This window comes from Nuphar pumila, chromosome 5 (genome assembly GCF_984573655.1).
Source record: "Nuphar pumila chromosome 5, dmNupPumi1.hap1.1, whole genome shotgun sequence".
Lineage (NCBI taxonomy): Eukaryota > Viridiplantae > Streptophyta > Magnoliopsida > Nymphaeales > Nymphaeaceae > Nuphar > Nuphar pumila.
In genome coordinates, this window is record NC_143253.1 from 135,166,508 (window position 1) to 135,310,686 (window position 144,179).

A 144,179-nucleotide genomic window follows, 5' to 3' on the forward strand; every position below is an offset into this window, starting at 1 on the left:
CAACGCACATGAATTTTAGTCGTGTAAATGTATATTGGCTCTTAATTTCAGGACATCGTGGGATAATGACATGTAGCACGATGATTGATTACATATTAGGCATGTCGATGAAATGGAAATACCCATGTTATGGAGACTCGTGGTTGATAGAACTCGTTGGCGAATTATTGTGGGCGATAAACCCACCTCGTGAGTTAAGCTCACTAATGACAGAAATATTGTGCCTTATGTACTTTCACACCTCGTGGTATAGAGTTCTAGAGATGCCTTACTCTGAATATATATATATATATATATATATATATATATATATATATATATATATATATATATATATATATATATATATATATATATTCATTGAAATATTGGTTGTTGCCATGAAATGTTAATGATGATTCCCAAATCGTGCTAATCTTGATCACAAACTTATTGCTTGTTTTATGATAATAGAATTGTATCTTCTTGCTCATTTGCTTAAATAATTGATGTACTTGCGTAAATACGTTAGTGCTTGGCATTGTCGTTTACTTCTTAGTGTTATCTTTTACTGCTTCTCACTTGTTGTAGTTGTCTTTGTTTTATCATTTCAGATAATATAATTGTTTCACCACGATGCACAAATATGTTTACTTGTACATTCACAGTGTTTTCGATATTTCGTCGTGATATATTCTCTTGTGTTGTTGCTCTGATTAATTATGTTATTAGATGCATATATTGTTATAAATACTATGATTTGCACAAATGGATAGTCGTGATTGATTTTCTCACAAGCTCGCAACAGTACTGACCCTGTTTTATAGGGTTACAAGTGTTTTGCTTCTCGTGGTGCGATGAAGCTCGATGTGCGACGGAGGACTGAACCCACATTTCTAGAATGTTGAAGATCTTGCCAATTATTTTTGTAAAAAGAAAAATGTTGTATCATCTTGTAAAATGTGATAAATAAAACGTTTCTTCTTGTTGCTCACTCTGTAACCTTCCCAGAGTTTTCACTTATTTTTTCCTTGTGGTTTCTCCGCTTGCGCAAAGTATTTCAAAAAAAAAAATTACTAAAAAAAAAATCTAAAGAATTTTGCAAGCTGGGATTCTGGGGCGTTACAGTATTGGGTCCGAACCTAAGTTTAATCGGGTTCACTACAAAAGAAACCATACCCGAACCCCGATAAAAACTACATGGGTCTTAATCAGAAGTTAGGTCGGTCTGGTATAAAATTTTACAAACTATACTCGGATCCATGTATTAATCGAACCTTTGGATCCGAACCCAAGTCTTAATCGTGTCTTCTAATTTATCGCCATACCCAGCCCCTAATGGTTTGGTCCGAGTCAGATCCGGGTAAATTAGACCCGTTGACACCCCAAGCCATACCTATCGTATTCAATAAGGCAGCAGAACATCCTACGGCAAGTCGGAGAGGACAAAGACGGGAACAACGCGATTAGAGGATGGACGGCTCTGGACCATCACATGACGTCAATGAGGCGGTTCGCGTAGATATCCCTTGAGACGACCGCAGGGCTCGTGTTATGTGAAGACTGCGAATGGTCTCTCTGTAGCAATGGCGGAGGAGTTCCTGGACGTGCTCACTCCCACTGGCCAGCGAACCGGAATCTCCAAACCCAGGTCTCTCTCCTTCCTTCCACGGGAAGGAATTCCAGGCGATGGAATTTCGTTTCCCATGCTTTGCTGTTAATTCTTACTGGCTTGCGATTCTGGATTCGTTTGTTTTGGCGATAGAAGCATTTCCCGGGGTCTCCGGTTCTGTAGATAACGAAGAAAGATCAGCGTCATCTCGATAGGAAGAGTCGTCGTTTTTTTCTTTTGTTTATGAACGCTTGATCTTGGAATCGGTTCGCCTTTCTTCTTCTCATTATCACACGTTCGTGCTTTCTTTTGTTTATGAACGCGTGGTCTTCGAATTGCTCGTGTATTATACTTCCGTTGCGCGTGATCGATGAATGCAGAATTGTTGTAGTTGATAATATGTGGTTGTTGATAGTTACACAATATGTTGAAATCGTTATGTATGCCGATAACTATAGCGTTCGATCGATCGCTGAACTAGCGCTCGCAGAACAATTTTGTTGAGATGTGAAATTGCTTTGACGATTATAATGGTCTAATCCTATTATCTTTTATTCACTCAGTATATCGGTTCCGTTTCTTAGGATCTTCTATGATTGCTGCAGATAGTTACTGTTATTTTTTTGAAGAACTTTTGCTTTCAACCGTCAAACCAAAATCCGAATAACACGGCATAAGGTGTAATGAATTGCTGTTGAGAGGAACTCATTGACAAATTTGGATCCGTTCATCCAATTGTTGTGGCAGGTCCTTCACCAACATAGTTATTTTTCTATTAACCACATTATTGTTTTACGGCTCTTTTAGGCAGATAGTGCTTTTGTTGTTCATTCTCTGATGCTCTTATGGAGAAACAGGACTTGTAAAACCGACCCCATGTAGTTGGGACAAGGCTTGATGATGATGATGGAATCTCGATGCTCGATATCGAAAATCAGATGCTTGATGTTTCAAAATGTGTAATATGTTGTGCCAAATGAGGCACTTGTTTGGACATGCTTGTTAGCTATTACAAACTAACAGATACTCTTTTCAAGATCTTCTTTTGTTAATGATATCAAGGCCAACTCAATGGTTGTCTATTGTTGGGTGAAGAAATTTGTGATGTGGCATGGTGTTGCTCTACAGGGGGCTTGTTCATAAGGATGGAGATTATCATCGCGCCGTTCACGTCTGGATATATGCTGAAAGCACAAAAGAGTTGCTTCTCCAACTGCGAGCTGATTGCAAGGATTCGTGGCCAGGCCTCTGGGATATATCAAGCGCTGGGCATATATCTGCTGGTGATACGTCACTCATTACTGCCAGGTACCTAGCACTGAGCAAATTTGTTTCCTTATAGCTTAATGATTCTAGCTTTAGTGTAGCATTCTGGATGTTTATTGTTCTTAGCATCTAATAAAAGTGTGTCAATAATTCTAGGCGGGAGCTTGAAGAAGAGCTAGGTGTGAGACTTCCAGAGGATGCATTTGAGCTGATCTTTGTGTTCCTTCAGGAATGGTTAGTGTTATTCTCATGCCTTGTGTAATATATTTTAAGGCTTTCTGCTTCAAGCTTTTTGGCTTAACTATTATGCGAGAATGTATTAACTGGTCATCATTTTGTGTTTGCTGGGCTTAAGCCCTTGTGGATTTTGATGTAATGTTTCCCGAGATCCCTTGCTTATAATTTGATCAAGATTTAAAAGCAAATAAGCAGATAAAAAGGAAAACAAGAAAATTAGAATAACGAAAGCACACATGTGACCCCTGAAGAGAATAAGAGTATGGGACTCTCAAACAGGGACACTTCAATTATATGAATTGGTGGTTGGTCCTGTATGTAGATGATCAGAGGATGGGGACACTAAAATTTTTTTGAACTGCAGAAAGATAGTGGGCACATCTTTCCTACAGATGCTTGTGAGCCCTAAGCTGGGTTGTAGTTTTGCCTGCTACAGCATGTGTGCATGAAATACTTTAGATTTTTGCAGTTTGTGTTTGATAACTGTAGTAATTACGAATTCACATGCCCTTTTAAATGCTTATCTTTTAGTGTGCTTACTTGGTTTCTTTTGGAATAAATGCAGTGTTATAAATGATGGGACTTATACAAATAATGAGTTCAATGATGTGTATTTGGTTACAACATTGGAACCTATTCCCCTTTCTGCTTTTAGTCTCCAGGTAAACAAATTTGTGGACAAAAATAAGTTGTGCTTTCATGTTGCCTGTTTCTATCACATGATATTTTGTTTAATTTGCTATTACATGATGTTTTATCTAATTTGTCTTCATACAAACTCATAGCCTTTTTCTGTTGATGAAAGCTTTGGTCATTATAGGGTTTGCTTTAATGATGATATTGAGAACATGATAGCTGTGGACATGATGGAATATGTTATAACATTGTGCCTTTTGATGTTATAATTGCGAATCCTTATTGCGAAAGTTGGATTTGAAAAACATTAACATATATAGCATTATGATCAACAAAAGAAACATAATAACGAGAGTCCAGCCACTGCAATGATTACATCTGTCATAAGGATCTTCTTCTACTTATATTTGCATATGAGTGGGAAGCAGAATCTTTTTCTCCATGTTCATAATGCTATTTTTGTCATGAATGTCCTCATTAGACAGGTGTGCTTGCACTCTTAAAACTCAGAATGCTGTAATAGTTTATCCATGTAACAATACTGTTCCAATATTGGACTTCATAAGCTGAAGGATGCCTAAGCAGGACTGCTAGTTGGCATAGTCACACAAACCAAGCATTGCAACTGATTTTTTCAGAACTACCTGTAAATTCACATAGCAATGAGAGTTTGCTCAGAGGAAATCAAGTTTTTGTTTTCAGGTTTATAGGTCATAGCTGGAATGCCCAAAGCAAGCATCCTAAAGTTTGCACCTTGCAACATTTTCCTTTTAGTTATTTATGCACCTTGTTTAAAATTGGTGCCTTTGTAATTGGATTGGACATATGTTCTTTGTTAACAGAAATGCATATTTTGATTGTATTCTATTTTTGCATCAATATCAGCAAACCCATGTTGGAGACTGCATATTTGATATAAACATCTTCATGAAGTCCGCTTCTTGATGAAATAACTACTCCATGAGCATTAGGAAGCTGGACCTTCATTGGACATGGGACCAATTTTCTTTAGGCAAATCAGGTCCATATGTGTTATGTGAGCTTACAAGACAAAGTTGGCCTTGTCACTAGCACAGCAGCATGGTGATCACAAATTCAATTTCGACAATGTAGAAAATGCTTGCAAAGCATGGACTGCAGTTCATGAAAGGAGCACAAACAATTTTGAGTCCTAATGAATTTGTATAAGGGTGAGCCTTACACATACCAACTAGAAGGAGAAAATAAAAGGTTTTAGCCAAGGTGAGTGATTTGACCAACAACAAACAATTCCCACTTAGAAATTGTACTTCTAAGTACTCATTTCGCCAAACAAGCCAGAAGGTAAGTGGTAGAGAAAAGAAAAGTGGAGAGCAACACAGACAAATGATATTGCACAATTTAACTAAGATTGAGGTGATTGTCAGTCAGAATGAGGTGGAAGACCAGCAGGATCAGTGGAAAGAGAAAACAGGGTCACTGGTAGTGGAAGCTTCAGCTTGTGAGAGCAATGGATGTAAAACCCGAAAAAAAAACTTGGATTCGGGTCGGATCCGGACCCGACCCGGACCCAACCCGGACCCAACCTGAGGCCACCGCCTCCCTCGCGCCTTCTAAAGACAATGAGGCAGGGGAGGGGTTTCAAATAGAAAGCCCCTTTCCCCTCTGCTCTCTCGTTCTCTCTCCCTCTCTCACCTTCCTTCCGCTCGGCAGACCTCCGGCGAGCTCCCCTCCGGTGAGCTCCTGTTCGACGAACCTCCTCACCCGTAGCTGCCTCTTGTCTGCCGACGACCTCGATCCCTCTCGTCGCCCCCCCTGCAGGTAACCCCTGACTCCCCTCTCTTTCTTCTTCTTCGTTTCCCCTTTTCTCTTCTTCGGTAGGACGGTAGGGGCGACACCCCCTGCCGTCTGCATTTAGTCGGTCGGTAGGGGCTAAAGCCCCTGCCTGACATCTTTCGACAGGTCGGCAGGGGTGACGTCCCCTGCCACCTGCGTTTAGTTGGTCGGCAGGGGTTTTAGCCCCTGCCTTTAATGTTCCGGCAGGTCGGCAGGGGTGACACCCCCTCCCGCCTGTGATAAGGCTTTTGGCAGGAGCTTGTTGGCCCCTGTCGCACTTTTTGGCAGGTCGGCAGGAGCCTTGCCCCTGCCACCTGAGTATTCTCGGTAAGCAGGGACAAAGCCCCTGCCCTCGATCCTCCCTCTTTCCCTTTTTTGCCGGGGAGGGGCAGAGCCCCCTCCCTGTCTCCCTATGGTGCAAGATGAAGGGGAGGGGCTTGGCCCCCTCCCTGTTTCCTTTTTTCGCCAGGGAGGGGCCGAGCCCCCTCCCTCTCTTCCTGTTGTACAGGTTAAGAGGGAGGAGCTCGGCGCCCTCCCTGCTTCCTTTTTTCGTCGAGGGGCTGAGCCCCCTCCCTGTCTCCTTGTGGTATGGGTTACAAGGGAGGGGCTCGACCCCCTCTCTGTTTCTCCTTATCGCAAGGAAGGGGGCTGAGCCCTCCCCTCAGTCTACCTGCTCGTGTTAGGGCTCAGGGTCGGGTTTGGCTCATCAGCCGAGCCCACCTTCACCTTTGTCCGCTGCAGGCTGGGCTGGGCCTGGTTTGATTGTCGTGCCCACCTGCCTCCCTTGTGCTGGTTGGCAGGGTCGGGTTCGGCCTGGGTTGCTGTCCCTTTGCCCTGCCCCTTACACACTTTCTCTTCAGGCTTTTGTGCAGTTACTTACGTCTTGCTTTTGCAGCTCGTACAACGGATTCTGCTCGCGCCCCGTGACCCAACCCGTTAATCGCTTATACCTACAGATGCCAACAAGCTCACAACTCTCCAAGGTAGGGGAAGATTGCACGGAGGACTTGGACAATTGAATTGAGTTCAATTAACTAAAAATGATAATTAAATAAATATATATGTATATATATATATATTTATACGAGTACGCAGTTAACTCAAGGATGCGGTTTCACGATCTTTGTCTTTTACTTTGTGTCATATCTTTACTTTGTCGTCGCGCTTTGCACCCAGACTCTTGCTTTTGCAAATGTTTCGTTACTGCCTTGCCATTGCAGATGATGCTCATGTTTTCGCTCATTGCATGTGCTATAAAGCCATCCTCGTGGAGGATGCAAGAGGCATTTACCACTCTCCCTCTTGCGACAAGAGTTGAGTCGAGAGCTTAACGATACATCTTGGTCTAAGGAGAGGGATCCCTAGCAGGGATCCTGGCTTTTCGAGTGAGCAATCCTGCAATGTAGACTTGAGAATTTAGGGAGCTGCGCAAAAGCATCAAAGACTGGCCAAATCGAAGTAATTGGAAGGATGTGATTGGTTGGTGTAATGAAAAGAGGCGGAAGCACCAATAGAGCAAATGTCACTCTCAAAGAGTGACCACTAAAGCCAAGAACACAAACACCAAATGTGCACACACAAAAACTCTCAAATATGGAAATGACTTAAAGTCATAAGTTGGATATTATTGAAGAAGAGAAGAGAGAGAGGGGTATAAACCCATACATTTAAGAGGGGAAGACCTCCTCTATTTATAGAGGAGGGAAGCACTAAAGGAACCACAAGGGGGGGGCTCCCTTGTAGTCGTTGGGAGCCCCAACGGTCAGAAATCTGACCGTTGGAGCCCCAACGACTACAAGTGTGGGGCCCCCTTGTGGTCTTTACAAAAAAGGAAAAATAAAGAAAAAAAGAAAAGGAAAAAAGGGAAAAAAGGGAAAAAGAGGAAAAATAAAAAAGAGAAAAATACATAAGTGGTTTTACAAGAATACCCCTATCGGGTATTTATCTAAATGAGAAATAATATATATATATATATATACATATATGTATATACATATACTTATATATATAAGTATATATATATATATATATATATATATATATATATATATATATATATATATATATATATAAATTTTAACACGGCCCCTCAAACTTTACGGGGAGAAGACCGAAAGTTTGCTAAGGAGGAACATAAATCGTGGAGTTGGAAGCGCTTTGGTGAAGAAGTCAGCCAGCTGATATTCTGAAGTAACATATGGTAACGAAATAGTCCCTCTGAGATATTCGTCTCGAACATAATGACAATCCATCTCGATATGCTTTGTCCGTTCATGAAAGGTGTGATTGCTGACAATGTATATCGCACTTTTGTTGTCACAGCAGAGCTTGGTAGGAGTGGAAATGAGAACGCTCATGTCGGCAAGGAGACTTCTGAGCCATACGATTTCCATAGTTGTCATTGCCATAGCCCGATACTCAGCTTCAGTAGATGATAAGGAGACTTTCTGCTGCTTCTTACATCTCCACGAGATGAGAGACTCTCCTAAAAAGATACAAAGACCCGTAATTGAGATACGATCATTGGGATTGCCTCCCCAGTCAGCATCAGTAAAAGCAGTCAATTCAAGAGATGAGGAAGAGGATAAGAAGAGTCCCTTTGAGATGGTATTTTTGATATATCGCACAATCCTCATTACGGCCGCCATATGAACTGTGGTAGGTGCGTGCTGGAACTGGCTTGCTGCATGAACCGCATGAGCTATGTCAGGACGGGTGATGGATAGATAAGTGAGGGATCCAATTAATTGACGGTAGGGAGTTGGATCTTCAAGAAGAACACCATCTTCAAGTCTAAGTTTTGCATTGATAACTTCGGGAGTCTCAACTTTCTTTTCGTCAGATATTCCTGATTTGGTACAAATTTCAGCAGCTAACTTCATCTGAGATAAGATGTATCCACGTTTGGAATAAGCCACTTCAATACCTAAGAAATATCGTAAATAACCAAGGTCAGACATATCAAAGGTATCTTTTAGCATAGACTTAACATCATTTACTCCCTTTTTGTCATTCCCAGTGATGATCATATCATCAACATACAACAGAAGCATAATAATGGAGTCACCTGTTCTCTTCACAAAAAGAGCAGTGTCAGTATAACAAGAAGAAAACCCTAAATTTATTAATACGTTACTAAACCTATCATACCAAGCTTTAGGTGCTTGCTTAAGACCATATAAAGCCTTTTTTAATTTCAAAATTTTTCGATTTAAATCCATACCTGGAGGTGGTTCCATATACACTTCTTCATTTAAATTACCATTCAAAAAGGCATTTTTAACATCAAGTTGAAAAATTGACCATTTTTTAACTGCGGCTATAGCAATAAGAGCTCGAACACTAGTCATTCAAGCAACGGGGGCAAAGGTTTCATCATAATCTACCCCATACTCTTGGGCATATCCTTTGGCTACCAACCTAGCCTTATATCTTTCAAATGAACCATCACTCTTAGTTTTCACTTTAAAAACCCATCTACATCCAATGGGTTTCTTGCCATTGGGAGGATCAATGATTTCCCAAGTTTGTGCCTTTTTAAGGGCATTAAGTTCAAGTTGCATAGCATCATTCCAATGAGCATATTGCTTAGCATCATTGTAATGAGATGGTTCATGAAAAGAGTGAAGAGCAAGAAGACATGCTCGAAAATTAGGCGAAAAAGAATCATAAGAAACAAACCTATTTGGTATTTTAGAAATTCGACTTGACCTTCTTTGAGAAGTCCCTTCGATGGACTCATTTTGGGAAAATCTTTCAAGGGCACAAGGAGGATTCCTTTCATTCCTTCTAGAGTAGACTTGTATTTGTCTTGAACCATTTTCTTCTAAGTTTTGATCATCGCTTGGATGTTCAACAAGATCTTCACTAAGGAATTCATTAGGATCAATATGATCATCTTTAGGCAATAAGTCAAATAAGAATGAATAATCAATATTTTCATTTGGTTGGGGCGAAAAACCACTTTCCTCTTCAAGGAATGTGACATCTTTAGAAATATAAAGCTTGTTTTTAAGTATGTCAAAACATCGATAGCCTTTTTGTTTTTCGCCATATCCCAAAAAAATGCATTCAATAGCCCTAGGGGAGAGTTTATCATTCTTGTGGGTTAAAACAAAGCATTTGCATCCAAAAATTCTTAGTCTTTTATAATCGGGAGACATATTGTAAAGTTTTTCAAAAGGAGAAAGATTTTTCAAGGAGGACGAAGGAGTTCTATTGATAAGATACGAAGAGGTTAGAACTGCCTCGGCCCAGAAAGATTTTGGAATGTTTCTTGAGATTAATAACGTTCTTGTAGTCTCTATTATGTGCCTATGCTTTCTTTCCGCAAGGCCATTTTGTTGTGGAGTGTTGGGGCAAGAACGTTGGTGAAAAATTCCATTTTCTTTCAAATAGGTTTGAAAATCATTGGACATATATTCGCCTCCCGAATCGGATCTAAGAATAGATAGATTTCCCAAAAATTGGTTTTTGACCATTGCATGAAATTCTTTAAAGAAGGAAAAAACTTCGGATTTACGACTTAGGAAGTAAATCCATGTGAATCGAGTAAAATCATCAATAAATACCACGTAATACGAAAAACCACCTTTAGACAAAATAGGGGAAGGTCCCCACACATCGGAATGAATAAGTTCAAATGTCCGAGTGGTAAAGTAACTTCTTTGTGGAAATGGAATAGCTTTAGATTTCCCAAAAATGCAATCTTTACAAGTCATGTGATTGTCTTTGCAAGTATTGTTCAAAAACAGAAAAAGAGACATTTTTACAAAATTTGGATGGCCAAGTCTCTCATGCCATATTCCAATACTTTTGTCCTTTACAAGATTACATGATGGCTTAGATGGAAGAGTCAAAAAATCCATAAAATAGAGGTCACCCCTTCTATGGCCTTGCCCAATCAGCTTCCCTGACTGGAGATCCTGCACGGTGCAATCCTTGGGTGAGAAAAGACTTGGCATCCATGATCGGTAATTTGAGATACGGAAAAAAGGTTTAAATTTATTTTAGGAACGATTCTTACTTTAGGAACAAAAAAGTTTTTAAAATTAAGAGATCCAATACTTTCAATTTTTAATGATGTACCATCGGCCGTTGAAACACAAGAAGATATAGGTTCGGAAAAAATGTTTGAAAGAGAATTTTTATGAGATATCATATGAAAAGAAGCACCGGAATCTAGTATCCACATACCTGGAGGAGATGAAGAGTAGGCAATGGCGGCCCTGGATGTTGAAGGAGAAGCCTTGAGTAGATGTTGGAGAGCTTCAGAGATGTGATTTAGAGTTTCTTTGATATCTCCTTCTTTTGTGCAATCTTCCTTCTTTGGAGAATCTTCTCCAACGGCGGCAACTTTTCCTTTAAGCTTTGGGCAAACCGGTCTTATGTGCCCCGGTTCATTACAATAATGGCATATAATCCCCTTTCTAGGTCCATAGTTATTTTTGTTAAAGTGGGGAGATCTATATGCTTTAACATTAGATCCGGGCCTAGTAACGGCCAAAACATCATCACTCTTAATGTTCAAACCAAGCCGAGTTTCTTCTTGACATATCTCGGCAAGGGCGTCTTCAATAGGTAGGGCTTTGCTTCTATGGAGAAGAGATGCCCTTGTTCAAATTCCGGGCGAAGACCATGAAGGAATTGAAAAAAGTGCTCCTTTTCAATTTGTTCCCTTCTTAGCTCAATATCTTGAGGAGCAACCCACTTAGGCTCAAGAAGAGCAAGCTCATCCCAAAGGGGAGTTAGAAAGCTAAAATAGTCCCGGACACTCATGTCCATTTGTTTGGTAGAACGGATTTTCTCTTGACAAAAAAATTGTCGAGCAAGATCCTTTTGGGTATACATACCCTTAAGGAAAAACCAAGCCTCATTGGCCCTTCTAAATTTGGCAATATTAGCACAATTTTTAAGATCTACATTGTTCATGAACCATGCCAAAATTTTGGCATGGTTACTTTCCCAATCCTCAATTTTGGATTGATGTTCATTAATGGCTTTGATGCGTTCATCGCCATCTAAAGCCTTCTCAATCTCGTTTTCAATTTTGGTGAGAACAAGAGAGGGTTCGGGAGTAGTTCCCATAACAAAACCCCAAAGTTTCTTACCTCTTAGGTGATTTTCCATCGCGGAGGCCCACATGAGGTAGTTGGACCCATTTAGCTTAAAAGAGAGCTCCACTTTAGAGTCACGTTCCATCGGCACCAACTATTCTTCTCTTCTTCAAAAAACTTTGAGAGGCACGCGTTCCAAGATGACAAAAGAGAAGCCCAATCACCAACCGAGCTTTGATACCATGTAATGAAAAGAGGCGGAAGCACCAATAGAGCAAATGTCACTCTCAAAGAGTGACCACTAAAGCCAAGAACACAAACACCAAATGTGCACACACAAAAACTCTCAAATATGGAAATGACTTAAAGTCATAAGTTGGATATTATTGAAGAAGAGAAGAGAGAGAGGGGTATAAACCCATACATTTAAGAGGGGAAGACCTCCTCTATTTATAGAGGAGGGAAGCACTAAAGGAACCGCAAGGGGGGGCTCCCTTGTAGTCGTTGGGAGCCCCAACGGTCAGAAATCTGACCGTTGGAGCCCCAACGACTACAAGTGTGGGGCCCCCTTGTGGTCTTTACAAAAAAAGGAAAAATAAAGAAAAAAAGAAAAGGAAAAAAGGGAAAAAGAGGAAAAATAAAAAAGAGAAAAATACATAAGTGGTTTTACAAGAATACCCCTATCGGGTATTTATCTAAATGAGAAATAATATATATATGTATACATATATGTATATACATATACTTATATATATACGTATGTATATATATATATATATATAAGTATATATATATATTTTAACAGTTGGTTCTATTCGTCTATTCGACATATCTCGGGTAACCCCGAATTGGGGCTTGAGCGAACTTCTTAGCGGGGGTTCTGTTGAGAAACCCGTATCCCGTTTATTGAGGCCAGTATCGAGTCATGCGAGACATGTAGATACCACGATAGCGGATGAGATTCTTGAAAATCGCATGCCAAATGTTGGGACAAGTTGTTGGTTGTTTCAAAGGATAAAGAATGCTAAAAGTAAATTTTGAGAAACATTACATCTTTGCGAAACACTTTTGTTGAGGCTCCTATTGAGGAACTATACCCCTTTCATCCTAGAGTACTTGTAGTCGTGCACTGCACGCTAGTATTGCGATGATCGGATGAGACGGTCGTGCGACTTCGAACAATGCTAAATGCACAATGCTGTAAACACATAAAAATGGGATCGCCTTCACGGGTAAGATGCTTATTTGGTCAAAAGACCAGAGCATATAGAATGAGTCGTCAGTTAATTTATCCCTGACGCACTCATTCGCTTCTTATAGTCTGTCAAGGGAGAGGACGAAGCGGTACACACTCCAATGGACAAGTTGTTAACAACCACCCCACAAGCAAAAATATGGCCTCCCCAGTCATTGGAGTTAGGGGAAGGGACTACCAGACATTATCCTAGGTGGTAGATCCCATGGACTTCTGCAGAAGTTGAATGCACCCGTTGTCAAGTACCTGCCTTTGGAGAATCCTCTCGGCTAAAGCCGTCCCCTTAGGAGCAGACTCAACTAGCTATTCAGGTTATTGAAAAATACATAGAATAATAGACGGCCGAACTAGTCTCAGTTGTTTCTACGATTTGTCTGTGCGTACCCGCATGCCAGTAATATCAAAACATAAAGTCTGTTCACACTGGTTGATGGGTCATAAGACTTTCGTGTGTTTTAGATACGTATTTTTTGTCAAGTAAAAGCTTATCGATGAAATTACGTATGACTTTCGTGTCTTCGAGATTTTTGTGATTATGATGCTTATGTAGGTAAATGACATGTCACGCCTACATAATTGAATTGCAGAAAATTGCATTATGATTGTTTGTGTAAGTATATCATACCTGTATAACATGATTGATAAGTATCATGAATATTTGATTAAAATGTCTTGAAGATATGTGCGTGGGTTACACGCTAGAAAGGTCAAATGCGATGTGCTTTGAGATTAGAATTGTGAATGCATATGATGATGCAATGATCTGAATATTTGCACATATAACTTGAATCCTATGTGATTTGTTTTACCGTGTGAAGTGATACGATGCATATTGCTGCTATATGCTTGTGTCCATATTGGTGGCTATTGACCCCAAGAACGGTCAATTATTCAGAGCAGTCGATTGTATTGATGCATGTATCACTGAGTATTGTATCTGTTGAGGACCTGATCTCCAAAGGATTATCTGCGAGGGTGTGTATGATCAAGATCAGGTGACCCGGCTAGAGTGGTAGAATCTCTGTGAGGATATACAATGTCCAAGAGCGGGTAGCTGCTAAGACGGTGAAATCCTGTGAGGAAGTGTATTGTCCAAGACCAGGTATACCATCTATGGCAGCAATTCCTTGTGAGGTCGTACATTTCTCAGACCAGTCGATCCGACGTGGAACTTGTGAATTTTTGATTACCATAAAAAGTTATGGTGAGCTGTGATGATCTTCTGAGATTGATTGAAATAGCCAGTTCTGAATCTATAGATTTGACTTTCTGTTTTAGCATGATTACATGCTGGACTCAGATGTGAGAATCAGATCTTTGTTGATTTTTGATTATGATATAAAATCATGTTTTGGACCTTCTATAGAAGGGTGGGCTTTTCTGAGAAAGTATGACGCCTTAAGTGAGTCATGACAGGTGACAGTTGGCCGTGTAAGGTCTTGTAAGTTGGGAATAAATTAAGGTTGTTCAGGACAAAGAGTTTGTTAGAAATAGTGAGAGCGACAAACGATGACCTGATAATGATTAAATACAAAGACCCCGTTCGAGCAACGAAAACAAGCTAAAGCAATGTCTCTTTGTGTCTCTTCATCCGTGTCGAATCAAGTAGAATATAACATTTCTTACAGTCTTTTGTTAAATCCTTTTTATGACTCTGTATAAACTCTTGCGAAGACAAAGTTTAATCACACATACGTTTTGTTCAATCGAGCTTTGAACTGCTTACTTGCTTTGAACTGCTTACTTGTTTAACTGCTGATCTTCTTTAAACTGCTTAGCATGCTGAATTAAATGCTCTTAATTCAGTTTCTTGTAGTCTCTCTTGTGCACCTATTAGTTTTTTCGCAAAACTAACCCATTCTATGGGTACAAGTGGTGATTAGATACACCATGGGCGATGACAAGATGACTTCAAGATTTCCTTTTTCTTGCTCTTAGCTCGCATCCTAGACGCTTTTGGGTTTTGTCACGGGTTTTCCTTTGAATATCCGAATTTTATACTTTTTGGTTTTTTTAGCTAACGTGCCCAAAGTTGTCAGCTTGCCTTTCTAAATTTAACAAAAGAATTATCTTCCGCTGATTACATAAACAAACTCTAAAAGGAAAAAGATTTTCTTCTAGTCTCTTGCCTGTTTTTTGAAAGGTTCGTAAGTTTGAAATTTTGGGGCGTTACAATGGAACCACGGGCATGACTTCCCCTTCACCATCATCCAGAAGTCAGGTGGCATGACAAGTGTCATTACCATAGGGGTTTCTTCTGTGAGCAGAGATGTTCATATGCCCAAACTTCTCCATTGTGTACATTTGGAAACACATAGGCGTTTCACATGGCAGAAGATGTCGAGATTAATTTGGACCTCATGATGAGAAAGGTCTCATGGTAGCAAAGGTTCTCATCAGTGGCCATCTATTCGATATCACATAGTTTCTCTAGCAAAGCGAAAGCTTGAGCAGCAGTTGCAATGGTAGTCCTAGTAACTTTCTTCACGCTTTTGATTGTGAAGCTCAGGTGGTAGTAATTTGTACATGCATGGGGAAGAAGATGAGACAATGAAAATCAGACGACAGAGTATATAACAGTAGTTCTTTGAATGTCAACTTCTTGAAATAAAACAAAAAATCTTTAACAAAGACACAACATACCAATAGTGTTAATGCAAAGAAGAAAGGTGACATTTCAAGATTGGTTTATACAATGCAAGTAAAATAGAAAATTGCTTAAACTGAGTGAAACGGGCTGTCTATTCAAAATAGGATTCAAGCAACTTGTTTCCATAAATAAAAGTATAAACCTGTTGAAGTTGGGCTACATAAAAATGGCCTAGATTCTTGCTGTTGCATTTCAAAACTCCGTGAAAATGAGTTGACATATAGTTTACCATTTAATGTTGAAATCTTCAACCCTATAAGGTGATTCTTTTTGCTGGTGGCATCAATGATGACAATCATAAGATCAAGGGATACTTGGCAGAGTAGATTGTTCAGTGGTAAAATGTTTAACAATGTGTTGGCATGTTGAGATACAAGAATAGGAAACCAAGATGCTTCCATCTTATATTCATGATATGCATCTAATTACCCTCTATACATCATCTAGATACAGCTCTCTGGTGTCAATGCACAAAAGCCTGTGTCCTGTTTCTGCATTGAGTATAAGAATGCATCTAATTGCCCATGGATATAATTTGCGGGTAACTCTATAATGTCAATGCACAGAAGTTCTGTATCAGGGTTTCTGCATTGAATATGAGAACATGTGTACACAAACATGATATCACCATTTTATTCATTAGTAGGACCACTCATAGGGGTGGACATTTGGCTGGATACTGGCTAGGATGCTGGGTTGGGGTTACCAAGATCCCAATGGGCTGGCAAGGTATCTGTTTCAAGGAAAATATCAAGTTGGTTTTTCTGGTTACCTGTTCCAAACTTTATTGCCCAGGTCAGACCAGCCTACCTGGCTAAAAGGGACACTGAGCAGTGGATGTAGGATTTTCCCATGACCAGGAAATATAATCCCAACGTGATGGCTGAAGTTCACTGGGTGCAGAATGGTTGGCTTGGCCTGATCCTGCACCTAATTATTATGCTTAACACAATTAGCAGTTGATGAATGGAGATGAGTTACATAAGCTTAAAATGAAAGAAATAACATGTTTCATCAGAAAAAAGTCCATACAAGACCCCCGATTTTCAATGGTGCATGCTTAGCATAAGGAAGTCTTCCATTTTCAAGGTTGGGATCATTAGCTATATCTGCTTAACCCAGGAATATTTTTTTCATAGAACACAAATATTGGCTGATTCTGCATTTCACCCATATCTGTTATGCACTTGTGTTGTTTATTGCTTATGGTTGGCCATGCAACATTTGCACATAGTCTGCCTATTCGGTTCTTGACTGAAAAGGTTCTCCCAGTATCTTTTGATGCTTGAAGTTTGGCATGGTGTGATTCCCACATCTCTTTTAAGCATATATAGTTTTACCTTGGTTGACTACCATACAGAATAGCATTTGTGGTCTGTACTTTTATGTCCTGTATAGATTTTAATCACTTTGTTGTCATATTTTATAATATTTTACTTTGCAATTTGAGATTCTTTGTGTTATCCAAAGCGTAAGGTTTCATTCTTCGTATTTGTTGGATGCATTCCGTTTACTTTTGCCTCATCACAAGCCTTTTCTTATATGAGTTTTCCCTGTGCAGGAAAGTGAGGTTTCTGCTGTTAAATATATACCGTGGGAGACTTATAAGACATATCTTGAAAAGGAAAATCCTGAGTATGTACCATATGATGTTAATGGTGCATATGGTCAATTATTCAGTATAATTGAGAAGAGGTACCTTGTTGGCAAATGCCTTAACATGAACCATGTACATTGTCATGTTATTTCCTTTTTCTTTTCTTAAAAAATCTATCTCTAATCATTACTACTGATGCATAGTGGGTTTTGTAATGAAACACACAGAAATACAATAGAGAACCCAATATGGATTAACAAGAATACAAAAGAAGTGCACAAGCATTAATCCACCAAGGGATATCACAATCACAAAAATAGAACAAATAAGTACAACAGGAGCCACTAAGGGCCAACACAAAGTAAAAAATAAATGTTCTGGTGATAAAATGCTTAGAAAAGCATTGAAGGGTACAAGGGGTAAAACCCCTATTTATAATACAAGAGAAAGGGAAAGGGGGCAGTCCAGTGACTAGTTCAAGTATCTTCAACAAGATACTATAATCAAGACCCAATGTTCTTGATGAAAGACAAGTGCACACATGCACAATAAGAACACAAAGAACACTTGTGCACAAAAGCACAAACCAATCAATCTCACAAAAGCACTACGAAAAATGAATAAAAGCTTTATTGAATGCTTGGGCTTTGACCCAAACCCATAAAGAAATACAGAGGGGCCAATTTATAGAGCCATTAATGGGCCTTGGAGGGTCTCCACAGTCGTTGGAGCCCCTCCAACGATCACAAATGTGACCGTTGGAGGGGCCCAACGACTATATGTGCCCTCACCCCCCCAAGGTACACAAAGTACATATTAAAAAAGAAAAAAAAAGAAATACAAAATACAAAATACAAAATACAAAATACAAAATACAAACATATTCAAGAAGATGAATATGCGTAAAAGGAGGAAAAGATTGAAATACCCCTACGGCTAATATATATTATATATATATATAATCGGTAGATACATATACATATATTATATATATGTATATGTATTACCTTATATATATAAAATATATATTGGATTACACTATTTGATTATATAATTTAACACCCCCCCTCAAACTTAGGGCAACATGACTGAAAGTTTGCCAAGAAAGAAATTGAACCGCGGAGCACACAAAGCTTTGGTGAAGAAATCTGCCAACTGATATTCTGAAGTTACGTATGAAAGATCTATAACTCCTTTCAGATACGCTCCCCGAACATAGTGATAGTCCATATCAATGATTTTAGTCCGCTCATGAAAAGTATGATTTTTGACAAAATATATTGCACTTTTGTTATCACAGCATAGCTTGGTGGACCCTTCTATTGTGAACCCCATGTCTTCTAATAGCTGATGAATCCATACAATTTCCATGGTAGTAGTCGCCATGGCACGATATTCAGCTTTTGTTGAGGATATAGACACTTTTTGTTGCTTCTTACATCTCCATGAGATCAACGAGTCTCCTAAAAACACACAAAAACCAGTGGTGGAGTGACGGTTATTTTGGTCACCTCCCCAGTCAAAGTCAGTATAAACAATTAATTTTAATTTAGAAGATGAGGATAAGAACACTCCCTTGTTTAGAGTACCCTTTATGTATCTTACAATTCGCAAGATGACATTCATATGAACTGATGTTGGTGCATGTTGGAATTGACTTGCAGTATGAACTGCATGAGAAATATCTGGTCTAGTAATACTCAGATATATCAATAATCCCACAAGCTGTCTGTAGGGGGTGGGATCAGAGAGAGGAATACCATCATCAATCTTCATTTTGGCTCCCACTATAGCAGGAGTTTCACAAACCTTATCATCCGTAATGCCTGACCTGTCAATAATCTCAGAGGCAAGCTTAGTTTGAGATAAAAAATACCCTCTCTGAGAGTATGCTACTTCAATATCCAAAAAATAAGTTAGGAATCCTAAATCAGACATTTCAAATTTATCCTTTAAAATTGATTTTATGCTTTTAACCCCTTTAGAATCACTTTCGGTTATAAGCATATCATTCACATATAGAAGCAGAATAACAATCCCTGAATTAGTTTTTCTAACAAATAAGTCAGTGTCAGTGAAACAAGATGAAAAATCGTTTTCTAACATTACAGAGTTAAACCTATCATACCAAGCTTTAGGGGCTTGTTTTAAACAATAAAGTGCTTTGCGAAGGCGAAGTACTTTCCCTTTGAGAGACTCTATTTCTGGTGGAGCTTCCATATACACCTCTTCATTCAGATCACCATTTAGGAAGACATTTTTAACATCCATTTGATAGATATTTCATTTGTTCATAGAGACAACGATGATGAGACATCGGACAGTGACCATATGGGCCACAGGGGCAAAAGTTTCTTCATAGTCAATCTCATATTCTTGACTATATCCCTTAGCAACTAATCTTGCCTTATATCTCTCAAGAGATCCATCACTTTTAGTTTTTACTTTAAATATCCATCTACATCCTATTGTTTTCCTACCCTTAGGAAGATCTTGAAATTCCCAAGTCTGGGCTCTTCTTAGAGCACTAAGTTCATTCTCCATAGCTTCTATCCTTTCAGAATATCTTCGTGCTTTCTCAAAATTTTTAGGTTCTATGTATGAATGAATGACACTAAGGCAAGCCCTATATTTAGGTGAAAAAGAGTCATATGAGATAAACCTAGATGGAGCTTTTCTAGGTCTTTTGGTTCTTCACAGATTCTCTTCTCTAGGAGGAACAAACCTACTGGTGTCATTATATCTTTCAAGAGCACTTTTGAAGGTGTTTTTATTTCCTCGATTTCATTATCACTTGAGTCATCATCACTTGTATCATTATCTATAGCCAACAATTCAAACAGAAAGGAATAATCCACATTCTCATTATGAGCTTTAAGACTTTCAAAACCACTAAGATTTTCCAAAAAACTCACATTTCTGGATACATATAATTTGTCATTTCTAATATCATAACACCTAAAACCCTTTTGGGTTTCCGAATAACCAAGAAATGCACAAAGAATGGCTTTTGGAGAAAGCTTATCATTTTTATCTGTAAGGACAAAACATTTACAACAAAAAACCCTTAACCTGCTATAGTCAGGTTTCTTCTCGTATAATTTTTCAAAAGGAGAATTTTTGTTTAAATTCTTTGATGGAAGTCTATTTATAAGATAGACTGAAGTAAGAACTGCCTCAGCCCAAAGGTTTTTTGGAATGTTTTGTGAAATAAGCAGAGTTCGAGTTGTTTCAATAATGTACCTATGCTTTCGTTCGGCTAATCCGTTTGTTGAGGAGTTTTTGGGCAAGATTTTTGATGGAGAATACCACAACTTTCAAGATAACTCTTGAATTCATTTGAGAGGTATTCTCCTCGTGAATCAGATCTAAGAATTTTTAAGTTTACGTTGAATTGATTTAAAATCATCATATGAAAAGTTTTAAAAGTCGAAAAAACTTCATGTTTATGTTTGAGAAAGTATATCCAACAATACCTAGTGTAATCATCAACAAAAATCATATAATATAAGAATCTTCCTTTAGATATCACAGGAGCCGGACCTCATACATCGGAATGAACGATTTCAAAAGGTTTTGTTGTAAACATGGATCTTCGATAAAAGGGTAAACTTTTTATTTTTTCAACATTCATTACATACAAAATCTCCTTTACAAAGGTGTTCAACAAAAGGTAAATATGAAATTTTAACAATGTTAGGATGTCCAAGTCTCTTATGCCATACATGAATATCCTTATTTTGGATAACATTACAAAATTGATTCTTGGGAACTTGGAGAGAGTCAACATAGTAGAAGTCTCCTCTCCTAGAGCCTTCCCCAATCAACCTCCCAGACCGACGATCCTGTATCCACCATTTATCAAAAGAGAATTTTATATCGCAACCATGTTTCGAGAGTTGAGAAACCAAAAGCAAGTTCAAATTTAGTTTTGGTATGAATCTAATTTTTGGAATAAAAAAATCTTGTTTTTCGAAATTGCCTATTCATTTAATTTCAAGAGATGTTCCATCCGCCGTTGAGACAAAAGATAAAAAAGAGTTTTTAGAGTATTCAGAAAGAGAACAAGTACTTGGGGTCATATGAAATGATGCCCCGGAATCTAAAAGCCAAGATATCTTACCGGGGGGTGAAGAAGTTGTCATAGCGGCTCCGGAAGTTCCTCCCTTGAGAAGTGGTTGAAGAGCTTTCATAATATGTTGTAAAGAGAGAGACCCATTGGAAGAGGATGGCCGTTCTTCCGGTTGAGATGTGGTAGCCATTGCAAGCAATTTCTTTCATTTTGGGCAAATATGTTTGATATGCCCCGATTCTTTACAAAAATGACAAGTTAGTTTGCTATAGTCTCTTTTTCCATTTTCCCTATTGCCTCCTTGATTTTGATTCTTGAAGTGAGGAAGTTTGTAAGTCCTCACATTGTTACCCGGTCTTGAAACGACATTCACTCCTTCACTCCTTCACTTTCTTCTTGAATAGAAGTAGCAAGGATGCTAGGTTTGTTCTTACTAATACCCATACGGGTTTCTGCCCCACTCAATTTAGTGATAACATCTTCAATGAAGGGAGACGTGAACAAGGAAATAAGAGATGACCAAATTTGTTCAAATTCGGGTCTAAGGTCATTTAGGAAGTTAAAAAATCGATCTTCCTCAAGTTGCTTGTGTCTAAGCTCGATAGCTTCACCACTTCATTTGGGTTCAAGCATAGCAAGCTCGTCCCAAATGGAAGACAATTCGGCAAAGTATTCCCGAATAGTCATCTCATTTTGTTGTAGGGTTGTGCGATAAATCTCTTGATGTATACATTTTTTCAAGATATAGCCAAGCTTCAAAAGCTTTTTTGAATTTGATGATGTTGGCATTGATCTTAGTTTCAACGGAAGAGAAGAACCACGATAAGATCTTGAAGTTTTTCATTTTCCATTCGTCATGTTTCTTTGAATAATCTTCAAGCGCTCTTCGCCTTTCTTCTCCTTCAAGGTATAGGGTCTGGTTGGTATAGTATTGGGTTGATTCACCCGATTGGATGTGGATCAGGTCTATTCCTAAACTACTCGTCAGACCCAGATTTGGATAGGTTGGATCGATGATCGAGTTGTGGGGATAAAAGGCTTGGTTTGAACTTGATCCACGATCCAGATGAGTATGGGTCTGGTTTTGACCCGGATCAAATCCAAACTGGAGCTCCGTCCGGGTTCAATATGGGTTTGGGTCGGTATAGGATCCATTTTGTGGGTCAAAACTAGCGGGTTGGGTCTGGTTCAGGGTGAACCCCGAACCAAACCCAACTGGGTAGGTTGGGTAATTAGGTTCAGAACACAGACCCGCCCTCGGGGACCCAAAGGACGGTCCACGAGACCCGGGCCCCAAGTTCACGAACTCAGACCTGTGCACACGCCCCCCTACTCCTGCTCGTGGGTTCGCCGCCTTACGGCTCCCGCACATGGGCTCAAGGGGGAAGGTCGCAACCTTCCCGGGTCGGGCAGATGAACCCGGGTCCCTTGTAGTGCCCAGGAGGATGCCGGGACCTTGTAGGTCTGACCCCCCTTGTGGGGCGGGCTCCCCAGCGTGAGGCCATGATCCCTGGCCTGGGGCAGGACCCAGCGTAATGCTGTGGTCCTGCAACTCGAGCTCAACCTGCGATGCCGTGGCAGGAACTCGCTGCCACGACTGGGGTGCTGTCGCACCTTGCTGATTTGGTGGGAGATAGCCCAGAATTGGGCGACCCACAGTTGTAACAGGGTCCAGTTGGAGAGGGTTTACCGGATGAAAACTATTGCGCCCTGCATCCCTGTGCAGAGTCTCTCCAACGTCTTCCCGACGCGCCGCGAACTGGAGTGTTGACGAGGCTAGATCGACGACGACAACACCATCAGAGTTGTTCGCGCGCGTGCCTAACTGGTTCAATAGCACCACATTTGCGTCTACTTTGGATTCAAGGCCACCCATCCGCGCTTCGACCCCGTCCATACGCTTCGACAGACCGGCGATGTCCTTACTTACGCGCGTCATACCCTCTTGAACTTTAGTCATCATGGCCATCAGCTGCGCCATTGGATCTTCGATGCCAGTCGCCTCCCGTTCCTTTCCAGTCTTCGGATCGCTCCTCGCCTCTTGACCCATGTCGCTGTCGAAGGAGGAAAACCCTGGGCTCTGATACCACTTTGATGCAATGGGGGTGTCGGCTGCGTAGCACCAGATGGCTGAAGGTGATGGCACGATCCTCACGATCGGGTGATGTGCAACAATAGGGGAAAATGTCACACAAAATGATGGGCTGTTTAGTGTTTCTTTATTTCAATGGAACTTCAAATGAACAATGATAGGAACAATAAAATGAATAAATGTACGAGCAATAAAAAGAAAAGGAAAACTGCTGAAGAAGGACGGTTGCTGCCAAAATGAATGTTCTCCCTCACGCAACCCTAGGAGAGGGTTTTTAAAGTCTGCTGCTGGAGCCGGATCGCGGGTCCAGTCTTGGACCCGAGTCGTGGTCCAGGTCATCTTCATGTTGCTGTTGGAACCGTGACGTTCGAACTGTTCCACGCCTTAAGTAGGTACGCAGGGGCACCGTACCTGTGATCGGATCGGACCCGTGAGTCCGATCGTCCATCCTCTGTGGTGGGTCGGGCTTCCGGGCCATGCCTGGGTCACGTGGTATCCATCCAATCAGATCCTGCTCTGCATCAGTATGGAACCCTCTAGTTAGAACCAAGGTTACCTGACTAGGAAGTGGAAGCAGGAAATGATACGGGAAGCAAAAGCAAGAAGTGATGCATTTTAAAATGTATAGAAAGTGGGAAGCGAGGAATACAAAAACAATATAAGAATTGAATGATAATAAAAATGAAACACAAATAAAAACTAAAATAAAAGTGACTATTCTTAAATTTTATGATTTTTATTGTAAAAATTAATTTTTTAACAAAATCTAAAAATGATGATTGTCAATTTAGAGAAAGCACATAGAAGTGAGTGAGAAGCATGAGAAGAAACACATAAAAAGTAGAGGGAGAAAACATATAAGAAGAGTAGATGAAGCGTGTGAAAAGCATAACAAAAGCGCGGGAGAATCGAGATTCCCATCAAGTTTCGGAAGCGAGGAGTATCGCGCTTCCGAAGTGAGTTTCCGGAAAGCGGGTTTCCCACTCATCTAAGAAGCTTCCGGTAACTCTAGTTACAACTCATAGGAAGATGTTGTTTTGACCAAATCTGGCCTCATGGATGTGTTCAGCGTGGCCAAAATAGTAGGAATCAACTTTTGAATCATAGTTTTTGGACATAAAAACATGTTTTTTTTAGTTTAAAAGTTTGGTACATTGTAGGCCGTTGATTTTTCAACCCTCCTAAAATCTGACATATACATCAGAAAAACATGATCCAAAGGTCAGTTTCTACTAAACTTAATAAGTAGATCACATCTGGAGGGTCAGATGTGCAAAAAAAAAGCTGAAAATATTACACTTTTCACTAAGGGGTTCCTTACCCACGAGAGTAGCAAACAAGAACCCCTATATCATATATAGCATTACGTTGTCCTCTATACAAATATGTAGAACAATATTGATTCTTACTGGTTATCAAGATTTTCTTGAAAGTTTCTTACCAAAATTGATATGTTTCCAATTTTTTCATGTATATTACGTGTATCTTAGTTTTTTGGTTACTTTTGCAGTACAAAAAATGACACATAAGTGATGCATTTTTTTAATTTTTTAATTTGGTAATTTTTAGTATTTTTTGTGAAGCTTGCGCTTTGCGCCTTGCTTCATGAGTGGGTCTTGCACCTCGCTACGCCTCAACGCTATTCACAACATTGCTTATGACAGACTTGCATATGGACTATCTGCGACTTCTATTCATCTTATTTTTAGGTCATCACTGAATGATTTTGTCATTGAAAATGTTTTCTTTGTTGTAAAAATCTGAGGCATTGATTTGGGTTTCTCTGGAGATTTTCCATCTTATATTTGGGTCTTCATGGTGAAATCATTTTTTTCTTTCTATTTCTTCACTAAGTTGATATTTCTGGTTTTCTTTATGTAACTTCTAATAGTTAATGTAAATCACTAAGGTACAAAGAAGATAAGGTGGCAAGATGTTCGATGCTTCAGAAACAACTTGATCGTTATGCTCCCATTACTCTAGATGCAGAGGTTAGTCATATCAGCTATTTCTGGATTTACTATCAGGAGAAAGGAAAAAGCATGCATACTGCAGTCTTAAAGATGGTTGTGTCCTTTTTATCCATGTATCTTTCTTTTCCTTTTTGTGGCAAATAGGAAATTTCAGCAATAAACACCTTAAAATTTTGAATCAAAAGCTTCTTGCTTAACCCTTTTTTGGAATCTCTTTCCCCATATTTTTTGTGTTATTTCATGGGTAGAAGATCAGTTTTAAGTCTCAACAAGTGCACACAATAAGTACCATCTGTGGAGTAGAGGATGACTTAGACACCTCTTAACAACCATGATTTTGTTTTATTAGGTACTCAGGAGGTAACTGTTAAATTGTATATATATACAACAACAAACAACAACAACTACGCCTTCATCCCAAAACAATTGGGGTCAGCGATATGAACCAAAAAAGAAATTCATTTTGGGTCTTCCACATGAATCCTTTTCCTCCAATCATTTCTATCCAACGCCATGTCCTCGGTGAGGTTAAATTGTATATATATATATATATATATATATATATATATATATATATAGAGAGAGAGAGAGAGAGAGAGAGAGAGAGAGAGAGAGAGAGAGAGAGGTTGGGCCAAGTCAACCTTGTTGACTTGGAGCCCAAACGGCTGGAAATCCAGCCGTTGGGGCCTTGGCCCCTTTCTCTAGGCTCTCTCTTTTAGCTCTCCTCTCTCCCCCTTTTGTATATAAATAAGGGTCTATCCCCCTTGTAAAAGTATGCTTCTTGCATATAAAAGATTTTATTTTTATCTTTTGTGTATGCCCTTAGTGGCACTTGTGGTTGTGTTCCTCGTAGCACTTGTGATTGTGTCCTTGTTGACACTTGTGCTTGTGTATTGCACTTGGTGAATGATTTGTTGGTTCTTGAAGGTGTTCAATCCATTTTTACATGGTATTGTAGCTTGGTCCTATTGAAGCCTATTTGAAGATCTTCTTAAAGTGTTGGTGATCTTGCAAGAGTTCGAAGTGATCTTGTGAACAATTGTTAGAGTGTTTGTGTTCCACATCTTGCTCTCTTTTTCCTCCTCACTTCTTATCTTCTCTTTCTCTTCTTCTCTCTCAGGCCTTGTAAAATGGATGACAATGATAATATCACCATCAAACCTATAAAACTCAATGATTTCAATTATGTAACATGAGTTTCTATTACGAAGCACCTTATTTAGGAAAAAGGGTTATGGGGACTAGTAGATGGGTCTGATCCAGAACCTAAACTAGTTCTCACCAAGGTAGAAGGTGAGAAAGAGGTGCCTTTATGCGAAAATGAAAAAAACAAAGCTATAACCTCCTATGAGAAAAAGTGGAAGGAATGGAGGATGAGACATACCAAGATCATGTCTTGGCTTATTAGTAGTATGGACGAAAAAAATGCTCAAGCCTTGCCAAATTTGAGCATGCTAACAAGGCTTAAAATTATCTTAAGAGGGTGTATTCTCTTAAAGATATTGCACATGTATGAAATGTGCATGAAAGGGTTTGGACTATGGTCTAAGGGGATAAAACCATTAGAGAATACTATAATTGACCTATCCGAACTTTCGGAAGAATTGTCTCTTCTAGAGCCAAAGTGTCATTGTCCCAAAGATATAGAACTCCGCAAAAAACAAATAGGTGCGGAGTATTTTTACCAATTCATTAGTGGTCTAAGACCGAAATTTAAATCTACAAAATCTATTCTTCTCCATAGAAGAAAAGTGCCCTCTATTGAAGATACTATATAGGAGTTGAGTATGAAAGAAAATAGATTGAAAAAGCATGTAAGCAAAAGTGAAGATCACTCGGTCTTAGCCATTTCTAGACCGGGTAACTATGTTTGTGCATATAAGCCACCTCACTATAGAAGACAAAAAAATGACTATGATAGAAGAAAAACTATTTGTCATCATTGTCATGAGCCGAGACACATTAGGCCCCAATATCCTAAACTGAAAGGGGCATACGAGAAGAAGGTTGCATCGGTGAAATCTTCACAAGAGACGAACGATATTTCTATATCATAAGATTCATCCACTGGGAGTTTATCTTGGGCTCAATTAGTGGAAGCACTTCAACCTTTTCTCAAAGGAGTTCCTCAACTGGGGCTGCCGTTTCATCTTACTCTGATCTCAGTAAAATTCTTTGGCTTCTTGATTCTGGTGCATCTTTTCATATGACCTCAAATAAAGATATTTAATCCGAATATCATAGCAACTTAAGTGTGTCAAATGTTTTAACAGCTGATGGCACATCTCTTCAAATTGAAAGAATATAAAATTTTGAAAAAAATCTAAAAAAAACTTTTTTATTCCAAAAGTTTGTTACATTCTTAAACTAAACTTAAATCTTTTATTTGTTTCTCAAATTTTTTATTGTGGTTGTAATATTTTCTTCTTTTCAAATGAATGTTTGATGTAGGATCATCTCTCAGGGAAGCTGATTGGGCAAGGCCATAGAGAAGGGGGACTCTACTATATCGACTTTTTGGAAATACCCAAAAATGCTTTTTGTTGTAATATCCAAAAATTTGATTTAAATATATGACATAAGATTAGGATATCAAAATGTATTCAAAATTCAGTATTTTTCAAATTTGGAAAAATTTTGTAATCTTAATGATTTCTCTTGCGAAGACTGTGTTCTTGAAAAAATAAAGAGATTACCATTCAATGATAGAACTTTTGTTTCATTTAGACTTGAGCTTGTACATTCAAATGTTTGAGGTCCAACACTTGTTCTATCTAAAGGTGGACATGCTTATTATGTTATCTTTGTAGATGATTTTACTAGACATACTTGGATATACTTTCTTAAGCATAAATTAGAAGTCTTTTTATTTTGAAAACTTTTATAAATTAGTTACAAATACATTTGAAAATAAATTTTTTATATTTCAGACTGATTCACGGGGAGAGTTTTTATCAAAACAGTTTAAAGATTATCTAAATCTTCATGGTTTTACACACCAAAGATCATGTCCTCACACACCACAACAAAATGGTTTGGCTGGAAAAAAAAATATGGGCACATCATTGAAATTTCAAGAATCTTACTTATTGGAAGCCATGTGTCAATTTTTTTTAGCAGAAATTGTTCTAATTTCTATCTACCTTATAACTAAAATGCCATCTTCTTCTTCACAAAATATTTGTCCTATTGAAAAGCTTGTTAAAATCGCTCCTGATTATGCTAGATTATGAGTCTTTGGTTGCAAATGTTTTGTATTAACCAACAAAAATGAAAATTTTTCACCCAGAGTCATTCTGTGTGCCTTCTTTGGCTATGCTGATAACTAAAAAGGATATCAGTGTTATGATCCTAAAAATAAAAAAATATATCTCTAGGAAGGTTACTTTTTTGAAAAAAGAAAATTTCTTTGGAAAATATCAAGCTAAGTAACTGAGTACTCTTTCTTATTTGACCTTAGATTCAACCAAGATGTTACTGAAAGTGACTGTGAATATGATTTTGAAAATGTTATTGAATCAAGTGAATCAAGAGACAATGAGTCTCATGATGATCAATCTTGCTTACAATACCATGATCTATTAATCCTTAGTTTAGTGAGAGACTAGGGGAATCAAACTGTAAATGTATATTTTCATTTTTATGATGCATTGTTTTTCTGATTTGCTAATGCTTTCTCATCAACATATGTAAGATCTGAGGGCTTTTGTTGATGTGAATATTGCTAGATTGGCCTTCACATTTATTAAAGTCAATACTTTTGAGTTTTAAGAATCAACTTGATGCTAGTACTTGTTATGTCATATGAAATGCCTCTCCTATAAAGACTCCTAGAGTTATCCATATGTGATCCAAGTTGTATCCTTAATTTTTATTATCTTTTCGCAAAACTCATAAGAAGCATAATTTTTTTGGTCCATAAAATGCTTCTAAAATCCAGAGTTGTAAGAACTTGCTCATTACATTAGGCCTTTTCCCTATGTCACATGGGTGCGGGTGCGACACAATTTTAAAAATTTTGGACACGGGGACTCGGCTATATATATAGATATTTTTAAATATATATATATATAATAATAATAATATATCCAGTGTGTGCATATACCAACATGAGTGTTTTTACAAACTTTGTAAATTGTACTTTTGCCCTTGTAGAAAGGGGGGTTCGGGGGCTCCCCCCGGCACGGGTCCTGCTGCGCGGTCAGCGGGCGGGGGTAGGGGGGGGCGTAGGGGGGCAGCGCCCCCCGATTTTTTTTTCTGGGGCTTATGTGTGAGACTCATGCTATATATATATATATATTTTAAAAAAATATATAAAAAGATCATTTTTTTTGTTTTTTGCCCTAAAAATGAATATTTTTGGACTCAGTCAACGTTGACCGAGCCCAAAACAAGGACGGACTCGACCTTGACTTGTTGACCGAGTCTGACTCGGCATTGACCGAGTTTGGGCCGTGTCCGAAACCGCACCCGTGTCCGCACTCGTGTCGGGGCGTGTCGACTCGGGTGCGGCGCCTCCCTAGCCGAGTCCGTGTGACATAGCCTTTTCCTAACCAACCTTTGTTAATGTGGCAGTATCAACTAGCACATTCTAGATCACACTTCTTTGGGTTTTGTTAACCTCTTCCTGAAGTTTGTTCTATTTTATTGCTGTGCTTCTTTCTTAGCAAACTCTTGATGATGAAGCCATGAGTTTCAGTGGAAGTGGTATTCACTTATGCTATGTATTTCTGCATTTTTTTTCATGTTGTTTCGTTAATTGTTTACTGTTTATGTATATTATTATTATTATGCATCTTCTACCATGCCTATTTCTTAGCCTCAATATTCAGTTTAATGAGATTGGTTATGGATTCTCATTTCGACATATCATTTGTATCTTTATTAGTGATTGGGTTGGCATTTCTTGCCTTCCAAATCTTTTGAAATAATAAAAGGAAAAGATGTTCATGGTGAAAAATGTGAATGTTATGTGACATGCTACTAAAATTTCTGCTTCAATTCTTAAATACAAATCGGAAAAAGATGTTGATGTTGAAAATGCAGTTGCATGACATAAATTCTTGTGAGTCATGGTATTTTTTATTTAAATTCTTGTAATGAGTATCTAGTTAAATTTAATTGCACTCACTTGCGGACACTCATTTGTGGTGGTTGTGTCCTTTGAAGCAGCTAAATGGGTTATCCAAAGGAGACATGGATGCTTTGTTTTTCATCCTCAAAGCTGCCAAGGTTGTTGATGAAATTTTCTATGGACAGGTTATACTTCAAATGCTCGTCTTATTGCAGAAATCCTGTTTTTTTCCTTTCAGATAACTTATGCATGCTATCCATGTAATAACTTGTGAGATTATATTAAACACTTAATGAAGCCTTATCATCTTCATAGCTTGCCTTATGGATTTCAATGCATTTAGGTGTGGGGTAGCAATCCAACATTAAGAGATTGGTTAAAGGAGCATGCAGTCTTCTCTTCCTTGGATCACCTTAAATGGGCAAATTTCTCCATTAACAAGAGCCCTTGGTAATGTCATTTTGAGAAATGCTACTCAAATCAAAATGTCTTTGGTAATGTCACATAAATAATTGTTATCTTTGTTGATTACTTGAACCATTTGTATCATACATCTTTTTCGAATTATTGGACAAGACATGGTTACTTATCATGGTTAATTTTTCTATTTTCAGAAATTGACATGTTGCTTGTTTTTACTTTGGAAAGGGATTTTTTGGTAATTCATTTGATACACATTTTATTTAACATAGTGCAATGATCACTAATGTAATCTTAAAGGCTAGTTTTGTTGCTTCACTATGTGATACATGGGGAATGATAAATCAATACAGAGAAATGACTCTTTATAGGCTGGAAGCAAATAGATATGTCACAGGTAGCGTTCACAATTTAGAAATGAGCCAAGTCTGAGCCCAGTTTTAGGCTTAATTTTTAAATAGAAGATCTTTTAAAGCCTGTGTATATATTTCTTTAATAAAGAAACAGTCCATCCTTACTAATGGGTCACGGAAACGTGCTTACCCACACGCAAATCAAACATGATGAGTAAACACACACACATACACTGATAAAAAATGATGAGTAAAGCTTAATCTAGTAATAGGGATGTAAATGGTTCGTATTTGGGTCAGATGTAGCTAATACCATATCCAATAAATCAGATGTAGGCTAAATGGATTTGAATTTCGATCTGGACAGTGAAAAGCTTGCACTAAATCCGGTTTTTTACATGTATTCATCTGATTCTGTAGCTAAAAATCAAAACCATATCTGCATCCTATTATAATCAGGTGTGGTTTTGGCTTACCAAATCTGACTAAACGGAGTCATATTCGGTTAGATATCAGATAAAATCTGATCCATTAACATCTCTATCTAGTAATCTGTGTGTGTGTGTGTTCCCCATAAGATCTCCATGTAAATAACTTTCTTAAACTCTCTTTCTCTATCATGTCCTCATAGGATCCCTATTTAAGTAGATTTTCTAATTTTTCTCTCCCATAGGATTCTATGTAAATAGCTTTCCTAGTTTCTCTCTCTCGCATGTCTCCATATAATCCCATGTAAGTAGTTTTTTTAATTTCTCTCTATTAAAATACATTTATACCACAACCAATTTAGTAAATGACAACAAAAAGATCACAACACTCATTTTGTCATTTAACAAAATGTGGTGCCGATGAGAGAATGGGTGAGAGAGGAAGAGATCATACGTGTGAGGGAAGTTAGAGAGAGAAGGGGGGGGGGCTGCACGTGGTTGTTCAGCTGTTTGGTCAAAAGGATATTGCTTTTCTCATAATCAATTACTATAAAAGCATGATTTTCTATTTAATAAATGTAACACCCCAAAATCCCGAACTTGTAACTTTTTAGGAAAAGTTTGGAAACTTTGTAATCAATCCTTTTTCAGAGTTAAAAATGACAGTTCAATGGAAAATGGTGTTTGAAATAAAAAGTCAACGGACCTTGGGCGCATTACAGACGAACCTTCCTTTACACAATAAATTTGTATCTCCGTATAAGCATTGAAACTATATAAATTGAAAACATAGTTTTTGATAATTTAAAGTTTATACAAAAGAGGAATTTTCAAAGGGAACCCTTATACAAAATTACAAAACGTGCTTAGGAGAAAGAGTGAGATCTTGATATCATCACGTCATCGCGCCATCTCCTGTTGTACCGACCTAATCATGACCTGTACCTCATAAAACATGTCAGACTTATAAAAATCTGACAGGTGCATAGATATCAAAATTCAGAACAAGACTAACATATACGTTGTTCCTTTCGTGATGTGCAGTTCAGAATAAGCAAAATGAGCATGATAATCTTGTTTCGATAATTACCTGTCCTGAGGGTACGTACATAAAAAACATAAAAAAAACTCTGACTGCCCGGGGGTTTGTTATTCCATGTATTTTAATACCTCGGACAACTAACTGAGTCCGCTCCTAAGGGGACGACTAATGAGCTAGTGAGAATTCTCCAGAAGCATTCATGGTAAGGGATGCATCTAACTTCTGCAAAAGTCCATGGGATCTACCACCTAGGATAATTTTTGGTAGCCCTGTCCTCTAACTCCGATGACAGGGGACACCGAGTCAATTGCTATTCTAGGAGCGTAGTTGTTAACAACTGTCCATCAGAGTTTTTGCACTATCCCATCCTCTCTCTTGGTGGAACCAAAGAGACAAATTGGTATGTCATGTTCTATTTTAACTGATGACCTATTCTACATGCTCTAGTCTTTCAAACCAAATCGAACATTTTCCTTGTGAAGGCAATCATCACCATTTATGTGATTTTCTTTTAACCATCGTGCATTTCCACTTTACGAGGTTACCATAAACCTCTCATCCAATCATCGTAGTACTAATATGCCATGCATGTCTGATGGTACCACTACGATGAGAGGGATATCGGTTTCTCAGAAAGAAACCCTAACATCATTTAGAAATTTCAATGTTCCGTATTTTAGACTGGAGAATATCCGAGTCATTTCAGATACGAAAACAAAGGACCGAACGTACATACCACTTAGGGCTCCGTAGTCAAAGCCTTTTCGTTAGGCAGGTTTGAGGGAAAGACTCGGTTGCGAATACATAAACGCCAAATACTTGTTTTGCTTTTTGAGACAACGAATAATACGAGCTTTGAAATCTTGCATGTGAAAACCTTTTAAAAATAAAGACTAGGCGAGGATGCGCAAATCTGCATCTTTAACTGCACGCATAATCAAAAGTAGGCAGGAGTACGCCTACCTTATAAAGTCATATATATATATATATGTATATAGAATACATATATAGTAAAGTGTAAGCTTGTGCACATTGCAGTGTGGCAACAAAGTAAATGACATAAAGCAAGGCCCGATATGCAAAACCACACATAGAGCTAAATAAATTGCGTAGGCAATGCACGATGTACGAAACCGTACATCGGCTAAATAAATTGCGTAAGCATGCACGATGTACGAAACCATACATCGGCTAAATAAATTATGTAAACAATGCACGATGTACGAAACTGTACATTGGCTAAATAAATTGCGTAAGTAATGCACGATATACGAAACCATACATCGACTAAATAAATTGCTTAAGCAGTAGCCTGTGCACATAACAGTGCAACGATAAAGTAAATAATATAATTTAAATGGACAAGAATACGCAAAACTGCGTCCTTGAGTTAAAAGCATATATATTATGTATAAGTTAGAAGTATTCCGTCATTTATTCTCGTATGCAACTTTTTCCTACCTCGAAGATGGTCGAACTTGTTGACGATTCCGAGCGTAGGTTTTTAAGAGCTTGTGCCTTGTTTAGCGTGTCTCGTTCGTTGCGCCAAAAGATGTTTTATCGTGGTGCCAAAAAGAACGATGCAACAAACTTAATTCAATAATATAAGCAACATTTGTATCGCACGGGTTGAACCTGAACCTAGTTCGAGCCAGACTCGAAGAAAACTGAACCGAGGACCCGAGCTTTGCTCGGGGTTGGCGGACAGAGTTAGGCTCGGTATAAGAGGCAAAACCCTAAGATCGGTTTCAAATAGGGTCTGAGCCAGGCTAAGAGAAAACTGTATCGAGTCAGGCTCGATTCCAACTGAGCTTGACTCGGTCCAAGGGAGGACTAGGAGGTCGAGCCTGGCTTGGTCCCCCCCCCCTCTTTCAAAAACAAGTGGTCGAGTTGAGCTCGGCCTCAGCTCAGTTTTGGTCGAACCCGAGACAACAACAACAATAGTTGCTGCTACTACTCGAGTGCAGCAGTGGGTCGGGGCGGGTGCCACGACGGCTGAGGCACCGCCTTGGCTTCTCCGCTACAGCCAGGGGAAGAAAGGGGTGACGACAGGGGGGAGGGGGTGGCGTCAGCCACCCATCCCGATCGGCTAGACGGTGGCAGCAACAACCTCACACCACTGCTGGGAAGGGGAAGAAGGAAATGGGGGTGGTGGTGGCAGTGTCGCTGGACACTTCTACATCGGACCAGGGAGATTAGAGGGGTGCAAAGGGGGTGCAGCAGGGGCTGGCCCTGTCGGGATTGAAGCAGAGGGCAGCGGAAGCACCCAGCGATTGGGTGGCTCCCGATCGACACCTCTGGCCAGCCCTGACCAAGTCGGGCTTGGTTGGACTCAATCGAGCCCGACTCAGTCGAGAATGAACCGAGAGGCAGTAGCAACTCGGTTGCTGCTGCCACCGCCTGGGGGGTGAGAAAGAGAGGCGGATGGTGCGCCCTCTTGCCCAAAAGAGAGAGAGAGAGAGAGAGAGAGAGAGAGAGAGAGAGAGAGAGAGAGAGAGAGAGAGAGAGAGAGAGAGAGAGAGAGAGACCTACCTGAGGGGGGGAGTAGCACCGGTCCGGTGTGCCGGCGCCATTGGAGAGAGAGAACGGGAGGGTGGGGCTCGGGGTTGGGCTTCAGGGTGTTCAGGGAAGAGCTGGGAGAAGGGGCATTGTCGGGGGTTTCGGATGCACCAGTGTGCGAAAGAGGGAGACGAGGGGAGAGTCGAGAGGGGTGTGTGAGAAGGGAGCCCTTGATCTCTACACAGATCTATCACCGAGAGAGAGAGAGAGAGAGAGAGAGAGAGAGAGAGAGAGAGAGAGAGAGAGAGAGAGAGAGAGAGAGAGAGAGATTCCAGAGAAAGTGCGTCAGACCCCTGTGGCTGCGCCTTTCATTCTATTAATATGTTGAGTATAAAAATACTAGGGTACAGAAATACCCCTTAATAACATGCTAATTTACATTATACATTGATTGGGTCTGGACCCGATCCAATATATAAAGCGGGTCGGGTCCTGCATATACATAATGACGACTTCTTTTCAGCCTCCCTCAAGTTGTGCATGGTCCTGAACCATGAACAACTTGCCTTTCAGAAACCAAAATCTGTCCTTTGTCAACCCTTTAGTAAGAATGTCAGCAACTTGTTCTTCAGTCGGCACATACATGGGTTTAATCTCTTTATCTTCAACCTTTTTCCTAATAAAATATTGATCTATTTCAATATGCTTTGCTCGACTATGGTGGATGGGATTGAAGGACATGTTGATGGCACTTTCATTGTCACACAGTAGTAGTGACCGAGCAATCGGTTCTCCCATTTCTGTCAGGAGATGTCTTATCCATGTAGCCTCAGCCGTGGCAGCAACCATCGATCTGTATTAAGCCTTAGTGCTTGACCTAGCAACCGCCTTTTGTTTTCTACTGCTCCAGGATACCAAGTTTGGTCCAATGAAGCTGCAATAACCGGATACTGATCGCCGTTCATCTGGATTACCCGCCCAATCAGCATCAGCATAAATGATGATCTCATGCCCCCCGCCTGGATCTAATTCTCTTTTCTTGTATACCAGCCCATCACCAACTGTACCCTTCAGGTAACGAAGTATACGTTTGACTGCCTCCATATGTGACATATGAGGTTCATGCATAAACTGGGATACCTGATTAACCGAGTATACTATATCAGGTCTAGTAAAAGTCAGGTATTGCAACATGCCAACTAAGCCGCGATACTTAGTGGGATCTCCATATATATCCCCTTCCTTTGAACTTAGTTTCTGATGGATGACACTTGGAGTTGTTAACGGCTTACAATCTGTCATGCACGCTCTGCTGAGAATGTCCAACGTGTATTTGTGTTGAGTATGGGTGAGTGTATCACTTCTTTTATCAACTTCTACCCCAAGAAAATATCGCAGCTCTCCCAAATTTTTCATCTTAAATCTCTGATTTAATAACTTCTTCACCCGCTCAATGTGACTTTTACAGTTTCCTGTGATGATGATGTCATCTACATATATCAATAGAAGAGTAGTGACACCTTGTTCATTGTGAATAAATAATGAGTGATCTAGAAGGGACCGAGAGAAGCCATGCCTTTGTATCTCTAGAGAAAAGCTGTCGAACCAGGAATGAGAAGCTTGTTTCAAACCATAGAGTGCTCTCTTTAACTTACATACATATTTTTTGGCGTCTCGTTCTGCATATCCAGTGGGTTGTTCCATGTAGACCTCTTCTTTTAAATCCCCGTGCAGAAATACATTTTTTACATCCAACTGGCTCAATGTCCATCCATGTTTAATGGCTAGACTCAACACAATGCGAATGGTCCCCATTTTAACTATAGGACTAAAGGTTTCATCGAAGTCTTGTCCTTCCTCTTGTGTGAATCCCTTGACTACAAGTCTAGCCTTGTACCTTTCGATGCTCCCATCTGGCTTATACTTTATCTTGTATACCCATTTTGACCAAACAACATTTCTGTTTAGTGGTCTAGGTACAATCTCCCATGTCCCACATTCATGTAAGGCTTTCATTTCTTTATTCATTGCTTCTACCCATCTTCTAGAACTCGCAGCTTGATAGAACATGAGGGGCTCATCCTCTTTACTTATAGATGTCAAGAACAACTGAAAATCCAATGAATTTTTTTTATAACTTACCCATCTGTCAAGCGGATGTCGAATCCGTGAGGATCGTCTGATATCCATCATCTGTGAAGCGGGATCAGATGGTTCCGTACTTGTACAAGAAATGAATGAGGGCTCTTTCTCTCGTCGGGTGTACACAACACCCTTATACCTTGTTGGCTCCAAGTCATGTGTAATAGTCTCTTCCGTTTGAGTTTCATTGGTTGATGCCTCATGTGTCTCCTTCTGACTGCAATTTGCTGAACAATCTACTTTACCATTGAAAAAGAGTTCTGAATTTAACCATGGGTAGTATACCTCAACGCTGGGGCTTGAGTTATCAGCATGAAGGGTTGAACTAGCACTCTGATCATCAAAATTCATTTCATCAAAAACTACATTCCTTGATATTTTGACACACTTACTCAGGAGATCATAGCACCTGTACCCTTTGTATTCTTTTGCATATCCTATAAACCTGCATTTTAAGGCTTTATCTTGGAACTTGTGCCTTAGTGAGCTGTCAATGTGAACATAGCAAACAGACCCAAACACATGTAATTCATGATAATCAGGTTGTGTGCCGAATAGAGAAAAATATGGTGACTTATTCTCTAAGATACTCATGGGCAGTCGATTTATCACATGAACTGTGGAGTGAAAAGCCTCAGTCCATAATGATACAGGGAGATTGCTCCCGTGCATCATGCTCATTGCAGTCTCAACAATATGTCGATGCTTCCTCTCAGCAATCCCATTTTGTTGAGGTGTATGCAGGCAAGACACTCTTCTCTTTATCCCATTATGTCGAAGGAAACTAACAAAGTCACTCGAGGATAATTCACCTCCTCCATCACACTGGAAATTGAGAATGTTGGTAGAGAAATGATTTTGAACAAAAGAATGAAATCTCTGGAACAATCCAAAGACTTCTGATTTGTGCTTCATAAAAAATATCCAAGTATAGCGCGAGTAACTATCAATGAAAATAAGATAGTATTTGCTGCCAAAAAGTGAAGTAATTGGGGCAGGACCCCAGTCATCCGAACAAATGACCTCAAATGGCCTTGAAACTCTTTTCTTAATGGAAGTGAATGGTAAAATATGTCTCTTACATAAATGACAACTAGAACACTTTGTATCAACGACCTCTGAACTCAGACTGGACTTATGAATGATATTATTCAAGACAAGTTTTTCAATAAAATGGCGACCACAATGGCCAAGACGACTATGCCAAAGTCTTGGCTTATTACATTCAGAAATAGTAAATATAAAATCAGGATAAAAAAATTAGCGTTGGTGAGGCTTCAAGGATGAATAATCAGAATGAATGGAGGAAGGATCTTCTTGAAAGATGTACATGTTGCCCCATCGTTGTCCTTCATCGAATGTCTTTCTCGTGCGAAGATCCTTGACATAAACAGAAGAGGGAGTAAATTCAACTGAAGCATTAGCATCATCACGAGTTTTGAGACAAAAACAATGTTCTTTTGAATATTAGGTGCATGAATGACACTTGGAAGTTTAAGAGAGGACTTTGACATGGGTATAATGGCATTTCCAATATGTGAGATTGAGTGATGAGATCCATCTCCTGTGACTATGCTATTTTTACCAACATAAGGAGTAAGAGTCAAGAGTTTACCTGCATCACCTGTGACATGAGTAGCTGCTCCGGAGTCGACATACCAAATGCCTTTGTCATTTTGCTTCATATTCAATCCTGCCAAGGCTGCCAACAACAAGTCCTTTACCTCTCCATCCTTCCTAGCCTCTGCTTGTGGAGCTTTCCCTTTGTTTTGAGGATTAAACCAACAATTTGCTTTAATGTGCCCTTTCTTGTTGCATAGAAAACAGGTGGGGATGGGTCTCTGTCCTTGTATATTGGGTGTTGGAAGTATACCACGACCTCCATAGGTATTTCTCCCTTGACCTCCCTTTCCTCGAAAAGAACTTCCTCGTCCTCGACTATAACTCATTCCCGTAGCTAGTACATCTTGAGTTCCTGAATGTCCATGAGAATCTTCAGAAGATCCTTTCAGAGTCATTTCATATTGCAATAATTTCGCACGAAGATCTTAAAACTTTGGAAGTTCTGGTAAACATAGTAAGGTTGTCATCATAACATGATATTCTGGCCCCAATCCGCTCAAGGTTTGTTGCACCTTATCTTTTTCACTGACAAGACTCCCAACAATAGCCAGCTGGTCTGTGATGCCTTTCATTTTGTTCAGGTATTCCATAATAGACATGAAATCTTTCTTCAGCATTTGAAACTCTCGCTTAAGAAACATAATTCTTGCCTCAAAAATTTGTGAATATGTTTGAACTAACTTATCCCACAGTTCCTTGGCCGAACAATCATCAGGAAGGGCAACAAGGACCTCCTGTGAGAGAGTTGAAGTGATGTATGCCACTAGCGATTGATCCCTCTTTATCCAAGCAACATATTCTGGATTCTTGTGAAGAACAATAATCTGTTCTCCTTTATCGTCCACTTTTTCCTGCGAAATGAATTCTGGAGGCAGAGGAATCGATCCATCCAGATGACCAGAGAGGTCCTGACTCTTTATAAATGGGATGATCTGTCTTTTCCAGGTTAGGAAATTTGAGTTATTCATTTTTTCAGAGACTAGTTGACCGAGAAAGCTTGAAGACAGGCATGACTGCGCATGAGTAAAATCCATTTGAGAGAAAACCTGAACTGACACTTAGGTATGAGAGACAAAATAGAGGGCTCGACTAATCAACTTCACGTGTTTGGTCAAAAAACACGTGACTGGACTCGACTAACAGGGCAGAAGGTAGAAGCAAGTCTCGGCTAACAACAGTAGAAAACAAGTTCACGTGTTGGATCAATTTCACGTGATAGTACACAGCAGACAGAAAGAGAAAACATCAGAGAATAATGTATTAAATCAACAGAAAATAGTTTCAGAACCCACGAAACAACAGAGAATAATGTATTGAATCAACAAAGAATAATGTATTGAATCAGCAGAAAATAGTTTCAGAACCCACAAAACACAAAGAATAATGTATTGAATCAGTAGAGAATAATGTATTGAATCAACAGAAAATAGTTTCAGAACCCACGAAACAACAAAGAATCTGTCACCGTGAAACAAAAAATAGTTTGAATCTGTCACCGTGAAACAAAAAATAGTTTTAAAACCCACGAAACAGCAGAGAATCTGTCACCGCGAAACCGAGATCAAGCTTTTCACACCCAGACTTGGTTAGATCGACGCGCCTGTCAACTTTCACGTTGATGGGATGAAAACGAGGCAGCTCTTCACTGCCAGACGTCACGCTGCTCTGATACCATGTGAGAAGGGAGCCCTTGATCTCTACACAGATCTATCACCGAGAGAGAGAGAGAGAGAGAGAGAGAGAGAGAGAGAGAGAGAGAGAGAGAGAGAGAGAGTGCGTCAGACCCCTGTGGCTGCGCCTTTCATTCTATTAATATGTTGAGTATAAAAATACTAGGGTACAGAAATACCCCTTAATAACATGCTAATTTACATTATACATTGATTGGGTCTGGACCCGATCCAATATATAAAGCGGGTCGGGTCCTGCATATACATAATGACGACTTCTTTTCACGGGGGGGGGGGGGTTGTAAAGACCCGGATCCGGTCGGATCCAACTTGGATCCAAAACATCATTTTTTTTTAAATGCACGAGTCTTACAATAAATAATATATTCAATACAATTGTCTTGTTGATCTTCTAACCCAAAAATCATAAGAAAAATTGAATATTAGTGTGTAGGTTATCAATTAAGGACCTTGTCCTTGTTCCCACACTACCTTAGAAAGCACTTCATGCTTAACAATTCATATGTTAAAACCAAGCTGCACGTGAAAGTTTTAGTGTATGTTCATGATACCAGAGATACATGTAGATACAATCACGTCAATAGTTACCTGATTATTGAATCATTAGGATGAGAACACAGAACTGATAAGATGTCTGTCTATGAAGGCAATAAAGGACTGAGTGTGAGATTTACATAGTGTACAATAAGGGGGCATAGATTGAAATATTCTATTATTAAAAACCTTGCAGACAACAGAATTATCTAGAGATAAATTTTATATACTTGAAAAAGCTAGAGTTTATAGGTATATTGTGTAGTTATTAGCTGTTGTATTCATGATATATCGTGTTGGAAGTTGATAATTACTAAAATACCTTGCTTCTCCTTTTGTCTGCCTTATCCTGTTTCAGAAAAAAAAGAAAAACATCTGTCTTTGTGTGCATTTCCTTTCTAATATTTCTAGTATTTTGTATTGGTTTCTTACTATTGGCAATTTCAATAGGTCCATTCTTGACGAAAACCAGGCCTTCTTGTCTACTTCAGATTCTGCTGTGAAGTTATCTGCGGATTCTACAAGGGCTATTCCTGGGTGGAAGGGTGTAGAATATAGAGTAGCATTTCCTTTAGTAAAGCCTGCAGGGGGAAATTTTTATCCTCCAGATATGGATAAAATGGTATGTTCATGTAGTTTTCAATGTTCAAAGCTGATTTGGTGTTTTGCACTCCACTTAGGATTTAGACAGCTGAGGGCCATTGTAGTCAATGATTTTGTTAAATATAACGGAAAACAAGAAGCCCATTGGAGATAACAGGAAATATTAATGCCGTCTACTCTGAGATCTGGTTCTGGACTCTCTTATCCTTTGTGATGGTTGTGCTTAAAATCTTAAAACAGCCTTCCATAGTTTCTGTATGCTGTCAATTACAAGGTAGGCCCTATGCTTAAGGGAATAAAATGTATATACATTTATTCCATTAAATGCTAGATTGAAAAGGGAACATGGTGGTTACCTGGATATAATATTTTTATTTTTCAGCTTGCAAACTAGGCTTAGAGTTCACTTCTGTGCCAGAAAAAGCCAATTGCATGTTTTTTCCATGCATAATATGCTAGGGGAATGCTTGTACTGTTCTGATAATGTCTTAGATTTTCACTTGAACCTTATTCTCCATTTAATGGAGAGTGTCGCCCAAACTATTGGATCCCTTCTTTGACTTCATAAAATCTGTAAGTTGATAAGTAGAAATGAGAAGACGAAAGAATCTGAAATTCACTTGTACATCTGGTCAGTGTGTGATACTGTTGTACAAGTACTGAGAAAGAAAGGACCCTGCGGCAATGATAAATGAGAACAAAAATGATGAACTTGCCTTATATTCTGAATATTTACACGGCTCATCCATGTGGAAGTGTATTCTATATTTTGCACTTCAAATGCCAATCTCTCATGACTCCGTGTTGCCAAATGGATCATTAGTGTGATGCTCAGGAATGACAAATAGTTATGGAATCCCTTCAATCTTCAATATTGTTATCCTTAGGTTTGCAATGACATACCAGATCCATATATGTAGCAACTGTAACGCCCCAAAATTTCAATCTTACGAACCTTTCAGAAAACAGGCAGGAGACTAGAAAGATCTCTTACTTTTCAGAATTTGTTTATGAAATCAGCGGAATACTATTCTTTCGTTAAATTCAAAAAGGCAAGCTGACAACTTTGGCCACGTTAGCTAAAAGAACTAAAACTCACAATCCATGCTACTTGCAAAACACTTAGAAAAGCTACTTTCATTAAAAGAAGTTTTGAAATAGTACAAAATTCGGATATCCCAAGGAAAATCCGTTATAAAACCCCAAAACGTCCAGGACACGAGCTAAAAGCAAGAAAAAAGAAGTCTTGAAGCCATCTTGCATCGCGTCATCGCCCGTGGTGTACCTAATCATCACCTGTACCCATAGAATGAGTTAGTTTCGCGGAAAACTAGTAGGTGCACAAAAGAGACTACAGGAAACTGAATTAAGTGTATTTAATTCAGTAGGTTACGCAGTTTAAAGCAGATATGCAGTTAAACAGGTTCAGGTAGGCAGTTCAAAGCAGGTTAGCAGTGCAACTGTCAAACACAACATGACGATTCATTTGATCGTAAGCTGTGAACTCCCACGCAACAAGCAAGTCTCATGACTCATCAACCAGTGTGAACAAACTTTATGTTTCGATATTACTGGCCTGCGGGTACGCACAGGCAAAACGTAGAAACAATTGAGACTAGTTCGGACGTCTGTTATTCTATGTATTTTCAATAACCTGAATAGCTAGTTGAGTTCGCTCCTAAGGGGACGGCTTTAGCCGAGAGAAGATTCTCCAAAGGCAGGTACTTGGCAACGGATGCTTCCAACTTCTGCAGAAGTCCATGGGATTTACCACCTAGGATAATGTCTGATAGTCCCTTCCCCTAACTCCAATGACTGGAGAAGCCGAATCTTTGCCCGTGGGGTGGTTGTTAACAACCTGTCCATTGGAGTTTTGTACCACTCCGTCCTCTCCCTTGACAGACAACAAGAAGCGAATGAGTGCGTTAGGTGTTGCTTAACTAATGACCCATTATATGCTGTGATCTTTCAACCACTCGAGCAACTAGCCTGTGAAGGCGATCAATCACCATTTTATGTGATTACAACATTTTGCATTTAGCATTATTCGAGGTCGGACAACCGTCTCATCCGATCATTGCATTACTAGCGTGTAGTGCACGACTACAAGTACTGTAGGATGAAAGGGATATAGCTTCCCAATAGGAGCCTCAACAGAAGTGTTTCACAAAGATGTAATGTTTCTCAAACTTTACTTTTGACATTATTTATCTTTTGAAACACCCAACAGCTTGTGCCACATTGGGCATGCGATTTTTTAGAATCTCATCCACTATTGTGGTATCTACATGCCTCACATGACTCGATACCAGCCTCGATAGACGAGATACGAGTTTCTCAACAGAACCCTCGCTAAGAAGTTCGCTCAAGTCAACTTTGCAGGACTGCTCACTCGAAAAGCCAGGATCCATGCTAAGGATCCCTCTCCTTAGACGAGGATGTATCGCCAAGCTCCCGACTCAACTCTTGTCGCAAGAGGGAGAGCGGTAGATGCCTCTTGCATCCTCCACGAGGATGCCTTTATAGCATATGCAATGAGCGAAAACCTGAGCGTCATCTGCAATGGCAAGACATTAACGAAACATTTGCAAAAGTAGGAGCCTGGGCGCAAAGCGCGACGACAAAGTAAAGACTGTAAGCAGGAGTGCAAACACAAAGCCTAGGCGAGAAGCGCGACGACAAAGTAAAGACCGAAAGCAGGATTGCGTGAGCGAAGCATAGGTGCAAAGCGTGACGACAAAGAAAAGACATGACAAAAAGTAAAGGACAAGGATCGCGAAACCGCGTTCTTGAGTCAAATGCGTACCCGTATAAATATATATGCATATATATTTATTTAATTATCCTTTTTAGTTAATTGAACTCAATTCAATTGTCTAAGTTCTCCATGCAATCTTCCCCTACCTTGGGGAGTTGCAAGCTTGCTGGCGCCTGCGGGTGTAAACGTTTGACGGCTCAGGTCATGGAGCGCGAGCGGGATCCGTTGTACGAGCTGCAAAAGCGACAGTCTTAGCAAGTTAACACCAACAATAGAAGATCAGGGGCACTGCCGCTGATGTGAAGGAAGAAGAGGTAGGGGCATCGTGCCCTTGCGCAGTTGCTATCAGCGCAAGAAGCAGGGGCTGCGAGCCCCTGCTGATATACTGTCAGCAGATTATGAAGAGACAGGGGGTTGCACCCCTGCCCTCAGAAAGCGAGGGCAGGCAGGGCTGCGCCCCTGCCTGACAAAGTAGAGGAGAGGCAGGGAGCAGGGGCTGCGAGCCCATGCTGTCAGCTACCAACGGGGAGGCAGGGGGTTGCACCATTGCCTTCAGAGAGCGAGGGCAGGCAGGGCTGTGCTCCCGCCTGACAAAGTAGAAGAGAGGCAGGGATCAGGGAGGGGAACTCAACCCCCTCCCATGCCGGAAAAGAAGCAGGGAGGGGGTTCTACCCCTCCCCTGACCGCAGGGAGCACAGGGAGGGCTCGACCCCTCCCCTGCCGGAAGGAGACGCAGGGAGGGGGCTCAACCCCTCCCCCGCTAATACGGCATGCAGGGAGGGGCTCGACCCCTCCTCTGCAACAGAGGCATCAGGAGGGGGGGTTGGGCCCCTCCCTTGCAAAACACGTCGCAGGGAGGGGGCGCTGCCCCTCCCTTGCGATCTAGGGCAGCAAGGAGGGGATTTTGCCCCTCCCTTGCGATTGAGGGAGGCAGGTAGGTGACTTAGCCCCTCCTTGCGCAAACGGAGAGATGAGGGAGAGAAACACGGAAGGAAAAGAAAAGAAGAGGGGAGGTGGATGCGTACTTGGGGCTGCCGGAAGGAGCTCGCCGGAAGGAGGGGGGTCGTCGGTGGCGGTGCTCGGCAATGCAGAGGAGAGGGAGTCGGTCGGGAGAGAAACGAGAGAGCAGAGAGGGGAAGGGGTTTCGTAACCCTTCTCCTGCCTCGCTGTCTCTTAAAGACAACGAGAGGCGGTGGCCTCGGGTCGGGTCCGGATCCGGATCCGGCCTGAATCATTTTTTTTTAAGTTTTACAGCAACTGCACTCCAATTATCAAATAAAGTCAATGTTCAAGGTATGTTTTGTCATTCATGAGAAGATGTTGAATGCAAATTGGTTTTTAGCCATAATGGTTACTATATTATGTTCTTCCTAAATGCTTAATTTGGATTGCATAACTATGGCTGGCTTCCTATTGTAGCAACAATTGTACTATCCATGATCACAAGCTGACCAATGGCTAATCATTGTGTTGGTATCTTAAGTCCAATCCGTGTCAAGATAGGTGATCTTTGGGGACATGGATGAATGTGTCTGTGATGGCCATCGGAAAATCAAATAATCAGCAGTGGTGGCATAGACATTTCCTGATATCTTCTTCACATCCTTCATGTGGTTGTTTCTTAGATAATGCATGAAGTGAGATACCTGGTTGACCATAACCATTGAGTCAGGTTGTGCAAAGGCCAACATTTCAAGAATATTGACAATTTCATGTAGGTGCATATTATTAAGTTATGATTTATTATAAATGCATAATATTTCAGGTGTTCTACTTGGCCTTCTTCCTATTCTCTTTCATTTTATGGGTCAAGGGAGACTTGTGGCCTTCTTCCTATTAAGTTATGATTTATTATAAATGCATACACCTTTCTGGATAGGTGACCTCATCTGTGATTTACTTGTGAGCTGTCGAACTTGAAGTGCACATTTTTGATATGTTCCATAGAGATTGGTAGCATACCTTGTTCTGTGTCACTCCTCCAGGTTAACTACTCAAATCAAAATGCGCCCTTTAACACTGCTCATCGAGGATAACATGCCATGATAATGCTGCTTTCCTGGTATTCAGTTCAAAGTAATTAGAGATGTAGATGAGCATCTATGCCAAAGTGATTCAAAGTTTTGTCAAACTTCTCCAATGGAAAGTCTGAAAAATCTGTTAGTTGTATTCAACTGAGTGCATTCAGTTAGCTAAGAAATATGAATCTCTATTGACTTGCAGGGAGTCTGATTGCTGAAATCAACTGCAGTTTAGAAAGCTTTAAACAATGGATCAACCCTCATGTCTGACAAATGCACCATTACAAGGTTTTTTTTGTAACATACTGATTTAAACATTACATACCACTTTCGTGAGGGTATGATGGCAAGAATCAGAAGGTGATAATTGAGTCATTTCATAGAGATATTGTTGCTGCTGTTAATGGACTGCTGTCATTTTGAGGGAATTCAGTGGATTCATGTGGATAAGGATATCAACTATATGGCTTGATGCTTGATCATGCATAAATTAGATGTATTTTTATACAATGTATGCATTAATTTCATTGATTTTAATGTTAAAATACCCATGGTTGAGGAATTTTGGTGTTTTTGTGTGCAAGGAGTTTTTGGTGCGAATTTCGTCCAAATCAGGTGCAATTCGAGCATTCTAGAGTTATTGCAAAGCAGTTGGAACGAAGATCCGGAGTCAAGATCCAAATCTTACATGCTCCAATCTCAAATCTAGCAGGGCAAAGGTTAAAAAGTCTAAAATAGCCTTCCATAGGGGGCGCTACCTTGGAATTGTTATGAAATAATGGTATTTGTAGTGTAGTTTTAAAAATAAGTACTACTTTTGAGTGTTTTTAAAAATAAGAATGCTAGAAGTGTTTTTAGAAATTTAGAAATTATTTTTTTAAATTATCATTATAAATAGGTTAGGAAACCTAAGGAGAGGGGTTCTTCTCCTTAGGAGTTGCCCCCCCCCCCCCCTCTTTTTCCTCCTCTTATTTCTTAACGTGGGGAACTCTCTCTCCCACTTTCTTCTTTCATCTTCCTTCTTCCTCTCCACGTGAGTTTCATGTTGATGCAGAGCAGGCCCAGGCATCACTGAACCAACAACACCCAGGCATTGTTTCGGGTCTGGGTCTGGACCCGAGACCCGGATCTAAACTGAAGCCCTTTAAATAAGTTGCCTAGGGTTTCGTGAGGAGGGCAGAGAACGTTGAAACTTCCAGCAGCTTTTCCCTTATTGCAGTTCTTTGATTCTTTATTTTGTTTGCAGTTTTTTCCTTCTGACAGTTTTTCCTTTTCAGCATATCTTTTATTCCCCTCTTTGTCTTCTTCTGTCAGTATTAAGTTTTCTCCTTTTTGAATGTTTCTCATTTCCCTTTCTTTATGGTATCCAATTTATTATTCATCTCATTGTTCATTTGGATTCCATTGAAATAAAAAAAAAACAATACAACAACATCATTTTTGGGGTGGCTGTTCTCTTATCACTGCACATCGTACGTTCGTGAGCATCGTACCAACCATCTCAGCAAAGTGCATCGTACCAGTGTCAGTCCCTTAACGTGGTTGTGTGGGGATTTTCACGTGACAACAAAGCGCAACCACATCAGATTCAAATACCGTGAAGTCTTCATCGTCTCCTCCGCTGTATCAAAATGGTATCAGAGCACCGAGTATCCTCCGTCGCTGGCAGCATGCTGCCAAATGTGAGGAACGATCCGGTAACCGGAAAGGAGCAGGAGGACGCCGGTATGAAAGATCAAATGTCACGTATGATGGAGATGATGACCCAAATGAACGAAGATCTGCTGCGTGTCAGCCGGGACGTGGCCAACATGTCGAAACGACTCGATGGGATCGAAACTCGGATCGCGGTCATTGAGTCGCGGATGGAGCCGTACACGGTGACTACACGTCAAAGGGGTTCGGGAGTGGCCGATGATGCTGTCGTCCTCATTGAAGGTGCGACAGTCGACCCAGATCAGCCGATGCACCCTCAGCCGATGCACGTTCAGCCTGTACAAGACAAAGGTCCGAATTCGGCTCTCCCTCCCCACTCCGATTTGCCTCCTCCGCTCCAGACGAATCAGAGGATCCACGCAGCAATGATTGGATTCTCATCAATAGAACCTGAAATACCGACTGCCTTGTTTCTCAAGGAAGCTGCCTATGGTTCTGCTGGACATACATATCACGAACTGTCAAAATATCACTGATTCAAGACTTGGTATGAAGGGGCTTTGTCTCTTGAACTCTCAAATAACCATCCTAATCAGCGAATTATACATCGAAAAGTTGCATGGATTTTTGGAAAATGGGTTTCAGAGATCAAAGGCGGCTTAAGGAAACCAGTGTGGTATGCTTTGATTATCTTGCTCCAGGATAACGATCTAGCAGTTGAACTTGCAACAATTTGGTCGCTGTATTCTCTTATTGATGATGATAATTATTACGAACTAGGTCCTTCTGGTTGTTTCCAAATGTGTTGGAGTCTGTGTTTCAAGTTGTTTGGAGCGGTGCAAATGTTTGAATTGAAGGTGGTAGTTTCAAACTTGGTATCTTTGATGGTTGAACATCTTGGTGATAGAATCAATCCATTTGCAAATGAGCTGGCTAAGTTTTTTCATAAGTTATGGGGTGAATCATCTGATGATTTTTTTTTCTGGAGGACAGTATGCAACTATGGGGAGCCACAGTGATTCAAGCGACTTCAATGGCACTGCAGCTACTAGATCTCTTTACATACCTTGTGGCGATTATGGGAAGGAGTTTCGATCACTTACAAGTTGCAAAGAATATTGTTGAGCGCTACATTATCTTAGGCGGAATGTACTTTTTTAAATGTTCATGCCCAAAACTTGGCCAAACTTTTAGATGGAATTGTAAACAGTGTGGTGACAACAAGTCGTCGGAGCCGACTTCTTCCCAACCCGGGGAGAATGACCCAACAACACCCAGGCATTGTTTCGGGTCTGGGTCTGGACCCGAGACCCGAATCTAAACTGAAGCCCTTTAAATAAGTTGCCTAGGGTTTCGTGAGGAGGGCAGAGAACGTTGAAACTTCCAGCAGCTTTTCCCTTATTGCAGTTCTTTGATTCTTTATTTTGTTTGCAGTTTTTTCCTTCTGACAGTTTTTCCTTTTCAGCATATCTTTTATTCCCCTCTTTGTCTTCTTCTGTCAGTATTAAGTTTTCTCCTTTTTGAATGTTTCTCATTTCCCTTTCTTTATGGTATCCGGTTTATTATTCATCTCATTGTTCATTTGGATTCCATTGAAATAAAAAAAAGAAACAATACAACACCATCATTTTTGGGGTGGCTGTTCTCTTATCACTGCACATCGTACGTTCGTGAGAAGCGTACCAACCATCTCAGCAAAGCGCATCGTACCAGTGACAGTCCCTTAACGTGGTTGTGTGGGGATTTTCACGTGACAGCAAAGCACAACCACATCAGATTCAAATACCGTGAAGTCTTCATCGTCTCCTCCGCTGCATCACATGTGCAGTAGCCATCTGGCATCACCCATCACGTTGTGGGCAACCTCTAGGACGCAACACTATCATAGGGGAGATCCACTCTTTTCTCAACCCAATTCAAAATCGGGAACCGCTGCCTTTAAGTTCCTTCTACATCGTCTTTAGATTTTTAGGGTGTCTTGCATGTAGGTCAGATTTCATTTTTATTTTTCTTGCATATTTAGATCTATTATCTGGGATTTTTGTGTATTAGGATTGTTTATGATCATTGTTTTATGTTTTAGAATTTTTATTTTTGCTGGAAAACTCTTTTTTTCACTGGTCGGATTTTCTGTGTCAGACCTAAATTTTCCGATCTGATAAACAGATTGTTCCGGCTGATTCAGAAGGAGTTTAGGGCTGAAATTTTAGTATGTATTAGCTATATGTGTCTAGAGTATTCCTTCTAAATTTCAGCTCAATCCGACCAGGGGTTGGGATTTTATGACCATTTTACCGAAGTCGATTTTCTGGCTTTGCAGAAATTCGACCTCCGGTTCTGGTTTTTTTGGTCTAATAAATAGATTATTCCGGCCGATCTAGGATTTTAAGGCTGAAATTTTAGTATGTGTTAGCTGTACGTGTCTAGATTTTTTCCTCTAAATTTCAGCTCAGTCCGACCAGGGGTTGGGATTTGATGGCCATTATACTGAAGCCAGTTTTCTGGCCCTACAGAAATCCGACTTCCGGTTTTAGTTGCAGTGATTTTTGGAAATTAATTTTATTTTTATTTTTTTTAATTAAGTGTCTTGGAGTGTATTTGGTGAGTTTTTGGTGTCTTAATTGAATTGCTTTGTATGTGTCAGGTGCTGGTTTTCGTTAGAAAATCAGTACCTAAAATTAAGTTTTGAGTGCAGTTGAGTCTTTGTCGGGTCACTAACATAATATAGAAACAGTTTTTCCTTTTGGGTTTCCGTTTTGTGTGATTGAAGGTAGTGGCCTCGATGAGCACCAAGGTGGACAAGGTGGTTGAAGTGGACGCACTAAAGTTCCTTGCACACAGGTTGAAGAAAGCTAGCTCGCAGTTATATTTGGATTTTTTATAGTTAGGGCATTAGGCCATTTCTATCATTTTCGGGTTGTAACCTATTTAAATTTGATTTTCGCTCGTGCTTTTGTAATAGGCTTTGTGTGCGTTTGCTTTCGTATTTTTTTCTATTTTTGAGGCAATAAAGAGTGTGATTTGTTAGTATAATTGTTTTTATCCCGTTCCCTATGGTTCGGCCCGGACTTCACTTTTGTGTGGGCCGGTTATTTAGATTTGGTGTGCGGTTTACACTTGATTTTTATTGAAAATATCTTTTAAAATATTTTGAAAAAAAGTAGACACCAATGCTTGTCAAGAGTGGGTATTGGTTTTGGTGGTAGGGTGTGGAAAGACAAACCTCCTGATTGGTTTCCCACCCTCAATGGTATGTAATGAATGATTGAGCTTATTTTCTAATTGGCAGGGGACGCCTAACCCAGCTTGCCAAAAAAAAAGACTTTTGATGCATGATTTGGTTTGAAGGAATTGGTGAAATCCTCAGATGTGCAAGCAATCACGACTACATCGTATGGTCATAATTTCACATGAGGATTGCTTTTCAGTGCAAGCTTCAATGTAATTGTAGAAAACACTTGTCATTTGGTTTTCAGGCATTCAATTTCATGTATAATGATTGTATCCATCAATTGATGTGGTAAAAAGTGAAATGACATCAAATTCCTTAAGATATTCTTATTTGGTGTCTATGAATTTCTGTATTTTCTACATCCTTCTAAGAGTAGTTTATTGTGGGGCGGCCTAATCCAGATCAGTAGCCAAGTAATCCTAATTTGATATTTGTTCATTTTGATGTTGGAAAATGACTGAGATGACTCCTATCTCATCAAGGGGGTGTCCCATTATTATATGTCCTTCATTGATGGTTATTCATTGTCTAATTGGGACATCATTGAAGTATAAATTAGAATTCCTTCTGTCTGTATTGCTTTCTTTGCTTATTTAAAGAATATATTCCCAAAACTTAAAGCCCTATGTTAAGGTTTTGATGGTCCAAATACTTTTCATGATCACAATCTTTTCTGGTTTATGTTGTTGTTCATACTGCTGTTTTTCTAGGACCCATTGTGTATCAGGTTTGCCAAAATGCAAGGACAGAAATACCATGCACTGGTTAGAGTCCTAGCGACCATGCATTTTTGTCATGTTTTTCAGTCTAAAACTAGTCATATTGTTGGTGCAATAGTTGTTTTTGATGGTACTGTAAGTTGGTAAAGCTAAGTAGCCTTTAATTACCCATACCAAGCAATCATGCATTGCTGTAACATGGTGACTATTCTCAACCTACTCTCGCATGTACATATACCCAGTGACCAGTCAACCACAAAACATCATTTTCTTGGACATATCATGCAACAGTTGGCTGTGTTCAATGTATGCATCAGATACCACCAACATGAGTACATGAACATTGTCTATCTATATATGATCAAATTGGTACGGTTTAAATTGTAGTTTGTTCTAAGTCCAGCATCACACTCATCTTTAATATCTTGAGAGATTCTTTCATGGACAACTCAGCCATTGAACTTAAAGAATTCATGGATATTATTATTTATGATGTGTTCTAATTTAGAAAAAATTGATTGGATTCTGCCATTTAAACCAGGTCATGTTTCATAAAAAATTCAAATACACCAAGATATTAGTGAAATAATGTACTTTTGTCTTTCATGTTGTCCAGACATCATCAAATGCTCACCTGAAATGGTAAACTGCTGGCATCCACAAGCTAGTTTATACCAAATATGCGCACCATCTCAAATGCTATTCTCACATCTACTAATGTTTCTGTTCACACATATTAAGACCTTGTTTCATATTGTTTGGTGCTTAGCTAGTCATAAGCTTTCTATAAGATTTCCAAGTAATTGCATTCTGCAGAAATCTCTATTTTCTTATTGCTTCTTTGACAACCTGACATTGGTCCAAGTGTACTGTCTTGTCATTATGGCAGAGTAATGCTTCTCCTGCTGGCTACGTGAATGCTCCCAAGTATATATGGAAACCTCGTTGTTTCCTGCATTCTAATATCTTAAGGTTTTGTGGTTTTTCCCTTTTCTTGTTACCATAGGAGTTTGAATTGTGGAAAAACAATTTGAGTGGTGGCCAACAAGAAGCTGCAATGAGCTTTTTCACAGTCATCAGGAGGCCTGAAAGCTATAGATTACATGTTACATCTGCTACCCATGACCAAACTACTGATTTTGACTCTAAAGAACAAAGTCTTTATGCTGTTCCATATTCCCGTGAATACCAACCTCTTCTTCAAGAAGCAGCTAGCTTGCTGAGAAAAGCTGAACAACTAGCTGATTCTCCCAGGTATTAATGCAGGTTTCTTGAAATTACTTTGGTACTTGCTATTGTTCTTTGCTATTGATGGGGAGATGATGGATTCTAATGTGTTTGATATCTTTATTGATCTTTAGTTTGAAGCAGTTGCTGAGAACCAAGGCTGATGCTTTCCTTTCAAATGACTATTTTGAATCTGACATTGCTTGGATGCAATTGGTTAGTGAACTGACATTTATCCAATTTGCTGAATTTTATGCTTGCCTTGCAAACAGCAGTATGAATAACATGCTTTTTGAGTTAAAGCACTTTGAGATATGTGCTACAGGATCCAGAGTAAAAGCTAAATATTTCATAATTGACTTGGAAAATTGGGCTTTAGATTAATTGCTGCAAGCCTGGAACAAGCGACTAGATGCATTTCAGAATGCATCTGACTTTTAAGAAGGCATCAATTGTAGTTATTTAACTTGGTGATTTAAGTCAAGCTGGGCTTTATGCTTCTATGAGTTAATCATGTGCAAGTAGGGTCCACATATTTATCAAGTTTGATAAAATTATAATGGAATGCCTTGGTGGGGGAAGAACCTCTATGGAGAGGTTTATAGGAAAGAACCTCAAACTGTTCTTGCCTCATTAAGTATGTGCATACGTTCATTTCTCAGTGCATGAAATGGCCCTATGGCATATGCATATGCATGGATTCACTTCCTAGGATCATCCTAAGTTCCTAACCAATGTGGGAACCAGTCAGATGCCATGTATACTTCCTGGTTGATCCATACATGTGGTGTGACGATGGTCAATAGTAGACCAAATAAGGCATTGCAGTTTGAGCCATGTTGTGACCAATCCTTGCATATTGTGTGATGGATTGGCCTACATAAGTTGATGCCCAAACACATTAATGGGTCAAAGTGGAGTCATGGACAGGATTCCAAAATTGTGGGTGGTCTTTTAGAAGTTTGCCCTTTATATCTCAAAACTATCAGTATCTTTAGTTTGTTTGCTTAGCATTGTACTATGCTATTCTGTCTGATGACTCCGATACGTGATCACCTTTGTAATGTCAGGTGTTGGTTCAGTTATAGGTTGAGAAATCTCTATGAAAAGCATACCGTGCCTAAACCAGACTTAGATCTAATAAGCTAAAAATCACTTAGGCTTGTCTTGGCTGAATATTAGCCTAATTTAAAACCATTTTATATAAAAGAAAAACTTTAAGCATATACCCTGCAGTTTCATATGAACTGATTGAACATGAACAAGCTACAACTTGCTGTGATGTGCGAATACCAACTGTTACAGTTTTTCCTTGTTGATCTATTCATGCTTACTTAAATATACGTGCATGATGTCCTGTCATTGGCCACATACAATATCAAATGTCAACTTTGAATTTGGGACATAAGACCACATAGATCCTTTTTTCCACTTAAGTTTGGCATGCTTGGCTGTCCCTTTTGATACTGACTTTTTTCTGAGATTGAAATATTTAAGTTGGACCTTTTTTGTGAGATTGATACTTGGCTGGCCCTTTTGTTATGATCCATAGATAATCTCTAAAGGTTCTCCTTGAAAATAAGCAAATATTCTCCCCTCTTTAGAAATTCTTCAAAATTGAGAACTCTTCCTGCTAAAATCTCCTGGAAACTAGAAAACTCTCTCTCTCTCTCTCTCTCGGAAGTACCATTTACATTACAAAATACATTATTGAATTGGATATCATTTGACATAAAACACTCAAGCAGACTGCAAACGTACATGAAATAAACCATGGGTAAGGTTCTCACATCATATGGACCCTCTTTCTGCATGAAATGGTAGTACATATTCTCATTGTATTTTCCTTTTTGTCTCTTAAGCATGTCCACTCTACTTAATGATGATCATGTGGTATCTGAAGTTAATCTTTTGGCGAAAAATGAAAGTAATAGCTAAATTTGAGCACAAAAAGAATTCAGGCTATCTTTTTGTTGCTGACATGTGTATATGTGTAGGACTCTAAGTTGGATGTTACCATTGGTCCGTATGAGACATATGAAGATACACTCTTTGGATACAAGGTATATATTATGTATTTTGATGTCCTTTCTGTCTAACTTGAGCTCATAACATTGTATTGGCTTTTTCTTTTAATTATTTGCCTTCATAGGATAAATTGACATAAATTGGAAAAATATACTTTATGAAATCCAATGATTTGTTACTTCTCTGCTAAATCATTTAATCTATATTTTTATACCAGAACTGAAAGCTGATTTGCAGCAGTAGATGTCTGGGCGCATGTATGTGTAACAAAGAAAGGAAAAAGCTACTTGAATTTGGTGTGCAACCAGGCATGTGTATGTATTTTATTGTTGTTCTTAATGTTGAGACATTTGAGGTGGAACAAGAGTTGCCAGTCGGGGAAGCGGAAGCGGGAAGCGAGGCACTTCCAAAATTGTAGGAAGCGGAAAGTGCGGGACGACTTAGAAGCGAATCAGGAATCGTCTCGGAAGCGAGAAGAGAAGCGAACAGGAAGCGAGGGGAAGCGAAAAAAGAGAAGAAAGAAAAACAAAAATGAAAACACAAAAAAAAATGAAAAAAGAAGGGGAAGCGAGGGTGGGAAGCTTGCTTCCCCTAAATAGGAAGCACACAACAACAACAACAACTACGCCTTCATCCCAAAACAATTGGGGTCGGTGATATGAACCAAAAAAGAAAATCATTCTGGGTCTTCCACATGAATCCTTTTCCTCCAATCATTTCTATCCAATGCCATGTCCTCAGTGAGGTTCAAAGCATTCATATCCTTTCCTATCACCTCCATCCATGTCTTCCTAGGCCTACCCCGACCTCTTTTAACTAACATATTTTCCCATTTCTCCATCCTTCTAATTGCAGCATCATTAGGCCTTCGCCGAATATGTCCAAACCACCGTAAACGAGTCTCTCTCATCTTATTTTCAATGGGTGCAACGCCTACCTTCTTACGTATCTCCTCGTTCCGAATTTTATCTTTTATTGTATTTCCACACATCCATCTCAGCATACGCATCTCAGCTACACTCATTTTTTGAATATGATGTCTCTTGGTAGCCCAACATTCCGTACCATATAGTAAAGCGGGCCTAATCGTCGTCCTATAAAACTTTCCCTTCAACTGCAATGGCATTCTACGATCGCACAACACTCCAGTTGCACTATTCCATTTCATCCACCCAACCTTTATCCTATGATTTACATCTCCATCAATTTCTCCATACTTTTGAATGATAGATCCCAAATATTTGAAACAATCATCCACCGGTATTTCTTGCTCACCAAGCTTCACTACACTCCCATCACTATTTCGTTGCTTACTAAACCGACATTCCATGTATTCTGTCTTACTCTTACTCAACTTAAAACCTCTTGCTTCCAATGTTTGTCTCCATAATTCTAACTTAGCATTAACCCCAACTCTAGACTCATCAATCAAAACAATATCATCAGCAAACAACATACACCATGTGTAATAACCTCAATTTTTATGATTTTTATTTGAAAATAACAGGTGTTTTTCTAATTTTGGGCCTCGGATCCGTTATCGGATCCATAAAAGAATCCATAAATAACCCACAAAGGGGCGTCAAGTTATACTTATAATAGTAATTTTTAATTAAATAAATAATTAATAGTATTTATAAGAAGAAAAATAAATAAAGTTTAGTATAGAGGGTCAGACCCACAATTGGATCCACGAATCCAACTGAGGATCTGACACTCATAGGCGATATCGGGTCTATTATTAAAATGGACCCAGCATCGCGAGTCACGGGCTCGGACCCGGACCCGAATTCTTTTTAAAAGGGGCAACCCGATAAAGCCTAACAGGAAAAAGGAAAGGGGGGTTACGCAGGGCGTAACTGACCTCCCCCATCTCGGCGTGAAGGGGGGAGGGGTCTTGCCCGATAAGAGGGAGTGGAGAGGGGACTCTCTTCACTCGTCTCTCTCTCTCTCCACTCAGTCCCTCATCTCTCTCCCTCGTCTCTCTCGCTCTCTCTGTCTGTGTGCGTGCGCCGGAGGAGAGGAGGTCGCCGGCGAGATCTTGGCCACCAACAACCACGACAACAGCCGTGAGTGGAGTTTTGGCCACCAGCCACCACCGAAGGCCACTACAGCAGTGAGGAGCGTCAGCCGCGGCCCTGCTTTCGCGATTGCCGCCGTTGATCGCCGGAGAAATCTTCAATAAGGTACGGGTCTTCTTGGAAATAGGGTGAGGGATCGAATAGGGATTCGATTCCGTGCGTGTGTTTTCGAGAGGAGAAAAAAATCGGGGGTTTTGAGTAGTAACGACACCCGATTTGGGGGTTTAGCTGACAACCCCATTTCGGAACCCTAGCTATGGTTGGGGTTTCTGTGCCTAACCCTAAACCGAAAACATTTTTTTTCAACCCAACTGGATTTGGGTATTTTTCTTGCCTAATCCCACCCTGCAGAATCCCTAAATCACAACGATTTGGGATTCGACTGGGGTATCGGATAGCCCCAGTCATGGGATTCCCGATTTTCCCGAAATGGACAACCCCAGGTTGGGGGTTTCCTCTTTGGGGACTCGATGAACCTGATTGTGGAAGCCTGGGTCGATTTGTGATAAAAAGAAGATTATGGTGCATGTAAATGAATTTACAAAAGAGGGAATCTGATTGTTTTCTGGTTGTGGTTCTGGTTTCTATTTAAATAAAATTTTATTTCTGTAATTGATTCTTGATTTAGTGTAATTTCTGAAATTGTAATACTTAGCATGTATTAATGTGGTGATTTGTTGGATTATCCTGGATTTTTGGCTGTATTAGATAATGGCTGGGAGCCAACTATATGAAAATTTAATGCATCGGCTGTCCTATTAATTAAAGTGTGTCCATATGGCACTGTGCACTTTACTTGTTCTTTCAGGCATGAACTGCTTTAGCAATCATCATGAGGAAAACTGTACATAACTGTAATCTTGAGTTGGATATTCTTTTTAGTCAATTAATGATTTCAGACTTTAGATGGTTGCTTGTGTACAAAGTACTTTTTGTGATTTCTTATCCACATCAGCTACATTTAGGGTTTACCTTTACATGAAGTTAAATTATCATCTGTTATATTAAGCTTGAATCTCGGGTTGAGAGCATACAGAACTGATAATTATAGTCTGTCTCTGCTGGAATGAAGTTCTAGATGAGTGCAACTTGATTAGGGTGGAACGACAACCCTGATTTTAATAAGAGTGCTTTATACTTCACCCATGTGGAACAACGTCCTTGCATACATTTCAGAGATTTTGATCCATTATCTTTTAGGTGGGTTTGTTTTCCTGTTAAGGGTTTATCTATATGTAAGGAATCCTGAAGGAGTGGTCTTATAGTTACTGTTTTTGAACTAAAATTTCTGAGCCTAATATTAGCATCCAATACTTTTGTCAACTTAGACAGAATAATCGATATGAATGAGTAGTCTCAAAGCTTTTAAATATCATCCAACTTGACTGATTTTAAAGTTAATAGTAATTGACATTAAGGCTGGGATTGAACTTGTGTATCTTAAAAAAAACAAAACTATTTTTCCTTACTGAATAGCTTTAATAAAAATTTTGCTGGGAATGGACTAGTTAGGAACCCACTTATCTTTGGGCTGTGTTACTGCCATATAGGAATAAAAAAATTCTGTTGTAAAACAGGGAGTTGTACGAATACTGAAATGGGGATATGAACAACTTGAATGGTGGCTGGTATACCTGCATTAGATTAATTATGTTTGAAAGGGTCAGCCCTACTTACCATGCAAATTTTATGTTTGATATGCCTGTTTTACCTGCTCATGCCAGAGGGGTTTTAATTCTGTCTCTGCAGCATATATATATATATACATGTCCTGATTTCTATTGTCAGGGCTGATTTCCATATGTTTTCATAGTTAGCCGAATGTTGTTACTATTTTCATAAATGAATATACAAAGTCCTGAACCATGAAAACATGAATGGTGTAATATACTGCTGATAGGTTCATGAACTGTTAAAGTCCGATAGAATCTTGCATGCATTACCTAATGTGATGCTGTAGGCTGTCTATTGACATAAGATGGTGCCTGAGTGTGGTTAAGCTCAAAGTTTGTAAGATGTAGCGTGGGATTATTGCAACATAACCTGAAAATTTTCAGTTGTGTATAATAGTGCTCATGTTACACTGTTTAGGGAGGATGGATACATGAAACTGAAATTATACATATGGAATGTATCTTGCTTGTATGTCTCTAGCTGAACATTACATTTTTGTCTACAGTCCATGTGTTATTTCAAAGCTTGTGTATTGGATTGTATGGAAACACTTGTCGTGGAGGTTTATGTTTTCATTTGACTGTTATGATTATGGTACTCATGGGTGTCAGTATGATTCAGTTATTAATAATTCTTCTTGAACCTGTACGCTTGATTATTGTGTAAATTGGTACATGTACACTCACACACTTAAGGAAACCATGGATTGGTTAAGATCCATATGTGATGTAGGTAACACACATATTGTAATTGCATATGAATGAATTATGACATGCATATGTTTGGGTTTATATTTGCATGAATATATATGCTTTTGGCATTTTGGCCAAGTGTTGTAAATGAAACACTAGTTGGTTTTATTATGTGATGCACCGATGGCCTATGGGACCATCACCGGCCTGGAGAGCCGTGGGTTTGGTTTCTTTCACATATGTTTCTAAATGCATCATTTGGCATATTACTACACTGTTCTAGTGGTGGATACGGGCTGGAGTCCCGAATGGGTCCCCGCAAGGGAGGATGCGGATTTTTCACTTTACTTTTGCATATTGTGTTGCAAACTTAAAGAATAGAATTAAATAAAAATATAATGAATAAGAACAGTGCAATTTACATTCTGGGATATCTCATCTGGAGTATGAGAATCTTGGATATCCGGTCTTGGGGAGACTGTGAGGATACAAAAACTCCGTGTGTGTTGTTGCCCCTGAACCCGATATTAAGGTTCTTCTCCTGGCCACGGTTTTAGGGAGAGCCCGCCACTTTACCCGGGAGTGGTGTGTTAATCACAGCTGTGAGTTTATGGTACCAAGGAAGTGACACTTGTGGGCATGGGGTGTCCCTTGTGTCCCCGACATTAGATGTGGATGTCTAATGTTCCGATGGATGGTGCTGTTTCCTGATATCGGTCGAGGGCTAAGTTGGAACCCAGTAATAAAATACAAATTGTGTGTTAAGCTACCCTGGGAACCTACTTGACCTCGGGGTTTGTATCCGTTTGGTGTATCCGCGGGCCACGGTAATTAAAAAGAGGAACTTAAAGATGTGTGCATTTAATAGGGCATGCATATGGAAAGATGAAACATAAATGAAAGATAACAGAAGAAATCATGCATTGCACATCATCATGCATTTTTCTGTTATGCATTAGATCATGCATGTTTGAATCATTCTTGATATCATGACATCATTTGGTGGTAGCATACGCTTTACTTTCTGAGATCATGCTGAAAGGTTTGGTTATTTAGTTATTGATATGTGACATTGCTACACTGTTCTTGACTGGTGAGTATATGCAATTATTGGTAGTTATGGATATTCAAATGTTGCAAATTTTATATCTGCACTCACTCAAATCACTACATGAAATCTTATCCATGTTCTTTCTCTTACCTGGTTTCTTTAGAAGTAGCTGTGCTCAGAATTTCAGTTCTGACACCCTACTTTGTTGGTTTTTCACAGAAAATGGTGAACAGGGAAGTTGGACATGCATCTGGGGATGGATGAGTTATACTTGGGCTTGTCGGCTTCAGTAGAGGACTTAGTGTCTCTATCTTTTGTCTTTTAGTTCTTTTAATTTCTGAAATTGTTACTTTACTTTCAGTTGAAGAAAACCTTGTCTTTGAAATTTGCTTACTCATTAATAAAAGAGTTTTAGTTGGTTGATATGGATGATAATTGCAACTTCGTTTGTGGTGGATGGGCTATCCAATGGAAAGTGGAACTGTGAGGACCCCAGATCTCTGGGAAGGTTTCCGCAACTCTTAGAAAAAAAAAATATTCCGCATTTTTAAAAGGGTCTCGATTGGGGTCGTTACACCACGACACATTTTCTTGAATTGATCTCGTAAGCTCATCCATCACTATAGGAAATGACTTAAAGCAGATCCTTGATGTAACCCAACCGTTATAGGAAAATTGGTTGTCACCCCTCCACAAGTGCGGACATTGGTTACTACTCCTTCATACATATCTTTAATTATACTAATGTACTTGAGAGAAACACCTTTCTTCATCATTGTACACCAGAGAACGTCCCTAGGTACTCTATCGTATGCCTTCTACAAATCAATAAAAACCATATGCAAATCTTTGTTCCTCTCTCTATTTCTCTCAATAAGTTGTCTAAGAAGATGTATAGCTTCCATAGTTGATCTTCCAGGCATAAAACCAAATTGATTCTCCGATATCATGACAACCTTCCTCAACCTAGACTCAATCACCCTCTCCCAAAGTTTCATAGTATGACTCAAGAGTTTTATACCACGATAGTTTGTGCAATCTTGTATATCACCCTTATTCTTATATAGAGGCACCAAAGTACTCTTCCTCCACTCATTAGGCATCTTATTTGTCCACCAAATCTTGTTAGAAAGATTTGTCAACCATTCTAAACCTTTCTCTCCCAAGCATTTCCAAGCCTCGATAGGTATACCATCTGGGCCAACTGCCCTTCTTGATTTCATTTTCTTCAAAGCCTCTGCAATTTCTTTCTTTTGAATCTTGCGCATGAAGTCACGATTCATCTCATGAAAAGGAATGGACAAGTCTCCAAGATCCTGAGCATGACTTTCATTAAATAGCTTATCAAAATAATATTTTCATCTCTCCTTAATCTCCTCATCTTTGACTAAAACCCTATGCGTTTCATCTTTGATACATCTAACCATACCCAGATCCCTCGATTTCCTATCTCTCATCTTTGCAAGCCTATAAATATAATTCTCGCCCTCTTTGGTATCCAACTTGTTATAAACCTCCTTATATACCTTATCCCTCGCGTTCCGAACTACTTTTTTAGATTCCTTCTTTGCTATCATATACTTCTCCAAATTCTCATTATCATGACTCTTACTTAGATTTCTATAACACTCTCTTTTAACCTTAATAGCTAATTTGACATCCTCGTTCCACCACAATGTATCCTTACCTAGCGGTGCACCGCCTTTAGACTCACCCAATACCTCCTTAGCCACCTTTCTCATGCCACCCGCTATCTTATTACACATTGATTCTGAATCCTCCTCGAGACACCAATCAACTTCCTTAACTACCCGCTCTACAAACATTCCTTGTTTAGTTCCTTTCAGTGCCCACCACTTAATTCTAGGATCTATCCTATGTCTATCCCTTTTGCGGCATTGTCTAATTCTAAGATCTAAAATTAAGACTCTATGTTATGTAGTTACACTTTCTCCCGGTATAACCTTACAATCGATGCAACAACCCCTATCTCTCTTTCTAAGTAGGAAAAAATCTATCTGACTCATATTAACCCCACTTTTAAATGTTACTAGGTAAGACTCCTTCTTCCTAAACCAAGTATTTGCTAAGATCATATCATAGGACAAACCAAAATCTAAAATTCTTTCTCCACTTTCGTTTCTTTCTCCTATACCATAGCCTCCATGGATACTCTCAAATCCATCCCTACTAATGCCTACATGCCCATTAAGGTCACCGCCGATGAAAAGCCTTTCTCCATAAGATATCCCTTGTAATACTCCATCTAAATCTTCCCAAAATTGACGCTTAATGGAATCATCTAAACCTACTTGAGGTGCATAAACACTAATAATATTAATAATATCCGTACCTAATACTAATTTAATAAGTAAAATCCTATCACCCTTCCTACGGACCTCAACTACATTATCTATAAACTCACGACTCATAACAATCCCTACTCCGTTCCTATTCCTATTTATTCCTGTATACCAAATCTTATATCCCCAAGGTTCTATCACTTTTGCTTTCTCACCTACCCATTTGGTCTCTTGTAGACATAAAATATCAATCTTTCTCCTACACATAACATCTACTAACTCTACCAACTTACCAGTTAAAGACCCTATGTTCCAAGTGACTAACCTAATTTTATGGTCTTGGACTAACTTCTTTACCCCCACCCGTCCAACAAAGTGAGGGAACCCTCGCCTATTTGACACCACACCCGGGCGCCGGTGTGACACGTCGCTTCCGGGCGACGACCTAGCAACCCTTGCCCATTTATCACTGCCTCCGGGCCTATAGAGTACAGCGCGTCGCTCAGTAGGGAACACCTCAACAAAATTCTCATATTGGTTCATATTCATAGGGTATGACTAAGTTTTTATGCTGGCTGTCACAGGCCTACCACAACCCTCCTCCTTTATCCGGGCTTGGGACCGGCAATGTATAACTAAACAGTTATACACAGGCGGAGTTTGTGAAGCACACTTTCCCTAAATTGTGAAGCACACTTCCTATTTTTTTTGGCGCTTCCCAGCACATTTTGGAAGCGTCATGTTTCGTGCTTCTAAGATGCGCTTTGGGGAAGCACGCTTCCCCATGTCCTATGGCGCTTCCGGTAACCCTGGGTGGAAGTTGAGCAGTTCACTAAGTTATTTCGTCCCAAAAACTTTTTGAAGTACCATATTGCTTAATGCATGCATTGTCATCATCAAGTTTTTATAGAAAATAATTTATGTTGTAATTTAGTAAGATTAAAATATTTTAATAAGTGTGAGGTGTTGTAATTTGGTAGGATTTAACCTTACCAAATTATAAGGTGTACTCTTTCCTTCAAAAATAGAAAAAGAAAAAGGTGAGGTGTCTGTAGAATTACAACACTTCTGATGATGACCATGTAAAGAACCATCAATTTTTTTTATAATCAGGGGAAAACCACCTAAATCGCCATGTTTATTGGTGTAAAACCCCTGGTCCCCATTGCCTATTAGGGAGTACACCAGCTTCAGCCTTGCGGCAAAGTACATGACGTGTGGGTTTCAAACTCATGACATTTTGTAAACTTGGTGACATTCACGAGTGGCCCATGAGCGAAACCGGAGCCCTAATGGGCACCACCAATTGTATTTTAGAAACTGACAGAAGTAAAATAATTTAGTAAATTTCTGAACTTAAGTAAAGGATGTTGAGTCATTATCTCTCTCTCTCTCTCTCCACATATATATATATATATATGCATGTGTGTGTCATTATATTGTGGTTTCTATTTGCATGTCTGAGCAACACTTGGAAATCTTTAAGACTCACACAGAACCATGGAAGGCAAGCACACATACTTCTTAAAACCATTTCATCTATTTCTTAAATCTCAATACACAAAAATATATAGCTTAAGTCAATGTTAGAATTGATTCAATTGGCCTGAATTGGCTGATTTGAATCTAATCAAGCCCAAACTGCTTTGATTCAGGGGTCCAAAAATCAGCTGATTTTTGCATGAATTGACTATTTTGGTTGATTATTTTAATTTTTGATAATTATTTCATTTCAAATGTATGTAAGAAATATTGATGATATTTTAAAAATGTAACTTTATTTCTTGGACTGGTGAAAAAGAGGTGAATCTCACGTATATTTGCCTCACTTGTTGTAGACTTGTTATGAGGCAATCTAGCATGGATTCTTGTGTCTCTGAATGTCCCACTGAAAATAAGCAAACATAGTGCATGAATTCCTATTCTGGGATCTCATATGAAGCAAGTTATCAAAAGACAGAAAACTCAAGCGAGGAATTTCACAATGTAGTGCCATGGGATGCAAGCATGTATGTCGTAGCAAGTAATTGATTTCCAACTGAACTTGGAGATTTCAGTCAAAGCAGTAGCAATTGGCCACTTTGACGACAACTGGTCCAATACTTGCACTATCAGTAACAACATCACACTTATGCAATTCACATATATTGAAATTCTTAGAATAATCCTTCATGACAATGCTGCTGTTCAATGGACATGTTTAAGAGGGTTCACTTGGGTTTCTATGGAACAGATCCAGCTATACCTTCTGATCATTAGCAATTATATGACTGTCGAAGCATTTAGAATGATATAAATCTGGCCAATCGCATGTTATAGTGTCTTGAGAATTTTTAACTTTTAATCTCAGTTACATAATATTCCTTATGGTGGTAAAAAAGAATGCTTTAATGAACATGATTTCAGAAAGAGGTCTCTTTGGATCCGTTTTTTTCTGAAATTATCTTTTTATAAAGAAAAAAAGAAAAAAGAGAAGCTTAAATGTTTGCCTGGCTAAATTGGTTTCTATTATTAAATGTAAGTGTCCGGGAAGTTTGTTGAGCTTCATGATTACTGCTGTTGTTACTGCTTGAGGGGTGATATTGTGAAGTACTCACAGATTTTGGAGCTAACACAATGACTTTTTGAAGGCAACATTTGAGGCATTCATAGGGTTACGTGATGATGTTGCAACTTCCCAAATTAAGCTCTTTGGCGATCATTTGCAGGTGTCATCACTGTTAGTAATTCTTTTTTTTTTTATAAATATTTAAGATGCATATATTAATATTTTAATGATTCTAAAACAGGATTTGGAAAACAGTCTTCCTTTAGATGATGTGTTCAAGTCGAAAGATGTTGTTTCTGCACCTATACGTGTAATTCAGCTCCTGTATAATGCTGGGGTAAGTCAAATGATTTGTTCCTTTCTGTCTTAGGAGGTAAAATGATTATAAGAATTGCATGTATATAAAAGAATATAACTGATTATTTTGTTTGTTCCTGTTATAGCCAACTTTTCTTGTCTTGGTTGATATGTTCTTTCTATGCTTAGTTGAACTTGACAAAAAAAATCTTGCTTTTTTTTCCTTTTTCGACTTATGCATTCAAGTCTTTTGTCAGGACTCGGGACAAATCTGTATGTTGTTACACAGTGAAGTCTTGTGTAACTTGTGTCACACTCTGTAGATAACATATATGCATGCTTGTGACTCGCATGATGTTATACGGTCAACCTTCAACTTTACACCATTTGTACTTGAGATTAGTCTTGTGTAACTTGTGTCATACTGTGTAGATAACATATATGCGTGTGACTCGCATGATGTTATATGGACAACCTTCAACATTACACCATTTGTGCTTGAGATTCATTTATGATTGTGAAACCAACATGTTTGCTTATATAGCATGACCGTTGTGTCTTTCACCTCCTTCCCTTAATATGCAATGGAAATAAATGGTTATTGGTTTCTTCAAAGCTTCAGTTATTAATATTGTTCTCTTTGTGTCTTTCCTGTCATTTGAAAAGCATTAAAAGCAATGTCAGGCATTGTGTCTATCAAAACTGTTTAGCAATGTTTTTGTGCTTATGTCAGAAATTAGTAACAGAGGGTCTGTGTATAATGGATGCCTGTTTAATCTGTAGTTTATGTATACATTTGTGTACATAATCTCATAGTTTTCAGAAATGCTGAACACTTGAAACTACTCTAAAATGAGCATGTTCCATTAGTATGACAATACCTTTTTGGAAGAAATTTAGTTATTTTGAAAATTTATTTTTATTCATTAGTATTTTTTATAAAAAAAATTTGTTGACAAAAACCATTTATTTTTAGATTTTTCTAGAGAACCCTTGCTGATATTATTGTAAGAACGATATTGATTACTATAGCACACACACACACATGCATGCACCCACGCATGCACACACGTGTGTGAATTTGTTGGGGTACCATTATACAGAGATGCATGTATTTTCCTTGAGTTTTGTTTGATTTAATCAAAAACTGCTAAATCTAATCTAACCTTTGGCACGTGTTTAGCACTTTTAACATAAATTAAATAGATGCTTTGTGAGTTATTTTATGGACATGCTCATATTAGTGCAATTTGGACTCTTGATTGTTGCATATTTTCATGCACTAATATGTAATTGTGTATATATATATATGTATGTATGTAGCAGTCTGTTAAAATATATGGTCATCATGTATATATGTGTGTATATATATATATATTACATTTTGTGTAATATACATCCATACATATATATTTCACATATGTATTCTTCTCTTTATGCCTTTTGTAATGCCGTCTAGGGGCAATTTAATCTTTTCCTTCTCATGTAAATAGACATGTCCAACCTAGGGACATTTTTGTATTTTCTTTATTTTATTTTTTGTTTTCGTTTTTCATTTATGTAAGGGGTGATAGGGTCAGCTCCCAACGACTCTTTTGGGAGCCCCCCCCTTGATCCCCATGAGATGTATAAATAAGGGCCTTCGCCCCCTTCATTCTTAATGCTTTCTTAAGCATTTTCAATATAATATTTGTTATATTTTAAACTCTCTCTCTCACATTGTGTGTGGTGCCTAGCCTTTTGTGGCTTAATGTATTTTGCCAATTAGTGGTTTCTTGTTCAAGTGCTTGTGCATTCCTTGTAGTCACTTTGTGACATTGTTATTTACCCTAGTGTTTCATTACAGCCATGCCTCTGTATCCCAGTTTTACAGAGCTTGCATGTCAGCATCGTGTGCCATGCGTGTATCCATATCTGTGACATAGCCACAAGATATTAATAGGTGAATTATTAAAAGATAAATGAGAGCTTAAGTTCAAATGCACGAAACATGTAACGAAAAAAAAAATTGTTTTGGTTCAGGCCGGATTCGGACCCGACCCAGACCACCGCCTCTCGCCTGCCTTTTAAGACAGCAAGGCAGGGGGAGGGGGGTTACGAAACCCCCTCACCGCCTCGTCTCTTCCCGACTCTCTCCCTCTCGCTCGTCCATTGTCGTTGACACAGGTGACCCGCGACCATCGGCGACACGCGTACTCTGACGGGCTTCTCTTCGGCAGCCTCCCCAGGTACGTTCTTCCTCTTCTCCTCTTTCCGTCTCTTTCTCTCTCTCTCATTCCTTCCCCCTCGTTTCTCCGTTACGCAGGGAGGGGAGGGCTGAGCCTCCTCCCTGCTTTTGTACGGAAGGGGAGGGGCAAAGCCTCCTCCCTACTTCTGTACGGCAGGGGAGGGGCTGAGCCCCTCTTCCCTGCTTCCGTACGGCAGGGAAGGGGTCGAGCCCCTCCTCCCTGCCCCTTTTAGTTGCGCCAGCAGGTAGGCCTCTGCCTTTCTTCTTGTCAGCAGGGGCCTATGGCCCCTGCCTTTCTTTTGCCAGCAGGGGCCATCGGCCCCTGCCTTCCTTTTTTGCCAGCAGGGGCCATAGGCCCCTGCCTTTCTTCTTGTCAGCAGGGTGCCTTTCTTTTTGCCAGCAGGGGCCATCGGCCCCTGCCTTTCTGTTTGCCAGCAGGGGCCATCAGCCCCTGCCTTTCTGTTTGCCAGCAGGGGCCATCGGTCCCTGCCTTTTTGTTCGCCAGCAGGGGCCGATGCCCCCCTGCCCTTTGTGCGCGAGCCTATACCCTTGGTCGACAGGCCCGTGAAATCTTTGGAAGCTACATCGTAATGGGGACAGATCATTACAATTGTTGGTCTCCAGCGAGGAATTCCTAGTAAACGTGAGTCATCTGCTCGCATTGACTACATCCCTCTTTAGGCGGCAAGGCTCATTTGGCCCTGCCCCATCCTTTTTTTTCGAGTCATTTGGGACGGTTGGCCCCAGCCCTATGTATTGGAGAAGTCGAGTCTTTGCCTTGCTTTTGCTTTTGTCTGGGTGTGCATGTTAATATCTCATATTTGCAACTACGACGGATCCCACTCGCGCTCCGCGACCCGAGCCGCCAATCGTGTACGTCCGCAGACGTCAACAAGCTCGTAACCCTCCAAAGTAAGAAAAGATTGCATGGAAGACTTGGATAATTGAATTAAGTTTAATTAAACTAAAAAGCAACCATTAAATGAATATATATATATATATATTTATATACAAATATATATATATTTATATACGAGTATGCACTTCACTCAAGGATGCGGTTTCGCAATCCTTGCTCTTTACCTTCTATCAGTTTTTACTTGCTGTCACGCATCGCGTCGAGATTTAGCGTTGCACTTCTGCTTACTGCCTTTACCTTGCCGTCGCGCTCTGCGCCTAGGCTCTTGCTTTTGCATATGTGTTGGTATTGCCTTGCTATTGCAGATGACGCGCAGGTTCTTGCTCTTCGCGTATGCTTTAAAGGCATCATCGTGGAGGATGCAAGGAGCATTTACCACTCTCCCTCTAGCGACAAGAGTTTAGTCGGGAGCGAGCAAACTTTTTAGTGGGTGTTCTGTTGAGAAACCCGTATCCCGTCTATCGAGGCCAGTATCGAGTCATGCGAGACATGTAGATACCCCGATAGCGGATGTGATTCGAGATAATCACATGCATAATGTTGGCACAAGGTACTGCTGTTTCAAAAGATAAAGTAAAGTAGATAAACTTTACATCTTTGTGAAACACTCCTGTTGAGGCTTCTATTGAGGAGCTATACCCCCTTCATCCTAGAGTACTTGTAGTCGTGCACGACACGTCTAGTACTGCGATGATCGGATGAGACGGTCGTGCGACCTCGAACAGTGCTAAAGGCACAATGCTGTAATTCACATAAATGGCCTCACATTCGCCTTCACAGGCAAGATGCTCGAGTGGTTTGAAGACCACAGCATAGGATGAATCGTTAGTTAAGCAACCCCTAACGCACCCATTCGCTTCTGATTGCTCTGTCAAGAGAGAGGGCAGAGCGGTACAAAAACTCCAATGAGCAGGTTGTTAACAACCACCCTACGGGCAATGATCCGGCTTTCCCAGTCATTGGAGTTAGGGGAAAAGGGCTACAATAGTTAGCTCAACACTTCTGCAGAAGTTGGATGCATCTGTGGCACTGCTTTTCAACCTCTGGGGAATCCTCTCTCGGCTAAAGCCGTCCCCTTTGGAGCGGACTCAACTAGCTATTCGGGTTATTGAAAATACATAGAATAACAGACGCCCGAACTAGTCTCAGTTGTTTGTACGTTTTGCCTGCGCGTATCTGCATGCTAGTAATATGAGAACATAAAGTCTGTTCACATTGGTTGTTGGGTCGCAAGACTCGCTTGCACTACTGATTCGCTTGCTCTACTGATTCGCTTGCACTATCGATTCGCTTGCACTACTGACTCGCTTGCACTACTGACTCGCTTGCACTACTTACGCGGTTGCACTAGTTATCTGCGTGCATTGCTTACCTGTTTAACTGCATATCTGCTTTAAACTGCGTAACCTACTGAATTAAATTTACATAATTCAGTTCCTTGTAGTCTCTCTTGTGCACCTACTAGTTTTTTCGCGAAACTAACCCATTCTATGGGTACAGATGATGATTAGGTACACCACAAGCGATGGCGCGATGACAAGATGGCTTCAAGACGTCCTTCTTCCTGCTCTTAGCTCGCGTCTTGTTGTTTGAGTTTTTTGTAACGGTTTTTCCTTGGGATATCCGAATTTTGTACTATTTGGAGAACTTAAATGAAAGCGGTTCTTTTCCAAGTGTTTGCAAGTAACATGGGATGTGCGTTTTGGTCCTTTTAGCTAACGCGCCTAAAGTTGTCAACTTGCCTTTCTGAAATTAACAAAAGTATAGTCTTCCGCTGATTTCGTAAACCATCTCTGAGATGAAGGGATTCCTTTTTAGTCTCTTGTCTGTTTTTCTGAAAGGTTTGCAAGTTTGAAATTTTGGGGTGTTACAAAACAACACGAGGAAAAAAATTCATAGATTGAAAATTCATCAAGTGTTGTGAAAAGAAAGAGAGAGGACAAGTTGCAATGAGATGAGAAAGGGCCCACACACCTCACACAAGAGGCAAGAACACAACCCACAATAGGTGTAAACACAAGAGCCACTAAGGCCAAATAGAGAGAGCACACTTAAAATAAATAATTTATTAAAGAATAAAATGTACATAAAAATGCAACTTGTAGGGACAAGGGGTCCCTTATTTATACACAATACAAGAGGGCAAAGAGGCCAAAAAGAGCCGTTGGGAGGTCCCAATGACTCTAATGGTCCAATGATCCTAAATACATTCTAAAATAAAAAAATTAAAATAAATAAATATATTTATATATACAAACATATTCAAATATATGTATATGTGTGTGTATAACTATATATATATATATATATATATATATATATATCCAATACACGTCTTAACACATGTATCACAAAAGTATTGCTAAAGTATTCCTAATTATGAACCCTAGCCTTGTGTCTAGATGGCAGGGTAGCATTGTGAAGTTTACCAGTATGGTATGCCATAACAAAGGACTGAAGTATACAAATCTATCCGCTTGATAGTTCTAATGGTTCCTTCTCTAAAAAAAAGATAGTTTTAATGGTTCCTCTCAAGTTGTATATCTTGTTTAAGCCTAAACTGATGAAATAAGCAAAACCTCAATAGATGGCCACTAAGGGCTTCAATAAATCACAAACACAAAGTGGTTACTAATGGACCAAATACACTCCCAGAAAGGAGATACACAAGAACAAACACTTAGACAAACATTCATTTCAATAGAGAGAATGACCTTATTTATAGAGCCAAGCGACAACAAAAGGAAGCAGTCCAAATAGATGTTGGACTGCTTCCAACAATCATAAATATGTCCAACAGCGAGTTGGACTGCCCCAACAATCATAAATATGACTGTTGAGAACAGTCCACTATCCAACGGCTAGTTAGACTGCCCCAACAGTCATATTCACTGAAAAAAAAGAAAAAAGAAAAGCAACAAAATAAAACAAAACAGCCTCTACTAGGCTGTCCCTATCACAATAGTGGAAATGACCAAAATAACCCTGATATATATATATATATATATATATATATATATATATATATATATATATATATATATATATATATATATATATATATATATATATATATATATATATAAACACTCCCCCCTCAAACTTGCGGTGAGATCCCCGAAAGTTTGTTAAGAAGAAAAAAAAACACGGTAAAGAAAATGCTTTGGTAAAGAAATCTGCGATCTGAAATTAAGATAGTATATATGGCAAGTCAATAGTCCCCTTCAAGTATTCTTTCCGAACATAGTATCAATCCATCTCGATGTGCTTCGTTTGTTTATGAAATATATGATTGCTGGCTATATATATATATATATATAGGACTTTTGTTATGACAACATAGTTTTGAAGGTTTTGAGTCATTTACTCGTATATCTATAAGCAAAGACTTCAGCCACACGACCTTGGTTATTGTTGTTGCCATTGCCCTGTATTCAGCTTTCGTGGAGGACAACGATACCTTTTGTTATTTTTTACATCTTTAGGATATAAGGGAATCACTTAAGAATACGCAAAAATCCATAGTTGACTGTCGGTTATTGGGATATCCTCCCCAATCAAAATCAGTATACACAATAAGATTTAATGATGAAGAAAAAGATAAGAATATCCCTTTAGATATAATTTTTTTAATGTATCGAACTATTCTTAACACAACACTGATGTTGACCGAAGTTCGCGCATGTTGAAATTGAGTTGCTTAATGCACTACATGCGCAATATCCGGTATAGTGATATACAAATACATTAGTGATCTAATAGGTTGTCTATAAGGAGTTGGATCATCCAACAAGACTCCATATTCGGCTCTCATTTTGACATTGATCACTTATGGAGTATCAATGTATTTTTTATCTGTGATTTTTGAACGTGCAACTATATCAGTTGCAAACTTCATTTGGGACATGATGTACCCTCTTGGGGAATAGGCTACTTCAATACCTAAGAAATATTTCAAGAAACCAAGGTCGGTCATATCAAAATTTTTCTTAAGCATAAATTTAATTTCTTTAATTCCTTTCTTATCACTCCCAGTGATGATCATATCATCAATACATGAGCAAAATGACGAGCGTAGAACCTATAGATCTTACAAAAAGAGCAGTGTTAGTGTAACATAATTTAGACCCAAGATCTAACATAGCTCTACTAAACCGATCATACCAAGCTTTAGGGCCCTGATTAAGCCCATATACAACTTTACGAAGGTGGAGAACTATACTTTTCTCAATACTTAGACCAGGGTAAGGATCCATGTAGACTTTTTCATTTAAATTACCATTTATAAAGGCATTCTTAACATCTAATTGATATATAGGCCAATTTCTGATGGATGCTACAACAACTAGAGTCCTAACAGTGGTCATACATGCTACTAGGGCAAAGGTCTCCTCATAATTTATACCATATTCTTGAAAATACCCTTTCACAACTAACTTAGCTTTGTATATTTCTAGTGATCCATCACTATTTGTTTTAATTTTAAAAACCCACCTACATCCTATAGTCTTCTTTCCCTTAGGAAGATGTTGGATTTCTCAAGTATTGACTTTTTGTAATGGTTCTAATTCTAAATTCATAGCATCGACCCACTCTTTTGTGTCTTTGACTTCCCTATAGCTTGATGGTTCATGTGTGAATGAATATCTAAAAGACACGCTCTATAATTGAGAGAAAAGGATTCATAGAATACAAACCTATTTGGGGGTTCTAGAGGGACGAGTTCTCCTGGGACTATGTTCCTCTATTTTAAGTGTTTGACTATATTTATCAAGTGCACATGGATGCTCCCTATCATTTCGACTAATATAATGTAAAATTTCATGAGTAGGTTCTCTATCAACACTTTGATCATTGTGCAACTCCACATTATCATAAACATCATCAACATGCTCACTAGAAACATCAATTTCAACATTGCTATTTTGATTATGCAATAAATCAAACAAGAAAACATATTCAGTTTCATCCTTAGATTCTTGAAGATCAAATCCTTTTTCATTTTCAAGAAAATTGGCATTTCTAGAAACATAAAGTTTATCATTCTTTAAGTCATAACACTGATAGCCTTTTTTATTATCGACATATCCAAGAAACATACATTCAATAGCTTTTGGGTAGAGTTTGTCATGTTTTTCAATAAGAAGAAAATACTTGCATCCAAAAACCCTTAATCTTTCTAAATCTGGGTTAACTTTAAAAGGTTTTTAAATTGGAGATTTATTTTCTAAAATTTGAGAAGGCATTCTATTTATTAAATACACTGCGGTGAGAGTGGCTTCGGCCCAAATTTTTTTTGGAACTTCTTTTGAAATAATCAAGGTTCTAGTTGTTTCAATAATATGGCGATGCTTTCTTTCGGCAATGATGAAACTTTTTCAATAAAGTATTTTAAAATAATATTTTTAGTAAAAACGTTTGTGCAAACCTTGCATCAAATCATAAAAATCGGCTCGCACGAGTGGTGGAGTCCGGGTCGATCTCAGGGAACGGGAAAAATACTTTGTATTCCATAAATAACTAAGCTACTCTTTATTGCCTTGAAAAATAAAAGAATTAATTAACTAAATGATAGTGCGCCCCCCTGCGGAGGGCTTAAACAAATAAATAAATGGTTTTATTACAGACCCAATGAATTAAATAAATAAATTCTAATCTAAAATAAAAGAAAAGGTCTTCAGTGCTCGAGCTTCTACTCTCTTTTTTGTTGCTTGAATATTAACTTATGTTCCTTTTTTCTTCTTTGAGGGCTCTCTGAGGGGCTTGAAGGGCCTTTTGAGGGGACCTCAGAGGGCTCTTCGAGAGCTCGTTTTAGGGCTCATCATACGTCTGAATGCTCTCCTGTAAAAATAAAAATACGAAACACAAAAACACAGAAGAAAACTACACAGAAATCACATGTTAGTATGAAGAAAAATCACAAAAACATGAAATAAACTAACATGACAAACTACACTACAAGACAAAATAACATAACTAACTCTATAACTAACATGAATCAAATTATGAAACAAACTAACTACAAGACAAATAAGCATAACAAACTAACTAAAGCACCCTATGAATTAATCTAATCAATTTGAAACATATACTTGACTAAACGATCTAATTAATTAATAATGAACTAACTACCAAACTAAATAAGTAAGAACGTTAATGAATGACAAAAAAACTTAATCTAATGACTAAAAGACATTAATTGAAACTAACTAGCAAGTTATATTAAACTAAGAAACGAAGACCGCACACATATAAGATGCCTCAACATGCAAAGGCTCGATGTGCGTTCTGATCATTTGCTGATTTTGATTCGGAGATTACGCTGGGCTGGCTGCTAAGGAAGCTGTCCAAGGGCTGGTTGTAAACTGATCAGGCATACACTCTATGCCGATCTGCTACAGACCTGAAAAGAAAGGAAGTCACAGTTTATGTGCTGCTCGGGTTGCACCTTCGGGCTCGAAAAAAATATGGCAGCAAGCCTCGATTGGTTCATATGATAATCACGTCTGATCTGCGTGATCAAGAGATCATGCATGTAAGATTAAATGCGTTGGATCTGAGCCAACTCGATCTCCGAGATCGAATGCCGTGCTCTGGATAGGCTAAACAAACAATTTATTTCTTTAAAAAAAAATTATAAACCGATCCACAACCTAGTCCGTTTGATCGGTACACACCGAGTATCTCTGATTGCGGCAAATAATAAAAACAAATATATAATAAAAACGACTAACGCTATGCTACGCTACATTACTTCTTCAGAAAACGATAATCAATAAACTACCTAAGATGCAATATGCTGAAAATAAAATAAGACAAAAAGTCAAATCATGCTATATGCGATGTGAGTATGATAAAAAAATTAAAAAACAATGCATGCCATGATCCTAAAAACTACAGAAAAGGGGGAGAAGAAGTTTACCTTGCGGCTTACCTCCGACGGAAGGGTTGAGAGAAAGAAGATGGCCTTTCCACTTGTTGCACACGCCTCCTCGACGAATAAAGAACGAAGATACCGATGATGAAAGGGTTTAGAAGAAGAGAAGAAGAGAAGAAGAGGAAGAAGAAAGGAAGAACAGGGAAGGAACCGGTAGGAAGAGAGAAGGGAAAGAGAGAGAGAGAGAGGAGAAAGAGAGGCAGAGGAGGGGGCGTGAACTCCAGACGGGAAAAAACGTCCCCTCTTTCTCAAAAACAACTATTTATAGTCTTCTAATTAGGTTTTCAGAAAATCTTTCAAAAAGAGTCCGTAAAATTTTCAATATTTCAAAAGACCTCTTTCTAAAAATATTTTCTAAAAACTTAATTAGTTTTATTAAATTACTCCAAAAAGGCTCAATTTGCTCAAATTACAGTTTTGATAAAAATCATGAAAACCTTCGCGAACAAGCATTTTTAAATGATTATCACACATGATCATGCATGAAAATGTATGAAATTATGCATAAAAATTATGCATGATCAAGCAACACCATTTTGTTAAGGGGTTCTAGGACAAAAGGTTTGGTGTACGATGTCATGGGTTTTTAAATAATTTTGAAATTCATTTAAGAGGAATTCTCCTCCTAAATTGGAGCGGAGGGTTTTGATATTGGTCTTAATTTGGTTTTTAACTAGGTTATGAAACTTTTTAAAACGTGAGAATTCATCGGATTTGAATCTAAGGAAGCAAATCCAAGTGTGCCTACTATAGTCATCTATAAAAGTAACATAATATGAGAATCCACCTTTTGATATAACGGGAGCCGGATCCCATACATCCGAATGCACTAATTCAAATGATTCATTAGACAAAGACGTTCTAGATCCAAAAGAGAGCATTTTCATTTTACCAAGTATACAGTCATTACAAGTGAAATCCTTTTCCTTACAATATTTTTCCAAAACAAAAAAAGAAATAATTTTGATGTACTTGGTTGTCCTAATCTTTTATGCCAAAGATCTAAATCAATTGAAACTAACAAGGAGATGAGTCTTCTAGGAGGAAGCGGATGATCACAAAAAAAAAGAAGCTTAATAAAAAAAATTCAAATTACAAGAGCCCAATGCTCTGATACAATGAAATGAAATAAGCAAAACTACAACAGATGGTCACTAAAGGCTACAAGAAATCACAAACACAAAATGGTCACTAATGAACCAAATGCACTCCCACAAAGGAGATACACAAGAAGACTTCACAAGAGAGCCAAAAGTAAAAAATATGATTGTATTAATTCACAAAATGCTTATACAAGCATTCATTATAATAGAGAGAATGCCCCTTTTTATAGAGCCAAGCAACAACAAAGGGAGGCAGTCCAACTAGCAGTTGGACCCAAGGTTGTTAAATGCGATGAGGCGAAGCGAGGCGTTGAGCCTGCGCTTCGCCTCTGAGGCGTACGCCTCTCACAACTGGAATGGAAGTGAAGCGGTGGGAGGGGAGGCAGTAAGAGAAGGACCACCCGCCCAGCTGGTACGAAAGCGAGGGATATGCCGGTCGTCCGGTGGTCGGAGAAGACTGAGCAGCAGCTGCAGCACAACAACTCCGGTGGTCGGTGGTCACAACTGGTCGGAGGTTGATGAGGGGCGCATCACAGCAACGCCTCAGTACCTTCAGCGTGCGCCTCGCCTCTGAGGCGTACGCTTCAGGTACTGAGGCGTACGCCTCTCACAACACTGGTTGGACCGCCTCCAACAATCATAAATATGACTGTTGGGAACAGTCCAACCACTAGTTGAACTGTCCGAACAGTCATATTGACTGAAAAGCAAAAAATAAAAAATAGAAAAACAACAAAACAGAAAAACAGCAAAACAAGACAAAACAACCTCTACTAGGTGTTATGAAATCTGCATAAAAACAAAACAAGAACCTCAAAGGGCTTACAATAAGATAAACACAAAGTGCACATGCACAAGTTCACTAAGGGACAATACAAAGTACAACATAGGCAATACAAACAACCACTATGGGCAATACCATGTATTGAGGCACAAGAGCAAGAACAATAATATAAAAATAATAATATTTCATTCATAATAACACTCACAAGGAGTTAGAAACTTAGAATGCTTAGGAAAGCATTAGATACATGGTAGGGAAGAACCCTATTTATAAGCAACAAAGGAGAGCAAAGGGAGTAGCCCAACGTCTAGTTGGGCTAGCCCCCAACGGTCATATTTATGACCGTTGGGACTAGCCCAACGTCTACTTGGGCTGTCCCAACAGCCATATTTTAAATAAAATATAAAAAAAAGAAATAACAAAAAAAATACACAAAAAAATATTCAGCCCCTAATGGGCTGACCCCTGTTACAATGTAAAATGACTGAAATACCCTTGATGGGTATTTCAGTTTACATACAAAATGAATATATATATATATATATATATATATATATATATATATATATATATATATATATTATACAATACACTTTAACACTCCCCCTCAAACTTACGCTATGATATACCGAATGTTTGAAAAAACAAAAAGAAACAAAAAGAATCTTCTCCAAATGCTGGCATCGGTTACCTCCATCTTCATGATGCGTCAACAATAAAATTTCTTTCTCAACCCATAGCATCTTTACGATCCTGCAAAGAGAAACAAAACAAAGGTTCCAACTACATAAAAGAAGATATTAAAAAATTTCAAAACAAATATATGTATTTTGAATAAGAATAAAATTCAAGTGGAATTTTCAAACAAAATAATAATAATTTTAAGATTTTAGAAACATTTGACAATCATTAAGAAAGATAAGAGGAGCGTACCTTAAAGATAAATTTTTATGAAATCAAATTTAGACAATCATAAACCCAAAATCAACATAATTTTCAAAAAAACATAAATATTCATCATAAGAGAATTTGATCACTAAGTGTCATTTAAATTATCAAGAAGAGATAAATAATCATGCATAAATAATATTTCAAAGTTTTAGAAAAGCACTTCAAGTGAAATAATATCATCATTTATACTAAGTGAACATATGATAACATGCATATAAAATATAACAATTCAAAAGAGCCCTCATGAAAAGAGTAGTTAATTAAATTCATGCATACAACAATGTGAACAAGATAATCGATATGAAACATATATATATATATATATATATATATATATATATATATATATATATATATATCCAATCATGCAATTAAAGCATATTTAATGCACATAATAAATGAATGAGAGCAATCTCATAAATCACATAAAGCACACCCGAATAGGGTTCACTCATAAAAAAAACAAGAGGTTCACTCACACAATCCAAAATGGGTTCAAGCACAAAGGGCCAACCAACAATATTTAAAATAAATATTTTTATCAATAAAATGCATGAAATTTTATCAATAAACATTTTTCCATAAAAGGGCAAAAGAGTAGTAAACGTTTAAAAATTTTATAGAGATTTTAAAAATCCCACATAACAAAAGGAATGATATTTGCAAATCTCAACACCAATTTGCTCACCACACGCAACCACCGCTTTGACCTCCAACTCAAAAAACCTTAAATTTCAAGTGTATCAGTGCATAGGCTAAGAGATCAATCACAATGCCAGTTATGGGCTTAACACACAAAAAGTGTGAATAAACAAGGATCACTTATGGTCAAATACCAGTTACAACCGCAAGATGTGCATATCCCTCACCTTACAAATGAATGTAAAACTGAAAACATCATAACAAGTGCACATAACTCACCACAACCATGGTTGTAAAATTGATAAAAAAATCTCTTATCCAATAAAAAGGTCACTCAAATAGGAGGAAAGAGTGGAGAAAGCAAGATAGGCAAATATACTGTAACGAAGATAAATTGATGCCAATAAGCAAGAAGATTTGAAAAACAATATTCAAATCAAAGCAATAAATTTTGCAATAATATGAGATATAATCCATAAGGACAAAAAATGGTCACAATAATAACAATAGAGCCATCAATTAACAAAAATCGATACGAGCATCCAATAAACAATAAAGGCCAAATAAACAATTGTGTGATACAACTCACTCATAGAACTAGAGGTTAATCAATTGTTAGTCAAAGCCAAGACAAGTATCAACACAACATCTATAAATTTGGCAATCTATACTGACCAGAAGATAGAGGTGCACACATAACTCACCTCAGTAACTAACTCTAGCTCCACAACATTGAGGTGCACAAAAAAAAGAGTGATACAATACACTCATAGAACCAGAGGTCAATCAACTGTCGGTTAGAGCCAAAACATATGGCAATCTATACTTATAAGATGACAGAGGTGCACACATAACTCACTTCAACAACTAACTCTGGTTCCACAACAAAGAAGTTCATACAACTCACCTCGATAAGGCCAAACAAATAATAATGGATGTATCAAAAGAAAAGTGATGAACTAACAAAGTCATATAAAGAGGCAAATAGAAAATCCTTGAAATATACATTCCATGGAACAAGAACCGCTTGGACAAAAATTTTAAATCAAGTAAAAGCATGAAAAAAATGCAATCATATGACAAGATAAAATGTCCACCAATGAGTCTTTAAGAAGAATGTCTATCAATAAATACAAAATTGACAAGGACAAAAGTGAACCACAAAAGGTACACTTACAAACGATCTAAGGAGCCTTCAATCATGAACTAAAATGTCCACCAATATTTAAGTGGACAAGCACAAAGAAATGTTCTCTAAGGAACACACACTAACAAGACCGACCAACGGATACACACACGAAGGCTCATAATTTTTAAAAATAATATTTTATTGAATATCACAAGTATGCAAAAAATCCTAACACTTAAATCCCATGAAAAAACATCTAAGATAATGTTCATTAAAGAGTTATATCACAATCACAAGGGCCACTAAAGGACCAACAAACGAGCACATAATAACATAAATATTTTTTTAAATTTGTTTACAATGCATATGAATTCATAAACCTCATAGAGGAGTTTAACATAAATTCCTCAAGGCTGAGAGCATAATACCCATAAAAAACAAGTTATACATAAAGAAATCCTACTCAAAACCTTATGCACAAATAAACAAACTCATTCATCAATGGGTATGAAAAGACTATCATAAATGCACAAAGATCAAGAGTACACAAGTTAAACAAAATCTCATAAGATCACACAAAACCATTATTAAAATAAATACTTCAAATCATTTTAAGTTATTTGGCAATAAAGAAACAACACTAATATGAGTTCATCAATGTCCAATATATGGATAAAAAACCCAATAAATTTGAAATCATACATAATGACATGTTTTGATACTTATAACCACGAAATGTTCAAATAAAGTATCTACGTGTCAAGAACACATAAAATAAAAAATAAAAACATTAGATCACACATTTACACATTAAAAGGATTTATAAAAGCATTCACATTCATAAATATTGTTTCACAAAATCCTTATAAAAGCATTTTAATAAATTAGCACAAATATGAATACAATTTCAATCTAACAACAAGTTTGGAAATTTTTTAACAAATAACCCCATATACCCAAGGGATTTCAAGAAAAACCAATCGTTTACTAATAAACAAAAACAACGGAAATTTCAAAAAGTGGGTTTTAAGAAATAAGAAATAATTTTTACATATAAGAAAAATTAGTGTTTTTCTCATGTATAAAGCATGAGATAGACAACTTCAAAAGATAATTATATATATAAAGTTTTAAGATACATACCGGGTCAAGATTTTTCTTGAATCCAAGCTATACATCGATCACAATTTCTTCATGAATCATGAACTCGAACCAAAGAATCTCAACACCTGAAAAAGCAAAATACCAAGAACTTTTTCTTGTCTTTGATACCATGTAATAAAATATGCGAAAAAACAAAACAAGAACCTCAAAGGGCTTATAATAACATAAACACAAAGGGCACATCCACAAGTCCACTAAAGGACAATACAAAGTGCCAACATAGGCAATACAAACAGCCACTATGGGCAATACCATGCATTAAGGCACAAGATCAAGAACAACAATATAAAAACAATAACACTCACAATTAGTTAGAATGCTCAGGAAAGCATTAGATACAAGGTTGGGAAGAACCCTATTTGTAAGCAACAAAGGAGAGGAAAGGGGGCCATCCAACTAGAGAATGGGCTAGCCCCCAACGGTCATAAATATGGCTGTTGGGACAAGCCCAACGTCTAGTTGAGCTGTCCCGACAATCATATTTTAAATAAAAAATACAGGGAAAGAATATTCAGCCCCTAATGGGCCGACCCCTATTACAATTTGAAATGACTGAAATACCCCTGATAGGTATTTCAGTTTACATACAAAATGAATATTTATATATATGTATGTATTCACATATATATCGACCTATATATATAAATATATATTATACAACACACTTTAACACTAGGCTAACCCTATTACAGTAGAAGAATTGACCAAAATATCCTTGATATATATATATATATATATATATATATATATATATATATATATATATATATATATATATATATATATATATATATATAAAATCGTATTTTAACATGAACAACTTGCTCTTGAGAAACTGAGATGAGGCTTAGGTAGTCATTAGGTCAGAACATCATCATCAACATGATTTCAGCTATGATATACTAACTTTTAACTTCTTTTGCTTCAATTCTTTAGAGAATGGTAACCAATTCGGTGGTTTTTCCATCATGCAACAACAGATTTGCTATCAAAATTACACATTTGTTTTACAAAAGTCAGTGGATATCAATATTCATTCTTAGACAATTCGTTGGGCTTTGGTGTGTCTTGGCCAACATGTCAAAAGGCAAGATAGAATTTGTTAGTCACAAGCAGAACTCAGATCCCAGAGAACATATTTTTTTTAATGCTTCGGTTATGATTACTTTTCCATGCAAAACATGGTGCATCAACAATATATGTTTAGGTTGGGTTAGTGCTTTCCGTCCAGCATCTTGATCGTTTGTTTGTCAGCTGAGTATGCACTCATTAAATGTCCACATTAGCGCAGTCAATGGGTCGGATCAGGCTGGGTCAGGGTTGACCCTAACCCCCTCACCCCCCCCCCCCCGTATAAGTAACTATCAGATTTGAGTTTGTCTTCGGGTAGCTACTGGGTCAGACATGAAGGAAACCATACCGGCCCATATGTTTTCCTCAAATTCTCAAACCTGAACCCTTGATTTGCTCACTAACGTGTGTGATCATTGTTTGGTTGGATACTTGGATTATTTTGTTGGACTTTGGTTTGCAACATACTTATATACATAGTGGGAAGCCTCAATGTTTCATGCAAAGGAGTTGAGGGTTGGAGTCCCACTGTTGACAGATTATTTTTTCAAATGATATTTGGATCTGGCTTGCTTTTCCACTGGGTTGGGTATCCGATCCAGGTTCTTGTTAAGCTGATCATGCCCAGACCCAAACCTGAACGGATTTGAACAAACCAACCCAAATCGAACTAATTTTCTTTTTTTTTTCCGGGTCTTCATCTTTCTTACCAAATACTGAATTATGGATCTGGGATGGGTGCGTGGCGGACCTCAGATCTAGCCAATTAGCAGCCCTAGTCCATGCTAATAGGCTGATTTTTTTTCAGTTATTTAATCCTTTATCATTGTGTATTTACTAATATTTTTTCATGTTTTATGAGCTCCATAACTAACAGCATTATTTTGTTAGTTTAGGAAGATTATTAACACTGTAATAGTTTTAGCAGTATTTTTATTGAAACAATCTTTTGCATGCTATGTCAATAACATTTTTTCAACAGAATATTCCCCAAATTATTCATCTGCATTTTCTTGCTTATTAGGATGTTAAAGGTCCACAAACTGTCGCATTCAATTTGCCAAATGATGAACGGATAGTGAAAGAGAGAGGAACATCGATGGTCATTCTCAAAAATGTCTCAGAAGCAAAGTAACTTTATTTTTATTTTATCCAAAATATGAAGCAATGCTGCTTGTATATCATAATTATATCATTGCTGATTATGTTGTCTTTTGCAATCAGGTTCACCCACATTCTTAAACCTATTGCTGAAATATGTATCTCGGAGGAGCAGAAACACTATGTTGATTTTGAGCCCTTCTTTACTCACACGATATGCCATGAATGCTGCCATGGAATTGGGCCTCATTCAATTAAGGGCCCAACTGGTAAAGAGTCAACTGTGAGATTGGTATGAAACTGATCTGATTTTGCCCATTTTTACAGCAGTGGTAACATTTGATATAGCAGTCAATCACATTTGTTTGAAATGTCCATTAATATTCATTTTTTGCCGATCGTGGATTCATTAATTGAATTATCTATATAAGTTTGGATGAGACTTGGATCATTTATCAGTTAAAGTTTTCCTTTTTCACAATATAAATGATCTATCAAATTACATCATTTATAAAACTTCCCTGAGATCTTCCTTAAAAGAATAAATCAACTATTTCACCTTTCTTGAGAACTTAAGGTGCTCTAGTTTTTCTCCAGATCTTGTTATCAATCACAGCCATTTTACATTTTCTATAAAGCTGATTAATTTATTCCTCTTTTATTTATTATGTGCTATGTATTCAAAAGCGCTAGGTGGTGCCTACTCGGTAGATCCCTAAAAGGACTAGTCGGTACCCCAATTAAAAAATAAAAAACATACAAAATATGCATAAAATATGTTTAATTCTTTTGGTAATAAGATGTTTTCATCAGGCAAGTACATACATAATTTCACACGCTTTCACAAAATATATAAAACTAGAATATATATATATATATACATATATATATATATGTATATATATTCAATTATTCATAACATATTTAGTATAATCAACAAAATATGCTTTCAGCCTTTCACAGAAAAACTGATTGTAACACACACACATATATTACTCATAGCATAATCCAAATATGTATATATATTTATTTATTTACTTATACACAAAAAAAAGTCATACTTTCTGCCTTTCACATAAAACATCACAGAAGCACAGTAACACATACATACATAACTATCATATTACATAATCAGTAATACTAATCATGCTTTCAGGCTTTTATAGAAAAAATTACAATATCTCACACATATATACGAACAAAAAGCACGCGCACACACGTGCGCACACACACACACACATATATCACTCTCAGCCTTTAACAGAAAAATTCTCCAGACAAATTAGCACACACATATATAAAAAACATAATCATTTAAAATTAACCCCTTCCCTCCATATGCTTTTTTTTAATTATAGTAATAAAAATGACTAAACTTCCCTTGCACCTAGGCAAGGGTTGCTTAGTTGCTGACTAGGTGCCCCAATCGAAGCCTAGTTGGGAAAATTCGTACCTTTTAAGATACCCACCTAGGAATTGCAAAGCCTAGGTGTTTCACTTATGCCTAGGTGGACTAGCCGGCACTTTTGACTACATAGGTTATGTGTTTTCAAAATTTATTGATTCTCTTGATCAGTCCGGTGGATTTTGTTTAGCTCCCGCTATGTTAGGTTTGGTTCCATGCATATCTGCTCACATTGGTAGGAGTTATTCAAAATTGTTTAACCCCAAGGATTCTATGAGCTTCTAAGCTCACAAGCAGCATTAAACATGCTTGGCCATGTGCTCCAGGCTGATGGCTTAGGTTTCTTGGTGATGCTATAAGCACCAAGTGTGATGGACTCATGGACAAGATTCCCTTGAGTTGCCATACGCCCTAGGCTGGTAAGAACACTTGACATGCTTTGGGGCTCATATCAGACTGTGTTTTGTTGTGTCATGGGCCTAGTACCGTCTCCCTGAGTTACAACATTCTAAGCAGTGCAAGTTGTTTCTGCCATCCATGGCCCAATCTGAATGCTCTTTTTTCTTGGTGTTGACTCCTGATAGCAGCAAGCTTTTGCCTCTCCCTTGAGCTCCAGTACTGATGGCAGCTCTTTTATACCTGCCATGGCAAGAGCCTGGTGATGTTTGCATCTTGTCTAAAACAACCACTGCTTATATCTGCAGTTGAGCGCTGCATGTATCAGATTTGATCTGTTAAATGGTCCAATATAAGGCTGGATTAGGATCCATTACTGTATACATATCTGACCCTGTTTTGTGTCCTGAATTGAAGATAATTTATTTTAACTTTTATATGGAAAGCATGGGCACATGTTCAGAATACTTGTTTCCCTTGAAAAGTTTATGCCTGGTACTGTACTCTGATCACTATAAACATGCATCATGAATCAATGTCAATGGAATCTATCTAATATGTCACTATTACCTACATTAAATAGGTCTACGACATAATTTCAGTAGCAGACATACTGGTAGTCTATTAGAGGACTCCACATTAGAACTTTGAAAGATAACATAGTTAATTTTAGTATTGAACCCACATGTTTATCCAATAGTTATGCTTTACGTAATAAATTTGAACAAAAAGAAAAGTCTGTAACTGTTGAAGGGAAATATCTCTCTCTGATGCCTATTTATTTACCAGTTCAAAAAGATTTGATCTCTTTGAATAATATGTTTTTGATACTTCTAAACTTTCCTCTAATGGAACTGCCTCAGTATACACTTTATTCATTTCTACTTGACAAATGTTTATTGTTGTTTAGCATCTCCAAAACCATTCTCTGTTCATAGATTTGCCTCTAGTATAGTTTCTTTGATTTCAACTTTCTATTATTTTTCTTCACTCCATTGCCTAAATGATATGGTTGTCTTAAAGGAGCTTCAAGAACTTCACTCAGCTTTAGAAGAGGCAAAAGCAGATATTGTTGGACTTTGGGCTCTTAAGTTTCTGATTGATCAGGTGCGAGTTGAATTTCATTGTGCATGATGTTCTTTGGTTATATGCTAGTTTTCATGTTATGCTGGCCAAGTTCTTAAATAAGACATTTGATCTTCTGATGGCATGCTTTTAATTTATCTTTGTTTTTTTTTTTGGTTCTTTTCTTTGAAATGAACTTTTCATTGTTTTCTTTCTAAACTAATGTTGAATGCCTTGCATAAAAATGTGGAATGTTGTAGCATATCTCCTTCGTGGTATTGCTATTCCTGAGTACTCCATCAAGTAGAATTTGATACTACACCTATGGAGTCAACATAAAAAAATCTGGCAGTTTAATCCAAAGTTGCCAATCGAGGAAGCGGAAGCGGGAAGCAGAAGCAAGAAGCGAGACACTTCTAAAATTTTAGGAAGCGGAAACCGCTAAACGACTCAGAAGCAAATCGGGAATCGTCTCAGAAGCGAGAAGAGAAGCTAACCAGAAGTGACCTAGCAATTGAACCAAGATTTGAAAGGAAACAAAGAGGGAAGTGACCCAGGATTCGAGTAGAAAGCGAATAGGAATTGAACAAGAAGCGAAAATGTAATTATATGTATTTTAATTTACCAAAATATAAAATTTATGTTTTCATGGACAAAATAAAACATGAGTTGATAACATTAAAGTTGATCTATTAATATCAAAACTAAATCATATATGCAAGTGCAACCATTTAACAAATGCATCTTGTTTCAAGCATTTAATAATTAATACATCCAAAAAAATTCATGTTTTAGAATCGTGTAAAACATATAGCAACGAGTCAAGAACACATTTTGCAGCCTATGTAATTTGCACAAATAAATCCTGCTGACTTTTACAATTTGCACAAATAAATGCTTCTAAGAATGGATAACAACAAAATTCATGTTTCAGAAAAATTTCAGTGCAACAAAATTCATGTTTCAGAAAAATTTCTCCATGGTATGCTATAACATATCCTGTGAACCAGCACAAGTAGGAAAAAAAAAAGAATTTTAAGCATCAAAATCATTCAACTCATTCAAATGCATAATTGGTACCCACCATCATCGGAAATCCAACTATTCGACTTGTGAAATGCAAAAGGGCATGCAGTTCATGTATCACAGGACCAATAAATAGTAACAAAATGAAATTTAACATAGCAAAATCCAAGAACATATTAACCACAAATCCAAGCAAAATGCAAAATCACATAGCAAAATTGGAACCACATTGAGAAAGAGTGATTCAAATTTCAACCGCACCCACTACAAGTAGACAGAAAAAAAAAACAGCAGTCAAGAAAATTTCAAACACACCCAAGAAAACACACCCAAGAAAACACACACACACACACACACACACACACAGAGAGAGAGAGAGAGAGAGAGAGAGAGAGAGAGAGAGAGAGAGAGAGAGAGAGAGAGAGAGAGAGAGAGAGAGAGAGAGAGAGCATACCTGATCCCCATAGTTGTCGGAGCCGGAGATCGTCGGGGTTGCCAAAGCAATGTCGAAGTTGCCGGAGAATGATAGAAAGATCACTCACAAACCCTAAAAACTCAAAAAACCCTCCCCCTTTCTCTCCCTTTTCCTTTTAACAAAAATTTCCATGAAGGACAATTTTGCCCTTTCAAAAACATTAACTTCTTTTTTCTTTTTTTGATAAAAAGCAATTACGTAAGGAGCAAAATTGTTTGAGCCCCAAAATACAAGGAAACATGATTCCTAGAGTTGGGAATCAGTTTCCATCAAAAGAGAAGATTGATTCCCATTTAAAAAAGGCGCTTCCCCTAATGTTTCGGAAGCGCCGTGTTCGTTTCGTGCTTCCAAAACACGTTTCGGTGAAGCACACTTCCCCATGTCTATGGACGCTTCCGGTAACCCTAGTGTAATCTTTGAATGCATCAAAAGAATTTAGCTCTTCTTTGCTTTTCAATTAATACTCTAAACCTCTCTCAACCACCATAACAGTAATTTAAACTTTCAACAATTAACATTTCCAGTCTTCAATCTGATGTCTTTTTTAACAAATCCTTCAACTGAAAAATGCTTCCCATGATATGTGGGAAGAAACCAATCTGTAATAATACATTTTTTACTAAATAAGAAAAGCTTTGGATTGTTTCTTTTTCTTTTTCAAATAACAAGGTTTGTATTGTTTTAATTAGGTCAAGAATGGTTTTATCTGGACTCATGCTTGAAATTGGTTGGTGGGCTCGATGCACATCTACTATTCTGGTTAACTGGGTGGTTGAAATAAAATGAAGTTTCCTCCATGGAGCAAACCTAATGTTGTGATTGGTAAGATTTGACTTAATTCACAAAAAAGATGCGGTCAAGGATCCCATCTTCTATTGTTTGCTTATGGCCCAGGGAGATCTTGTCATTATTAAGGTGTAAATAAAACAATTTCAATCGTCTGTGCAATTTAAGTAACACATTCAACATGTTCTAAAAAAACTAACATTCAACAAATGCTCTATTATTAAGAGCTAGCAAAACAGAACAAAAATATATGTAGTAAAAATCTACCAAGAAGGTTGATGGGATGATATTATGGTTAAGATTAAAGAGCTTATGGTGGAACCATGTAATAAATTTAGTACGGAGGCTCTATTGTGAAACAAGATGGTTAGGGATGGCAGTGGACCGGGGCAGGGGACAAGGTCTCCACCCCCGCCCCGTTTCAAAATCCGAACCTCCATTCCACGGGGATGGATTTTAACCTCCATCCCCGTTTCATGTCCTCCATCCCCAGTCCAAATGGGGGCGAGGCGGGGCCCCGTTTCCCCTTAGTCTATAGTCATCCCTTAAAGGATTGGGGACGGGGCAGGGCAGGGCTAGGCGGGGATGGGGCGGGGCGGGGCGGGGCGGGGCGGGAAGCGTAAGTCCATCCCCGCACATGGATAGATTTTAACCTTCATCCCCGCCTCCATCCCTGTTTCATGCCCTTCATCCCCGGTCCAAACAGGGCGAGGCGGGGCCCGTTGTCCCCCGATCCACTGCCATCCCTAAAGATGATGGGTTTGATGAATAGTATCACTAATAAGTTGGTTCTCATGGATGATAGAGACAAACTAGTGAAATGTGGTGTGGTAAGTGTGAAGAGACTTACAAATAATCAAGTTTTCAAATAACTTGATAATACATACATTCACCGAATATGCTAGAACAAAAATAGCATATAAATGCTTCACGACACAAATGTAAAAGAGTGCATAAAAAGCACTTCAATCTCAATATACTTGAGAGTTAAAACCCTATGCAAAAACACACTTTACAATGGGTACAAATGGCCCTTATTTATAGAGTACATGCTCACTTGAGATAGCTGTTGGCTATGTCACATGGGTGCGGGTGCAGGGATTCGGCACTTCCAAAAAACCCGGGTGCGGCAGGGGCAAAAATAATATATATATATATATATATATATATATATATATATATATATATATATATATATATATATATATATATATATATATATATATATATGCGACGCGGGTTTTTTCAAATTTCATCTTATATACAGCTGCACACACCCATTTCGTCAGGAGAACAGTGGAAATCCTTTACTAAAAAAACCATCATTATCATTTATTATGGAGAGAGAAAATCCTTTACGAAAAAGGATTGAAAAGCAGCTGCTGTCAGCTGTCATTTATTGTGGAGAGAGAAAATCCTTTACGAAATTGAAAAAGCAGGAGCAGCAGCTGCTGTCATTTATTGTGGAGAGAGAAAATCCTTTACGAAATTGAAAAGGCAGGAGCAACAGCTGTTGTCATTTATTGTGGAGAGAGAAAATCTTTTACGAAATTGAAAAGGCAGCTGCTGTCAGTAGAATTTTTTTTTTAAAAAATTTCGCAGCCCATTTCGTAGGGCAAAATTTTTTTTTTTTAAAAAATCCAAACAAAAATGGACCGAAATGATCCTGGGTGCGGTCAATGCACCCAGGATTGGGTTGACCGCACCCGGTGCCGCACCCGCATCCGCATCCGCGTCGAGTCGCGTCGACGCGAGTGTGGTACCCTGCTAGCCGAATCCCTGTGATATAGGCTGTTGGGCTACTCCCAACGGCTCGACTCTAATTAGAGCCATTGGGAACAACCCAACAACTTAGTCAATAGTCAAATATTGACTGTACATAGACAGTCAGCCAGACTGTACGGTGACAGTCGACTAGTGACTGTTAGGGAAAAGACAAAAAAGAAGAGAAATAAATAAAGAAAAATAAATAAAACAAAAATACAGGAAAAATAAAGATTACAAAGATATACATATATACTTTAAATATATATTTATATACATACTCTTGTATTACGAAGAGTATGTATATATATATTCAGGTATATACATATATATGTTATTTTCTAATAGTTTCTCTCAAACTTATGGTGAAATCACTGAAAGTTTGTTAAGTAAAAAGTTGAATCTTGGTGAGCACAGTGCCTTGGTGAAGAAATCAACAAGTTGATATTCTGATGTCACATAGAGAAGATCAATAGTCTTCTTTAAATATTATTCACGAACGAAATGACAGTCCATCACTATATGCTTAGTTCTTTCATAAAAAGTATGATTTCGAGCAATGTATATAGAGCTCTTTTTGTCACAGCACAATCTTGTAGGATTCTGAAGATGAATTCCCATATATGAAATTAGTTGCTTGAGCCACACGATTTCTATGGTAGTAGTCGCCATTGCTCTATATTCAGCTTCTGTAGATGATAAAGACACCTTTTGTTGGTTCTTGCACCTCCATGTAATCAAGGATTCACCTAGAAACACACAAAAGCCAGTTGTTGATATCCTATTATTTGGATCCCCTCCCCAATCAGCATCAGAGTATGCAATAAGATCTAAGGAGGAAGAAGAGGATAAAAAAACTCCCTTATTTATTGTGCCTCTAATGTATTTGATAATTCTCATGACTGCACTCATATGAGCTGAAGATGAAGCGTGTTGAAATTAACTGGCTATATGTACAACATGAGCTATGTTCGGTCTTGTAATACTTAAATACATAAGAGACCCCACGAGTTGTCTGAATGGAGTTGGATTGTCCAAAGGAACTCCATCGTCAACTCGCATCTTCATTCCAACAGTCTCTGTAGTGTCAACAACTTTATCATCTGATAGTCCTGACCTGTCAATAATATCTGAAGCAAACTTTGTTTGTGACAATATGTACCCTCTATTAGAGTATGATACTTCTATACCAAGAAAGTATGTTAGGAACCCAAGATTTGTCATTTCAAAAGAATTTTTCAAAAACTGTTTTACTTGATTCCTTCTTTGTCATTACTTATAATCAACATATCATTAACATATAAGAGTAAAATTAAAATACCTGCAGAAGAATTCTTGATAAATAAAGTTGTATCAGTATAGCATGATTTAAAACCATATCTTATAATAACATTGTTAAAAATATCAAACCAAGCTTTAGGTGCTTGTTTGAGACCATACAATGCCTTTTTTAATTTAAGCACTTTACCTGAAGGAATTATCAATCCAGGTGGAACACCCATGTATACTTCCTCATTAAGATTCCCATTTAAAAAAGCATTTTTAACATCCATTCGAAATATATTTCAATTTTTAATAGCTGAAATAGCTACAAACATTCAAACAGTGGTCATCCTGGCAACATGAGCAAAAGTTTCTTCGTAATCCACTCCGTATTCTTGCGAATATCTTTTGGCAACTAGCCTGACTTTATGCCTTTCCAACGATCCATCACTTTTGGTTTTTACTTTAAAAACCCATCTACAGCCTATGGTCTTCTTTTCGATGGGTAAATTTAGAATTTCTCAAGTGTTAACTTCTTTAAGAGCGTCTAATTCTATATGCATAACTTTTATTCATTCGGGTAAATTTTTTGCTTCATTGTAACATGATGGTTCAAAATATGAATGAATAGCTATAAGACATGCTCTATGTTTAGGAGAGAGTGAGTCATAAGACACAAATTTATTTAGAATTCTTGAGGTTCGCTCAGATCTACGAATAGTGGTTTGTTCTGAAGGAATTTCTAATGCTTCATGGTTACTTTGATTTACACTTTCCTTGGGTGCGTTTTGATTTCTTCTAGTGTATACTATTGATTCAACTGTTGTTCTATTTTCAATAGGGGATTCTAGATAAATATTTTCATCATTAGACAATAGTTAAAATAAAAAAGAGTAATCAAAATTTATATCTTGGACATGTTTCCTTCAAATCCACTTTCATTTTCAACAAAGTTAACATTCCTTGAGACGGGAAGTTTATCATTTTTGATATCATAGCATTTAAATCCTTTTTGTGTTTCAGAATAACCAATGAACGCACAGGGGATAGCCTTAGAAGATAGTTTATCTCCTTTATCATTTAAAACATAACGTTTGCAACCAAGGATTCTCAGTCTTTGATAGTTAGGTTGATATTTGAATAATTTTTCAAAAGGAATTTCATTGGCCAAAGTTTTTGAAGGCATCCTATTTATAAGATATACTGAGGTTAACGGAGCTTCACCCCAAAGTTTTTAGGAATATTCTTAGCAGTAAGAAGAGTCTTTGTAGTTTCCATAATATGTCTATGTTTTCTTTCTGAAATTCTGTTTTGTTATGGGGTTCTAGGGCACGATCTTTGATGTAAAATTTCTTCGTTTTCTAAAAATTGTTTAAACTCATTTGACAAATATTCACTTCCAGAGCCCGCTATGAGAATTTTGAACTTACTTTCAAATTGATTTTTTATCATGTTATGAAATGTTTTAAAGGTTGCAAATACATCAAATTTAAACTTAAGAAAGTAAATCCAATAATATCTAGTGAAGTCATCGATAAACACAACATAGTAGGAGAATCCTCCTTTAGAGGCTATGGAAGCAGGACCCCACACATCCGAATAAAGTAATTCAAAAGGCATCGAAGAGTAAAAAGTTCTTTGATCATAAGGCAAGACTGTCATTTATTAAGTAAACATTCTTTACATTCAAAATTATCTTTACAAAGGTTTTTGGTAATAGGTACAAAATTTAATTTCTTTATATTTGGGTGCCCAAGTCTATGATGCTAAGTTCGTATATCTTTTGTTTGGGCAGTGTTACAAAATGATTCCTTTGGAATACAAAGGAAATTCATATAATAGAGATCTCCTTGCCTAGAACCTTTCCCAATCAATTTCCCAGATTGGCGATCCTGCACCCAACATTTATTTGATGAGAAAATGACATCACATCCATGATCCGAGATTTGAGAAACTTAAAGTAGTTTAAGATGAAGTTTTGGTATAAGCCTTATTTTTGGAATATAAAATTTGTTGTGTTTTGACAAATCATTTTCAAAAGTTTCAACACCCTCTATTTTTAAGGCAGTGCCATCGACAGTGGAAACAAATGATGTATTTGAATTAGGTTGACATTCAGATAAAATAGACCTGTGTGGGGTCATATAAAATGAAGCTCAAGAATCAAGAAGCCAAGAGCACATACCAGGAGTAGAAGAGGATGCAATGGCCGCTCCTGAGGTAGATCCTTTAAGTAATAGTTGTAATGCTTCCGTCAGTTGAGATAATGATTTGGTGAGGTCTTTGAGATTTAGAGTATCTTCGTTTTGTTTCGATGGTGCAGCGGAAACACGTTTTTCTTGAGGCCTATATTTGTATTTAGGACATTGAGGCCTAATATGACCGGGCTCATTACAATTATGGCAAATGATTTTTGATTCTTCTCTATTCTTACTAAAATGAGGAGGTTTACATGGCTTGATATAATGTCCTGGTTTGGATGCGGCAAGTGCGCAATCCTCTTCTTGTCTATTGCTAGCGGTAGCAAGCACACTAACATTCTTACTCATGTTTAGCCTATTTTCTTCTCCACTAAGTTTAGTGAGAATCTCATGAATAGGAGGAGGTGATGAGCATGATAGCAAAGAGACCCTTGTTTGTTCAAACTCGGGTCTCAAACCATAGAGAAAAGCGAAGAGTCTATCTTCTTCAACTTGAACTCTTTGCATTTCTATACACTTTCCTTCCCATTTAGGTTCAAAATGAGCAAGTTGGGTCCAATTGAAGGATAACTCCATAAAATAATCTCTTACATTCTTATCTCTTTGTTTGATATTTCTAACTTTTTCTTTGAGGTAATACTTGTCAGCCATATCTTTTTCGGTAAACATATCTTTAAGATATTCTCATGCTTCATTAGCCTTTTTGTAACATAAAAGGTTTGAGACAATTTTTGTCTAAACTCCACTTATTATCTATGAAAAATTGTGGCATTTTTCATGTCCCGTTCATCCAATTTTTTGTAATATTCTTTCATAGCTTTGTCCCTTTCTTCAAGACTAGTCTCCACACCATTTTCACCTAATGTAATTTTAGGAGTAAGTTCAAGAATAGTACCTCTTACGAAACCCTACAAACCTTGAGCTTTTATGAATGTCTCCAAGTGTCCCGCCCAAATGTTATAGTTGCTTCCTTCAAGTTTAAATGGCGGAATAAAGTTGAAATTGCTTGTATTGTGTGGGAAAAATTCACCCATGATGAATCAGAAAAAGAGAAGAGAACCACCACCACGAACGAGAGCAAGCACCCTTTACGAGGTAGCTCACCGATGCACGATTGATCATAAACCAAGCTCTGATACCATGTGAAGAGTCTTACAAATAATCAAGTTTTCAAATAACTTGACAATACATATATTCACCGAATATGCTTGAACAAAAATAGCATATAAATGCTTCACGACACAAATGTAAAAGAGTGCATAAAAAGCACTTCAATCTCAATATACTTGAGAGGAAAAACCCTCTACAAAAACACACTTTACAATGGGCACAAATGACCCTTATTTATAGAGTACATGTTCACTTGAGATAGCTGTTGGGCTACTCCCAACGACTCTAATTAGAGCCGTTGGGAACAACCCAACAACTCAGTCAATAGTCAAATATTGACTGTTGACTGTACATAGATAGTCAGCTAGACTGGACAATGACAGTCGACTAGTGACTGTTAGGGAAAAAACAAAAAAGAAGAGAAATAAAAAGAAAAAGAAAAAAAAACAAAAATACAGAAAAAAATAAAGATTACAAAGATATACATATATACTTTAAATATATATACATATACATATATATATATATATATACATATACATATACATATTCTTGTATTACAAAGAGTATATATATATATTCAAGTATATACATATATATGTTATTTTCTAACAATAAGCATGTTTACATTTACAAATTGAAGGAGCATTTAGACTGCACTATAATACATGTACCTCATATGCATATGTTAAGGAATGTTTAGAATAAAAAATTAAATAAGTAAAATTAGGAATAATATGTTAAAGGACGTGTGGGGGTATTTCTAGTTAAAAAAAGGAATGTCTTCTAAAATGATTTATGCATATTGCACCGAGGCCTACTTGATGGGGCAAGTCTAAAAAACTAGGAAAAAGGAGACTGCTTAAGACTTGGAAGGAGAATGTGAGAATACTATGCACCGTAGATGGTGCATGCTGAAACTGACTAGCTGAATGCACAACATGAGAAATGTTTGGTCTTGTGATAAATAAGTAGGTCAAGGATCAAATCGATTGTTAGTATAGAGTTGGATCTTTAAGAGGAGTTTCATCTTCCAATCTTAATTTTGCATTTACAACTTTCGGCGTGCCAACCTTCTTATCATCCGAAATTCTAGATTTGACAATAATATTTGCGAACAACTTCATTTAAGACACGGTATATCCTTTAGGTGAGTATGTCACTTTGATACCTATGAAATATCTTAGAAAACCAAGGTTAAACATATCAAAATATATTTTAAGAATATCTTTAATTTCACCAACTTCATTTTTGTTACTCATTGTAATGATCATATCATCAACATATAATAGAAGAACAACAATATCAAAACTTGTATCTTTGACAAAAATAGCAATATCAGTATAACAAGATTTATAACCCAAGTTTAACATAACTTTGCTAAATTTATCATACCAAGCTTTGGGACTTGCTTAAGCCCATACAAAGTTTTTCTTAACTGAAGAACTTTTTCTCTCTCGATCTCAAGACCGAGAGGAGGATTTATGTACATTTCCTTATTTAGGTCACCATTCAAAAAAATAATTTTAACATCAAGTTGGTAAATATACCACTTTCTAATGGATTCTAAGGCAATGATGGAGCAAAGGTCTTCTCATATTCTTAGGAATAACCTTTGACTACTAGCTTAACCTTATATCTTTCTAAAGATCCATCCCCTTTTGTTTTGACTTTATAAACCCACCTACAACCTATGGCCTTTTTTATTATGGGTAACGGTAGAATTTCTCAGGTCTTAGCTTTCTCGAGGGCTTCTAGCTCTAGATTCATGGCATCAATCCATTTGGGAATTTTTTAGCCTCATTGTAGGTTGAAGGTTCATGAATGAGTGGATAAACACAAGGAAAACTCTATATCTAGGTGAAAATGTCTCATAGGACACGAACCTTTTAGAAATTCTAGAGGTTCTACTGGATATTCTAGCACTAGTTTCTCCTAGATTTTGGTTTTATGAATAACGATCAAGTGCACATGAAAGATTTTCAACAGTTCTTCTAGAATAAGTTTGAATATCACGATTCTGGGTATCCTCCATAGGAACACCAGTCATTAATATGCATATCATCATGATCATCATCAACATATATAATTTCATCAGAAGCCTTCTTAGGCAACAAGTCAAATAAAAAGGAATACTCAAAATCATCCTTAGGCTTATCAAAATCCAAAGCTTTTCATTTTCTAGAAAATTTACATTTCTTGAAATATATAATTTGTCATTTTTTTTTATCATAGCATCTGTACCCTTTTTGGTTATTTTCATAACCAAGAAGCACACATTCTATGGCTTTAGGGGATAATTTTGTTAATTTTTGTATCACCAGGATCTGTTGCAGTGAAGAGGAAGACACGATGGGAAGGGCTGATACCAACTGTGTATCGACTGCAGCCAATATCACCTGCAACCCTGAAATCGATTATTTATAGTTTGTGTTTACAAACTATTTAGGGTACTAAACTGCCCTGCAACCAAAGATGAGAATTACAATAAAGCCATTAAGTGGCACATAACACACACAGGTCTGGATCTGGCTCTAGACCCATACTTTTTTTCACCCCCCTCAAGTTGTGCATGGTCTTGTACCATGAACAACTTGTTTTTGAGCTTCCAAAACCTGTCTTTAGTTAATCCTTTAGTGAACAAATCTGCTACTTGATCTTCGGTTCTCACAAATTCAGGTTCAATCTCCTTCTCTTCAACCTTCTGCCGCACGAAATATTGATCTATCTCAATGTGCTTGGCTCGACTATGGTAGATTGGATTAAAAGACATGTTGATGTTACTTTGATTATAGCATAGGAAGGATGACTGCGAAATTTCTTCCCCTACTTCCGTCAATACGTGTCTAACCCACGTAACTTTTGAAGTGGCAACAACCATAGATTGGTACTCTGCTTCAGTGCTTGACCTAGCTACAACTTTCTGCTTCTTACTACTCCAGGAGACCAAATTTTGTCCAATGAAAACACAATACCCCGAGACAGATCTTCGCTCATCTGGATCCCCGGCCCAATCCGCATCATTGTAGACAACAATTTTATGCGCCCTTTGTTCTGCCGGCCTTTGCCTGTAGAGAAGTCCATCACCAATTGTCCCCTTTAAATATCTAAGGATTCTTTTGACCGCCTCCATGTGTCCTGCGTGCGGTTCATGCATGAATTAAGATACTTGATTGACTGAGTAGACAATGTCAGGTCGGGTGAACGTAAGTTACTGTAACATCCCAACTAGGCTCCGATATTTGGTAGGGTCGTCGTATAAATCCTCATCTTGGGCACTCAGTTTTTGATAAAGAATGCTTGGAGTGGCTAAAGGCTTACAGTCTTTCATACCTGCTTTGCTCAGGATCCACTGTGTATTTGTGTTGGGTGAGTGCCAACCCATCTTCTCTTTTATCAACTTCCACCCCAAGAAAGTATCACAAGTCTCCAAGGTCTTTCATTTTGAATTTCTGATTTAGCAGTTGTTTCACCTTTGCAATGTGATCCTCTGAGTTACCTGTAATAACAATATCATCCACATATATAACTACTAAAGTGACTACATCTTCACTTAAGATATTTTTTAGGAATTGAAGTAGCGTACTCTCCTCGATGGTACATTCTCTCTCAGATGAAACTTGCTGCTGACATTTGTTCTATGTCTGGTATCTCTGATGATAAGAAGACAGAAACCCCTGAAGTTATCAATGCAAAGTTAAGGTTGGAAGATGGAACACTCCTCGAGGATCCTACTCCCTACCGCCAACTTGTTGGGTTTTTGACCTACTTATCCATCACTCGGCCAGACATAGCTCATGCCGTCCACTCAGTCAGTCAGTTTCAACATGCACCTACAACTGTGCACATGAGTGTAGTCTTAAGGATAGTCAGATACATCAAAAACACCATAACTAAGGGAGTTTTTCTTTCCTCTTTTTCATCACTTGATTTAATTGCTTATACTGATGCTGATTGGGGAGGAAATCCTAATGATAGAGTCTCAACTACTGGTTTTTGTGTTTTCTTAGGTGACTATGATTTCTTGGAGATGCAAGAAGCAACACAAAGTATCATTGTCCTCAACAGAAGCAGAATATCATGCTATGACAACTACAACCATGGAGCTTGTGTGGCTAAGAAGTCTCCTCAGTGATATGGGTATAGTCATCTCTACTTCTTCGAAGATGTACTGTGACAACAAAAGCGCAATCTATATCGCAAGCAATCACACCTTCCATGAGCGTACTAAACACGTCGAGATGAATTGCCACTACGTTCGTGATGAATACCTAAGAGGAACCATAGCACTGCCTTAAGTTACTTCTGAGTACCAGTTGGCGGACTTTTTCACTAAAGCCCTTGCAACTCCTCGTTTTATGTTACTTCTCAACAAGCTTTCGGTTATATCCTCGTAAAGCTTGAGGGAGGGTGTTAAAATACATGTAATCAATATATATATATATATATATTCAATCATACCCGATAGGGGTATTTTAGTCATTTCACATGTACGAATAGGGGTACTTGTTTTTCTCCTTTTTTTTTAAATTTTTTGCATTTATTTTTTTATTTTTTATTTTTATTTTCTTCCTTTTTACCCACTTAAGGGGGCCCCATCATTGAGTCGTTGGGGCCCCCAACGGTCACATTTGTACCGTTGGGGGCCCCAACGACTCCATGGGAGCCCCCTTTGTGGCTCTTCTTTTGAGGCCATTTGGCCTCCCCCTTCTCTCATTTTATTTGTATAAATAGGGGTGAACCCCTTTGTATATTTTCATTCTTGAGAGCTCCCTCTCTTTCAATAAAGAGGCATTTATATTTTGTGTTGTGTTGTCCCTTTGTGGACTTGGCTATTATCTCTTTTGTGTGTCCGTTGGTGGACATTGTAAGTGCTTATAGCACTAGTTATACTTCCACATATCTCATTACAGCCATTCCAACAGTTATAGCATTAAATAAAAAGAAAAGAAAAGAAAACAATAAAAAATACATATTCTAAGTCAGCCCCTAGTGGATCGACACCTTTTACATAAGGAAAAGACTGAAATACCCCTGATGGGTATTTCAGTTTACATATAAAAGTACTGTGAATATGTATACACTATATTTTAACAATTCACTTCACATGCACTCCTTTTCACCCGAATGATTAAGTGATTCCAATTTAAAAAAAATTCCCATCCAATGACCAAGATATGTTCGAGCTAATTGTCAGTGTGGGTACTTGGCTCTTGTTATAAGAGAATCTTGATCAGGTCAAATTTCACCTCTGCTGAAAGGCAGGCGCTGGCTAAAAAGTGTGAATCTACTTGGCTGATTATAGTGGTGAGGACCAAGTAGACAAACAGGTTTACTTGTGACTTCAAGTAGCCTATTAGGTCAAACAGCTAAACAGCAGGTCTTTGCTTGGCTGTCATCATGTCTTTCAGAATGCCTTCTAGAGGTTGGTCATAGATAGAGAGGTCAAAGTGCTTTTCTCTGAGCTAGTCAAGGAGAAGTCTGAGCATTGCCAGATCCAAAAATAATTGCATACTTTTATGGGGGCAAGATCTTATAAAGATTTAAAGCGCCAAATCATATCCCCTCTGCTATTAAAAACATCTTAGCTATTATAAGAAACTGCCTCTAGTGTGTGTGAAATTTCTGAAAGTTCATGGAGTTCTATTTTCTTAAACCTTAGTTCTGTCAGTTATTCCTTTTACCATGATATTGTGATAATCAAAACTCTATTGGAGATGGATGATGCTTGTTTAGGTTCTATTATTAATTGATTATTTGTGATGTTATTGGATGAGTGACTTCTGTACCTTATTAACCTTCTAGGGATTGCTTCCAAGAAGTTTACGAAGGTCAATGTATGTTTCCTTCCTTGCTGGTTGCTTTCGGTCTGTACGCTTTGGATTGAAAGAAGCTCATGGGTAACTATTTCTGCAATAAATTATTTATGTGGGAATATAAATTTGATAAAATATTGATTATTTCTCGCTGGAAGCAGAAAAGGACAGGCACTACAATTCAATTGGTTATTTGCAAAAGGAGCCTTCATTATGCATTCTGATGGAACATTTTCAGTTGATTTTACGAAGGTAATTGCTATTTCATTAAGATTCTTTATTGTTTACTACTACTAGTTTTCTCCACTATAAAACTACTTGATGTTTGCGATGAAGGTTGAAGGTGCTGTTGAAGGTTTGAGCAAGGAGATATTGTTGATCCAGGCAACAGGGGACAAAACTGCTGCAGGTTTACTTCTAAACGAGTATGCTGTGATGACACAACCATTGAAGAATGCTTTGGAAAAGCTTGAAAAAATCAAGGTATCATACTATATGTTTGGCTTACCAGATCAATATGGTCATCCAGAATACATCTCAATTGGCCTCTATGGCGCATCTAATATAATCGTTTCTTGTTTGTGATATTTAAATAACAGGTCTTTATTGCATTGTCTGTGTTCTATCTAATTAATTTGCTTGACTAATTGCAGGTTCCTGTGGATATTAGTCCTACATTCAGGCTCGCAGATACCTTGTTGGAGGCCCACAAGTAATTTTAAACACATTGAATCAACATAGCCTGGTGAATTGTGCCAGGTAAGTCAATGTAGCGTTTGTATTTTTAATTGTGGAAGTTTAAAGTCCTTGTCATCTCTGTTGTCTAACGCGACTCGAGGAAAAAATTGTATAATACAAGTTATTAGCATTTGATGTTTCTGCATCCATGGGAGGAATGCCTTTTGTATGTTTATCTTGTTCTGGAAAATGCTTCACGAGAGAGAGAGGTCCTTTTTCTTCATCAAAGTCTGGGTTTGGAGGGGCTTGAGAAGCTTAATTTACTTTAGATTCATAATTTGTGATCTAAAGTAGATCCATGCAGTTCTAAATCTTGCTTGCTCTATGTCATTTCTCACCGCAGAAGCTATCATTGGACTTGGGCTACCTTCTTGGCTTAAAACTGCCTCGGTGCTTATCAGAGTCAACCTCAAATACCTTTTCTCTCTAGATCAGGCAAAAAAAGTGCGTTGGCATTGGGCCATCCCTGTTCTCAGATTGTTATTATGAAATATTTCTATGGACTGGGTCTACCCTTGCTGCTGACAGATGCCTTGCCCTAGAGGGGTTTCTTGTTCTCATTTTTGCCCTACTTGGTAGATTTCACATACATAAAACAAAATGGGGTTCAGCCAAACAGGCATGAACTGTGTCACAAAATTCTCCTGTGGTAATTTACAATCGATTGACCGAGCCCTAATTAAAGGGTGTGTTTGGCTTCAAATAGACTAGCGGGGAGGGGATGGGGAAGGGGAACTTGAGGGAGTTGTCCTCATTATCATCCTTTTTTGTGCATGGCAGGGAGACTATGGGCACGTTTGCAAAACGTTGTAAATTAGTTTCTAACTTGGGAAAGTAGGCCATACTTTCTCAGGTGATAAAGTTCTTAACAGCTTTGCAAACATGTGATTCAATTTCTCAGGGAAAATCCCCAGAAAAGGCATTTTTGACGGCAAGAAGATTTGCCTGTGAAAGTTGTATCCACTCTTTCATCCTGATGAGACAAATCTCAGCCGCTTTGTCAGGGCAGTGGTCTTTCCTACTTGCAAACGTGCCGAGAGGAGAATCGCCACTCCCATTCATAATGCCTCTTTTGGGCATCTCGTGGTGGCTTTTGGCTGCTAATAATCACTTTAAACTCTTTAACTAACCATGGTTTGGGTGGCATCATGTGGATGTTAGGTTGCATCTCATGTGATTTTAGAGTCGTGACTTCAAATCACACATTCCACCTTGTGATTTGAAATCATATGGGATACACTCCTTGCAATGCCCTGTTATTTTTTTATTTTCTCAAGTTTCTCTAATTGTAAATCACAATCACAACACTTTCTCAAGGTTAGTGAAACATGAGAAAAGTACAGTTGTGATTACCGGCTATGATTGTTCTGCCTTGAATTTTGTGAAAACTGGTCACAAAATTGAACTTGTGATCAACAATCGCAGCTTCTATTTTCTCAATTGTGATTGTTAATCTCCATCTGTGACCAAAGCAAACATGCCTCAATGTTATCTCAAATCACATTCAGTTTCTCCTTTTCAGTTTCTGATGTTTGGTTAGTTGTGTAAATGAGATTCATTTTCATTTGCATGAGATTCTGAATCTCATGAGGTGGCCAAACGTGCCTAGAATTTGCTCTTTCTTTATAGCCTGTTCTGTCTCCATAACTCATTTGCCATTTGGATGATGTCATTGCATCAGTCATTTATCATAAATTACGTCAGGATGTCTTAAAAATAATAAGTCAACTCAAACCACTGGTGCAAGTTCAAATGTTATGCGATATACTTTAATATACTTCATTAGATTTTAGAATATATATGCAAATAAGTATGATATATGCAAATGAGTTGAAAATAGCTGCCAGAAGAGAAGCAGGTTGATAGACCATTGTTTGGAGAGAAAATAAAAAAACCCTAAATTATGCAAAAATAAGTAGGCTTGGTACTACAATGGGTTTATATATGATTTAGGAAATTCAGAAAAATAAGAAATATCATATATTTGTCATAGTTTTGCAAATATTTAAGTGCGATATTTGTAATATCTAGAGATTCACAAATAATTTTACGTGAAAGCATTCACTATATGAAAAAATGTAAGATATTTGTGAAATTAGTGGTAAGTGTTTCACACATAAATTTTTGTGATTTCAGGATATATGCAAAACAGTATGTTATTTGCGAGATGTATTTCACAAATATTTTTATGCAAATTTTTTTATTACATACGAAAATATGATATTTGCGATTTTGGTGGTTTCAGTTTCACCAAAAATTTGCAAATAAATTTATGCGAGTTCGTGAGGTCTAAATTCACACAAAAAAACCTGCATTATGTATTTAAGTGAGAGTTAGACCTAGTCGATGAGCGGTACAGTTTTATCGCAAAAAGGCCTCAATTCACAGTTGTGAAGGGTAAAAATGTTCTAACGATGTTGATTATTTACGATTTTGAACATCAAAAGAATAGCACAAATTATAGGTTTTTTAGGGAATCAAATCAAATTACCCATATAGTATGGTCATTTTTTGACAGATCAATATCCATGTCCATATTTTAATCCATATTGGGGATGAACTTTCATTCTTACTTTGAGTCTAAAGTCACTTATTATTTGCTCTTTTATTTCCAAGCTACATTTAGTTTCAAATCTCTTTTGCAACTAAATTCAAGGTCAAAATCAATCGGAAACATGAGCATCATACATGAAATCTAGGTCCAAATTGATTGAAAGACCATTGTCTGGATATGATCCAAGTCCAATTCCAAATCCAAATAAACCTACTTTGCAAGTCCAAATTCAGGTTAAAGTTTAGATCCAAGCTAAAATGGCAATGTGAATTTTGCCTCTAATATCTCAAATTTAGGCAATCACATAAGCAAAAATATTAGCTATGCTAGTGGGTGTGGAACCCCTTAGTTGGAACACATCTGGGGAGGCTGTTTTGTCCAAATCTGACTCCATGGATGTGTTCAACATGGTCACAGATTGACAACTTGAGTTGTACTTGTACATAAAAATGCAATTTTTTTTTTTATGGATGAAGTTTTGGTTGAGAAGATCCAACATAAAAACATGATTTGGGAACTTGTTTTTACTAAACCAAACATGTAAATAGCATTTGGAGGGTCAAATATGTAAAAAAGAAAAAGAAAAAAGGGGTTTTCCACTTGGTGATTTGAAACTGGTAGCCAACATTTTCCGTGTTGAAAAAATCACAAATTTCAGGATCATACTGTTCATTGAAAACAACGATAAGAGCCCAAGCTACATTCTTCAAATAACTAATTTAACATAAATTACATGCAAAGAGGCACCCGTAACGCGATAAGAAGTGCAATTTTTTAAAAATAGGAGATATTTTGATAAACGCGAAGATAAATTCGGATATTTTAAAAATATCGTCGATGTTTTATGGTGGTCAGCTTCAGCTATTAGAGAAGATGCAAATTACGAGCCCCACCCAACATCCCGTAAATGACACGCAAACACGAGTTGGGTATATATGTACGATTATACGAAAGAAAGAACGAGACGCGAGAAAAAGGCATAAGAATTCTGTTTCCATCGCTGCGACCGATTCAATCCCTTCGCAGGGGAAGAGAAAGGTTTTCTAGGGTTTGCTCTCTCTCTCTCTCTCTCTCTCTCTCTCTATATATATATATATATATATATATATGAGTTTATGATTGCAGCGCAAATTCGTGATCGATAATAGATAATTTCGACGATTCTTCTCTGATTCCTCGAATTCGTAGCAATCTTGTTTGTTTATTGTTTGCTTTTCTTGGTTAGGAAAGGGAAAGAGAGAGAGGGAGAGAGGAGCTCGGAGCTGAGGAGGAGGAGGAAGGGCGAAGATGTGGGCAGCTTCCTGCCTGGCGTCGTGCTGCGCGGCGTGCGCCTGCGAGGCTTGCCGCTCGGTGGCCGGCGGCATAAGCCGGCGTTCCGCGAGGATCGCCTACTGCGGCCTCTTCGCGCTCTCTTTGATCGTCTCCTGGATCCTGAGGGAGGTCGCCGCCCCTCTGATGGAGAAGATCCCATGTAAGCCAACCAGAGGGCTTTCTTTTCTTTTTCTTTGTTTCCTTCGTTTTCCCCTGTTTGCCTTTGACTTTTTCTTCTTATTCTTTTATTTTTTTTCTCCATTCTTCTTTACTTGCCTCGTCTCCGATTTCCTGTTTTTGTTCGTAGCACGAAATTTTGATGGTTAATTTCCTTGGCGATGTTGTATATGGATTGTTCAGGCATCCTTTATACAACCCCTCGCTTATCCATCAAGACTTAATAAAAATTACAATTATTTTCTTTTTGTGGGTACTGCTGAATTTGCCATTGGAGTCTTATGCTCACAGAGACATGTGGATTGGTTTTTGTTTCTAGATTTTTTAGGTACTAAATACGAGTCTTCAGTTTCTTTTCTTTTATCAGCATCACCTTCGTCGTCCATGTCATCACCATCATCATCATCATCATCATCATCGAAAACGTTGTGAATATTGTAAATTATAGCTTGGAAAACTGATACTAGGGCAGAATTGCCATTATTGTTTGTCTATGAAGTTTCAGAATATTGTGGACATATTTCCTGTGTCAAGAGGCATGTCTTCTCTCACACGTAGTCCTAGGTTTATTCTATAGTGATGGAAGATCTATATATTGTGTTATATACAATTGCCACATTACCGTGTAACTGATCTTGCTTCAACAAGTGATCTGTTCTCGTTTTATTCAGGCTGCTTGGAGAATCATTTTGCCATCTGATAACTTGGGAGGGTTGCATATTTTGTTCTTTTGCTTCCTGATATTTCACTTTTTAGGCTTTTAACACTACATGCTAGGATTGCTGCATTGCTGCATTGCTTGACTGAACAAACAGTTGCGCATACGATCATGTGTATGACTTTGTAACTTGTATTCTTCTTTAATCTTTTTTTTTATGGGTTACAGAAAAGGGATAAATCAATTTTGTGGATTGTGTAGGGATAAACCATTTTCACCAAACTCCAGATAGAGAGTGGTTTCAAACTGATGCTGTGCTGCGTGTGAGCTTTGGAAACTTCTTGTTCTTCACCATCCTGGCAGTTTTAATGATTGGGGTCAAGGACCAGAATGATGTCCGAGATAGTCTCCACCATGGTGGATGGATGGCAAAGATTACAAGCTGGTGTATTGTGGTAATACTGATGTTTTTCCTCCCAAATGAACTGATCAGCTTTTACGGTAAGGTTTTTGTCAATAAAGATTCTTTTCTATAGGCATTCAATGATAGAATGAGCTATCACAGTATTCTAATTCTCAATAACAGGTCAAATATTGATGGTTTTTGTTGTTTTCTATGGACAAATTCCTTGCTTCATGTGCCCTTTTCAGGAATTTTCTTTTGACTTTGGACTTTAACACATGTTATTCTGTAAAGGTACCAATGCCTAAGTTATGTGCTTTGCATCTTGCAGTAAATACTGTTGTTTGTTCAATGCACCCAGAAAATTGGTATACATTTGTTGATCAGTCATTAGTGTGTGTTGAAATAACTTCTTGTGCATAACATTTCTGTTCATTAAGTGAACTAGAAATATGGTTTGTGATGTCATAAATTGGCGCCCTCATTGCATAAAGCTGATGGAATTTTTCAGTCTTTTTGATGTGGTAAATCTGCCTATGCTAATGTCCCATTTGGCATAATTCCCATTTAAGGTCCTCAAGAAGAATGCTAGAAATTTGCCGAATATCATGTGATTTTCCCTCTTTATTTAAGAGGCAAGGAAAGAGAATAAGAGTGATTGAAAAACCGAGTTTGCATATTTCTGTTTTCATATTCTCATCACCCTATACATACATACATTCATGCCTGCATGCATACACACATACTTACATATGTATGTATTATGTATACACACACAAACTTGCACGATTGTGTTAAATCTTGCAAACGGTCTGATGTTACAGACTGCCAATAATAAACTAAAAGTCTAAAACATGTCAAGGATATATAGTTAACTAACACTTTAGAGTTTAGACACATTTAGTCTTGCTTGTTCACCACAAGTTGACCGGATCATAAAATTGGTTTAGGTCCATAATCGTATTGATCCATACATGAAGTACGCAACCGATACCCATGTTGACATGTACAGCACAGGTATGGTGGTTTGGTAGAAGTATCCATGTTACATAGTCTTGAGTTATGACCCATGTTATTACCGTAATGGAAAATCATGTTTATAAGATGAAAGGGCCATCCAGCTACATGCCCAACATGGCACTATTCTCTTGTTATTTCCAGATATTGGATCCTTTTCCTGTCATAAAATCCAGAGTACAACTCCCTTATTGTGGGTCTCACTTTTTACTGTTTAAAATGCAGAGACTACATCAAAGTTTGGTGCAGGATTGTTTCTTCTTGTTCAAGTTGTTCTCTTGTTGGACTTTGTGCATGAATGGAATGACAGATGGGTTAGGAAGGATGAACAGTTCTGGTTTGTCTGTTGATCTCCATTTGTTGCTCAATATTTTGGAATCTATTTCATAATTACAGTTTTCATTACTCAAACATATTTTGCTGGTGTCTTTCTCATCTAAAACATTCTTATTGATTGCAGGTATGTGGCACTGTTTGTTGCCTCACTCATCTGTTACGTGATAACATTCTCATTTACGGGGCTCCTCTTCCATTGGTTCACACCATCTGGACATGATTGTGGTCTCAACACCTTCTTTATTGTCATGACTTTGATCCTCGCTTTTGTTTTTGCTGTTGCTGCATTGCATCCAAAGGTAAGCTTTAACAATAATATGTACAAAGGATGCTCTATAGTTCTATTCTTCACTGAAATATTGTAGCATCATATAATTTGTTGTCAAGGGCCTAAAGTCAAACACTGCTGATCAGTGACAAGCATTAAACTAGGTATATATTAGAGATAGTTTTGATATAAGTTAGTTTTAGTAGTTTTTTATATCTGGAGTGATTTGTTGATGCATCTTCTGCACTCAAGACTGGTAGTTGTGTTTGCGATCCCTGGTTTTCTGTCCTTTAAGTATTGTTGATGACTATTAAACCTCATGTTTATAAAACATTTAATATTTTGTGCTACCTCTTTGTAATGGATAATTCCTTATGGAATCTCACTTTACCACATGAATTATATAGACTGAATTGCTGTTTTTGTATTCAGTTAGTGTTAAGTTGTATCCAAGTATGGTCTGATTCTGATTCAGATGGACCTGGGACAAATCGGACTTATATTCGAGTGACTTGGTCAGGCCTGTGGATATGATTGGTCACATGCATCAAATGCAGGTTGAGGTCATAAGCCATGTCATTCATGTTTGATCCAGGTTGTACTGTAAGCGGCTCTTGGTTTGCACCAGAGTTACCGGAAGCTTCTTAGATAGGTGGGAAGCCCACTTCCCGGAAACTCGCTTCGGAAGCACAATACTCCTCGCTTCCGAAACTTGATAAGAATCTTGATTCTCTCACTCTCATCCTGTGCTTTCTACATGCTTCATCTATTCTTGTTATATGTTCTCTCACTCTACTTTTCATGTTTTTTATGTGTTTCCTCTCACTCCTCACTCACTTCCATGTGCTTCCTCTAAATTGGCAGTCAATATTTTTAGATTTTGCTAAAAATTTAATTCTTACACTAAAAAATCATGAAATTTAAGAATAGTCATTTTTATTTTAGTTTTTATTTGTGTTCAATTTTAATTCCAATTCAATTCTTATATTGCTTTTTTTATCCCTCACTTCTTGCTTCCTATACTTTTTAAATTGCATCGCTTCTCGCTTCTGCTTCCTAGTTTGACAACCTTGGTTTGCACTAATGTGTATGGGGTAAATCTGATTCATTCGGTGAACCAACCTGTAGAAAGTTGGCCTAACCCACATATGATGAAATCCTGGACTACCCTTTTGGATTTAAGCATAGTTTAGAGAAAAAGAAGGGTCTTGTTTAGGCCTGGGTAGGCTAGGATGGAGCCAGGTAGTTCTGCTGATTCCATGTGGTAGGGAGTGCTTAATAACCACGCTAAGTAAGAAAGCCTTTGACTGATTTTTTCTGAATAAGAGGTTCTCTCTCTCTCGCGCTCTCATACACACAGACACAAACATGAATGCTTCATTCACCCTTGTTCTCTAATGCATCAGTTCACAGTGGCTAGGTTGCCCACCAAATGTACTAATCAAAATGATGTTTGTTTTCATTTGAAAGAAAACCATTATGCTTTTTCCTTTAGATTTTTTCTTTTTTTTAGTTATCGACTAGGATGCTTTTCAATAGATTCATATCTTAATTAGTGAGCCTGATGTTCTTTGTGTTTTGTTCTTTTCCTGACAAATAGTTATTTTGATGCTACAGGTCAATGGTAGCCTTTTGCCTGCCTCTGTTATTTCACTGTATTGCACTTACCTGTGCTACAGCGCCCTTTCCAGTGAACCACGAGATTATGAGTGCAATGGCCTTCATAATCATTCAAAGGCTGTTTCGACTGGTACCTTAGTATTGGGGCTAATGACAACAGTTCTTTCTGTCGTATACTCTGCTGTTCGTGCAGGCTCTTCCACTGCTTTGCTTTCTCCACCAAGTTCACCCCGTGCAGGTCAGTAATGATAACAGCCTACGTTGATTTGCTATTTTACCTTAAAAGTTGATTGTATGTTCTTGCTAGCAGCAATTGACTTTGTGATATGAATCCAATGCTGTTTGATTCAATATTGTAAATTATCTGAGATAAAATAAAGCATATTTTCCATATGGTAAAGAAATGACATAAATCACGATTGGGACATTCAAGTCAGTCCTGTTCAAAATGAGGTGCTATGTCACATAGTCTAGGCCCTAGGGGTATGGATTGGAGGATTATCTCTCTCTCTCTCTCTCTCTCTCTATATATATATATATATATAATCAAGGTTAGCATTCTTGGAACTCGGTCAAAGATTGGTCATTTGCCACTCAGTGACTTGGGCCATTCACGATTTTTTGCCTAATTTACCAAAAATAAATGATAGGCATATAGATTATAATTTTATACTAAGAATAAAATAACCTAAGGTCCTAAATAACTAATATAACTATATAAGTGCATCAATAATAAAAAAATTATCTATCAACCAAAGGATAAAAATCAACTATCCGAAACTACTCATTAACCAAACTTAATCCTGATTCCCATCAATGATAAAAATACAGGGTCATGGAGCAAAAGTTACCAAATATATGATAAAATTAGCATCAATCAAAGCATAAAAATCAGTATTGAAAAACTACCCCACCAACCAAACCATAGTCCTCAAACATACAAATGATCGAGCATACACGGTCACAGAGAGGAATACACAAATGCCTGATCAGAAAATACCCATCAACCAAACTGAACGATCAAATTACCCATTAACCTAACTGAACGATCAAATTACCCATCAATGATCAAATATACAGTCTTACACACGCACATAGAGCAAAGGAATGACAAATATCTAATTCCATGCTTCAAGATCCCAAGCAGCTTTGAACCAAAATGTAGCCAAACTGCCAAAAAGTTGTTTGAGGGTGGGTGACGTGCATGCTTTTTGATGCTGCGATTATGTGTGCATACGTGTGAAGTTATGATGTTGAGCTTATACTGAAAATCGTTCTTGTTTTGATTGATGAAAGGTTCACAGAAGCCTTTACTTTCTTTCGACAAGTTGGAGCAGCAGGAAGAACGAAAGAAAGAGAAAGAACGTCCGGTCACATATTCCTACTCTTTCTTCCATCTCATATTCTCTCTGGCAAGTATGTACTCTGCAATGCTTCTAACTGGCTGGACAAGCTCGGTCGGCGGAAGCGGGAAACTTGTTGACGTTGGATGGTCATCTGTTTGGGTCCGTGCTGTAACTGGGTGGGTGACTGCTGCCTTGTACATCTGGTCCCTTGTTGCCCCTATTCTGTTCCCGGACAGGGAGTTCACGGTGTAAGAAAGTGCAACGTCACCTTAACTCTTAAGCCTCTTTGAGGCTCTACAACATTAAGTTCTCTTGCTTGTGGGTGTGCTTTGCTGTATGGTTCTATAATAACTCTGGTACTTCTCCATTTCTGTGACCTTATGAACGTGGAAAATGGTGTATTGTAAATAAGTCTTCTCCGGTAAGGAAGTTTGGTGTCCATATATTCCTTAGCAATAATCATTTAAATATAGCTTTTGATCCCAGGGTCTCATCAAATGGGACTCAGATGGCTAACGTTTCTGTGGGAACTAAACTAGATATGAAGTTTCAAGGCCTGGACTAGGCGCCCCACTAGCTGCAGGTTTTACCTATTCCATCATCTAAAGTTGTGAATTTATGTACCCACCCACCAAATTTTGGGGCTTAGCACTCGAGGACTTCTCTTCGAATCAACTCAATAAATGAAGGACAAGAGTATCCCTATTTAACTTAACCTATGGTGGATGTGAGACCTCATGTGCTGCCTCCAGCCCTATACTTGCCTGATGGATCGAAGCTGGATCATTATGTGGAGCCCAGAGCTAAGTTTTTATTGATAAAAGTTGTCCATTGGTCTTGATCCAGTGGGCCCTCCCAGAACTGATCGCTTCTCTTCCCACCAACCCTATTTAGTTAAACGGCTAACAAGCACTACTTTTAGGTCCATAGCTCTATTCATGGGTTAGATATCTAACCTTCATTCCCACATAAAGGGGCGATTGGCTCTTCTTTCTCTTTCTCATATTGATACTCCGCATACCTTTTGTGCATCGCGTATCAAGCTTTACTCCTACCAGATAGGCGGGTAACAGTACAAAACTCATTCCAAAATCATATATGAGTGTCAAATACTAGACTCATTCTGAAATTCTTCCAAATGCTTAATAAACTCGTACCATATATAGTTGAAGTTCATTTCATGTATTTATAATTGTGAAAAATAAATTTTTTATTATAGTTTTGCAATGGTGAATTAGTGATATATTATGATACAAAAAGTTACAAATGATTATTCTTAAAAAATATGATTCTAGACTGAAAAAATGTTTTGCTACTCAACTAAAGGTGCCAATGAAACATGACACATGAATTTCAAAAGTATACTATCTTTGTATTCTCATTACTTGCGCATCTTTTTTTTTAATACAAAACTTCAAACTGCACCTCTAAATTCATTTGAGCTTGTTAAGGTGTAAATTATCCTTTTGAGAGTTGTGCATGATGGGTTGAATGCAGAATAGCTACTTTAATAATGTCATTATATAATATATATCATGCTATTATTTTTATTCACCTATAACAATATCTTTAAATACTCATATAATCCTTTAAAAATTGTGCCAACCCTGGGGGTAATGTTAGCTACCCTCGTGAGTAAGGAACCTTCTTATAAAAAAATGTAATATTTTTTATTTTTTTCAGTTTTTTGCATATCTAATTAGATGTATTCTTCGTATTAAGTTTAGTAGAAACAAACCTTTGGATCATGTTTTTCAAACACATGTCAGATTTTATGAGGGCTGAAAGATCAACAGTCTACAATGAACCGAAATTTTAAATATCAAGAGGATGAAGAGGGAGAAACCGACGCCGAAGGGGAAGGAGTCCCGAATGGCTGGCCCCTGGTGGGTCACCCTGAAGCCATTGGTGACTGCTACCAGACTTTGGGAGGAAGGGTAGTGAATGCCTCGTTCAAGGCCACACCTACCGCACAAGCGCAAAACAAGAAATCTTGGGCAAAGATTGTTGAAGAAGGCGATAAGGGGGATTCTGAACCTGTTACGGCCCTCAAGGCAGACGACCGGAACAACACCCCGACGATCAAGATTCCGGCAGGGTGCTATGAGAAGCTGCTAGAACTGCTAAAATGGTCAGTTATTGCGGGTTTTCCGGGAGGATTGGTATTGGTATGAAAACAATATCACGCTCTGTATGATATGTGGCTCGATTTCATATTCAATAGAAGGTTGCAGCAAGAAATCGGTGATTGAAAGCCAAGGGGGAGAAGAGGAACAACAAGGATGGTCTCAGGTGAGGGTGTCTCGCCGGACTCGCAAGAGAACCAAGAATCAATCGGGTCAAAAAAAGGGAAACAGATTCGACATCTTGCGGGGGGAAACAACCCAGGGATCACCCGGGTAGACGAAGACTACATCGTCTGACACATCAATGGCGGTGGAAACCGACCAAGGAACTCAGGCTTCAGCGATGGTGCTAAGAAAGATGGAGGCTCTCATGGTGATGGAGCAAGACAAGTATACCGATCTACAGGGGCGTCAACCTCAAGAAAGGAGACTCGAGTGACACCGAAAAGCAGCATGTCGCTCACGCAGGTCACACCCCATGCATGTTTGTAGAAGGTGGAGAGTGAAACTACCGGAATGCCGAAAGGATCGATGGAGGTAGACACGATCGAAGAAGACACGAGACGCGACTCAATGTCGAGGTATGGGACTCAACGTGAGAAGAGCGGGAAACCCTTCAAATATCTAGTATTTTTTCATGATAACTTTTAAATTATATATTTATATTTTAATTTATAAAAATCATGAAAACTAATTTGATCCAAGTTAGTATAGATCTGTCAATACAAGATCTTGAATTCAAATTTACATTCAAAATTCATCTAAGGCTATTTTAAAACTTTTAAATACAATAAGGATGACAGAACTTTAGCTCGTAGAGCCTTCCCTAAAGAGGTGTCACTCTTTGAAATATTCTCTTAATATATTAATTAAATATTTTTTTTTAAATTAAAGAGAAAATATCTAAAAGAATAAAAAGAGTAGAGTTCTAAGTGACTACCCAAGTAAAGGGGCTTCTAGAGAGGACGACACCCCTCTCTAGAATATATTAGAATAATATAAATAAGCTGGGTTAGACTCTTTCTCTAGAATTCTTATTCTAGATAGAGAGAAAAAAAAAGCAATGACGCAAAACAGGAGAAAAAGAAAAGTTTTTTTTTTTTATATTTTTTTTAAAGCATCTATCAATTTTTTTATCTTTTTCATGCTACAAATCAAGGTATGGGTTCCTTTCTTAATTAGTACGAGAAAGGAATATGTATAAATCAATTTGGGCATAGATTCAAAAGGAAAAACAAAAATCTATTTTTTTTAAAGCTATATATATATAGTTAATGTTTTTATGATCTATTGATTTTCTTTGTTCATCTCTGTTGAAAGTATGCATATCGATTTTTAAACTATGAATCTGAATTCATATTGTCGATTTTCTCATGTTCACACAAATCTGAATATATATATATATATTCTAAGTTGGTCGATGGTTACAAATCTGATTCTCTATTTGCTGTTTTCAGATTTGTCAAGCTTCTTATGCACGCATCTAAATATTATTTCTTTGATTAGGATTGGCTGAGTTGCTTAACCATGCATCTGAATATTATTTCTATGATTTAGATTGGTCAAGTTGCATAACCATGATTTTTTATTCAGATTGGCTGAGTTGCATAATCATGCATCTGAATACTTATTTCCTTAATTTAGATTTGCCGAATTGCATATGCATGCATCTTAAAATATATTCTTGATTCAGATTTGTTGAGTTTCATATACATGCATTTGAAAATATATTCTTGATTCGGATTTGTCGAGTTTTATATACATGCATATTAATATATATTTTGTCGATTCAGATTTGTCGATTATATATATATATATATATATATATATATATATATATATATATATATATATATATATATATATATATATATATATATATTGGTTCTATTGATCATATGCGCATGCATCTGAATATTTTGTTTTGATTCAGATATGTTGAGTTACATGTTTATGCATCCGAATATATTATTTTGGTTCAGATATGTCGAGACACATGTTCATGCATCTGAATATATTATTTTGGTTCAGATTTGTCGAGACACATGTTCATGCATCTGCATATATTTTTATGTTTCAATTTTGTCGAGTTCTGTACTTATATATATCCAAAACAATATGCTATAATTGAGTACACAGGTCTGGCCAACCCATGTACATGATTACAATCATGTATATGAATTAGCCAGTGTGTAGTTCATGTGAGTACACAGGTTTGGCTGACCCATGTACATGAGTATGCTCATGTACATGGATCAACCAACATGTTTACATGTTATACAGGTCTGGCTGACCCATGTAAATGATTCTATTCATGTACATGGATCAATACGTAGGTTGGTTCATGTGTACTTTTGATCTGACCGACTCATGTTCATGATTTTATTCATATATATAGATCAGCCAGTATGCTGATACATGGTTAATTGTGGTCTGCTATGAATCAACCAACATGCTAAATATGAATTTATTTCAGGTTTGACCGACCCATGTATATGATTATAATCATGTATATGGATCAACCAGCATGTTGTTAATATGTAATTTTCAGCTTGGCCGACCCATGTACATAATTTTGATTATGTACATGGATCAACCCCAACTATTGGATTGATAATCAAACAATTATGATATGGTTATGGTTGAGTGGTTGATTCATGTGCATGAATTTGATTATATACATTAATCTGATTCGTGGATTGTACTTCTCTTACTATGGTCGATATATGTACATAATTCTGAGTATGTATATGAACCGAATCAACATTGGTAAATTTATTGTATAGTTGATTTGAGTATATGAAATTGATCGTGTATATAAATTTGATTGGAATATATATTCTTTTTTATTGATACGTAAATCTGATCTTAAATGGATCGGTTTGCAATTATGCATATCATACTCATGAATCTAAAATTAATTTAATCATATGCATGTTTGGTTGATTATTCATGAAATTGATCATGAATGATGTGTTATGCGAGCATTATATTCGCATGCTTATGTGCTTGGCTTAATGTGCATTCATATTTTGTGTTTTGAATGTGCATTGTGAATATGTTTGGTAATAGTGTGTATTGCATGTTTACTGAAATTTTGCAAGTTGCATAAATTACTTTTGAGATGTGTTGGTAGTCAGATGTGAATCACTGCGAGCCGTATAGGCCAAGAGCATGTGTTGCTTCAACTGTTGTTGATTTTATTTTTGCATTGCAAAATGCATTTCTGAAAATTATTGGTTTTTCAAATTTAATTACATTGTTAAATTATGAGGGTCAAACCCAAGATTTATTTATTTTGTATGTGGATTTGCAAGATGGTTCTTGTGTAAAGAACTTGAAATTGTGTTGAAATGATAAAAGAGATCAAACAATGTAATTAGTCTCTTCCTTGATGTCCCTTCCACAGTGTGAGAATCTTTGATGACAGTCATGGAGGACTGTGATGATACTAAAACTTCGTGTGCGATTGTGTTCTTTAACCCTATATGGTGGTTCACCTCTTGGCCATGATTTTAAGGGGAGTCAATCACTTTGCATGCGGATAGTGTTGTTGACTCAACTGTAGTTATTGGTATACCAAGAAAGTGACATTAATGGTTGATGATTTTCATTGATATCTCAGTATTAAGTGAGAATTACTAATGTTCTGATGAAAGATGATGATTCTTGATATCGGTCGATGAACAAATGTGAAACTCATTAATAAAATATAAATTATGTGTTAAGTTATAACTGAGAACTTAACTTGGACTTCAGAAATTGTGTTCGTTTTGAATATCGGGTTTAAGAAAAATTTGAAATTAAATTTATGTTTATTTAATAGGGAGATGCATGAAAAAACAACTCTGATAAATAACTTAATAAGTTATTCATGCATGTGCATTGAATTATGCATATTTTTCTGTTCAAAATTAGTTTATGCATTCATAATTATTTGATTTCACATTATATTTATTTCTGCATGATATTTGGTTGAATGTTTAAATGATAAAGTATTTGTGTTAAGTTATTACTTGTGATTCTTTTGAATTTATGCATGAATTTGTTTATGTTATTTTATTTATTGTTTGGATTTTTAGAAGAATTCGTACGAGAACTTCGATTCTTACTCATTTTCTTAAAATTATTTTACGAAGCACAAATGCTCAATAACCAACTAGCTGGAGGCTACCAGAGTTGTGATGGTGTTTTGGGTTCTGACATGATGACTCATATTGATATAGACGATTTTATTATTTTCATACTTTTGACTTATGATTTATTCAATTAATAAAGTTTAATTTATTTTTCACGATATGATTTGTGGTTTGGTATATTAAATCTGTGATGCTTTAAATCTTTGACTGAGTTTTTGCGATTGTTTAAAAAAAAATCACTATTTTTACATAAGTCAAGGTCATTACAATCTCGTACAACCGAGAGTCAGCTAACTCCAACCAAGCGTGACATCCTGATGTGACCCCTTTCATGTCTACTTTTAATAATCCCCCAACTCCTCAACAGGATTTGAGGAGGAACCCCTACCCCCTGGGTTCTTTGGTTCAGTTCTCATGCCGGTTAGTAACAACAGAACCAGGATCCCGTTTATCAGGTCAAGCTTATCCTTTGCTACCCACACCCGGTCCAAGTACTATCGAAAGGCCCAACTCGGCAGGACGTTAGGTGAAGGTAACACATGGGTGGATTGAAATTCCTTGCCCCCTTTAAGCGTAAAGTGCACCCCCCCCCCCCCCCCCACACACACACACACAAAACTGCCCAGCAGAGAGGCAAGGCAGTTGTGCTGTGATCCTTTGAATTTTAAGCGGGTAGTGTTGGGTTTCCGGCGAGGATCGGAGTCCGGCGAGGAGGCAATACTTACGGCGTCACTGTAGCAGTGACCCTGCAAAAAAACAAAAACAGAAAAAGCAGTAGACAACGTACCTGATGCTGCCATTTACGGAGGTCGGAGGTCGGAGGTCGCCGGAGTTAGTCGCCGGAATTTTCCGCTCAGCCGGACTGCAACCCTTCACGAGCCCAGGCTTCCGTATGCAATCGGTGAGCAGACCTTCGATCTCCGTTTTTCACACACTCAGGGTTGCTCATGATACCCTGTACATTTATATGCATAAGGTGGGAACGGTTACACACCGTTCCCCTTTATCTCATGCTGATTTATCGGCATGATCACCCTTCAATGGGGATGTATCCACATTGTGGATAACCACCACGTTAATCGTGGTGGTTAATCCAACATTCTCCCACTTGATCCGACGATAAATCTTTAACCAGAAAAAAACTTTATGGAAATAACTTGATGAATAGAATGGCCTTTATATTCTATTCTAAAGGTCCTTAGTTGAATCTCTAATCCTTATGAGATTAACAACAACCATAATGAGAATCAAAAGACTGAAAGTGATCACTTTATTTACATGCATATGTCAAAAAGAGTTTAACAATCCCATCCTCATTACATGTTCGAAATATAATCCCGGTGCTAGCCCTTTAGTAAGATGATCAACGATCATCTCTTTGGTACCAATATTGACAATATGCACTAAATGATTCTCTGTCCTTTCTTTAACAACAAAATACTTCAATTCCATATGCTTGCATGACGTAGTACTTTTGTTGTTGTTTGAAAAAGACACTGCAGCTTCATTATCACAGTAGACCTTCAGTGGCTTCCCAATGGAATCGACCACCATTAACTGTGATATGAAGTTCTTTAACCATATAGCCTGCGAAGTAGTCTCGTACAATGCAATGAATTCTGCCTCCATGGTGTGGGCAGCAGTGGTCGTCTGCTTTCCACTCCTCCAAGAGATCGCTCCCCCAGCAAGTAAGAAGACGTACCCAGTAGTAGACTTTCTACTATCAAGGCATCCTCCTAAATCCGCATCTGAGTAACCAATGACCTCGAGGTGATCAACTTTATGATACGTTAACATATAGTCTTTTGTCCCTTGCAAATACCGCAAGACTTTTTTGGCAGCCTTCCAATGGGGTAAACCTGGATTAGACTGAAATATGCCAAGTACCCCTACTGCAAAAGAAATATCTGGTCGAGAACATGTCTGCGCGTACTGCAAGCTGCCAACAACTGATGCATATGGATAAGCACTCATCTGTGCTTTGTCAATATCGTTCTGTGGACAATCCTTTAGGCTCAGCTTGTCACCTTTTGATATGGGTGTAGAAGTAGGAGAACAATTCTCCATCTCATATCTCTTTAACACCTTTTCTATATAGGATCTTTGGGAGAGGCCTAAAAACCCTTTTGCTCGGTCTCGACGAATCTCAATGCCAAGAACATAAGCAGCCTCACCCATATCTTTCATATCAAAATGTGATGCAAGAAACTGTTTTGTCTCTGAAAGTAACTTAATATCGTTGGTTGCAAGTAAGATGTCATCCACATACAACATCAATATAATGAACTTACTCCCACTTTCCTTAAGGTATATACATTGATCAATAATGTTTTCTGTAAACCCGAAAGTCACAATGACTTGGGAAAATTTAATATACCATTGTCGGGAGGCCTGTTTAAGTCTATATATTGATTTGTTAAGCTTACAAACCAAACGATCATTTTCAGAGAAACCAAGAGGTTGTTCCATGTATACCTCTTCATTCAGATCCCCGTTGAGGAATGCTGTTTTCACATCCATCTGATGTAGCTCTAAGTCATAATGAGCTACGAGGGCCAGAATAATCCTCATTGACTCCTTAGTTGAGATAGGAGAAAATGTCTCATTATAGTCAATGCCCTCCATCTGGGTGAATCCTTTAGCAACCAATCTTGCTTTATGTCTCTCTATGTTACCTTTGGAGTCCTTCTTGGTCTTAAAGACTCATTTACACCCTACGGGCTTTACTCCTTTAGGTAACGTGACAAGATCCCACACTTGATTTTTAGCCATAGAGTCTAACTCTTCTTTCATGGCTTCAATCCAGTGCGAAGATTGTTTGCTCTCAACAACTTCCATAAAATTCAACGGGTCATCATCCATATCTATGAAATCACCAAGCTCCTGAAGGTACACCACATAATCAGGATGTATGGCAGATCTCCTAATCCTTGTGGATCTCCAAACAGGTCGTTCCTCAGGCTCAGATGAAACCTGATCATCCTGCTCGTGTTCTTCCGCATTGTCCACAATAGGTTCACTTTGGATTTGTGCATTAACAATCGAATGATCAACCACACTATCATTAGGAATAACAATGTGGTATCTTTCGATGTTTTCCTTAACAGGTGATAAAACTGGATCCTGTATTTCCTCAAAACCAATGCTTTGAAGTGCACTTAATCCTACTGAACCATCTTCTAGGAATTTAGCCTTATCCGTTTCAACAATCTGTGGTGAGTGAGATGGGCAATAAAACCTGTACCCTTTTGATCTTTCTGGATAACCAATGAAATATCCACTGGTTGTTCTTGGATCAAAGGCTTTAATGTGGGGGTTATATAGTTTAGCCTCTGCAGGACATCCCCATATGTGCATATAAGACAGTGATGGTTTCCTACCTGTCCACAACTCGTAAGGAGTTTTAGGCACAGATTTCGTAGGAACCTTATTCAAAATATGCACAGCTGTCCTTAAGGCTTCACCCCACAACTTTATGGGAAGTGTTGAATAATTCAACATAGCCCTGACCATTTCTTTAAGCGTACGATTTCTCCTTTCAGCTACACCATTCTGATAGGCACTACCAGGCATGGTATATTGAGGCACAATGCCTTCCTCTTTAAGAAATCGCGCTAATGGTCCTTCCCTTTGCCCCATCTCAGTAAACCTACCATAATATTCGCCACCTCTATCAGACCTGACTATTTTAATAACCTTATCGGTTTGTTTCTCTACTTCTTTCTTAAATTCTTTAAACATCTGAAAAACATCAGATTTTTCGAAAATCAAGTAGAGATACATATACCGAGAATAGTCATCAATAAAGGTGACGAAATATTTTTCGCCTGTGTAACATGGGGAAAACGGTCCACATACATCCGTATGGACTATTTCTAATATCTCACTACTGCGTTTGACACTCTCTTTATATGTGTTTGTATGCTTAGCCTTTATGCAATCAACACATGGGTCATTGTCAGTAAAATCTAGAGATTGCAAGATTCCTTCATTTACCAGTCTCTTTATTCTCTTTTCAGAGATATGACCCAACCTTCGATGCCAAAGCATGTAAGATTTATCATTCATCATGCTACGTTTATTTCCAACTAATGCGTATTCAGAAGTCAAAGACTCCTGAGTTTGGATCTTCACATTCAATCTATATAAACCATCATAAACAGATGCAGAACCAATTTCAATTGAATTTTTGAATATGAACAATTTGGAATTTTCAAACTTAAAACAATATCCAAATTTATCCAACTTTAAAATTGAAATTAAGTTTCTACTATACGATGGAATATAAAAGACATCATGAAGATCTAAAACTACGCCTGTATCCATAGTAATCCTGCAGGTTCCAACACCCTTCACATGTGAACGCATCTTGTTTCCCGAATAGATGCTTTTCTCATGCATTGTTGGTTCCCTTCTGCTCAGGAACAGCTGTAGACAGTTGGAAATATGAACAGTAGCACCAGAATCAATCCACCAGCTATTTTCAGGAATTTGTAATAAATTACATTCATGAGAAACAAATGACAAATTACCTCTCTTTTCCAACCACTTCTTGTACTTTATGCAATCTGCCTTTATGTGTCCCTTCTTCTTGCAAAAGAAGCACTTTATGGGAGCAGAGTTTGATTGCTTATCTTGGGATGACTTATCCCCAGTTGGCTTCTTCCTAGCATTTCTCTTAAATGCATTCTTCCTTGGTCTTACCTTGGACGTATGAGAAGCCATATGTGCACTTTGCACCTTCTCACCTTTCATCCTCTCTTCTTCTTCAACACACTTAGACATAAGTTCATTAAATGTCCATTCATCATTATGTGTGTTGTACGAGATTTTGAAAGGTCCGTATTCCAAGGGTAAGGACGTTAGAACTAAATGCACTAGGAAAGAATCAGAGATAGTGAGCTTCATGTCATTCAGCTGAGACGCTATGTTTCTCATCTCCAAAATGTGCTGGCGAATGTTTCCCCCTCCAGTATATTTCATAGATATCAATTTTGACATCAGGGTACTAGCTCTGGCCTTGTTTGAACTCACAAATTGTGCCTCAATGGCATTCATGAATTCTCTCACTGTTCTGCATTGTGGGATAGCACTCCGAATGTTCTTAGCTACTTTAGATTGCAAAAGCAACAAGCTAAGTCTATTCGAGCGCTCCCACTTCTCAAAAGCAATCTTTTGATCAGTAGTACTCTGATCAGTGAGGGCAGTGGGTTCATCTATCCTTAGGGCCAGATCTAGATCCATATACCCTAATGCAAATAAAATAGTTTCTTTCCAATCACTAAAATTTGATCCATCTAGAAAAGGAATGGAGCTAGAGCCATCTAAAATCACAGAACTAGAAACTGCATGACAAAAGACACGTATCAGGAAACATTCATACGAGACTAAAACTTTAGTGGAAAAAGCAAAATGATAAAGGCCCTTGATATGCTTCTTTCCAGGCGAGTGAAGGGGGTTATCGGAGTCCTACTTTGGTAAGAGCTCCGACACGCGAAACCACTTCGCCTACCGACCATATTCGGTAAAACTAAGGTTCTTGTGAAGATAGACCATCAACACAAGGTACCTTTGGATACTCATGTGTGATGTATCTCGACACATTTACCTTATTCTACCCTACTTAAATTCCAAACACGATAAAACTACCTTTGGGTCGTCTATCGTTTCATGAATATAAGTACAATGTGCATATCGGCTTAGGAACTGTATGATAGTATAAAATTCATTTATGACTCATGTGTATTCAGTCACTTTGGTGACATGAAAACACTGATTCATTTAACTATCCTTAATGCTAATATGCAAAATTATATCTTAAAATAGTCCGTAAACCGAATGGACTAGACATATGACCCTCAAAATGGTTCTTAAACTGAATGAACCAGTCATATGTATCACGAACTGGTCTTAAAGTACTCTGAACCGGTCTGAAACAGCCCCGAACCGGTCATCCAAGGGTCCGAACCGGTTTTGAACCTTATGAACCCGGTCAAATATGAACAAAAGTTCATTAAAACCCTATAACCGTATGCCAAAAACCCCTATATTTTCTTATATTTAAGGAAACAGGGTCTTAGCATCTCGGAACCGGTGAGAAACTGGAAGGAACCGGCCAAAAACGGCTCCGAACCGGTCCCGGAAGGGGACTGAGTCAGTCCCTGATCCGGTTCAGGCCAAATAGTGCCTGGACCCTTCTGAATCCGGGTCAGACCCGACTGCTAACTGGATCCGGATCAGACCCGGGGTTATCCGGATCCGGGTCAGACCCGGTACAGTCCTTATCCGGGTCGGACCCGGTTACAACTGGATCCGGGTCGGACCCGGTACTAACCGGATCCGGGTCAGACCCGGTACTAACCGGATCCGGGTCAGACACGGTACTAACCGGATCCGGGTCAGACTCGATAAAGTCCGGATCCGGGTCGGACCCGGTAAAGTCCGGATCCGGGTCGGACCCGGTATTACTGGATCCGGGCCAGACCCGATACATACCGGATCCGGGTCGGACCCGGTTACTGCTGGATCCGGGTCTGACCCGGGGTTTTCCTTATCCGGGTCGGACCCGAGCGGGTCCCCACCCGAATCCCTGATCCGATTCGGATCACTTTATGGATCAATTTCAGGTGGTCGGGTCCGGTTCAAAAATGAACCCGACCCGAAAAAACAAAAATTAAGGGTCGAGTTAGGGTTTACAGAACCCCATTTCGCCCCTTTTTCAAAATTTGCAGGGTGTTGCCGCCGCCTGCCGGCAACCAGCGCCGGCGCCTACCGGCGACCAACGCCGCCATTCGCCGGCGACCAACACCGTCATCCGCCGGCGACCAACGCCGCCATCAGATGGAGCTCCAACTCCGGCGAAAACAACCATCCGCCAGCCAAAATGGTTGCTGCAGAAGTTTTTCTGAAATCCGGCGACTCAATAGTCGCCGGCAACGGCTCCCGCAGCCTCCTGATGGCGGATGAAGATGCCAGCGGGATCCTCGCCGACAGGAAAAAACCCCCGTGAACAGAGGTAAGAACCTTTTTTTTTTTTATATTGTCGCCCAACGGCGACAGTCGCCGGTGCCGGCGACAGGCGCCGGTGACCAGCAGCAGGGTCACCCCACGATGACCTGTGTTTCTGGTCAAAACCGGAGCACACCCCGCGTAGCAGGAAACGTGGTGTGGGCCCATAACCCAATGTTGGGTTTCCGGCGAGGATCGAAGTCTGGCGAGGAGGCAATACTTACGGCGTCACTGTAGCAGTGACCTTGCAAAAAAACAAAAACAGAAAAAGCAGTAGACAGCGTACCTGATGCTGCCATTTACGGAGGTCGGAGGTCGCCGGAGTTAGTCGCCGGAATTTTCCGCTCAGCCGGACTGCAGCCCTTCACGAGCCCAGGCTTCCGTATGCAATCGGTGAGCAGACCTTCGATCTCCCTTTTTCACACACTCAGGGTTGTTCATGATACCCTGTACATTTATATGCATAAGGTGGGAACGGTTACACACCGTTCCCCTTTAGCTGATTTATCGGCATGATCACCCTTCAATGGGGATGTATCCACATTGTGGATAACCACCACGTTAATCGTGGTGGTTAATCCAACAGGTAGATGATGACCCGACGGAGGTGTCAGAGACCCAGCTCATAATTAAGAAACTGCAGAAGGAGATGTGGCAACCCTCAGAGAGGAAAGACAACCTGCGGGCATTTCGGTTCAGTTTACCTTTCCCCCAGTGGTTTCTCATGAAGCTAGTGTCGTGGAATTTTAAAGGGCTGGGCCGCCAGTGGGCCCGCTGACAAGTTTTTGAAGTGTTGAAAAATCAGAGATCGGACCTTGCGTTCTTGTTAGAGACTAAAGTTATGGGAAACAATATGAAACAGTTTGAGAAAGAGTTCTCGAGTTTCTGGTTAACTTGGAATGGTGAATGGGTAGAAAATTGTAGGATTGTTTGTGTGTGAAACTCTTTTACAGAGAAGATATTCTGTTTTGTTCGGATTAATTAATGACGGTGTTAGCGGAGGACCAGACAAAGGTTGTTGTTGCCTCAAGAGTCTATGGGCGCAATGAGGCAACACTGAGGAAGAAGCTTTTGCAACAGAGATTGGATGGCCATCAGAATGACAGCCCCTGAACTGGAACACCATGAGAAGTTCAATAAAGAGAGTGGGGTTCAGGTTTGGTCGCATCGATGGTGAGCTCTTCAATCGATGTGAGGGGGATCTACAAATCTTGGAAGGACCCCCCAAGACTGGACCCTGGCAGGGATAATGTATAGATTTTACTGTAACACAATTTTTACAATCGAATGATATCCGGTAGGGGTCTGCCTAACCCCAGCTTGCCTTTCAAAAAAAAAAAAAAAAAATTTAAACATCAAAAGTAAAAACTAGGTATTTTGACCAATTTGGTCAAAAACAATTTCCATATGATTTCTAATTAAGAGGTTCCTTACCCGCGAGGGTAGCCAATGCTATCCCGCCAATACAAACCAACCCTTTTTTAAATGAAAATAAACTAACATGTCACAAGTAAAGCCGGATCACGGGTCTTTGGCAGCTATTCTCTCTCTCTCTCTCTCTCTCTCTCTCTCCGTTTATCCAGAAAAATGAATCAACGGCCTAAGCCTCTTTATACAGAAAAAATGTGAAGCATATCCCAATTTTCTGGATATGTGGCATCCAAACACCCTAAAAAAGAGTGGTTCTCATTCGTTTAGCCTTCCATCAGCAGTGCTTGCAAGAGGATACGTGTTTTGCCATTTAAGAAAAAAAAAAGAACTAATGTTTAGAGAGCAAGAATAAAAGGGCCTACTTCAGGGAGGAGGATGGGTATCGGCATAATCCCCATTTCATCCTTTCTACTACGTTGCGAGAGTACCAACACCAAAACTACCATCAAGTCTCTGCTGGTGAGGCCAAAGGCATCATCGATGGCAGTAGAAGGCAGCAGCTCAATCCTTCCTGCAATCATTGTAGGGGGAGGGAGGGTCGGGCAGGCGCTGCAGGGCATGGGCACCGGCCAGGACGTCCTCATCCGCAGAGGCCAGACCGTACCTGCCGACTTCCCCGGCCCCATCTTTGTCTGCACCAGGAACGACGACCTGGACGCTGTGCTCGAAGCTACCCCTCCCTCTCGTTGGGGCGGTATGTAATTGTAACCCTTCTACTTCTTTGACTTCCTAGTATTCTTGACTCTCCTAGGTGGTCTTTTGATGCACCCCACTTATCCAGATAAATGGGATAAGTTGGGATTTTGTATTATGGAGCATAATGCAATTTCCTGCCTTATTCCGTTTTTCTGGATAAGTTGGTATACCGAAACACCCCCTTAACATGCCGCAGTAGACCACCAATTTTGTCTATGCCTAACTGGAACTTCCATTTGGCATCAGCCATACTCTTGAAAATTGTTCAAACTGTTTCCTTCCAAAAAAAAAAAAGGAAAAATGTTTAAACTATAACAAGTGACCGTTTCCTTGAGAACATCCAGTATAATGCACTTGAACCCCTCTAATTTATGGTATTACTTTCTTCTGCTTTCTGTTTTCTGGGTCCCCTTTGTGTACCATCCTTTTGTTCTATTGGCGATTTTGATTTTTGCTATTGTAATTGAGAAGACGTTCTATTGGCAAGATGGACATGGATGGAATCCCTGGTTAGGGAATCTTGAGTACCAACATTGCTTATGCCACCTTCTTTTTAACAATATAGCCATTGGGTTACCGCCATCACCATGATTACCATTAGGCTATTTTTAAGTTCCAGCTGATGCTCCAAGTTTCAAACTGTTGATGCTCAAACTCTGGGCTTTGTCGCTGTCATTCGCAGTTAAAAATGTAAATTCATCATCTCAACTTTTGTGTTTGTAATAGAGGTGCGTTACACTGTATTTCTGTTGTTATTTGACCTTCTTGAAGAACCAAGGATTTGGCTTTAACTGCCCTGCAGACCTGGTGTTTTTCCAGAATGGAATGCTGGAGCCATGGTTGCAGAGCAAAGGTTTGCATGATTCTGACCAGGTTTTGGCCTACTTTGCCGTGTCAAAACTTGGTGAGCCTCCCGTTGATGGAAAAACAGATTTGAATCCTGAGGGATTGACTGCAGCATATGGAAAGTGGGCTTACACATTGGCTACAAGGTTGCGTTCTGGTGGCCTTTCGTGCAAGGTAATTCACCAGGTAGCTTTTTCTTTATTAATTGGAATGCCAGGGAGCCTTGGGACAGAGCGTTGTTTCCTGTCAGTGATTATTTTGAACATTTTTAATAAATCATTAACATATATTGCACGTATCCATGAGTCTGTACAAATGGAATTGTAGCTGTACTGTCTGAAAAGTCATGTTGCACTTCTGATAAGAAGTAAAGCATCTTCTTTATTATGATAAGTTTTCATTTTAGAACAAGGAGGTATCCTATTGTTGAGTGTTACTGTTATCTTCCTTTAAGCATTTATAAAACCAATGCCCCCGGGAGGGCCAACTTTGAGAGAAGAAAGGAAAGTTGTTCTGGTTTGGAAAGATTTTTCTTTTCCTGCTATGCAGAAACACCAGGTAAAGCTGTGCCAATGAACTATTTAAGTTTAACATGGGAAAACAGGACAGATGTTGGTGCATCAGAGTGACCTATATGGTTGCATAGACAAATTTCCATCGTTATATATATATATATATATATATATATATATATATATGTGTGTGTGTGTGTGTGTGTGTGTGTGTGTGTGTGTGTGTGTGTGAGAATGGGGATTGTGCTGTCCCCTTTTTCGTTAGGTCACTGTTAGGACCCTCCAAAATTCATAGTTTTAGGTGTTTTATGCTAGATCTGAACCTTTAGATGTGTTTATCATTGTTTATTCACTAGAAAACATATTTTTGATTAGGCATCTTTATGTTCAGATGTATATTTTAAAGAGGTAAAAAAAATCAATGGTTTGCATTAAATTAATTTGAAACAAAGCTTGATTCTTAATAAATAAGCAATGATAAACATATCTAATGGTTCAGATCTAGCGTAAAGCACCTAAAATTATGATTTTTGGAGTGTCGTAATGGTGACCTAATGAAAAAGGGGGCAGCCCAATCCCCATTCTCTCTCTCTCTCTCTCTCTATATATATATATATATATATAGTGTGTGTGTGTGTGTGTGTGTGTGAGAGAGAGAGAGAGAGAGAGAGAGAGAGAGAGAGAGAGAGAGAGAGAGAGAGAGAGAGAGAGAGAGAGAGAGAGAGAGCACCTGGTAACCTGCAAGCATGGTGATCATGATTTGGCTGCAGGCACGTAGTAGTATATTAGCTTGTTTTGGGGCAGTGTGGTGGCATATATGTAGGTTGTGAAGGAGAATGTTCTGCAACTACTGTTGACGTGGATGTCATGCCTCAAAGATCCTGTTTCCTTCTATTTCCTTTTCTTTCGCTCTTTAAAAGAGAAACTCAGTTTCCTATCTCATTTAAATCTTATTTCCATATACAGAATCTGATATTCAGAAAGCTTTTGTTATGTCTTATCCCATTTTTTTTTTAATATTCTTGATCTTTGAATGTTACAATATTCTTGATATTGTATTGATAAAGTAGAAAACAGATTTACCTGATACAGTCTGAGAAATACATGTTTCTTTGATGCTGCTACTTATCAAAAGGTTGTCATACACTGACTGACCTTTTCATCTGGCAAATATGGTATTTAATTTTATCTGCCAAAATGAAATGCAAATGGCTCTTGTTTACTTGTCTTTTGGTCCAGATCCTTGACAAAGAAACCTTTGAGAAGCAGATGCTGGAGAAGTTGATATGGATTTCAGCTTTCATGCTTGTTGGAGCTCGCCATCCAGGGGCTAATGTGGGTGCTGCGGAGAGTTTGTACCGTGATGAAGTAAGCAATCTTAATAATGATAAATCTCCAAGTTTCACTTCATTCACATAAATTCGAAATGACATTTATATCCAAGTTCCATATGGGTTTCTTTTGATTGTTTTAGGTGTGTACTTACATTATGGAAGGTATTTGTATGTCAATGCTCAATCATGATCAATATGCTATCTATTATCTGAATTATATATGCTTATATAGAAATAGTATTCATAAGGAGTCCTACCGAAACCAAGAAATATAGACCTCTTGCCATCAACACCAGAATAGGTAGAGTTTTCCGAACTGCTAACTTGAAGCATTTAGAAAGAATAACAGTCTATAAAAGTTGTTCAGATGACTTCTCTATGAACATGAACCATAATTTATGAGCAAAGGACCATTTTTGATTGGGAGTATCTAGTTCCATTGCATGTTAAGTCAAATTTGATGTCATGGTGTTGGGATTGCTGTGAATTTGCAGGAACCATTGTTAATGTAGGTAATTGATTCTTAATTTGGTAGCGTGCATGCAATTGTGAGGGTTATTAAGAAAAACCTACAAAATATCAGTGAAAACCCATTTGGTGCATTGCTTCTTCCATTTGGATCTCCAAAATTGGGGTGTAATATTTGCTCCCTCTCCCTCTCTCTCTCTTGCTGAGAACACAAATACTGTAATAAGCATCTACTTGGCCCATTTAACAGGTTGCTAGTCTCATTGAGGAGCTTGCATCAGCTGCAGCTGCAGAGACCTGTGTCGAGTTTGATTCAGGCATGGTGGAAAGACTCTGTGCTTATTCTAGGGCTGTTGCACATTTTCCAACTGCCGTGAAAGAGGTAATCGTACTTAGTTTTAGAGGTAGTTTCATCTCTAGGCTCTGAGTTTGTTATTTCTAACAACTGTTAATGCAGTTCAAATGGAGAAATGGCTGGTTCTATTCACTCACACAAAAGGCTACAGCCAGCGGCAAGCCAGACCCGTGTCCCTTGCACACAGCTTGGCTGAAGGAACTGAAGATCATCTAGCACATAGGCATTCCCTTCAATCTCAGATACTCGAGTCCTTGGAAATGCAATTGTTTGCATTACTGTTTATTGTAACTTGTACGGAGATATGACCTTAATAACAAGAGAGAAATTAACTACTGGGGAGAAACATTTGTATAAATTGTTTTCAATCCAACTTAGCGATGCCTCGTAAATAGCCGGCCTAGTGCAATCATAAGTTGCCCATCACGATTTGGGGCCTTCCAACAACGATTTGTAGTGTTATCGGGCTTTCCTACAGCGATTTGTAGTATTTTCGGGTTTTCAACGAGCTCCATAATGATTTATAGTGTTATCCGGCTTTTCAACAGGGATTTGTAGTGTCTTCCGTAAATCGCTATAACGATTTATAGTGTTTTTGGATCTCACTATAGCGATTTGTAGTATTTTTGGATTTCACTATAGCGATTTGTAGTGTTTTCTGCAAATCGCTATAGCGATTTATAGTGTTTTTGAATCTCACTATAGCGATTTGTAGTGTCTTCTGCAAATCGCTATAGCGATTTATAGTGTTTTTTAATCTCACTATAGCGATTTGTAGTGTTTTCCGCAAATCGCTATAGCGATTTATAGTGTTATTCAGTAAGCAAATCACTGTAAATCGCTACTCGAATTAGGACTAACTTGTCAGGGCCATATCTCCTTAACTGGAGGTCATATTTCAAATCCGTAAAAAATGGTGTCTTCGTTATTGAGTCTAGTTTATTCTTGTAAATTTTAAGCAATTTCTATTGTCATTTCATTCCCTATTTTAACTAAAAATCAGACCCTTTGTGTTATTTGAGTTGCACAACATCATTCTCGCTTGACATCCACATCTTGATTCTGACATGCTCCCTGTTGGATTTTTCATTGATTTCTTCTAACCTTGCTTGGAACAAACATATGTCTTTCTCACCACGACACATTGTGCATTTTTTGACCACGACACCTGGGACCCGTGTCGGAGGGGAGCCTCTGGACCCCCATCCTGTAAGGGCAAAAACTCTAAATCAGGTTCCACAACGAATCAAGTTGAACGATGCTACCCACGCTGGGAGGATCCCCCAAACCCTTCTCCTGTAAGGGCAAAAACTCTGAATCAGGCTTCACAACGAATCAAGTTGAACGATGTTATCCACGTTGGGAGGAGCCCCCAAACCCTTCTCCTATAAGGGTAAAAACTCTGAATCAGATTCCACAACTCATCAAGTTGAATGATGCTACCCACGCTGGGAGGAGCCCTCAGACCCCCCTTCTGTAAGGGTAAAAACTCTGAATCAGACTCCACAACTCTTCAAGTTGAATGATGCTACCCACGCTTGGAGGAGCCCTCAGACCCCCATTTTCTATAAGGGTAAAAACTTTGAATCAGACTCCACAACTCTTCAAGTTGAATGATGCTACCCACGTTGGGAGGAGCCCCCAGACCCCTCTCCTGTAAGAGTAAAAATTCTGAATCAGGATCTACAACTCATTTAGTTGAATGATGTTACCCATGCTGGGATGAGCCCTCAAACCCTCCTCCTGTAAGGATAAAAACTCTGAATCAGGCTCCATAACAATCAATGTGCAGGTCAGCCGATGCTTGATGGAGCAATGTAAGATCTTCTGTTGGATGTGCATAGAAGCAAAAATAGAAGGGAGAGAGAGTGAGAGGGTTGATGTTCATGACTTCCTCTAGGGGAGATTTCTTTCTCAAATAATCCTGCAGTGCAGAGACTGGGTCTTAAATAATCATCTTCGGGGCACTTAAGTCTTTACAACCACTCCTTTTCAAGAATCGTCATTTTTTTTTGCACCAATAGAAGAGAGGGCACTTAAGTCTTTGCAATCGCATCAAACTCCAACGCTAATTAATGCTGACAAACATGGGGATACGAGACGCACATGCTTACATACGTGGTGCTCTTTGGGACCCCCGAACATGAGATGTAGTTAACTGCCCTGTTGGGAGGGGGGGGGGGGGGACATATAACCTGCTTCGCACAGCTACATAGTGCAGGACCCACATGAAATGATGTCATATGATTGCCTGTCTCAAATAGCCATGACACTTAGACGCTCACTGGATCTCGGATCATACCAGCTGGCCCACGTGGGCTGGTTCCTAACTAGAAGAGTAAAATCCCCAGATTGCCCCCTCGCTCACTAGAAAGACACTCACAAAGCTTTAGTACAGGTGCACACATGAGGAACCAATTATAGGCTGTTAGAAAGAGAACAGACAATCACTTATTGCCTTAACCCTGTAAGTTGTCCCGTAGTGGAGAATGTAAGAGGGCAGGAAATGCATTTCTATGCCAGTAGAAAAAAAAAATCCCTTTTCTATAATAGTCATTACTCAATGCAGAACATAAGAGCAGGAAATTCCTTTTTCTATAATGTTATATAGAATTAGAAAGGAAATGAACACCTAAGACAAAACTCCAACAGGCAACTGAAGCATCAATCAGTGTACATGTCAAGCATCAACATGATAAATGAAGAAGGAACCTGTCAAAATTTGTCTACATAAAAAAAAAAAACATTGCTAGATGCTTTTAGAAATAGGAAGTGCAGTTCTTTTGGGGGTTATGATCATTTCCCTACTCAAAATCATTATGCACCAAGTTTCTCTTTCTCAATTCTCTTAGTTTTGCATTAGCTTGCCATATTGTTCGGTTATTTTGAAGTATCAATTCTTATGCACCTAAGTAATGGAAATTTTGACCCATAAGCTTTGCGCTTATCTGATAGCCCGACTCATGAATATCACCAAGCAGAAGGGATGTCAGGAGTTCAAAACCATGGTGTATTCTCTGGCAAGGGGGACCTAACAAGAAAATAAAATCTAAATCCCTATAAAGTAAGAGCCTTGGACGATCAACATGACTTTCCTTGAATACATACCAAGGTTTTAAAACTTGCCGAGTCAACTCGGTGACTTGGCTCGGCTCGACCCTCCAGCGAGTCAACCCGGCAAGGCAAACTTGGTTTGCGAAGACTCGGCTGCTGACTTGGCCTTACTCGGGCGAGTTCTGGGCACTTTCGTCTTTAAGAAAATTTGAAAGACTTTTTCCTGCTTGTGTAGTTTCTTTAGTAAATGTCAGCTATACATTGATAACATTTAACAACCTATAAGTGTTCATTTTTCAAAGAACAAATAACATAGTAACAATAGGCTTACCAACTTAATATAAAATCACAAAATTAGTAACAGTCTATGGGCAATTTTTTCCAACTGCCATGCTACTACACAATGATTAGAGTGCAATGCCTTTGTTCTAATAAAGCATGTAAAAAAAAAGGTCAAGTTCGGTTACATTCACCATAAAAGATAGAACACCTGATTCCACACCAAAAAATGATTTATCAAAAATGAGGTAGTCCTCAACAAATTGGCTTCTGATTGATCTTTAACAGTAAGTTGCTGACAAATTCAGTCACAAATGCTGGTGACGTTTTGGAAGCATTCATCTTTTGTCACTATCTCTGATTTTCAAATCATCTGTAACAAATGCCAAAACTATTTAAGTTCCCTCACCCTATGTTTCATGTCATAGTTTTCTTCTCTAAGTCGTCGATCTCACGATGGTACCACTTATAATACAAACAATCCACTTTGCAGATTTTATTGACAAGTTTTTTGCTAAGTAATGTGATTATGATTCTTAATTGTCATAAATAAATATTTATTTTGGCTTTTCATTTATCTGGGAATAAGTCTTCAATTTGCAGATATTGCCACCAACCGCTAAAGATTATTTGTAAGAAAATTTGAAAGACTTGTTCCTGCTTGTGTAGTTTCTTTAGTAAATGTGAGATTTGAATTAAGAGCAGTTTTACTTGATGTTATTTTACTTATTAATCAATTAAACTAGTAATTAAGTCATTCTACAAACTTTTATATGTTTAAATGACAATTTATATATTGTCTTTCTTTTAAAATCAAAAGTTAACAAAACCTGGTCCGAGTCACCGAGTTGACCTGCAGAGTCACGAGTCAATAAAGAACGAGTCAAGTGTCGAGTCACTGGGTTTTAAAACCTTGATACATACAACTAAGCTTGAGAGGGGAGGTGAGGAATTAATAAATGCTGCCTAACCCATTTAACTTCATTGATGTTTGAAGCCAAGTTTTGGGGACAAGGGAAGGGTGACAGAAATGGAGAAGATAGTGGATGTGGTCTTTTTTTTTTAACTATATATTCTCAAGAGGATGTAGTTGATAACTCCACTCTCTAAAAGAGATACAAAATTGAGGAACTTGACTTTCTCTCACACTTCTTGATGGAGAGGTCGATCATGTATTATCATGTATTTATATACAAGTAATTCAATACATCTAGAATACTGAATACAAAACACAATTGACGATAATGTTTATCAGAAATTGATGGACTGGCTATCTCAGAACTGTTTTTCACGTTATTTTAGAATTAGGACTTCTCGGACCTTCAGGACTTCCATCGGGTTTCAGAGACTCTGTGAAAACCGAACTCTTGTTTGCATTGATAATCGGTTTTCTTGAGTCCTCATAACACATGACTGGACTCTTTGAGTCTACGTGATCTTTATCATGCCTCTGCAAGCGCAATGGTCCACAACATTGAGCTTGTCCCAAAGAAAGATGAACCATGAGGATGGAAGAGGTTTAGTCAGGCCATCAACAAGTTGATCAGATGAGTGTATGAACTGAACTTGAAGCTGTCCTTTTTGCATATGATCACGGACAAAGTAAAAGTCAATTTCAACATGTTTTGTGCGGGTATGAAAAATTGGATTGGCTGCAAGGTATAAGTCACCAAGATTGTCGCACCATAGAATGGGAGGAGGAGTAGGCTCGCAGCCGAGCTCATGAAGAAGAGACTTAATCCAGAGAATATCAGATGCAGCACAGGCAAGAGACTTAGATTCAGATTCAGTGCTGGAGTGAGCGATCGTTTGTTGCTTGCGAGAAGACCACGAGATTAAGTTGGACCCCAAAAACACAACGAAGCCACTCATGGATTTGCGATCATCGAGGCTGCCAGCCCAATCGACGTCGGAGAAGGCACTGAGCTGACGTGAGGAGGATCGTGAGAGATGCCGACCATGATGTATAGTCACTTTGATGTAACGCAAAATACGCTTAACAGCAAACCAGTGAGAAACTGTGGGTTGATGCATGAATTGACATACTTTATTCACCGCAAAAGCAATAGCAGGCTGCGTGATGATCAGATATTGAAGTCCGCCCACAATGCTGCGGTATAAAGTAAAGTCATGGAAGAGGGGAGCACCATCTTTGAACAACCGAGCACTAGCACTTAGAGGAGTAGAGATGGGCTTGGCATCCACCATGGCAGCACGACGAAGTAAGTTAAGTGCATAAGCACGTTGAAAAAGAAGAAGTCCTGACTAACCATAAAGTACTTCAATTCCAAGAAAATAATTGAGCCGGCCCAGGTCTTTGATGGAGATCAGGCAAGACTGAGCTGTTGAATAGCAATAGTGGAGCTGCTAGTGATTATAATATCATCAACATATACCAATATATATAGAACCAAGCCATGGTCTTGAAGTATGAACGAGGCATTAGAAAGAGAGATGCGAAACCCATGGGACTGAATGTAAGAGTTGAGTCGCTGGTGCCAGGCACGAGGAGCTTGCTTGAGACCATACAGGGTGCGGTCCAACTTGCAGATATATCGTGGAAAGACATGGTCTTCAAAACCTAGAGGTTGTGCCATATAGACCTCTTCAGAAAGAAGTTCATTTAGAAAAACATTATTGAAGTCCAACTGATGAATAGGCCACCTTGATGAAACCACAAGAGCAAGAATGACACGAATGATAGTGGGTTTGATGATGAGACTGAATGTCTCAAAAAAGTCAATACCTTCCTCTTGATGAAAACCCTTAGCAACAAGACGTGTCTTATAACGAGCTACAGAACCATCAGCATGTCGTTTAATGCGAAAGACCCACTTGGAACCAATAATATTATAATAGGGACGAGGAGGAACAAGGTGCCAAGTACGGCTGAGATGAAGGGTGTGAAGTTCCTCTTCTATAGTTGTGCGCCACTTGGGGACACGATTGGCATGTTTGAAAGTAGTAGGTTTGGGGGTAAGAAGCATATAGTTAAAACAAGGGACATAGAGTATTGGGTAGCGGTCAAGACATGAGGTTTAAGAGAGTTAGTAATGGAATGGGTGATTATTGGATGAATATGATCAAGTGGGTGAGTGACAACGGGTTCAAAAAAAGAGGAAGAGGGTATGGGAGAGGATGTGTCAGGGGGGTCTGAGACAGAACTTACAGGAGGAGGGTTAGGTGGAGAAGGAGAAGAGACAAGGGGAACGACTTATGGTGAGGAGGGTAGGGGAAGAGGGTTGGGAGGAGGCAGAACAACAAAAGAGGGAGGACCCCGGGCTGGAGATGAGGAGGAAGAAGAGGGGGTCCGAGAATAGACTTGTCAAAGTAAACATGACAAGAAATATAAACACGATGCTGAGAAGAGTCGAAGCAAAGATAGACTTTATGATGAGAGGGATATCCAAGAAAAATACATGGGAGAGTCTTGGGTTGAAGTTTGCTAGTACGATAGGATGAAGCAGAGGGTAACAGTAGGCCCCAAAGACACAAAGTTGGCTATACTCAAGCAGTTTGCAAAAAAGAAGTTCAAATGGGGTCGTGCGATGAAGGACGAGAGTCAGGAGATGGTTAATAATGTAGACTGTGGTGCGAAATGCATCAACCCAAAAGAAGTCAAACAAAGAAGAGGTGTGTAACAAGCTGAGGCCGATTTCAACAACATGCCGATGTTTGCGCTCAACAAGACTGTTTTGTTCTGGGGTGTGAGGACATGAAAAATGATGAAGAATACCATTATCCTGCAAAAATTGTTCAAACTCACAACTATTAAACTCTCCTCCATTATCAGATTGAAAGGTACGAATGGAGAGCTGAAGTTGCTTTTCAGTAATATGTTTGAAAGACTTAAAACACTCAAAAACTTGAGACTTGGTTTGTAACGAAAAAAGCCATGTAAACTGAGAAAAGTCATCTACTATAAAAAGATAAAAATGAAAACTGTCTCGTGAAGATACTGGGGCCAACCCTCAGACGTTGGCATGTTGAAGTTCTAGAGGAGACGTAGTAGAAGAACTAGATTTACCAAAAGGAAGCTTGTGGGCTTTGCCAATAAGACAACTCTCACATTCTTTTATTTTGTTGTACTTATTAACAAAAATAGAGTGATTAGAATTTAAAAAAGAGACAATCTTTTTATTTGCATGATCAAGACGTTGGTGCCATATATCAAAGGACGCTGCTCTGCTTGCATATGCCGCCACCTGCAATTGACCATCAACCTTGATTGGATAAAGTCCCGTGTTGGATTTCAGTCCTCTGAGGCGAATCTTGCCTGTCTGTCGATCCTTAACACAGAATTCAGAAGTGGTGAATTCAAAAATATAATTATTATCTTCAGTAAACTGACCCATAGATAATAGGTTCTTTGTGATAGCAGGAACATGAAGAACATTCTTTAAGTCAAAAGAAGAGTTGTGAGCTTTTAGAATAAGATTACCGGTATGTGAAATATGAAGCATCTTACCATTACCAATCATGATTTGCTCACACCCTTGATATTGAGATTTCTGAGAGAACTGGTGATCATCCATGGTTAGATGATTTGTATCATCGGTGTCAGGATACCAAAAATCATCAGTGTTTTGCTGGAAAGACATAGTCGAAAAGGCTTTAGGGATATCCTAGCACGTTTTGGCCACATGTTCACGTTTGCCATAATATTAACAAGTAACTACTCCACGATCGCTCTGCGGTTGGGGCACGGTATTATTGTTGGAGAAATTTGGAGATGTACCTCTCCCTTGTCCTCTACTGCGGCCTCGATAGGAACCGCGACTGCGTCCTCTGCCCCTGAATGTGGTGAAAGAAGTTTGCTGTTGTTCTAGAGTTTTAGAAGGCTTGGCATGAGTGAGGAGTACACGACGTTCTTGATTGAGAAGTAGATCATACAAATCTGTAAACGTGTACGTGGTGGTAATTGAAGTAGCAAAACTTTCATATTCAAACGGGAGGCCGTTTAGAGTTATTTACACGAGTTCTTCGTCCTCTACAAGATAGCAGGCGACAGCAAGAGAGTTGGCTAAAAACTTAATATGGTCCAAGTAGGATAACATGTCCATATTTTTAATTTTATAAAAGTGAGGTATTTCTTCAAAAGCATGAGTCTCAAAGGAGATTGCGACATGTATGACTTCTCCAAGAGAAGCTAGGCTTCACGGGCCATTTTAGTTCTTATGATTTGCCCGAGAACAACTTTAAAAATAGTTACTTTAATCCAACTGAGGGCCAGCCGGTCAGAACAAATGCAAATAGGATAATTCGAATTTTCGGTCTTACCTCCTTCTTTAGTAATGAGGGGATCTGGTTAGAGACAAGATCTATCAACAAACTTGAGAAAATCCTGACTTATCATCGTAGATTCAAGTTGTGATATCCATGGCAGGTAATTGTCTTGATTTAATTTTATCGAGACTAGGTTGGCGATAGTATTTCATTGAGTCATGGAAGACGATGACACAGCTATTGGAAGCTCGTTGGAGATGAATGGCTGTGATACCATGAAAGAGATATACAAAATTAAGGATCTTGACTTTCTCTCACACTTCTTGATGGAGAGGTCGATCACGTATTATCATGTATTTATATACAAGTAATTCGATACATCTAGAATACTGAATACAAAACACAATTGACGATAACGTTTATCAGAAATTGGTGGAGTGGCTATCTCAGAACTGCTTTTCACGTTACTTTAGAATCAGGACTTCTCAGACCTTCAGGACTTTTATCGGGTTCCAGAGACTGTGAAAACCGAACTCTTGTTTGCATTGATAATCGGTTTTCTTGAGTCCTCAACACACACGACTGGTCTCTTTTGAGTCTACGTGATCTTTATCAGTCTCATCACCCATTTTCTTCTCCACTCCCATCAACCCTCTCATCTTCTCTCCAACACAGGCTTCCAAACAGAGCCTTACAGTGGATCTAGTGATCGAATTGGGTACCTTCAAGGTATTCAGCCACCCAAATGGCAACATGCATCCTGCTGCCAGCCAAACACTGCGAAAATTGCTTGAGTGTTAAGAGCTTTCTGTAAAAAATCACCATTAACCCAGAACATGGGGCACAGGCAGGTGTGTGTAGAGTGGGTGGGGGAGGGCAGGAGAATTTTTGGGCGGCTGAGTAATCGGTCTGATTGCTACGTTTACAATCTAACTGGATAAGGAGCTAAAGCATTTCCCATGATCAGGCACGGAGCCACGTTGTGGGTAGGGTGGGCACGTGCCCACCCTGACCCAAAAAAACCCTCTAAAGGAGTAATGGGTCAGGGGGCATGCCCTGACCCGAAACTTAGGTGACCTGGACTGCAGGTGAGCAGTGCCTCAGGTCAAGGTAGGCACTACTTGTATCTGACCCAATCAGGGTGACCTTGAGCCGCCAGTACTCTCTCTCTCTCTCTCTCTCTCTCTCTCTCTCTCTCTACTCTGTGTGCCCTAACTCCACAACCACAAGGCACAGGTCACAAGCCCATCGGCCATGGGCCACCATCCACAACCCACCTCACTCGAAGTTTTGAAAGACTCTAGCCATCGCCGCTGGTCCGGACGCAGCCTCCAGCACACCACGCACATCGTTGTCGCAGTGCTCACATGACCATGTCTTCTCTCTCATTCCTGCTTAGGTCGGTGCCCTACGTTTGGCCCTTCGCCATTTGATTTCTTCTTCTTTTTCACATGACTTTTTTTAGGATTAGAGTTATTTTGTAATTAATATTTAATTAGTTTTTTATTATGATTTTTCAATTACCATATGAAATTAAAAATGTTGTTTATTAGGACTAGGTTTTTGGGTTTTTGATTTATTTTTTTCTCAATTAACATTTAGGTTTTTAATGAGATCGGATAGTAATTAGTTATGTATGTATATTTTAATCAACATTAGACATAATCCACATGCTTGATTTTAGTTAAAAAATTGGGGGTTTTGTTATTTTTTTTGTTTCAATTAGCTTATGTATGAAAACTATGACTGATGTTTACAAGGATTGAAGTTTTTATTTATTTATTTATTTATCTATTAAATACCATGATTATTTAATTAAGTTTTAGAGTTTTTTAAGTTTTTTTTTTAATAATATTTATTTTTATTTTTAAAAATGAAAATATTAATTTAGATACTTTTATATTTTTAATTAATATTAAACATGATTCTACATGCTTGATAATCATAAATGCATAATTGATGATGTGAGGATTAGGGTTTTGATTTTGTATTTTTTTATATGACATGAATTTTGGATTGTGCTTTTAGGGTGCTGTGTATTTTTTATTTTAATTAGCATTAAACATGAATAATGAATACTTGACTTTGTTTAGAACTTAAAATTTTAAGATTTTTTTTTGTTTCAGTTTGCATAGATGAGAATTTTAGTTTTTTTTTTTATTTCAATTAACATGTATTTGTTTTTCCAAATAGCAATAATCATGATTTCATCTTTGATTTCTGTTATGGTTTGATGTTTTTGTGTTTTTTTTTAATTTATTTTAGTATTCCATATATGTATACTGTTATAGAAATTATTTTTTATTTTTTCTGTGCATTTATGCCCATCCTAGTTTAAATTCCTGCGGATGTTATTCCTTGGTCATTGGTCATATGGCATTGCTTCTTTCCATAAATTATTAACAGTCTATTGTCCTTTAATTTATCATAAAAAGAACTGACTTTGCTCGTACCCCAAAGCACTGGCTTTGCCACACGATCAAAATTAGATTTTCCTTTTTATTTTTTCATTGTCGGAGAAGGCTTGCGCATGATCTGGTTTAAGTTACACTGCATTGTCATCTCCTGACATTTCTTGGGCCTCTGAAACTTTCTTTTCATGCAAAACTCCAAAAAACTACGCATTTCTTCTAGTTCCACTGTTGAGTGGAAGCAAAGCAACAAAAAAGAATGCTACTATGTAGCAAGAATATCTCAAAGAAATAGCAAACCGGTGTTTTTTCCCTTTGATTTTGGGTTTTTTTCCCAATTCACAGAAACAATCAACCAATGGTCCTTACTCCTGAATTTTTTGCGTCTCAAAGCTCTTTTTCTTATCTCTCTTATTACATGAAAGAAGAAATGCTTTGCTGCCCCTCATGGATTAATCACATCTCCACAGGACAAGATTAGGGACTCTACAAAGGCGTCACTGTACTCATCCAGGCATTGAACATTTTTCAATTCTCCAAGGATTCCATCAACATCATCAAAAAACCCGTGGCTGTAGCTAGCAGAATCCTGGCACTCAAAATAGGTCTGAATATCATCTAGGAAATTACATGGCCACAGTTCATCGGATTCTGGCAGCACCTCTCCGCAGTCAGCTGAAGTCCTCTCAAAACCCTCTTTGAGTTTTGAGGATTGCAGAAGGAGCCCAATTGCAGAAGAGGCAGCCGTGTCAGTTCTTAGTTTCTGCTGATGGAAGCCTGACACTGCGTCTTCATGGATGCCGGATGACTGATCCATTGGTGGCAATTGAATACTAGCTTCATTATCACTTATGGTGGTAGTGCTGTTGATCATGTCATTCTTGATGATAATGCTGTTGTTGTTGGTGGTAGTAATGTTGTTGGCACAACCAGAAGCAGCATCATTCGGTTTGAGCCACTTGATATAGCGACTCAGATCAAAGTTGGTGACCGCATTTCGGCCTCGATATTCAATGGCTGCCATGTCATAGGCTGTCGCCGCCTCCTCTTGTGTTGCTGACCAGTAATGAGGAAAATTGAGGATCATTGATGGAGAACAGCAATAATTGCAACAAGAAAAGTACAGTCCAATAAAATCTACAGTTGGGGTTCACACAAAGTGTTTGGTGAGGAATTTAAGGGGTGCAAAATGCTGTTGGTTACTTTGAGGAGTTGGGAAAATTTTAGGTGGGGGTAGGAGAGTACCAAATGTTCCTAAATACAGGTATTTGTTGCCAAAGACTCGGCCAATTCGCGCCTCCCATCGTCCATTTTGATGATGCCTGGAGAATTAAATGAGAAAAAATTAGACAATGACAGGGAAACTGAATTTTCATGATCCCACTTATGTTGACTGTCATCCATCTTTGAGGCTGACGGTACCTCGGTTGAGATGTTGAAGGGTAAGCTCTAGATCACCGATTCACCACTAAGATCAAAATGGCCTGGAGAGTTAAACTTTCCTCCTATATATTTCCCAAAAGAATTAGAGAACGACAGGGAAACTAAATTTTCATGACCCTACTTATGTCAAGTGTCATCCATGACAGCTGCTTGGCTAACAAGTTGAAGGGTAAGCTTTAGTTCACCAGCAAGACCAAAATGGCCTGGGTAGTTGAACTTTCCTCCTGTATATATTTTCCAAAAGAACTAGAAAATGACAGGGAAAGTGAATTTTCGTAACCCCACTTTTGTTGAGTATCATTCATGACAGATACTCGGTCAACATGTTGAACGGTAAGCTTTAGTTAACTACCAAGACCAAAATGGCTGGGATAGTTGAACTTTCCTCTATGTTTTTCCACTGCAAGCAGTGCTTGAATTCCATTGAAAATCAACTTTTTCTGAAACTTTTGCCTTCAAGTAGAAAATTGAAAATGGAAGGATTTTCAAATTTTCTATGGCATGCAATGATATTGTTCAATGCTAATTAAAATCCATCCTTCAAATTCTAGATTGAGATACTACTATCGTTAGGAAATTAACACAAAAAAAATAGAATTGTCTCATCCAAAATGCAAGTTTAAAGGGGTCTTTACTGACCTTGCAACTCCTCGATATTTAGATACTCCTCTGGAGAAACCACTACTTTTCCTGTTTAAGTAGCATGGTTAATCTGGCAAATCTCCTGTGCGTCTATCTATATAACTTGTTTCAAAAGTATATGTATATAACTATTACCTTCTCAGTGATCCAATATATTCTTCCTTTGAGAAACCTTCCATCTCCTTAAGTTCATCATTGTAAGTGGATATCTAGTAAATAAAACAAAATCCAATAAGAACTGGTTTTATTCTCTTAACAGATTGATTGATGGAAATTTCAAGTATAAAAAAGAAAAAAAAAATAGTTCTAAAACAGAGCATGCCCCATTGTACTGACCGGAAAATTAAGCAGCGTGTCATGCCCCCAGTACTTCAATGCTGCAAGGTCATAAGCACGAGCTGCCGCTTCTTCATCATCATAAGCACCTATAACCACCCAATATTTCATAAAGCAAATGGATTACAAGGAACAAAAGCACCAAGCAAACCAAATAAAGTTTGAATTGAAAAG

At 38.4% G+C, this 144,179-nt stretch overlaps 4 protein-coding genes across 4 annotated transcripts in view; 3 read left to right on the forward strand and 1 right to left on the reverse strand.

The window, feature by feature from the left end:
• The first annotated feature begins 1,521 nt into the window (after positions 1 to 1,521).
• NUDT3 (nudix hydrolase homolog 3) lies at positions 1,522 to 102,153 on the forward strand. The gene is made up of 21 exons (XM_090006860.1): positions 1,522 to 1,630; positions 2,720 to 2,899; positions 3,014 to 3,091; positions 3,660 to 3,756; positions 17,068 to 17,201; positions 25,177 to 25,258; positions 30,413 to 30,499; positions 30,658 to 30,764; positions 41,497 to 41,668; positions 53,042 to 53,289; positions 53,397 to 53,478; positions 55,260 to 55,325; positions 65,722 to 65,799; positions 65,881 to 65,976; positions 83,888 to 83,994; positions 84,088 to 84,256; positions 86,789 to 86,872; positions 101,261 to 101,355; positions 101,433 to 101,523; positions 101,608 to 101,754; positions 101,925 to 102,153. The coding sequence occupies exons 1-21, from the start codon at positions 1,566 to 1,568 to the stop codon at positions 101,985 to 101,987; spliced, it is 2,328 nt and encodes a 775-aa protein (XP_089862986.1). The 5' UTR covers positions 1,522 to 1,565; the 3' UTR covers positions 101,988 to 102,153.
• A 3,348-nt stretch (positions 102,154 to 105,501) lies between these two features.
• Positions 105,502 to 112,128, forward strand: LOC149838886 (uncharacterized). Its single transcript, XM_090006861.1, has 7 exons — positions 105,502 to 105,611; positions 105,789 to 106,034; positions 106,971 to 107,210; positions 108,355 to 108,466; positions 108,590 to 108,764; positions 110,351 to 110,591; positions 111,650 to 112,128. The coding sequence occupies exons 2-7, from the start codon at positions 105,851 to 105,853 to the stop codon at positions 111,949 to 111,951; spliced, it is 1,254 nt and encodes a 417-aa protein (XP_089862987.1). The 5' UTR covers positions 105,502 to 105,611; positions 105,789 to 105,850; the 3' UTR covers positions 111,952 to 112,128.
• A 14,418-nt stretch (positions 112,129 to 126,546) lies between these two features.
• On the forward strand, positions 126,547 to 130,947 carry LOC149838887 (nuclear protein). Its single transcript, XM_090006862.1, has 5 exons — positions 126,547 to 127,097; positions 127,902 to 128,119; positions 129,697 to 129,825; positions 130,510 to 130,641; positions 130,717 to 130,947. The coding sequence occupies exons 1-5, from the start codon at positions 126,779 to 126,781 to the stop codon at positions 130,828 to 130,830; spliced, it is 912 nt and encodes a 303-aa protein (XP_089862988.1). The 5' UTR covers positions 126,547 to 126,778; the 3' UTR covers positions 130,831 to 130,947.
• An 11,082-nt stretch (positions 130,948 to 142,029) lies between these two features.
• LOC149838888 (AP2-like ethylene-responsive transcription factor At1g16060) overlaps positions 142,030 to 144,179 on the reverse strand; it is a 3,210-nt gene continuing 1,060 nt past the window's right edge. The window contains exons 4-8 of the mRNA XM_090008340.1: positions 144,006 to 144,094; positions 143,805 to 143,878; positions 143,667 to 143,717; positions 142,830 to 142,906; positions 142,030 to 142,640 (exon numbers count right to left, since the gene is read on the reverse strand). Of these exons, the coding sequence (XP_089864466.1) occupies positions 142,030 to 142,640; positions 142,830 to 142,906; positions 143,667 to 143,717; positions 143,805 to 143,878; positions 144,006 to 144,094 (902 nt within the window). The remainder of the gene's footprint in view (positions 142,641 to 142,829; positions 142,907 to 143,666; positions 143,718 to 143,804; positions 143,879 to 144,005; positions 144,095 to 144,179) is intronic.

Bases quoted from the DNA above. Each gene is read 5' to 3' on its own strand.
- LOC149838886 (XM_090006861.1), top strand. From the start codon at position 105,851: ATGTGGGCAGCTTCCTGCCTGGCGTCGTGCTGCGCGGCGTGCGCCTGC. The intron at 108,467-108,589 runs GTTTGTCTGTTG...TATTGATTGCAG, and splicing joins AGGAAGGATGAACAGTTCTG to GTATGTGGCACTGTTTGTTG. The intron at 110,592-111,649 runs GTCAGTAATGAT...GATTGATGAAAG, and splicing joins ACCAAGTTCACCCCGTGCAG to GTTCACAGAAGCCTTTACTT.
- LOC149838887 (XM_090006862.1), top strand. From the start codon at position 126,779: ATGGGTATCGGCATAATCCCCATTTCATCCTTTCTACTACGTTGCGAG. The intron at 128,120-129,696 runs GTAATTCACCAG...CTTTTGGTCCAG, and splicing joins CTGGTGGCCTTTCGTGCAAG to ATCCTTGACAAAGAAACCTT. The intron at 130,642-130,716 runs GTAATCGTACTT...CTGTTAATGCAG, and splicing joins TTCCAACTGCCGTGAAAGAG to TTCAAATGGAGAAATGGCTG.
- NUDT3 (XM_090006860.1), top strand. From the start codon at position 1,566: ATGGCGGAGGAGTTCCTGGACGTGCTCACTCCCACTGGCCAGCGAACC. The intron at 83,995-84,087 runs GTAACTTTATTT...TTTTGCAATCAG, and splicing joins AAAAATGTCTCAGAAGCAAA to GTTCACCCACATTCTTAAAC. The intron at 84,257-86,788 runs GTATGAAACTGA...GTTGTCTTAAAG, and splicing joins AAGAGTCAACTGTGAGATTG to GAGCTTCAAGAACTTCACTC.